This window comes from Hemiscyllium ocellatum, chromosome 8 (genome assembly GCF_020745735.1).
Source record: "Hemiscyllium ocellatum isolate sHemOce1 chromosome 8, sHemOce1.pat.X.cur, whole genome shotgun sequence".
Classification (NCBI taxonomy): Eukaryota; Metazoa; Chordata; class Chondrichthyes; order Orectolobiformes; family Hemiscylliidae; genus Hemiscyllium; species Hemiscyllium ocellatum.
Window position 1 is genome coordinate 90,342,761 of NC_083408.1, and position 144,179 is coordinate 90,486,939.

General features: G+C 42.0%; 1 protein-coding gene across 1 annotated transcript; it reads left to right on the top strand.

Annotated features, from left to right (window-relative positions):
- The first annotated feature begins 8,108 nt into the window (after positions 1–8,108).
- Positions 8,109–113,792, top strand: LOC132818210 (sodium/potassium/calcium exchanger 4-like). Its single transcript, XM_060828990.1, has 15 exons — positions 8,109–8,311; positions 19,323–19,512; positions 32,326–32,400; positions 33,134–33,218; positions 34,294–34,397; positions 41,507–41,581; positions 58,122–58,147; positions 59,329–59,382; positions 69,281–69,450; positions 72,575–72,763; positions 93,220–93,386; positions 104,226–104,340; positions 106,661–106,773; positions 107,455–107,520; positions 113,640–113,792. The coding sequence occupies exons 1-15, from the start codon at positions 8,109–8,111 to the stop codon at positions 113,790–113,792; spliced, it is 1,785 nt and encodes a 594-aa protein (XP_060684973.1).
- Positions 113,793–144,179: the final 30,387 nt, after the last annotated feature.

Consider the following 144,179-nt stretch of genomic DNA (forward strand, 5'->3'; position numbering starts at 1 on the left):
GAAAAGCAAGAGGACTGTATTACAAAGTAATCAAAGAGTGACATGACAGAAACAAAATGGTAAATTCATTAATCTCAAAGCTTCAGGTTCTAGTTGATAGTACAAGGTAAGCTTATGTTATAGCAAGATAGCTTGGTCTTACAGACTTCCTATCCTATGGCATGTGGAGAATTGTGGATACATTGGACAGATACATTAAGTGTCACCGGTTGCAAACATTGTACCATCAGGTTTCAGAACTGGAGTGCTGACTGGAGTCACGGTTGTGCATCTGCAGGGCTTAGAATGATATGGACAATATGTTCAGAGAGGTGGCCAGACAGGCTAAGGGCAGGCAGATAGGCAGATAGGAAAATGGCAGCCACCAGGTCATCCGAGAGAATTAAGCAGGTAGTCGGGCATTTGGCCGAGGAAGCTTTCCACTCCCTCTGCCTGAGGGAGATTTTGAAAGTAATATCAGGGTGCTCAAAATACTGGAAGAGACAGATTGTGCTCGAATAGAGAATAGAAACTTAATAGGTAGGATTGTAATGAGTGAACATTAAACATTTCAAATCAGGGTTACACTGCATTTATGTGAACACATGGAGTAACGTAAATATAATTAAGTTACAGGAACAGATTGCCATATGAAATTATAATGTGGCAGTAACAGAGATCTGACTCAAGGTAGGACAGGAGAGGGTGGCTTCTGGATATTCAGGAAAGATAGGACAGAAAGAAAACGAAGGTGGCAGTCTTGGTTATGGAGAGCATTGAAATACTGAAGAAACAGGATGTTTCAAGGACAGAATCAATTAGAACTAAAGAAGAGAATGAGGCAAATATATAGCTTGGTCGACAGACTGTTAACTAACGTGAAGGAACAAATCTGCAAAGTAATTATAGAGAGCGGAAAGTATTATAGGGTGGTAGTAATGGGATCATTAATTGCTTGCATACAGGCAGACTGGGTTAGTGGCGGTGTTTAAGCCGGAGAGGGGCAAGCACTGTTTGATTGCTTATGTGAGAAATATGGACTTCAAAAGGCTTTAGGTACAGTGCCACATGACAAATATGTGAGGAAAGTTAAATCTCTACGACTAGCTGGTTTGCCATGGGAATGCAGGGTTACAGGGATAGGCTATGGAGCGAGTCCAGGTGGGATGCTCTTCGGAGGGTCAGTGTGGTCTCAATGGGCTGAATGGCCTACTTTCACACTGTAGGGATTCAATGATTCTATGTTAGGGTTCAGAAAGTAATGGTGAGTGATATTTTACAGGCTGGGTGGAAGTTTGTAACATTAATCTCCAGAAGCCAGATTGAACCCTTAGCTTTTCTTGACTTATATGAATGATCTCAGTCTTGAAATGCAAGGAACAATATCAAAGTTTGCAGATGGTACAAAACTTGGAAAGATTGCACACTGTGAGGAGGATGGTGTGGAACTTCAAAAGGACGTTGACAAGATTTTGTAGTGAGTGGGTAGGTGACAGATGAAGTTCAGTGCAGAGAACTGTGAGATGATACATTTTGGTAGAAAGAACATGGTAAGACAAAATAAAGAGTAAAATGAAGGGAAAAAGACACTTACGGTGTCCTCAGCTTCATTAATACTTCCATGGCATATGAGAACAGGGAGGATATACAGAACCTACGTCAGACATTAGTTAGACCTCAGCAGCAGGGTTATGTACAGTTCTAGGTACCACACGTTTGGAAGGATGTGAACCTAAGGGAGAAATTGCAGAAGAGGTTTATAAGAATGATTCCAGGAATGAGAAGTCTCAGTTGCTCAGGTAGATCAAAGACGTTGGGACTGTTACTTAGAGAGGAGAAGGCTAAGAGGAGGTTTGATGAAGATCAGGATGGTGTAGACAGGAAAAACTGTCCATGTTCTTAAAAGGATCAAGAATTTGAAGGCACAGTTTTAAAACAATGTGAAAGCAGTAAATGTGACGCGAGGAAAAAAATTCACATGTGGAGTGGTTCAGTTCTGGAATGCGCTGCTTGGAAGTGTGGTGAAGGCAAGCTCAACCGAGGCATTCAGGACAGCGTTAGCTGATTGTTTAAATAGAAATAATGCATAGGATCATGGGCAAAGCACAGGAACATAGCCATAAGTCATGGCACTCATTCAGAGAGTGTAGATAGAATGGATTGTATGGCATCTTTCTGCACTGTAACAGCTCTATGAGTCAGTGCTATCTCTAGTCTCCTGCCCAATATTTATCCCTCAATTAGCATTCGTAATAAGAGATGGTCATTATAATGTAGTTGTTTGTGTGAGTTTGCTGAGGATATTGGTTGCTGTATCTCCGACTTTTTAATGATGGCTATGCTAAATATAAAAGAACAGCAAAATGGGCCACATGCATGTACAGATGTGGCCTGAGATTGCAACTGGCTGCGAAGAGATGAAGGAAATGTTGCTGATGTCCATGGGTGGTGAGGAGGGGAAGGTGGAGACTGCACCTTGCTGAGCAGATGTGGTGGTGCCTGCAGAGCTGGTCTCCACAGCCTCCCGTGCTCTCACTGTGCCAACCCTACCACCATCGCCACCTAGACACCTGACCCTCTCCAGCTGCCAGATTGCCTGGGGAAGGTTCCGTCCTGGAGTTGGGAGGCTAACCTAAATTGATCATGCCAGCACATTTTTTAAGAATCCTTAGAGTGTGGAAGTAGGCCATTCGGCTCATTGAGTCCATACTGACGCCTTCAAAGAGCATCCCCATCAGACCCACCCTATTCCTGCATTTCTCACAGCTGCTCCACCAGCCTACACAATACTGGACTCTATGGACAATTTAGCTTGGCCAATCCATTGAACCTGCACATCTTTGGACTGTGGGAGGAAACCGGAGCAACCAGAGAAAACCCATACAGACGCGAGGAGAATGTGCAAACTCAACACAGACAGTTGCCTGAGGGTGGAATCGAACCTGGGTCCCTGATATGTGAGGCAGTAGTGCTAACCAATGAGCCGCTGTGCCCACCCCAATCTTTGTATAAAGAAACCTATTTGCTCCTCACCAAGAGGATATTGTAGTTGTATCTATTTGTTTTATTGTTTGTACATCTGCCATACAATAATAATGTGGGCAGTTTAGTTTGTAGGCAGCTGCCATTTTGTGTTTCTGCTCCACCTAGTAGCAGCTTCACAATAAACGCAGCCATCAAAACCGCTGCTTTATTGGCTGTAAAGTACTTTGACACATTTGGTAGCCATGAAAAGTGCCATGTAAATAAGAACCTTCCTTCCTGCTTCTTTCCTCTTCTATGTTCTTTCTCATTACCTCCTTCAGCTCTGGATGAACTGTTGCTTACTTCACCACTGCACCCTTACTCTTCAGAATGCTTTTCCGAAGGCTGTTTGCCCTGTTTCCTTTCTCCCTCCTTTTCACAAAATGAGCAAATTATGAATGTGAACCATTGTAACTAGACAAATTACTGAAACGTTCACCAGGAGTTAGCAAAGGACTTTTAATTATGCAGCATTTCACTTCAATTGTTGTTTACTTCGTGCCAATGTTTATAAGGGCCAGTTCTAACAGGCTGTATAGTATTAGTCAGGGTTTAATTTAATGGATATTGATTATTTAGTAATTCAAGAAAGTTGCAACCCAAGAAACTAGGAGTGTTTGAACACTTTTCCCTAATTGATGACAATTACAGGTGAAATGTCATTTGGATGCTCAGGGAAATAATTCTGTTCCTGCTGGTTTAACAGAACATGGATGAGTTTATGCATTAATCAGCATCTCATCAAACCTCACCTCTTACATCTCCAGTGATTTCAGTAATTTTACTGTTGTCCCCTATAATCAGGTTACACAAAATGAAAGCCCATTCCGGAAAACTGTTGTGATTCTTTTTGATCAGATAATTGCTTTTTAATTTAATGAATAATCCTTATTTTGACCACTTTGCAAAATTTCCACTTGGAAGATTGAGTAAAGTTAGTGATGACAAAGCAACTTAAGAGCCCAAGTAGGGAAGAAGATACTGTCTGTACTGTGTACAAAATGGTTATTAATCAATTACCAAAATCATGTTGTTAAGAAATTATAATACTTAAGGTTAAAAGTGTAAAATGACTGAGATTCTTTTCATCATGTATTCTGCCTTTTTTAGCTTCAAGCAGCCACCTGAACTTTTTCCCCCAGTGTCCTGCATATTTTGGGAGGAAATTCAGTACAAGGATGAATGTTTAATCAGCATTTATCTGAATCAATCTTCCTCTGAACTACACTCATATGGCATCGTCAGAATTTTAGGCTGGAGGCACATTCTGTATGGTTGGCTGCTATGTGACTGGGAAACTCAGATTCTTGTTTCCTGAATATCCTGCTGGATTTCTGCAGGCGTTCTTTATGATTTCGCTATAGTTACGGTCTCCCATCACCCTTTATTTGCACGTGGAAAGTCCTTGATACTGGTCAAGCTTCCTCGGAGCCAGCTCTCAGAGTGTCAGAATAGTATTGACACTCCATTTTTTATTTGTCAGCCAGGGCTCCTGTTGGTTGTGGGATTGCTTAGCTCTGTCTATCATTTGCTGTTTATGCTGTTTGGTATGTAAGTAGTCCTGTTTGGGAGCTTCACCAGGTTGACACCTCATTTTTAGGTGTGCCTGTTACTGTTCCTGGCATGTCTTTCTGCACTCTCTATTGAACCAGGGTTGATCGCCTGGCTTAGAACAGAGAACAAAGAACATTACAGCATAGGTACAGGTATAGAGGTTCAGCGCTCTAAACCTGCACTGATCCATATCCTCTATCTAAATCTGACGCTTATTTTGTAAGGACCTGTGTCCCCTCGCTCCCAGCCCATTCATGTATCTGTCTAGATACATTTAAATGACACTATCATTCCTGCCCCTACCACCACCACTAGCAACGCATTCCAGGCACCCACCATACTCTGCGTGAAGAACTTTACCACATACATCAACCCTAAATTTTCCCCTCTCACTTTGAACTTGTGACCCCCAGTAATTGGCTTGATGGTATTGGTTGAGTGGGGGATATGCCAGGCCATGAGGTTACAGATTGAGCTGGAGTACAGTTCTGTTGCTGGTGATGGCCCACAGCACCTCATGGATGCCCAATCTTGAGTTACAAGATTTATTCGAAGTCTGTCCCACTTAGCATGGTGATAGTGCCACCCAACACGATGGAGGTTATTCTCAACATGAAAGCATGATTTCATCTCCACAAGGACTGTGCGGTGGTCACTGTTACTGACACTGTCATGGACAGATGCATCTGGCAGATTGGTAAGGATGAGGTCAAGTATATTTTTCCCTCTTGTTGGTTTCCTCACCACCTGCAGCAGACCCAGTTTAGCAGTGGAAAGTATTGGGCAATAGCCTGGAGGGGTCCAGTGGTTAAAAGACAGTTAGTGGGTAATTTGTTGTCTGCTCACACTGGCCCACATGCAGTACAGTCAAGCACCTGTCTGGTGAATACAATCTCTCTCCTCCTTAAGGCTGGTGAGTTTCCTGAGGTGCAGGATCCAACCTATAATTAGGCATAGAATAACCATTAAGACAATAATATGTAATAGTGGAAGGAGATCACTCAGCCCATCAAGTCTGCTCTGCCATTCAATGAAAACATGGCTGATCTCACCTGTACTTCCCTGCTTTGTCCCCAGCGTGAAGAAGGTGAGTGATATTTAAATGAACAACTGGCTTCCTGTGAGTGGATCAGTCACCCACTTCTGTGTTGCTTCCATTCAAAGCCAAAATGGTTAAATTTGAGGTAAGAGTTTTACCTGTTAAAGGTCTTTTGCGTTTTGACTTTGGACATCATCCTAATCTGCCTGTTTTTGAGAGTTAAGGTTTGACCCTCTGTGCTGAAATGCTGAGAGAGTCTGGAATCCTACCATTCTTTGACACAAGACGAGTGCCACTGAGTCGAGGCCTGCTGCTAATCCGCATAATGCCCCTTACATCGTCTCTTATTATTAATCATGAAAACTGATATTGCAGCAGACCACTCTCTTAAGCTGAAAATTGTAAAGAATGGTTTGCCACATTCACTTTTTCAAAGGGCATTATGAATAAATTAATTGTTACACTATCTCGATGCAGGATCACTTACTGGCACTCAAGCTGAGCTGCAAATGAAACATATACCTGGGCACCATTTTTCTTTTTGAGGATTCCTCTTGAAGGGTACTTTTGATTTTGAGAGGGTACATTTTCATTCTCACAAACTGTTTTATTATCTGATTCACTTACATTATAACATTACTTTCTGGTGATGTTGATGTACGAGACACTTCTATGAAATACAAAAGCAGATTTCGAATAATTCATCGATATCCTCAGTGATGATCAAACATCCATTAACATGAAAGTCATAATACACAACAAAAGCTTTTCTAGACACTATAGTATTTAATGCTAAATGGGACAGACATTGAATAATGTCTAGCAACTCAAGACTGGGCATCTAACTAACCTTTAGAACTCTTCACTTTGCACTTGGACGCCTCTTAGTTTGCAGCACCCCTGTCCAGCATTGTATTGAATGTGTTGCTGTATGTCCCAACATTTTCCAAACACATTCTGCATTGGTGAAAACTTGCAAATGATTGAACTATGCTTTTTCTTGCAATTTTGTATTTATTAGACTTGTTTTTGAGGCAAAAATATTTTGCATTCTTGTAGATAAAAATACAACACTAAAAAAACAAAAACAAGTCGCAGCTTAAAAATATATATTTAGGCACCATTGTGTACTAATTTCCTGTTAATATGGATGAAAAGATTTCCCAGTGTAATCCCTTCCTCAATAGATAAGACATTACAAGATTAAACAAACTTTAAAAAGGGCTAGATTTTATGGTCCACTGGCTTCCTGCCCATCCCTAAAAAAAATCCCCCTAATATGGCAGGTAGTGAGGGAATGGATGTGTTAGATTAGATTAGATTCCCTACACTGTGGAAACAGGCCCTTTGGCCCAACAAGTCCACACTGACCCTCCGAAGAATAACCCACCCAGACACATTTCCCTCTGACTAATGCACCTGACACTATGGCCAATTTAGCATGGCCAATTCACCTGACCTGCACATCTTTGGACTGTGGGAGAAAACCGGACACCTGGAGGAAACCCACACAGGCACGGGGAAAATGTGCAAACTCCACACAGTCACCCGAGGCTGGTGGTTAGCCCTGCTGCCTGCTTAAGGCTGTTGAGGCCATTAACTGCCTAATTATTGGATAGTTAAGGTTCTAAGTCTGCCTTTGCTGCCGTAAGACATTATCCATTCAATCTTCACCATCAGGGACTCATACACACACCCCACAACCCCAAACCTTTCCCTGCATGATCGCACACCATATCCCTCCCCCACTGTACCTACTGGCTGGGCTTCAAAACCCAGACACCCACTGCCCTCAATCCCTCCATCGGCTTCCCAATACCTCTTTGTCCATTGTCTAGTCAGTACCTCACTGAAGTTTTCATGTTCCCTTCTTCCTAGAAATTCTACGTATTCAGGGCTGGGGCTGAGGTGGAACTTCTTCTCAGTGAGGGGCAGAATTGTGACCCATCCAGAGTATATTATCTCTGGCCTTGTTTAGAGTCAGCTAGTTTTGTAATGAATTGATGGACCATAACCAGCCGTCGCTCAACTGCTCCATCTAGTTCTTCCTCATTTGTTTCTTTCTTCCTTCACTGTGGTGAGGCGTCCTCTCTGCCCAGTTTCTTGGCGGCATGTGGTGATGTCTCAGCCTGGTCTCTCAGCAGCACATGGTGGTCTCCTGGCCCAGTCCCTCGGTGGCCCACGGTAGTCTCCTGCCCAGTCTCTTGGTGGCCCATGATGGTCTCAGGTCCAGTCCCTCGGTGGCCTATGGTGGTCTCAGGCCCAGTCCCTCGATGGTCTATGGTGGTCTCCGGCCCAATCTCTCAGCAGCAAATGGTGGTCTCCTGGCCCACTCCCTCAGCGGCCCATGGTGGTCTCTGGCCCAGTCTCTCGGTGGCCCATGGTGATGTCCGGTCCAATTTCTTGGTGGCCCATGGTGGTCTCTGGCCCAGTCTCTCGGTGGCCCGTGGTGGTCTCCAGCCCAGTCTCTCGGTGGCCCATGGTGGTCTCCGGCCTAGTATCTCGGCGGCCCATGGTGGTCTCCAACCCAGTCTCTCAGTGGCCCATGGTGGTCTCCGGCCTAGTATCCTGGTGGCCCATGGTGGTCTCTGGCCCAATTTCTCAGCGGCCCATGGTGGTCTCCAGCCCAGTCTCTTGGTGGTCCATGGAGGTCTCCTGGCCTGGTTTCTTGGCGGTCCATGGTTGTCTCCTGGTCCTGTCTCTTAGTGGCCCATGGTAGTCTCTCGGCCCTGCATGGCAGTATCTAGGTGTAGCAAGTGAGTTCTGCCTGGGCAAGTTCTGGAGGCAGCAGGAGGAGATCGGGGAGGCAGCAGCTTCAGCCATGACAGCAGCAACATTGGCATCATGGCCCAACACAGGAAGAGCAAGCAGTGAGGGAGGTCCCCGGAATCTGCTGTGTTGTGAAAAGGTAACTGAGGTCTCCAGGAAAGTGAGCTAAGTGGAGGAATCATCAAAGACTGCTGATCTTTTAACTTTATTCCTTTATTTTTCCAGTTTATATTAAGAAGCACTTGAAGCACTTTAATGTTAATTATGGCCTTTCTTAACTTTCTTAACTTTGTTTCTTTTACTAACCTGAACTTAATTTTTTTGAACTAGGTACCTTTGTACCTAAGATGGTGCCATGTGTGATAACATTATACACTCTTCATTATATCCCTATACTTGAGTACACGTGATAAAGAAAATCTAAATCTAAATCTTGTACAACCCCTGTAAATTTTACCATATATTGTAACAGTGAAATAGAGATCTTGCATCATTTTGTAAGTGTTTTCAGGCAGAAAAAGGCAATGTGGACTTTAATATGTTTACACAGTCTCTTGCTTGTTCCAAGTTGACAATACTGGTCAAGTATAGAAGGTAGGCCCTGATATTTTCAACCATCATACCTAAAGCAGCAAGACCTGAATAGAAGAAAGGGTAGTACTTGATAACATTTAATTCATGTGTATGTTAAATGGAAGAAACACTCATACTGCAATCTCAGCTGAAGCAGCTCTTCAATTCTGCAAGGTTGGCAAGACTGGGGAAGCTGGAATTATGCCTCTTAATTTAGAGGAGGTAATGAAGAGATTTAAGAAATGCATTCAAAAAATGAGGAGTTTTGATAGCATGAATGAAGATAATTCATTTCATTGATACTGAGTTGCTAACTGAAGGCAATAGATTTAGGATAATTGGCAACAAGAGGACACCAGTTTTCACTGAGTCATGTATTACATTACAAATACATTAATGATTTAAACAAGAATGGAGGAAGTATGATAATTAAGTTCACAGATGACATGAAAATTGATGGTATAGTAAGTAGCGAAAAGGAAAAACAACAGAATGATGTAGTTGGGCTGATCAGATGGGCTGAATGGTGGCAAATGGAATTTAATCCTGAAAAGTGTGTGGGGGGTGCATTTTGGGAGGATGAAATAGGCAAGGGAGTACACATTAAAGAGTAGGATTGTTTGAAATACAGACGATCAGAGGGACCTTAATGTGCATGTCCATTGATCCTTGAAGGCAGCAACACAGGTAGATAACTTGGTTAAGCAGGCCTATGGGATTTTAGCCTTTATTAGTCAAGGCACTGATGCAAGAGCAAGATGGGTATGATGGAGCTGAATGTAACATTAGTTCAACCACAGCTGGACTATAGTGTGAAGTTATGGTTGCCACTCTATAGGAAAGATTTGAATGCAGTAGAGAATCACCAGGATGTTACCTGGGCTGGAGTGATTTGGTGATGAAGAGAGGCTAGATAGGCTTGGAATATTTTCGCGAGAGCAGAGAAGGCTGAGAAGGGAATTCGTTGAGTCATACAAAATTCTGAGGCGCATGAACAGAGCAGATAGGTTGAAACATTTCCCCTTAGCAGAGGGGTCATTAGCCAAGGAGCACAGTTTGAAAGTAAGGAGCAGAATATTTAGAAAGGATGTGAAGAAAATTTCTTCCTCCCAGAGACTGTGGGTATCTGGAACTCACTATTTAAATGGGTAGTAGAAGTGAGAACCCTCAAGAAATTTAAGGATGCAAAGGGTGATGCGTGTATGGAATGAGCTGCCAGAGGAAGTTGTGGAGGCTGGTACAATTACAACATTGAAAAGGCATCTGGATGGATATATGAACACAAAGGGTTCAGAGGGATATGAGTCAAGTAAATGAGACTGGATTAGGTTAGTATATCTGATCGGCATGAAAGAGTTGGTCCAAATGGTCTGTTTCCATGCATTACATCTCTATGAGTCTACGATTACTTAGATGAGCATTTTAAATCCAGTGGCATACAAGGTTATGAGCCAAGCACTGGAAAATGGGATTAGAATAGGTGGATGTTTGGTGGCAAGGTTGAAGGACCTCATTCTGTGCTGTACAAACTCTATGATTCTCTGTTGGCCCTGAAGTCCTTTAAAAGTTGGTGAGGGGAATCTGATTCCAAGTTTTCTGCACCCATTTCTATTTCGAGTAGCTTTCACCAGCGCAGGATATGAGTCCTGATAACAAGCCAACATGCAGCTATCTCATGCTGATGTAAATTGCAGGGGTGGGCAGTTCAAAGCCCCATCCAATGGTTATGGAGTCAGGCATAATTTTGTGTTTTATGGTGTTTACGGGATCTAAATACTTAACTCTCCAAGTACTGCTTCTTGATTCCAAGGTACTTTTCTCAAATATTTATTTGCAATACAGTAGATACAGTAGATTCAAGCAGAATCCTACCAGAAATTGGCAAAGTGTCATTTTTGGCAAGTTTCGTGGAGGGTTTCTTGCTGCCAAACCTACAGGGTTTTATTGTGCCATCTTCCCAGGTTTACCTCATTACCTTTGCATGCCATTCTGTGGTGCCTCATGTTCCCCCACTTCCAACAGGCGGAAGTATTGACCACTGCTGGACTTTTTGTCACTGGTTCCATCTTCAAAGCCCAACCGTACACCTGGACAGACTCAATAAAAACAGAAAGGACTGTGGATATTGTAAATCAGAAACATAAACAGAAATCTCCACAGATGCTGCCAGACTTGCTGAGCTTTTCCAGAAATTTCTGTTTTTGTTCCTTGCAGACTGAAGCAGCCCTGAATGGCTCATAATCGAAATTGTGATGCTGGAAAAGTACAGCGGGTCAGGCAGGATCCAAGGAGCAGGGGAATCCATGTTTTGGGCATAAGCCCTTCATCAGGAATGAGGCTTGTGGGTCAGGGTACTGAGAGATAAATGGGAGGGGGTGGGGATGGGGAAAAGGTAGCTGAGAATGCGATAGGTAGATGAAGGTGAGGGAGAAGGTGATAGGTTGGAGAGAAGGGTGGAGCAGATAGATGGGAAAGGTGATGGACAGGTCAGGATGGTGATATCAAGATGGTGACTTGGGGCTGTGATAATGTGAGGGGAGGAGAAATGAAGAAACTATTGAAATCCACATTGATCCCGTGTGGTTGCAGAGTCCCAAAGTGAAATATGAGGTGTTCTTCCTCCAGGCGTCGGGTGGTAATGGTTTAGCGGTGGAGAAGGCCCAGTACCTGCACGTTCTTGTCAGAGTGGGAGGGGGAGTTGAAATGTTCAGCCACGGGGCGGTGGGTTGCTTGATGCAGGTGTCCCAGAGATGTTCTCTGAAACGATCTGCAATTAGGCATCCTGTCTCCCCGATATTGAGGAGACACGTCGGGTGCAACGGATACAATAGATGAAATTGGTGGAGGTACAGGTAAATTTCCGCTGGCTGTGGAACGATCCTTTGGGGCCTTGGACGGAGGTTAGGGGAGTGGTGTGGGCACAGGTTTGCACTTCCTGCAGTGGCAGGGGAAAGTGCTGGGATTGGAGTTTAGTTTGATGGGGGGTGTGGACCTGACGAGGGAGTCACAGAAGGAATGGTCTGTCCAGAATGCTGATAGGGGTGGGGAGGGAAATACATCCCTGGTGGTGGCGTCTGTTTGTAGGTGGTGGAAATGGCGGAGAATTATGCATTGTATGCGGAGGTTGGTGGGGTGCAAGGTGAGGACCAAGGGGGCTCTGTCCTTATTGTGTTGGAAGGGGTAGGGTTCAAGGATGGCGGTGCGGGAAGTGGAGGAGATGCACTGGAGGGTATCGTCGATCACGTGGGAAGGGAAATTGCAATCTTTGAAGAAAGAGGCCATCTGGGATTTTCTAAGGTGGAATGGCTCCTAATGTCCATTTAAAGTAGTTTAGTCATTGATGGTTCAGACAGAAAAAACATTTGAAGGACAGAATTGTGTGATGGGAAGAGCATTAACTTTACCTTTATAATTTTCAAGTGTCAAATCACTGCAGTATATTGAGCGCAAAATGGTTCAAGTTCAAATGATGGCTGTTTGTGCCTATAGGTGGAATTAGAAGTTTATGGTCTCCATGGACTTTCCAGTGTCCTATTTTTGTACCATGCTGTGTGTTTGATGAGCACAACAAAATGTTCCGTTTGTCACATAAATTAAGCTTTCCTTTCTTCTGTTGACCCATCTGTGTTGTTGTTCAAGTATCATCAATCAGAATAGCTTTAAAATGCTCCAGCTAATTTCACAATTGCCTGCAATTTTTAAATACAACAAGGACCGTTGTTCGCTTCAACAAACATTTGCTTGTTTTATTGTTTATCTAACCACTATAAAAAGCCGAGGAAGACTTGATACTTGATAAGTTTCAATTCTGCAATGGTAGAAATTCTGAGGGAATTCAGAATTCTGACTCCCTCCCAATTCTACTCTTAACCCTTCATCAATCCCATTTAGCCCTCTCTGAATCCCTCACGTAATCCCTTCACATCCTACCCATCTACCACTAGACCTGCTGAGGTGCCACTGACCCAGGTGCCACTATGCCCCCTATCTATTTCACCCACGCTACCGACTTGCACATTAGTCACTAACACACCAAAAAGTTCTTAAAAGTTCCCAGGCTTTTCAGTGTCTTACTGAACACTTAATCAGCTAGTGCTATGAAATGAACACATAGCTTGTCTTCCCTCGATAATCCAGAGGCATGAGGAAGGAATTTGATTTAAGGGGCTGCGATTAGAAGACCCAGCCAGAAATGTGGGATGTGGGCGGGGAAAATGGGAGCAGAGCAGCAATCCGATGGTGATTGCTGTTCTTCAGAAGATTGAACCAAGTAAGTTTGGTTGACATTGCATTATCAACAATGCATGAACAGAATCCTGGAGTCACATGGAGCAAAATATCCACAAGAAGGCAAGAATACACTAAGCCTCACAGTTATACAATGAGTCTTACTGAATGCTAAGAGCAAAATCAATGCTGTATGCTGCAGTCACAATGTATTCCTGCAACAGGGAATAAATGTTTGAGGTATTATACCAAGTGACAATAAAGACCACCATGGGCACTGCTTTGTCCTGAATGATGTTAAGTTTCTTATATGTTATTGGAGTTGAATCCATCCAGGAAAGTGGAGAATATTCCACACTCCTGAATGGTGCCATGCAGATGCTGAATAGACGTCGGGGTTTTAAGGTGAGTCACTTGATGTAAAATACACAGATACCTGTTGTTCTAGCTGCAGTATTTACATGCTGCTTCTGTTGATTGAATTAAGGAACAGGCTTGGGGCAATGTTCACAATTTTCCACTTTCCAGTCAATAGTTTTGGCTATCTGGGCAAAACAGATGGAAGTGTTTGGATAAAATGTTTTTCTGCGAAACAATTAACAGCACAATGATTCCAAACTGAAGATATATAGTAATGTACAAATGTGTGTATAAAAATCTGAAAGTGAAATTATTCGAAGTATTTTTGATCTATATTTTAATAACCTTCCACAAGCTCAGTATTTAAACACAGTGCCCAGTGGCAACTTGCTGTAACCAGACTGTGAAGGTTTCTGGTTTGACTCCTGATCTGGACTGAGTCAACAGGAATGGGGCCTTCAGGTGATCAATCGGATATTTAGTAATTTCAAATGTGTGAATGTTATTTGAAACTAGAATTGAGCTGAACTTTGAGTCTTTTTGGTTTGAGTAACTGGTAAAACTCCTTGCTGTCACTCACACATGAAGAATGGAGATTTGGATAAGATGCTGACCCACTTTTTAATCTCAACCTTGGCTTCAAAACAGGAACAGGAGAGAAAGGGATAAATATAGACTTCAATAACAAAGGCGCTATTTTATGTAATATCATGAGGGTATCGTTTACTTTCCTTATTTAACTTTAAATATTCAGCAATTTCAAAGGTTATCCACAATTACAATGACATTCTTTTAACACTTCCTGAATGCTGCGGATGTTGTTTGAAACAGTTACTAACACGTGATTAATTGGGAGATGACAAGCAGAGCAGTGGTTGGGGGTTACAATTGCCCTGGGGTAGACCTAAATTTAGACAGGAGGGCTCTTGTGGTGCAGTGGTAGTGTCCTACCTCTGAACCAGGAGGCCTGTGTTCAAGTTTTACCTTCTCCAGAGGTGTGTCATAACACACTGACACTCTGAACAGGTTGATTAGCAAATATGTAAATTACGATAGGGAGAATGAAACATGGTTGTCGCCCCGAATCAGTGGATTCTACTGGAAAATGTGCATGAATAATAGAACATAGAACAGTACAGAACAGAACAGGCCCTTCAGCCCACGATGTTGTGCCGACCACTGATCCTCATGTATGCACCCTCAACTTTCTGCGACAAAAATGGCCCAAGATATTTTATACTTCCCAAAATGTAATGGGTGCACTATTTGGAATGGATGTTCTGACTTTTCTGATGTGTTTTCAACCAGACTGTATACCCAGATTGGTTTGGAATAGACTGGCCAAGCACTCTGCTGGGATAATTCATGCACGAGATGGGGCTATGACTCCTGCAATGTAACTTTAACAATGCTGTTCTTTCTTTCTTACGTCTGCGTATATTAAAACCGTTTGAGCGATTGAGGGAATAACTGACGACATGTACCATCTCAGTATGCTTTTGGGCACAATTACAGTAACTCACATCAGGACATAAGAAGAAAGCATGAAATTAGCAAGTTCATTTGACTATCAAAAGAATTTGTTTCCTGGACAATGGCATTCATTCTTTCCTTGACTTTGCCCAGCCTTCTACAAAGACGGTCTGCAAATTTTCCTGGACGCCCAAACATAGATTAATCAAACCTCCAGACTATTAATTGCATCACTTAGATTTGCAATCAATGTTTATTTGTTTTCCTTCTTATATTGTTCTTATACAGTGGCATGGTGGTTTAGTGGCTAGCACTGCTGCCTCGTAATGCCAGGGACCTTGGTTTGATTCCTGCCTTGGGTAACTGTCTGTGTGGAGTTTACACGTTCTCCCTGTGTCTGCATGGGTTTTGTCCTGGTGCAGGTCAGGTGAATTGGCCATGCAAAATTGCCCATAATGTTAGGTGCATTAGTGAGGGATAAATATAGGGTAGGGAACTGGGTCAGGGTGGGTTACTCTTCAGAGGGGTGGTGTGGACTTGTTGGGCAAAAGGGCCTGTTTCCAAACTGTAGAGAATCTAATCTAAATATATATTTCTCAAAGCTTAGCAATTCAGAACTTGTTTGATCATCTCTAATCTCCCTTTGTATTTATTTTGAGTGTCCTGAAACATTTCAATTATAAATATTCTCATTTTGAAGCTGCTCTATTAGTAACTTAGTTACATGGGACAGCTTGTAAATTTTCATATCTAAAGATTGGTATATCCTGTTTCCTTATTTTACAGCCTAATTAAGCATGAACTGTTTCGCAAAATTAGGTGGAAAAAATGTTCATTTGTCTACACCAGTAGTTCTATTGAATGTCTTCAGTATAGTAAAAATATTGTGTCTGCACATTTCTGTCACCTTTTCTCATTATACACATTTCTAATGAGGATTGCTAATATAAATTTGTCATGTTGTAAATACACATTTTATCCAGTAGAACTGCTGAAGGATCATTGGTAGAAAGTTTTAAATACTGCTTTTACCTGATAGGTAACTTACTGCATTCCTGTGGCATAGTAATTGCCATTATAAATATAGATACAGAGTAATAGTACATTACAGAGTTAGGGATTGAACTGTATCCTTTCCCAGAAAATGACTGTTGATCTTGATTTGTGTAAGGGCACAGCAGATTGACTGTGATACTGTAAAAAAAACAGCCCCTTCCTGATACTATTGCTGCTGGGAGGGCTGGAACTTTGCTACAATCTACTATCAGGAATTACTTGATTCCTCAAAATGAGCCCAAGAACTCCACCCACTGCTTGAAGCAGAGATTCAAATTCTGAGCAGATAGGAAATCTAACTGGCATTGACTTTCATTCAAATCAGTGGACAATAGGATACTGACCCTATAACAATTACTGTAAATGTGAAATGTTAAAATTTGGCTTGTTGTTTAACAATGAATGGGTTTGAGGCATAGGCATTCTATTTCTTGAAATAGATGAGAATTAGAGAGTTTGACTAATAACAACATTATCTTCTGGGAAAAAAAAACCCTTGAACTCTTTCACACTTAGAATTGTGCCCTTATGGCCACAATTCACTGACACTTTGTTTGGGTTCTGCCAGACCATCTCAGTTATTGGGCTCATGGTGGCTCATGGTAGCTCCCAACCTCATTCCAGTTCCTGATGTTCAACCATCAACAAAAAGAGCTGAACTCCAGAAGTGAGGCAAGAGTAACTGCCCTTGATATCAAGGCAACATGGAACTAAAATTCACAACAAGGGGTCCTGGCAAATTGAAATCATTCGGAACGAGGGAAAAACATTCCACTTGTTGGAGTTCTACTTAGTACAAAGGAAGATTGTTATGGCTGATGGAGGCCAATCATCTCTGTCTTAGCAGGAATTTGTCAGGTTATTGCTTTAGCCCAAAGCATCACAACTGTTTTATCAATGACTTCCTTCCATTACAATTTCTGAACTGTGGACATTTTCTAATAATAGTAGTTTTCAATATCTTTCACAATTTCTTAGATACTTAAGTAGTCCATGTCCGTGCGCAGCAAGACTTAGACAGCATTCATGTTTAAGCCTATTAAGTGGCAAGTAATATTTGCAGCATGAATTTCCAAAAAGAGAGAATGTCAATCACATTATCATGGCTGAATGCTGCAATACTAACATCCAGGGAGTTTCAGTTGACCAGAAACTGAGTTGGCCATGTTCATACTGTAGCTACAAGAGTAGGTTAGAGGCTGGGAATTCTAAAGTGTGGAATTCACTATCTATCGCCCATCCTGATCCACTGTCTACAAGACTCAGTCAAGAATGTGGACAATACTTCTAGGTTGGTAAGGTCAATTATCTTAATGGTTGACATGCCTTGCAGAGTGACACCAAAAGCATTACTGAAATCCTGTATAGAGTAAGGCCACCTTGAAAATCTCAGCTTCTCAATCTCCTCGATCCGTGGTGACTTCCTGGTTAAACCCAACCTGGTAGTCATCTCTTTCTAATGATGGTACTCTGAGAGTATTGTCATTTTCACTTCTACAATAGCCTGGATGGGTGCAACTGAAGTTAAACTCATGAAGCTCATCACCATCCAGGACAAAACATTCTGGTTGATCGTCTCCCTCTTCATCAACGTAACCATTCACTTCCTCCAGTACTGACACACCATAGTATCTTCCATTTATAAAATACATTGCAGCAACTCACCAAGGCCCCACTGACAGAGCCTTCCAAACCTTTATCACTCTGAAGGATAAAAGCTGTAGATACATGGAGACACCACCTGTAATTTTCCTTCCATGCATCACATCCTCTTGTCTTAGAACTATGCTGCCATTCTTTCACTGTTACTAGGTCAAAATCTTGGAACTCTCTTCCTAATATCTTTATGGGAGTACCTGTACTCCAAGGGCTGCAATGATTCAAGAAAGCAACTCACCACCACCTTCTCTAGAGCAATTAGTGAGGATCAACAATTCTATCCTAGTTAGCAAAGCCCACGTTCAATGGAAGAACTAACAGAGTGGAAACTGCTGTATTAGCAGTCAGGAAACACTCAGGAAGTGGACAGCAGCAAGAAATTAGTCTAACATGGGAGGCAAGATAGTGAGTGGAATAAAGATATACCAGATCAGATTAATCTGAAGCAATGGTAGACAGAAAAGCCTCAGGCAGAATTGAATAGAACTGACTCTGCTTCTCTCCATCAGTTGAAGGCCCAGTGCAATACATCTGAGGGGAGGTCCAATGGAATTAATTCATCAATGTTAGGTCTTCCTTGGGCTGAGAACCTGGGGAGGAAATCCTGTACGTCAAGACCTGCCAGCCAAATAGGAGATAGCAGCTGTTGCTAGTAATGTGTCTAGGATCGCTAAGTGGCCCAGGTGACTGAGGGTGGGATAGAGTCATAGGAATGAGATGGAGTGTAACTTTCAGCAGCCACTCTGATGCCTCGTCCCTCAGTTGGGCATGATAAGTACCTTTGATAAAGTCTGCACCGACTTTCATTACTCCCACCCCCACCAAATCCCATATTCCCCCATTCCCTTAGAAAGGTACAGCCAAGTATGATAAGATTTGCTGGACAGCAAATGGAAGACACAGGAAAGCTAAGACTCTCACATAATCTTTGAGCCTTGATTAATTTCCATGGGCTCAGGAATGGTTGGTGTCAATTAGCTTAATAATAAACCTAATTGATAATTTGCAGTAAGGGGGCAAGATCCCCCAATGTACTCATTCCTACTTTCAACTTCATAGCAGGAAGTTTGCTTACCACAGGGAAACCTTTATAGAGGAACCTTGATTATCCGAAGGACACGGGCAGGGAGTCATTCATTCGGTTAATCGAATTCCAAATAATCAAATGCCGGATAACATAGCTTAGCTAAGCATCGGGACCTTACGATCTTGCTGGATAATCCAATATTCAGATAATCAAATGCCGGATAGTGGAGGTTCCTCTGTATATGGTGTTTCCTATGAATAATTGGGGCCAGACGCCAGGTTTCCCACCATGATAGGTTGCAACAAATCTAGCTCTATATTTTCTCACCATTTCTAAAAACAGTGTGTAGCTTCTATTAAAGCACTCATGATTTCAATTATGGTCTCATTTACACACGTGAGGATGGTCCAAATGCACAGTTAAATGAGTGAAGACACAATTCACACTGATAATACATAACCACATTCGCAATGAAGGCGATTTGTTCAATTTTACTGATATTTGTTCTGAAGAGACTTTTCCTTTTGTTGTATTTGTTTTTCTGCTATTGTTTATTCAGTAAAGCATCCTTTGATCTTTTAGTCCTGTTTTTGAAAGCAGCTACAGTATGTGCGACCTCCCGAAGCTGTCCATTAACTTGAAGAGCACTTCTGAGGATACTTTACAGCCTTTGATGTGTGTTGTTCCCATTACAGCTATCCACGAATTTCCAAGTGATCTTTTTACCAATAAGGAGAGACAACAAGGAGGAGTATTACTTCATATAGCAGGAGTAAGTATACTTACATCTACAAGATTTCCAGTTGGGGCCTATACCCACAGATTATCAATTGTATATTGTCAATCTGTTTTCCAACTAGTTATACTGCTCCCAGGTAAAGGTAAAACAGCCATAAATAAAATGAACATTGTGCCCATAGGAAACAGGAGCTCTTCTTCCACCTTTACTTTAGCCAAAACATTTCACTCTTTCCCTGACATTGACTTAAAATGAAAATTGCTATTTATTTTGTCTGTGATTGATTTCCCACCCATTAGTTTTCCTACTCTCACTGTCAAAAGGGAGTCATGTCACCACTGGGAGTAACACAGAAATTCCACCTTATTTTCATGAAAGAATTTGCCTGTTTCTGTTACAAAGTTAATGAGCATTGCAAGAACTCAAAAAAAAGTTAACCATGTTATTTATTGTAGGTACATGAAGGAAGAGGAACTGCTAAATTGAAGAACTAACCTTAGATATTGATTGTACATGGAGACCTCCCTACATACACATGTACAAACATAAATTAAAGCTGTATACTAATACTAATAGATTTTGCATCATACAGGTGGTATTTTACAAGAAGATCTTGATCATCTGCTGAAGAGTATAATACGTCAAAAACCTGCTTTAAATTAGATAGTGAATTAGTTGAACATCATCTCTATCAACCGTGTAAGTAGGAAATGATGAGGAAACAGTTTTATACTGTGTCAGATGGTAAAACAATGTAACAGAGCTCAGGAATGAGAAAGGATAATTTAGCTTTAAAAGCTTAATTCAGTGGCATATTTCAAAAGTACCATTTGTCATTATCTTCTGTGCAATTATATATGTGAATGAAATGTGAATGAGGATATCTGGTCAGCATGGAAGAGTTGAACCAAAGGGTTTGTTTATGTGCTGTACATCTCTATGATTCTATAGCTCTAAATCCTGCTCAGACTTCAACCTGGACTCTAATGTTTAAATTCCCCTAACTCTTCCTCCTTGCATCTAAGACTGCCTGGTTTATGTGTCAAATGCAACCATAATTGTCCGTGGTGTGATGACATTAATCTAAGTGTTCAACATGAAGTTTCATTATAATTGTTGTGGACAGTATTCTTTCTTGTTATACATCCTATGAAGCTAATAGATTTTAAGTGTGAAATCTTCCCTGCTCCTGAACAATGTGGACTATGGCGAGTAATTAGTGATACCCTTCTTGACATCAAGACTGAAAAATTGCAAATTTCATCTATTGAGTCTTGATTCTTTGTAGTGAGTGTCATAAGGTATATCGATCACTGATTATCACCCTCATCATTATTTAATGTCATCACACTAACATACATGCTCCCATTCTCTCACCCACTGGGCACCAAGAGTTCCCTATGTTAAAGTCAGAGCAGGTACCTATCAACTCCAGCTTGCCACCTGCTCCTCTGGGCCTCCATCTTTGGTACCCAGCCCCAACCACCTCAGGGCAATTTCCATGGACAGTCTTTCCACATCATCAAGGCACAACTCCTATCCACTTATATTAGATTCTGCATTTCAGAGCTGTGCTTTAGAGTGCACTGGCACCTCTCATTGCAATACTTTTTGCACAGGGTCATGCCCCCCGTTCACGTATTGGACCAGGTTGTATTTCAGGGCTCCTTGCTTGCTCTCTCAGTGCTTGCTTACTTAACACCTACTTGGATGCTCACAGCATCCCTGTCTTGCCTTGCCTTTTTGTACTTTCATCCCTCTGCTAGACCTTAAAGGATCACATACCTCTGTGTTGCCTTGTTGCTGATCACAACCACAAAGCCAGGCAGCTTGTCAGCTGTCATCAGTCAAAGAGAGTGGATAAGTTGCTGCACAGCAATATGCTACATCAAACTCACACCTGCACAGTGTGCCAGCTGCAGACATGGCAAACACATTGCATTGACTGCAGCCAATGGATATGTCTCACAAGTCTAAGGAGAGTAGTCCTCAGTCAAATCCAGGAGGACACCCTTCATTCAGAGGGTCCTGGTGCAGTAAGTCAAGGCCAGACATGGTCAGATGGCTGATCGAGGTGGTCATGGTCGAGGGGTCTGCTCTTCAGTCGAGGAAGTGGATCCATTGCAGGGAGTCATGAGAACATAGCCAAGAATTGCATAGATGTCAGTCAGGGGTCTAGATACTCATCATTTGAGGGTATCTAAAATTTGAGATATAGTGTCACCAACTCCCTGAATAACTAAAGTATAAACTCCTTATTTTCATTGGTTTCATAATAAAAGGTAGCAAACTACCATCTTTCTTAATAATGTACTCTACCTGCAAACACGTTTTTTTGTGACACTTGCATTGGAATTCTTAGATCCTACTCCACCTCAGAATTTCACTAATGAATTAGAAAAGACAGAAGATATCCCGATCCCCTGTGCTACCTGCACTGACATCACTTTATTGAACATGTTGACACTCACTCCACCCTCACCAAATAGTGCTCAAGAAATATTTGCCTGAGAAGCATATGAGGATGACTCAGAAGGGACTATGTAGAACATGAATTTGCAGAAGGAACACTAGGTCAAGGATGGGGAATTAAATGTTCTTGGCCAGAGAGTCAGGAAATGCTGTTCTTTGGTTGGAGATCATGGGGTCCAGATCTCAGAGACAGTGCTGTTAATGATAGGATGCTTCGTGAGAGTGTTGCAATATTTCTACTCGCTGGATATAACATGTAAAGCACATAGTTGGTCAGTTGGAGAAGTCCATTTCCTGTATCAGTGGTGCCATAATAGACAATTTGCAATCTGTGTGTGGCAGCTTCCAAATAAATTTATAGGAGTGTCTGCAAAGACAATCCCTCCTTCTGCCAGATTGATAGCATGGAGGCTTTCATTACCAGCTTTCACAGGCCTGTCTCTTTCAACATTGAAGCAAATGGGATTAGGATACAAACAATTATTCCTCAAAAATTCAATGATTGGTTGGTGTCATTAGGTCAAAACACCTAAAGGTTGGAGGTCTCGCCTACACAAAGCTGGTAGCCAATCAGAGATCGATGGTTCCTGTGCTGAGTAGCACCACCTGTGGAGGCCTATAGTTACTGCAGGAAGGACCAAGTCCAAGGTCCAGGATTGCAGAGTGACTTAGACCACAGAGGAGTAAAGTGGGAGAGGGTTCGCAGAATGGGTTGGCAGGGAGAGAGGTGTAGGGAGTTAGCTGCATGGACAGTGGGATGGTTCTCAGCTTGCCTTTGGTCAAAAGCATTCAGTTCAATGGAACTCCTTCCACCCCCGCCCCCGCTCCATTTCTTCAAACCCGCCACCTCACTCCACCACCGCCTTTGGAGGTAAGAAGCTGCCCATGCAGTTTTAGCCACTGTGCACACTGCACAGGTGTAGGCCATTCAACCCATCGAGTCTGTTCTGCCATTCAATGAGATTATAGCTACTCTGATAATCAACTCCACTTTCTTTACTTTTCCCACAACCCATGATTTATTTACTGATTAAAAATCCCTCTATCTCAGCCTTGAATCTATGTAATGACCTAATCGCAACAGCCCTCTGCCAGAAAGAAAGTCGCAGAGTCACTACCCTCTGAGAGAAAAAAATTCCTCATCTCAGTTTGTGTGTCCCCTTATTCTGAGATTATGTCCTTTGGTCCTAGACCCTCCCCCAAGGCATACAACCATTTTACATCAACTTTGCCAATTCTCCTAAAGAATTATTATGCTTCAATAATGTCTCATTCTTCTAACTTTCAATGAGTACAAGTCTAACACACTCAATCTCTCCTCATAAAATAGTCCAACCATACCTGGTATCAGCCTAATGAACCTGCTCTTGGCTTCTTCCAATGTCTATATTTCGTTCTTTAGATAAGGGGCCCAAAAGTATTCACAGTGATCCAGCCATGGTCTGACTAGTGTCTTGTATAGTTTTATATTCCATTCCCGTTAAAAAGAAGGCCAGTATTACATTTGCCTTCCCTACTATCTGCTGAATTTGGATGCTGAGTTTTTCTGATTTGTGGATAGATTAATTAAATCCCTGTATTCTCTAGCTCTCTGCAATCTTTCCTCATTTTTAATAATATTCAACTCCTCTACCTTTTTCTGCCAACTGTGTTACCTCACATTTTCCCATGTTATATTCTATTTGCCAAGATTTTGTCCACTGGCTTATCCTGTACCTTATCAAACACCTTCTGAAAATCCAAATCTATTACATTCACTGCTGCCTCTTAATCTCCTCAAAGAATTCTAGTAAATTTGTCAGGCGTTATTTCCACTTCATGAAGCCATGATGATTCTGCTTGATCATGTCATGCATTTATTAATGTTCTGCTAGTACACCCTTTATGATAGATTGTCATATTTTACCAACAACAGATAATTGACTGCTGAAAATGTGTTGCTGGTTAAAGCACAGCAGGTTAGGCAGCATCCAAGGAACAGGAAATTCGACGTTTCGGGCCAGAGCCCTTCATCAGGAATGAGGAGAGGGTGCCAGGCAGGCTAAGATAAAAGGTAGGGAGGAGGGACTTGGGGGAGGGGCGATGGAGATGTGATAGGTGGAAGGAGGTCAAGGTGAGGGTGATAGGCCGGAGTGGGGTGGGGGCGGAGAGGTCAGGAAGAGGATTGCAGGTTAGAAGGGCAGTGCTGAGTTCAAGGGAATCGACTGAGACAAGATGGGGGAGGGGAAATGAGGAAACTGGAGAAATCCGAGTTCATCCCTTGTGGCTGGAGTGTTCCCAGACGGAAGATGAGGCGCTCTTCCTCCAACCGTCGTGTTGTTATGTTCCTTCCTCCACAGATAATTAACTAACTGGCTTATAATTATCTGTCCTTTTCAACTTCTTCCTTTTTCAAATAAAGGTGTTAGAATAGCAGGTTTCCAATTTTGTAGGATTTTTCCAGAATCTAAAAATTTCTGCAAGTTTACTACCAGGGCATCCACTAATTCTCAGCTCCAGGCAGCTTATTGGGTTTTAGTCTCATTAGTTTCCCCTTGTACTTCTTAACAGTTATTGTGTTTATTTCCCCTCTTCGTTTTGCCCCTTGATTATTTAGTAATTTCAGAATATGATGAGTGTCTTCAACTGTGAAGATTGATGCAAAGTATTTACTGAATCCCTGTGCCATTTCCTCATGCCCCATTATTATTTTGTGAAATAGTTTGATCCTTGGTTGGATCTACAACGTCTTGTTCTAGGAAACTGCCCAAAGGTAGACTTTCTGAATTCTTCCTCATGGCTTCTTTTGCCAGTCTGACTGTTCTATTCTAAACAAAGATTAAGGTGGGAAGGACCCACTATCCCAGCCAATTGAATCTCCTTCCCACCTCCAAGTTTGCCAGTCATGAGAGCCAATAATTCCGCATATCAAGTGATATTTCACAAAGACTAATGTAGTGATTATGAATGCAACTTGTCTTATGTGCACGTTCATGGGTAGTGATTGCGAGTTATGTGGGTTTGTATGTACAAAACAACATCTGTAGATGGAGTTTGAAAGGGGAAGATATCAATAGAAGTGTTTATTAATAAGCTATGTGCTGGCCAAGGTTAAAGCCTCCTCTATCAATTTCATATGAATGTCTCTTGGACTACCAACAAGTTATCTTCAACTTTGCATTAGCGCAGTTTCATGGTCACTTAGAGTCACAACGTCCGATTTTCTATCATCATCAACACAGTCATAGAGATGTACCGCAAGGTAACAGACCCTTTGATCCACCTTGCCCATGCTGACCAGATATATTAAATTAATCTAGTCCCATTTGCCAGCATTTGGTCCATATCCTTCTAAAACCCCAATTTGTATACCCATCCAGATGCCTTTTAAATGTTGTAATTGTATCAGCCTCCACTATTTCCTCTCGTAGCTCATTCCATACACACACCACCTGCTGTGCAGAAAAGTTGCTCCTTAACTCCATTTTAAATCTTTTCCCTCTCACCTTAAACTTATGCCCTCTAGTTTTGGACTCCTCTACCTTGGGGAAAAGACTTTGGCTGTTCACTTTATCCATGTTCTTCATGTTTTATATACCTCTGTATGTCACCCCACAGCCTCCGATGCTCCCTGGTAAACAGCCCCAGTTTATTCAGCCTCTCCCTGTAGCTCAAACCCTCCAACCCTGGCAACTTCCTTGTAAATCTTTTCTGAACCCTTTCAAATTTAACAAAATCTTTCCACTTTTACTGTCAGTCATTTGTATCTCCAGATTTATTTTTAAACTGCTTTCAAATTCTTGAATTGTCATCATGAGATTTGAATTCACTTTGTAATAGATGTCAGTTCCTCAAGTCCTCCCTGTACCCTTTGGCACAATGCCTGTAGCTCCTAGAGAGCAAGAAAACCCATTTTGCTGAACCCTTTTGGGCTTATGCTTTGGAGTTGGCCTTCTCTATAGGATACATAGCTGTTCTCCTTAAACTTTCCTCCAGAGATACTTTCAAGGATATCTATTTCAAGACTGTGATTGGCCTCAAGCTTGGTTGTAAAGGCTTGAATTTATAAACTCAGTTTTGATGCTGCCCTTCCAGACCTTGAATCCCCATTCAGTCAGTGCTGATCCACTTCCCTGGCTGCAGATATCACTTCAGTCACCTTGTTTTGATTCCCATTGGAACCAGTAAAAATAATTTATTCCGTTCCACAAGCCTTTAGTTTGACGATGTCTTTGAGAGCTGTGTCAAGTTGCCACTTACATTCGATCATTCTTTTCATTCTGCTTTCTGTCAACTTATCCCCTAAGCACAGGACAAAACCTCATTCTATTATACCTGTGATTTCTCTAACATACTTGGCCACAAGAGTGAATTGATGGGGCTTGTCAAAAAAGCTGCAATAAACCTACTGATGAAAACAGTCCATTAGCAGTTTCTCGATCAGTCAGCCACCAAATTGGTTTAATTTAGAATTGCCCATCATTAGTGATAGTTTTTTTTGAGTAAAATATAAGTTGCTCTTCTGAGACGAGGTGATGGAGACTATTCCATCTCTGGGACTTGGATATGATTGAAGCATATAGTGATAGGGGTGAGAGGTTTCTTCTTCAGCACAGTGAATAGCACACTTGTTTCTAAGATAGAAGCTTGGAAGTTCAAACTACCACCCTAGAAGTTTCAGAAAATCTAGGAGGTAACTGCAGTGCAGTACCTGGGGGTGTGCTGCACTACTGGAAGTGTATGACCACATCTTCAAAGTAGAAAAGGTAAACTCTCCCAGTATATTGGTAAATCTTTAGCACTCAAACAGCATCACTAAATTAGATTATGTATTTATGAACACAGATAGCAGTGTGCAGGACCTTGCTGTGCAAATTGACAGCAGTGTTTCCTACATTACAAACAGACAATACACTTTAAGAAGCATACTTTGTTGGCTGCATGTGGTGCTTTGGAATATCCTGAGACTGAGACACAAAAATTCATCTTCCTTACTTAGCTAGAAATGACCTTATATCATTTGAATATCTCATATGTATTCAGTAGCAGCAAGCACATACCGAGCAAAATGTTTCTGATTGAAAACTGCACGCACCAGAGGTAAGGCAAGAGGCACTGCCCATGACATCAAGGCAGCATTTGACTGAGTATGACATCAAGAAGCCTTCGCAAAATTGAATGGGAATCAGGAGGGAGGTTCTCCACTGTTTAGAGTCATACCCAACACAAAGGAAGATAGTTGCGGTTGCTGAAGATCAGTCATCTCAATTCCATGACATCACTGCAGGAGTCCCTCAGAGTAGTGATCTAGAATCAACCATCTTCCAATGCTTCAGTTAGACCTGGACAAAGTTTAAACTTTGCTTAAGTGGCATGTACATGATACAAGTTCCAAATGATGACCACCTCCAACAAGAGAGCATCAAATCATCTCCCCTGAATGTTGAATGACAGTGCCATGGCTGAGTTCCCTCACTATCAACATTGACTGAAAACTGAACTAGACTGACTGTATAAATACTGTGGTGACAAGAGCAGGTCAGAGGCTTAAAATTCTGTCACAAATAAAAAATCTCCTGACTTGTCAAGGCTGTTCACTATCTATAAAGCACAGGGCAGGTGTATCATCAATGTCCACTTGCCTGGCTCAGTGCAGCTTCAACAACAGTCACTACAGTCAGGAAAGCACGCCAACACATCTACTTTAACAGAAGGCTAAAGGAATTCGGCATGTCCACAATGTCTCTTACCAATTTTTAGAAATGCACCATAGGAAACATCCTATCCAGATGCATCACAGCTAGGTATGGCTCTGCCCAAGACCGCAAAAAATTACAGAGAGTTGTGAATGCAGCTGAGTCCATCACAAAAACCAGCCTACCTTCCATTGACTCCATCTACACTTCTGACTGCTTCTGGAAAGCAGCCAAGATAATCAAACACCCGTCTCATACTGGCTATATGCTTTTCCATTCCTTTCCATTGGCCAGAACATACAAAGGTTTAAAAGTACATAACAATAGATTCTTACTTCTTACCTGTTGTTATCAGACTTAGACATGGTCCTCTCATATATTACAGTTGATCTTTGACTGCACGTTCTCTAAAGCTGTAACAGCACATTCTACATTCTGCTCTATTACCATGGTGTACTTATACAAGGTATGATTTATCTGCTTAGCACACAAAATAATACTTTTCACTGTATCTCAGTACGTGTGACAATAATAAATCAAATCAAAACAGTCCAGTTGATCAGCAGCTCATTCGCCTCATTAAAATACTCTGTCCTTGGTGTAGCCAACGATGCCCAAATCCCACGAAGTGATATAAAAAAACAAAACACGTGTCATGCTAGGAGTAGATTTTTCATAATAACAATCCAAGAATAAGCATTAGCCCAGAGGTGAAAACCAGCCCGTGACTGGTAAGACAGTAGAGGTCTTACTGTAATTGTTCCCTAAACTGACTCACATAGGAGCCAGAAAAAGTGATGTTAGTGATCTAAAAGTTTTTTTTCAGAAATTTGGACTAAACCACAATGTCTGTACAATGTAGAGAGACTTTTAGCCTACAGCTTGCTCTGATGAAATTGTGGTGCAGTTATTTTTAATCAATCTGCAAAAATATGCTTTGATGCATGGCCAGAGCAGGTAGGACTTGAACCTTCTACCTCACAGGTAAGGACACCACCACTGTACCACAAAATTCTGTAAGTAAGCATGGTATAATCTGTTTGCATTATGTGGCTATCATGGCTGAACAAGTTATTATGACTGTCGGCTGTGCTGTGTGTGTGAGAGAGGGTGAGATGAAACGGTGATTGTGAGGGATGGCTCATGGTTGGTAAGAGATTGTTGTGAAGGGAATTGTGAGGTAGGTAGATTGAGCAGCATGTAAGGCAACTGGCTCATTTCTAAAGATAGGACATTTTTACATTTACTTTCATTGATCTTGATCACTTGGGTAAGATCATTGAGTTTCTTGCAACATCCAGGTTCTTTGGACTTCAGTGCTGGTACTGACCATCATTACTATCCATTCTAACTGCCTTTGCATGTCAGTCTGGGTAGTGAATCCCTCCCACCTCCTGTGCTGGCCCTTGGAGGACACTGACTACACTTTTATGCCATTATTCAGTGTTCTTCCTGCTTTTATGTATTTTTAAACAATCTGTTCAGAGACAGTACAATACACCTTTGGAGGGGATGAGGCTTGAATCCAGGCCTCCTGGCTCAGAGGTAGAGTCACTACCACTGCATCACAAGCACTCTTCAAAAGCCAATTCTCGGGTCCTCTCTAATTCAAGTACGAAGCAGCTCTGAGTCTGACTTAGCTGCTGAAATCAGACAAGATTACTAGTATGGCCTCGGGCTAAAATGCAACAGACAATTTATATGACAATCGACAGTTAAAGAGGGATGGCACATTCATATGCTGTCCCTATGGCTTAAACCTTACAGAGGGCTGACACTGTGTCAGACCGGTGTCAGCACCTGCCCAGTTGGTTTTAAGTCGTACAGAAGGTGTTCTCTCAATTTTGGGTGCTTTTTGAACTGGGGGTGGGGGGGAGTGAGTGTGGGTTAATCATGCCAAGTGAGATTCCCACATCGAGTTTATTGCCCTGTTGAGTTTTGTGTCCTCACAATGTTATTTCCAAACATGAAGGCATCTGGACACTTCAAATCACAACCACACAGTAATCCTGCTCAATTGCTATTGAGCTAAAATATTGCTATCTTCCAAGTAGAGACAACATAGAAACCATGAATAGCAGTAGACCATTCAGCCCTTCGAGCCTGCTCCACCATGCCATATTGTATTGATTATAACAAGGTCAGCCAGATGGATCTCATAGAATATGAGCTTCCTGATTTGGGCTGTTAGTCTGATCCAATCATGGATCCCTGGCTGACAAAAGGGTGAATATGAGCAATATTGGACCCCTGAAGCTGACCCAGTGAGAGGCAGCGCTATTAATAAAGGCAATACATTTGTAAGTTAAGAATGATTGGTGATGGGATGCCATCCTCTGAAAAGTTATTTCAAATATGCTCATGGATGCCTGTCTGTTGGAATGCTATTTTCCCACTTTTTCCCCAGACGCCTTTGTGCCTTTAAAATCTAAAAAAATTATCTCTCTTTTTCTTGAGTATATTCAGTGACTTGGGTTCCACAGCCTTCTACCGTAGAGAATTTCACAGGTCAACTTTCAATTCAGTGCATTTTAATTTTAGCAACAGTGGCAAATAAAGATATTTAAAAAGGGTTTTGTTAAGATTAGTCAAAGAGATCACATTGCCTAACCTATATGAATAAACATAATGCACATTGCTCTCACTAGCAAACGCGGAAAGCAACTAACAACAGATCGCAGAGAAAACCATTCTGAAGTATTCCAGTCAAGAAATGTATTTAGTTAAAATGTGCATCTTTTTGGCAGAACAGGATAAATTCTACATAGCAATATGGTCAAAATGCCTGGACTATAAAGTAAGCTAAGGTCCAAAGTAATTTATGTGGTGCAAAACCATGTGAATAAATTAAGTTTTATGTATCCTATTATGTAACCCTTAATAAGGCAAGGTTGTCAATCGTCAAAGACAGTAGCACAGATCATTTCCTTCAGTAATCAAGAGTAAAATGCTGACAGTTGCTCTAAAAAAAATCAGGCTGCTCTTAGAACCTGAAGCTGAGACAGCAATCAGTTCCATTGACAGTTTGGAAGTTGGTGGGTTTGAATTTTTGCTTTGCAAATGTTGTCTGAAAGATAAATGCAAAACTATTCATAGCTTCTTCCTTAATGCCCTACAATCTAGCAATGTCGCATAAGGATTTGTAATGCTTTTTAGCTGTAATTATTGGAATAAATATTTATGTATTCACTATTAACTGAAGTGTTGTGATTAACAAAAAAAAGCAACTGGGCCATAAAATTCCAAGTGGATTCTCCCTGTCTCCCACAGTTTTCAGTCATGTTGATTTTTGCTTCAGTTGCAGCTGAAAAATGATGAACATTTCCAGCCAATCAGGTCCCTTCAGTTCAATCCCTGTCCAAAGTGAATTAACACATACTCCTTCTTGCAGGTCTATAAACGATTTTTTTTTCCCCCTGAGATATGCATAATTTCAGAGGAAAACAACAAAAATTATTACATGAATGAGAAGGGTGGCCTTGAGAAGCACATCCACATTTCCAAAGAGAATGAATTCCAGGGGTTTGCCTGTGCCATCCTTGGCAGGACCATTCACAGAATGTTTTTTTCTGAATTCTAACAGGCAATCAATTCTATCAGTAACATAGCAACCACGTAGAACCTACTATCGAATTATACATGGACCCATTAATCCTTTTTACTGGATGTAACTGACACATGGATGGGCAACTTTTAAAACTATCATCCAGCTGGCACTTTTGTGTATAACATAGTTCTTCATCTTAAGATGGGCAAGGTATCAATTTAGTAATGTCCGTTGTTGTGGTTCTGTTCGCTGAGCTGGGAGTTTTTGTTGCAAACGTTTCGTCCCCTTTCTAGGTGACATCCTCAGTGCTTGGGAGCCTCCTGAAGCGCTTCTGTGCTGATTCCTCCGGCCTTTATAGTGGTTTGAATCTGCCGCTTCCAGTTGTCAGTTGCTGTCTGCTGCAGTGGTCGGTATATAGGGTCTAGCATGAGCAAAACCAACGTAGTATACAAAATCCCATGCAAGGACTGCACAAAACACTACATAGAACAAACAGGAAGACAGCTAACAACCCGCATCCACGAACACCAACTAGCCACGAAACGACACGACCAGCTATCCTTAGTAGCCATACACTCAGATGACAAACAACATGAATTCGATTGGGACAACACCACTATTATAGGGCAAGCCAAACAGAGAACATCCAGGGAATTCCTAGAGGCATGGCACCCATCCACAAATTCTGTCAACAGACACATCGACCTAGACCCTATATACCGGCCACTGCAGCGGACAGCAACTGACAACCGGAAGCGGCAGATTCAAACCACTATAAAGGCCGGAAGAGTCAGCACAGAAGCGCTTCACAGGAGGCTCCCAAGCACTGAGGATGTCACCTAGAAAGGGGACGAAACGTTTGCAACAAAAACTCCCAGCTCTGCGAACAGAACCACAACAACGAGCACCCGAGCTACAAATCTTCTCACAAACTTAGTAATGTCCATCAGAAATCCATTCCTGTTGCCCATTTATTTAGATAACGTGGATGTCTTGCATGGTGAAACTCACACGGTTAGCCAGTTTTATCCAACCATAGCTAAAGGAATATTTTTTGGGGTGGAGCGGGGAGAAGTGAGTGATAAATCTGAGAATCTCAGCAAGGAAAAAATATTTGGAGAAAAAAAGATGACACTTCTTTTCTTTTCACAGGCTGTCTATATGTTTTATGCACTGGCAATAGTTTGTGACGATTTCTTTGTTCCAGCATTAGAAAAAATATGTGAGGTATGTTCAAATGCATTTACTTACATTATTGATAGCACTAGAAATAAAAATGATCCCTGAAATCCAGAAACACATTAAGCATTTGACTAAAGGGAACTCAGTTAAAGTATGTTTTCATGTTTCACTTAAATGGGGTGAGTGTAAATAATATTTATTTTCATAGATCTGAACAGGTATGTCTAATGCTGCTTGAACTCATAGTTTTGTTGTATGCTTTCAATCTTCGTAAGCATGGTATGAACTTATAGAATACCAAGCCATTTCCAAGCAAAAATATCAACTGCATCAGTAGTCCTAAAAGTAGTGCTGCAAAGGAGATGTATAAAATCTATGTGACACACCAGCTTTTACCTGTAAAGTCCAATTTCAAGGACTCCTCAGTCTCAATTTTGCTAATTATCTTTAGAAAATATGTCAAACTCTGTTCACTAAAAAAATCACACTTCCTATTAAAGATATGCAAAGAAGTTGCATCACTCGCTAGGAATGACATAAGCAATAACCCAGAGAAACTGAAGTAAGTACTCAGACTGCAGGTGATTGAGAATCTAGAGTGCAGCTGGAAATGAACACTATTCATTGGAAAATGACCAAAGTATTTGCTACTGAAGTAAATATATGACAGGGGACGTATTGAAAATCTATATTCAACCAATTCTATATATCAGAAGAGTGGGAGTCTTTGACTGGAAGCATATCCAATGTCCTGTAATGGTTTATCTTTTTTACACAGAGATTACATTTGAGTGAAGATGTAGCTGGTGCCACGTTCATGGCAGCTGGAAGCTCAGCACCTGAACTGTTTGCTTCTGTTATTGGTAATGTTACACATGATTCACAGTTCATTGATGCTCTTTACTTCATTGAAAGTGCATAACAGTTTTATAAAAAAAAGTCCAGTAAATTGCTTTAATCTATAAAATAAACTGCAAGAATAAACTTTATGCAAATATAATGGGCATGGAAATTCCTCACTGCTCCTCCCATTGCTGCTTCATTGTAGTTTCATAAGAGGCATGGTGAAAATTTAGATTCATAATTCCAGTTGAGTAGTAGAATGGGAGCAGCTTTTGAAAATTTTCCCAACATGTTCAAACTCCAGTTGTATATTTGACATGAGAGAAAGCCATGGTGAACATTTCCAATATTTCCTAATGCTTTATTTCCAAGTACTTTTCAGAAGGTCTGGTACATTGTTAGAACTTTGACTGAATTTAATGCACTGTCTTTGCTAGAGTTGAAGGTGGGGAGCACAGGTTAAATCCAGTGAGTGACCATCCACTTTTGCCCCTACTGCAATTGTACCAGTGATGGGGAGCCACTGGGTGAATACATTTCTCCTCTTCACTCCTAGGTTTCCCAGACATGCAGGCGTGGTGTTAATTCTGTGCAAGTGAATGCATTTTGAGTCAAGTAAAATTTTATCTATTAATATTAGTAATATGCATATTATGAAGTTGCTAAAATATTTATTTGGTCATGTGCATTTGCATAACTAGACAAGGAAATCTTTGTGAAAGCTAAATGGAGAGCCCTAATAGTTAGTAGAGTGTTAATTGAATGTTGTTATAAAACTTGAAGCTTTCTTTAATAGCAAGGTTCAGCAGTGAACAATTTCTGAATCATTCTCAAATAACTCTGAGTAAAGATCACATAATTTACTGTAACCTAGATGCCTACCGCATTTTAAAAATTTGGTTCTAGTCAAGTCTCCTCCATGGAACTAACATTGGGGTCCCTACCTCTTTGACCAGTAGAGAAGACTACTGTTGACTTTACAAAATGCAAGCCAAGTACTCAGATTCCATAGGAGATGTCATTTTTCATACTTTTCTCATAATGCAAATCAGTGAAGCAAATCCAATATAACACAACCTTTTATGTTCTTTGCAGGCGTCTTTATTACCCATGGAGATGTCGGTGTTGGAACCATTGTTGGTTCAGCAGTATTTAACATACTCTGTATCATTGGGGTCTGTGGAATATTTGGAGGGCAGGTCAGTTCTAACAACAATATTTCTTTTCAAAATTACAAAGGATATGAAACAAACCTTAAAATAAAACAAAGAAATGCAGATGTGGGTGATCTGCAACGAATAGCAATTTTTATTTTTGTTCTTAACCTTGTTATCTTGAGGTTATTGTTCATGATGGATATTTCTCAAAATCTATGGGCCACAATCCCACTTGATTGGACTGGTGCACACCAATGCTAAACCCCCCAGCGCTGGTGGGATTAATGCAAGGGATCTCATGTAAGTAGTGGAAGGCAGGTGTATGTGTTACATCTCTAGTATCTGCCAGAGAATCTAGTACTCATTCATCCACCATTAGGACACAGATACATCACTTGCCTGTATACTTACTCCCTCCTTACTATCCAAGGTCACAGACAAACAGTGGGCAGCATGGTGGCTCAGTGGTTAGCATTGTTGTTTCACAGCGCCACGGACCCAGGTTCAATCCCTGCCTCGGGTGACCATCTGTATGGAGTTTGCACGTTCTCCCCGTGTCTGTGTGGGTTTCCTCTAGGTGCTCTGTTTTCCTCCCACAATCCAAAGATGTGCAGGTTAGGTGAGTTGGCCATGCTAAATTGCCCATAGTGTTCAGGGATGTGTAAGTTAGGTGCATTAGTCTGGGGTAAATGCAGAGGAGTCGGGGAATGGGTCTGGGTGGGTTTCTCTTCGGAGGGTCAGTGTGGACTTGTTGGGCCAAAGGACCTGTTTCCACATTGTTGGGATTTTATTCTTGGACACACCTTCCAAGTGAAACAGCGATTTACCTGCACTTCATTCAACCTAGTCTCTTATATTCGCTGCTTACAATGTGGTCTCCTTTACACTGAGGAGCCAAATGCGAACTGGGTGACCAATTCATGGAACACCTGCATGTTGTCTATAAAATGACCCCAGGCTTCCAGCTGCCTGTCACGTCAACATACCACAGCGTTCCCTGGCCAATATCACTGTCTTAGGCCTGCTGCAATGCTCCAATGAGGTTCAACACAAGCTGGGAGAACAGCATCTTGTTTTTTATAAAGGTGCCTTATGGCCTTCAGGACTCAACATTGAGTTTACCCTCCTCCATATTTGTTATCTACCCCCACACCGTTAAGTTCTATTTTGTGTGTGTTACTCCCAGCACGGCTAACCCAGTTTGAACCGTTTACGCTTCTTGTTGGCACCATTATCACTCTCTTGGCTGATCATCAGCAATCTCTTTGCCTGGTGGTTTTTCTCTCCAACTCTCTCTTTTTCTCTGGGCACTGTTCCCAAGTACTCTGTTCACTCCTTACCCCCCCCAGTAGCGCTGTCATCAGCATAAATGCCAACCTGTCCCAACTGCTTTCTGTTCTGACAAAGGGTCACTGGACTCAAAATATTGACGCTGTTTCTCTCTCCGCTCCTGCTACTCCACTCCTGCTGAGTTTTGCCAAAACTTTCTGTTTTTGCTTCAAATTTCCAACATCTGCAGTCCTTTGTTTCATTATGATGAGGAAGGAGTTGCCGATACTCCTTATGCATTGATGCTGTTCTTCCATTTAGCAGCCTTTGCCTCGGATTATAGAACATAGAACATAAAATATTACAGCGCAGTACAGGCCCTTCGACCCTCGATGTTGCGCCGCCCTGTCACACTAATCTGAAGCCCATCTAACCTACGCTATTCCACGTATGTCCATATTCCTGTCCAATGAAGACTTAAATGCACTTAAACTTGGCAAAAATCTACTACCGTTGCGGGCAAAGCATTCCATACCCTTACTACTCTCTGAGTAAAGAAACTACCTCTGACATCTGTCTTATACCTATCTCCCTCACTTTAAAGTTGCGTCCCTTCGTGTTTGCCGTTTCCATACTTGAAAAAAGGCTCTCCCTGTCCACCCTATCTAACCCTCTGATTATCTTGTATGTCTCTATTAAGTCACCTCTCAACCTTCTTCTCTCTAACGAGAACAGACTCAAGGCCCCCAGCCTTTCCTCATAAGACATTCCTTCCATACCAGGCAACATCCTAGTAAATCTCCTCTGCACCCATTCCAAAGCTTCCGCATCCTTCTTATAAAGCGGTGACCAGAACTGTACACAATACCCCAAGTGTGGCCATACCAGAGCTTTGTACAGCCGCAGCATAACCTCCTGGTTCCGGAACTCAATCCCTCTATTAATAAAGGCCAAAACACTGTATGCCTTCTTAACAACCCTATCAATCTAGGTGGCAACTTTCAGGGATGTGTGTACGTGGACACCGATATCTCTCTGCTCATCTGCACTCCCAAGAATCTTACCATTAGCCCAGTACTTTGCATTCCGGTAACTCCGTCCAAAATTGTTTTCTTTTCTGTAACCAATCCTTGTAGAACTGTATTTTCTGAAGCATATTATCAGATACTTTGTGTGCTATGCTACGAGAAAAACAAGAACCTGTGTTTATATGGCACCATTAAAGTAACAAAACATCCCAAAGCTCTTCTCGTTGCCAATATTAAACAATATATAGCACCAAGAAAATAAGGAGGTATTGGGGCAAATGATCAAAAGCTTGCTTGTCGAGGTAAATGTTTTGGAGGAATGTGAGGAGGAGAGCTTTTGGAAAGGAACTTCAATGTTTATAGGATCTGACATAGCCACCAAGGATGAAACAGTTAAAATCAGGACCCTCAGGGTTGTGAGGCTGGTGAAGATTAGAGGGATAGAGAGGGGTGAGATTTTATAGTGGGTTTTTAAAACAAACATTTTCAAAATTGAGGCACAGCTAAAATGGGAATAAATGTTAGCGAACACAGAAGAGAGAGAAGGAAAAGAGAGTGAGAGAGAAGAGCGAGAGAGGGAGAGAGAAGGACAGGGGGAGAGCAGGGGCAAGAGAAGAAAGGGGGGAGAAATGAGAGAGGGGGAAAGAAGGTGGGGGGAGAAGAGAGAGTGGGGGGAGTGAGGGAGAGCAGAACTAGAGAGCACAGGTTTAGGGTAAGAGGGGAAAAATTTAAAAGGGACCTAAAGGACAACTTTTTCATTCAGAAAGTGATGCATATATGGAATGAGCTGCCAGAGGAAGTGGTGGAGGTTGGTACAATTACAACATTTAAAACACATCTGAATGAGTATATGAATAGGACAGATTTATAGGGATATGGGCCAAATGCTGGCAAATGGGACTAGAATAATTTAGGATATCTGGTCAGCATGGACGATTTGGACCAAAGGGTCTGCTTCTGTGCTGTACATCTCTGTGACTCTACGACATCAGTGAAAAGAACTTGGTACCAGTTAGGCAGCAGAGTTTTGGACCACTTTTAGTTTCAAGGGACACATTCCGGGAGCCACAACTGGAGTTAACTAAAGTATGGATAAGTATTTCAACAGTAGAAAAACTGAGGTGCGTTTGGAAGTAGGTGATCTTGTTGATACTGCCAATATTTCTGCCATCACTTCGGAAATGGAAGGCCTTACAGATATTACAGATTAATCAATTTGTTCACAATTACTGTAATGTGGGGAAAAAAATGAAGCATAACCTATATTAGCCATACTAAATTGGTGCATTAATCAAACTGATTAAATGGGCAAAACTCACAAGGGATAAATTACCTGATTGAATAATTCCTCCAGATAATTTGAGAGCATACTTTAAAAATAAATTCTCCTAATGGGCAAATACTACCCAGTTTTTTCTTTGTTAATCTCTTTGAATTTTGAAACTTCAAACATGATGTGCATAGCATTAGCTTCAATATTACAGAATTCTTTCCTCCCACTTAACTTCAGAATTTAGAGTCATAGCATCATATAGGACAGAAACAGATCCTTCAGTCTAACCGGTCCACATCGACCATGTTCCTAAACTAAAGCAGTCCCACCTGCCTGTCCTTGGCCAGTGGATTCATTAACTTATCCAAATGTCTTTTTAATGTTGTAACTATACCTGCATCCACCACTTTCTCTGGCAATCCATTCTCCATATAAACCACTCTCTGTGTAAAACGTTGCCCCTCGTATCCTTTTGAAATCTTTCTCTTCTCACTTTAAAAATTTGGCCCTGAGTTTTGAACTCCCCCACCCTAGGGAACAGACGATGGTCATTCACCTTATCCATGCCCCTCATGATTTTTATAAACTTCAATAAGTTCATCTCCAATGTCCTACACTCCAGTGAAAAAAAATCTCCTTCATTTCCAGCCTTTCCAGTCTATTTTTCTAACTCAAACCCTTCATTCCAGCAACATCCCTGTAAATTTTGTTAACTACTAATAATTAACTGTTCCAATATAGTAACATCCCATAAGCACACCCTCGACAAAGATAAATTCAATAAAATAGATTGTCTCACATGAAATTCTAGCAGCAGGAAGAGAAACTCAGTGTTTAGGTGTAACAGAGAGGAGTAAGTGCTTCCACATCTGACTTCAAAACCCCAACAACTGCAGAAAGCTAAAACTTAAATCCTGATTCTGTGGGAGATTGACCCCACCCATTTAGAGTCATAAAGTCATAGAGTGTACAGCACAGAAACAGACCCTTCGGTCAAACTCATCCTTGCTGACCAGACATCCCAACCCAATCTAGTCCTACCTGCCAGCACTTGGCCCACATCCCTCCAAATCCTTCCTATTCATATACCCATCCAGATACCTTTTAAATGTTGCAATTGTACTAACCTCCACTATATCCTCTGGCAGCTCATTCCATACACATACCACCCTCTGCATGAAAAGATTGCCCCTTGGATCTCTTTTATATCTTTCCCCTCTCACCCTAAACCTATGCCCTGTAGTTCTGGACTCTCTCACCGCAGGGAAAAGACTTTGGCTATTTATCCTATCCAGGCCTCCAGTCTGAAAAACAACCCTCCACCACCACCCTCTGTCTTCTACCTTCGAGATAGTTCTGTATTCAAATGGCTAGTTCTCCCTGTATTCCATGAAATCTAACTTTGCTAACCAGTCTCCCATGAAGAATTTTGTTGAACGCCTTACTGAGGTTCATATAGATCACGTCTACCGCTCTGCCCTCATCAATCTTTGTTACTTCTTCAAAAAGCTCAATAAATTTCATGAGACATGATTTCCCATGCACAAAGCCATGTTGACTATCCCGAATCAGTCCTTACCTTTTCAAATACGTGTACATCCTGTCCCTCACAATTCCTCCCAACAACTTGCCCACCACCAACATCAGGCCCACTGGTCCATAGTTCTCTGGCTTGCCTTTACCACCTTTCTTAAATAGTGGTACCACGTTAGCCAACCTCCGGTCTTCTGGCACCTCACCTGTTACTATCGATACAAATATCTCAGCAAAGGGCCCAGTAATCGCTTCCCTAGCCTCCTATAGAGTTCCAGGGTGCACCTGAACAGGTTATGGAGATTGCTTTTATCTTTGGTTGCAGATGTCAGGAAAGTTTGATTTGATTTAATTTGATATGTGAGTGTGACATGTACTGAGATACAGTGAAAAGTATTGTTTTGCATACTAATCAGATAAATCATATCTTACATGAGTACATCAGGGTAATAGAATAGAATGCAGAATATAACGTTGTACCTTTTCTATAGCTGTAATGCTATTATCTGCATTTTGTTAGATTACCCTGATGTACTTATGTAAGGTATGATTTGTCCGGTCAGTACACATAACAATAATTTTCACTGTATGACAGCACATGTGACAATAATAAATTGAATCAAATCATATTTTCCAGACATGTTAATTTAGTGATAACAAGTTCTGTTTTTTTATATCCAAGAGGCCAGTTTCAACCCAAAAATCAAATTACCCAAACCTCTGAAAGAGAAAGACAGAATCATGGAATCACAGCAGTGTGGAGCAGCAGGCCATTCAGCCCATCAAGACCACACTGACCTTCCAAAAATCCTATTCAGACCACTGTCAATCCTCAGATGCCACCTTTTGCTTCAGGGCCAATTCACTTTTGCCACTGCCTGCGTTAGGCGCACCAATGTCAGAGGCTATTGCTGCTGTAACTGCTGCCGTGGTGCCCTCCTGCCACCCTTCACCGCCACCAGGGCTGGACCCAGTCAATGATAAAGTTGCTGATCCTCAATGTATCAGACACATGATTAAAATAGTGAGATCCCTATTGTATTTGTTTGCTAACCACTATTGTTGGAATGATCTTTATTCTTTCTGGATGTGAAATGTAAACTATTGAGAAGCATACACTCCAATTGTTAATTTTAGTGTAGTGCAGATTTAAATGTATGCTTAAGTATACTGTCTGACAAAATCTATTATTTTTATCATAACATTAGACCTTTCAAATATGCTACTGAGTTTAGTTCGGTTTTATTTAAAAGTGGCAATATTCCAACTGGAGAATTGTTCATTCAAAATATGGCCGAGTGCAAAGTCCCATGGTGGCTCAGTGGTTAGCACTGCTGCCTCACAGTACCAGGGACCTGGGCTTGTTTCCAGACTTGGGCAGCTGTTTGTATAGAGTTTGTACATTCTCCCTGTGTTTGCATGGGATTCCTCCGGGTGCTACGGTTTCCTCCCACAGTCCGAAGATGTGCATATTAGGTGAATTGTCCATGCTAAGTTGCCTATAGTATTCAGGGACGTGTGGGGTAGGTCCAGTAGGGGGAAATGTAGGATAATGAAGGAGTGGGTCTGGATGGAGTTGCTCTTCGGATGGTCAGTGTGGAATTGTTGGGCTGAAAGGCCTGTTTCCACACAGTAGGGTTCTATGATTCTTATAAATTGCCTGTGCACTGAAGCCCACTGAATGATGTTCAGAAATGTCCTTCTGACGAGTGTGGACCTTTGGTGGCAGGGTGAGCAGTGGGATTAGTGCAATTCTGCCCACTGATTGTGGATTGGTAGACATTGAGAGAAAAGAATAAAATAACATAATAATAAAACAGAGAAACACAGGGGCAAACAGGTAAAAAGATTGAGTGTAATCTGTACCATTTTACTGATGAAGCACTATATAGTGCTTATTTCCCTACATAACTGTGGAACACTGAATGCTAATCACTCACATAGTGTAAGGATTGAGTGTATATTTGAAAACCAGGGAACAAAATGCAAAAGGTTCTCATGAGAAATCCTAGTGTTTTATCCTCATGGCTTCATTTTATCTTTTACAGATCGTATATCTGACACAGTGGTCTGTGTTCAGGGATTCATTATACTATACCATATCAGTGATTCTACTTATTGTGGTAAGTAATGCTCGGTATTATTGGCCATCGCTGTTGGGATTTTACCCAGGTTAGGGAAGTCAGCTTTAATTCTCATAGTCTTGTTACACTCAGACAAATGATCACCTTCTGCACTGTCATAATTCTGTGATTCTAAGAGGAGATACCTACATTGTGTCCAGTGGACACTTCCCGCCAGGTACATCTCCCGGTCATTTCTTCCCTTTCCTGCCCTGCTGACCCTAACCTCCCAAATCAAAGGCCTGGCAGGCTGGCTCCAACAAAACCTCCAACTTACCTGCATTCAGATTCCCACAGACTGGCTGTAACTCCAGCATTGGCTGCCATTCAATTGGCCAGCAGTTTTTGGAAATGGGATTTTTTCTCCAATAGGGACAGAAATCATGCCCAGAGCCAGCAGTAAAATGGCTGCTGGCCAGCCTTATCAAGTAGAGTTGGGCTGGTCCTGGTCCTTGATTTTCAAATGGGAAGACAGGGCCAGAGACCCATTGCTCGTAAAATACAACGTTAAAGATGGATCTTTGGAAACTGAAAATGGCAATCTCAAATTAGTTAGCAGCACCAACTGTTCAGGAAAACAGGATTTTAAAAAAATGAACTCAGTGTTGAGGCTGGAGGTCTAAATCAAAGTTTCTACCAGAAATTTGTCCAGTTCTGACAATCATCTATGCAGGTAAATTGGTAGCCTCTCAGAGTCGATGGATGGCTAAAATTGAGCAAATTCCACTAGCAATAACATGCACATTTGAATTTTATCAGAAAATCCTCATCTCTCAGCTTCACAAATCTTTCATAAGTTATAAACAAGAAATAAATGATGACAATTTACATTAGGTGATGTGTTTTTTTTTAATAGAATGGTTTCCAAGCGTTCATCTATTATTGAAATTAGAGTTGCTTTATGCTATCGCCTACAACATAATTTGGAAAGATTTTAGAGTCCGTTGTTAAGGATGAGGTTGTTGATGACTTGCAAGTGCATGATAAAATAGGGCTGAGTCAGCATTGCTTCTTCAAAGCAAGGTCATGCCTGACAAATCTGTTAGAATTCTTTAAGCGGGTAATAAAGCATGTTAGGCAAACGAGAATCAGCGCATGTGATCTATTTGGATTTCCAGAAGGCCTTTGACAAGTTGCCAGTTGGAGGGTTATTAAATAAACTAAGAGCTCATGATGTTCTGGGCAAAGTACTGGCACATTTAAAGGATCAGCTGACTAGCAGGGAATACAGATAAAGGGGTCTTGTCAGGTTGGTAGCTGCTGACTTGTGCAGGTCCGCAGGGATAAGTGTTGGAATCACTTCTATTCACGTTAAACGTTAATGATCCGGACAAAGGAACTGACAGTATTGTTGCTAGGTTTACAGATGACAAATTTAGATGTTTCAGCAAGAACAGAGATGATGGTAAAAATGGGGGATGTGGCATTGTTAATCAAGGGTAGTATTACAGCAGCTGAGAGAACATTTGAGGATTCATCCACTGAGGTAGTTTGGGCTGAAGTTAGAAACAGGAAAGGAGAGGTCACCTTGTTGAGAGTTTTCTATAGGTCTCCGAATTGTTCCAGGGATGTAGAGGAAAGGATATCAAAGATGATTCTCAATAGGAGCAAGAATAACAGGGTAATTATTATGGGAGACTTTAACTTGCCCAATTTTGACTGGGAATACGATAGTTCGATAGTTTAGATGGGTGAGATTTCGTTCAGTCTGTGCAGGAGGTTTTTCTGACACAGTATGTAGATAAGCCAACAAGGGCGATGCCATATTGGATTTGGTACTGGGGAATGACCCCGGCCAGGTGTTAGATTTGGAGGTAGGTGAGCACTTTGGTGATAGTGACCACAATTCAGTTATGTTTACAAGAGCAATGGGCAGGGGTATGTATATACCGCAGGGAAAGAGGTATAACTGGGGGAAAGGCAATTATGATGCGATTAGGCAAGATTTAGGATGCATAGGATGGGGAAGGAAAATGCAGGGATGAACACACTTGAAATGTGGAACTTATTCAAGAAACAGCCACTGCTGGTCCTCGATAAGAATATACCTATAAGGCAGAGAGGTAGTTAACAAGAGAGGGAGCCGTGGTTTACGAAAGAAGATCTTGTCAAGAGGAAGAAGAAGGCTTATGATGTGAAGGCTCAGATAGGGGACTGTAGAGTTATAAATTAGCTGGAAAAGATCTAAAGAGAGGGCTAAGAAGAGCCAGGAAGGGACATGAGCAGTTGTTGGAGGATAGGATCAAGGAAAACGCCAAGGCCTTCTATAGGTATATAAGGAAAAGAAGAATGACTAGAGTAAGATTAGGGCCAATCAAAGATAGTAGTGGAAATTTGTGTGTGGAATTTGAGGACATAGGGGAAGCACTTAATGAATACTTTTCACATTGGAATGAATATGAAGGGCAACGTTAGTGAGAATACGGAGTCACATGCTGTTGGATTAGATGGGATTGAGGTTGACAAAGAGGAGGTTTTAGCAGTTTTGGAAGATCTTAAACAAAAAAGATCCTGGGCCAGATGGGATTTATCCTCAGATTCACTGGGAAGCCAGGGAGGAGATTGCAGAACCTTTGACTTCGATCTTTATGTCATCATTGTCAACAGGAGTAGTGCCAGAAGACTGGAAGACAGCAAATGTTGTTCCCTTGTTTAAGAAGGGGAGTCGGGACAGTCCTTGTAATTATTGGCCAGTGAGCCTTACTTTGGTTGTGGGCAAGGTGTTGGAAAAGCTTGTAAGAAGTGGGATTTATAGTCATCTGGAAAAGAATAATTTGAATAGGGACAGTCAACATGATTTTGTGCAGGGTAGGTCATGCCTCACTAACCTTATTGAGTTCTTCGAGAAAGTGACCAAAACAGGTGGGTGATGGTAAAACAGTTGATGAGATGTGTAAGGACTTCAGTAAGGCATTTGATAAGGTTCTACACAGTGGCCTATTGCAGAAAGTACGGTGTTTTGGGATTTCATGGTTTGGATCAGAAATTGGCTTGCTGAAAGAAGACAGAGGGTGATGGTTGATGGAAAATGTTCATCCTAGAGCTCAGTTACTAGTGGTGTGCTGCAAGGATCTGTTTTGGGGCCACTGCTGTTTGTCATTTTTATAAATGATCTGGACGTAGGCGTAGAAGGAGGGGTTAGTAAATTTGTGGATGACACTAAGGTAAGCAGAGTTGTGGATTGTGCCGGAGGATGTGGTGGGTTATAGAGGGACAAAGATAAGATGCAAAGCTGGGCTGAGAAGTGGCAAATGGAGTTTAATGCAGAAAAGTGTGAGGTAGTTCACTCTGGAAGAAATAACAGGAATGCAGAGTACTGGGCTAATGGTAAAATCTTTGGCAGTGTTGATGAACAGAGAGATCTGTGTCCTGGTGCATAAATCCCTGAAAGTTGCCACCCAGGTTAATAGGGTTGTTAGAGCTGAAAATGTGTTGCTGGAAAAGCGCAGCAGGTCAGCAGCTTCCAAGGAACAGGAAATTCGACGTTTCGGGCATAAGCCCTTCATCAGGAATGAGGAAAGTGTGTCCAACAGGCTAAGATAAAAGGTAGGGAGGAGGGACTTGAGGGAGGGGCGATGGAGATGTGATAGGTGGAAGAAGGTCAAGGTGAGGGTGATAGGCCGGAGTGGGGTGGGGGCAGAGAGGTCAGGAAGAGGATTGCAGGTTAGGAGGGCGGTGCTGAGTTGAGGGAACCGACTGAGACAAGGTGGGGGGAGGGGAAATGAGGAAGCTGGAGAAATCTGAGTTCATCCCTTGTGGTTGGAGGGTTCCCAGGCAGAAGATGAGGCGCTCTTCCTCCAACCGTCGTGTTGTTATGGTCTGGCGATGGAGGAGTCCAAGGACCTACATGTCCTTGGTGGAGTGGGAGGGGGAGTTAAAGTGTTGAGCCACGGGGTGGTTGGGTTGGTTGGTCCGGGTGTCCTAGAAGCGTTCTCTGAAACTTTACACAAGTAGGCGGCCTGTCTTCCCAATATAGAGGAGGCCACATCGGGTGCAGTGGATGCAATAGATGATGTGTGTGGAGGTACAGGTGAATTTGTGGTGGATATGGAAGAATGCCCGAAACGTCGAATGTCCTGTTCCTTGGATGCTGCCTGACCTGCTGCGCTTTTCCAGCAACACATTTTCAGCTCTGTTACTCCAGCATCTGCAGACCTCACTTTCTCCTAATAGGGTTGTTAAAAAGGCATATGGTGTGTTGGCTTCTATTGGTACAGGGATTGAGTTCGAGAGCCATGAAGTCATGCTTCATCTGTACAAGACACTGGTTAAGGCCACACTTGGTGTATTATGTGCTGTTCTGGTCACTTCAATAAAGGAAGGATGTGGAAGCTTTGGAAAGGGTCCAGAGGAAATTTACTAGGATGGTGCCTGATATGGTGGGAAGATCTTACGAGCAAAGGGTGAAGGAACTAAGGCTGTTTTCATTGGAGAGAAGAAGGTTGAGTGGTGACTTAATCAAGACAAATAAGATCAAGGGTTAGATAGGGTGGATAGTGAAAGCCTTTTTTCTCAGATGGTGAAGGCTAACAAAAAGGGATGTTGCTTTAAATTGTGAGGTGATAGATTTAGGACAGATATTAGGGGTAGTTTCTTCACTCAGAAAGCAGTAGAGGCGTGGAACGGCCTGCCTGCAACAGTAGTGGACTCACCAATGTTAAGGGCATTAAAATGGGCATTGGACATAGATGTGGATATTAATGGAACGGTGAAGGTTAGATGGGAATCAGATTATTTTCACAGGTCAGCGCAACATCGAGGGCTGAAGGACCTGTCCTGCACTGTAACCTTCTATGTTCTAGGTTCTATGACACAAAGATAGATAGAGGGACTGGTAAAAACAAGGATTGCAGATGCTGGAAACCAGTGTCAAGATTAGAGATAAAGGGCTTTTGCCCGAAACGTCGATTTTCCTGCTTCTCGAATGCTGCCTGACCTGCTGTGCTTTTCCAGCACCACTCTAATCTAGATGGAGGGATAGGCAGTGCTGAGAAAGTGGGGAGGCTGCAGAAGACCTTGGATAGGTTGGGAGAGTGGGCAAAGAATGATAGATTGATTACAATGCGGGAAAGTGTGAGGCCATGCACTGTAATAGGAAGAATAGAGGCATTTTCTAAGTGGGGAGAAAACTTTGGAAATCTGAAACACATAGGGACTTAGGAGTCCTAGTTCAGGAATTTCTTAAGATTAAATGCAGATTCAGTTGGGAGTTAGGAATGCAAATACAATGTGCATTCATTTTGAGATAGCTAGAATACACAAGCTGGGATAAGGCTCTGGTCAGACTGCGTTTGGAAAATTGTGAGCAATTCTGGGCCCTCTATCTAAGGAAGGATGTCCTGGTGTTGGAGGAGGTCCAGAGAAGGTTTACAAGAATGAACCACAGATGAAGGGCTTGTTGTATGAGGAGTAGTTAAAGACTCTGGCTCTGTTGTGTGGTGAGTTCAGAAGGCTGAGGGGAAGATCTGATTGTAACTTATAGAAAACTGAGGAGTCTGGATAGAGTGGACATTGAGAACATGTTTCCATGAGTAGGAGAGAATAGGATTTGATGGCACAAGCTCGGAGCAAACGGATGACCTTTTACAATTGAGATGAAGAGGTATTTCTTCACCCAGGGGGTGATTAATATGTGGAACACATTGCCACAGTGGGCTGTGAAGGCCACGTCATTGAGTGTACTTAAGACAGATAAGTTCTTGATTGGTAAGGACATCAAAGATTAGGGGGAGAAGGCAGGAGAGAAACATATCGAATAGTGGATCAGACTCAATTGACCAAATGGCCTAATTCTGCTCCTATATCTTATAGTCTTATAAAGGTTTGCCCCAGTCACTATAGTGACCACAGTAAACACTTTTGGGTAAACACATTTGTCTCGGAAGATAAGAAGATTCCTCATTTGCTCTTGGAAACTAATATTTTGTGTAATTCAAATTTGTCAAGGTGAGGGCACTGTAACAAAGATTCTCCACAAAGTTGTTGACAGAAAATAAATTGAAATAAAGGATTAGATTGCAAGAAAAATGCCAATCTTTCACAAAAAATAAATGCTTGTCCAATCAACCAGTGAGATTGTAGATAATTGTATCTGTTAATCTGTTTCTTAAAATGTATGTTAGACTGCTATAAACCAAAAAATTGTAGATGCTGAAAATCTGAAACAAGAACAGAAATTGCTGGTGAAACTCAGCAGGTTGACAGCATCTATGGGGAGAAGGCAGAGTTAACATTTCTAGTTCCTCAGAACTGGTATTTGGCTTCAGGCCACATTTGCAAATCAATGTCTTCAGTACAATAATAAAAAATATATCCTTTAAGAAACTCTCTTCTCTGGAAAAAATGTCAGAGGGCAGTTATTGACTGGTGTAAAAACAGAAAATGCTGAAAATGTTTGGCTGGGGTGGTCGTGTCTGTGAAGAGAGAAACAGAGTTAACTTGTTTCAGGTTCGTGACCTTTCAGTAATTCTCCATACACAGCCCGATGTGTTGAGTGTTTCACTACTTCTGTTTCTAGTTCAGCTTTTCAGCATCCAGAATATTTTGATTTTGTTTCATTCTTAACCCACTAACATTTTGTTAGCTTTTACAGTACTCAGCAGACATGTGCTCCAGGCCCTCATTCTCATGAAGTACCACCGTCACTTTATTCTGTTTAGTCCTTTTCAATTCTCTCCCCACCTCTGCATCTCTTGAATGTATGGACTCCTTAAGAGGTCAATTCTGTTGCCAAGATGAATATCTTTGGATGCCAGTGGTTATTCTTGCAATCCGAGCTTTGATATTGAGAGTCCATAAGGCGTTTTGCCTGTGTGACCGCCACAGCTAAATTTAACACTGTTGCAAGACAATAATTTTGTGAAGTCTGCCTTAACACTGCCAGCCGACTTGATTTTCCCTGTCTCTGGGTTGGGTTGACTGCAGATTTCCCCACCACAGTTCACTCAGCATTGAGACAGCATCGAAGTAGGGACTTTCATTAATCAGTGTGACTTGAATGAGTCATTGTGCAAGCTCATTAAATCTTAAGGGAGCCATCGATTTAAGATGTTAAGAAAGAGAGAATAGTTTCTATTCGTTTCAAGATATAAATATAATTTATTTTACTTCCAAAGTTTCACTTCCTACACTGAACTGTACTTCCTGTTTCCAAGAAGAGTCATACTGAACTCAAAAGTTTTACACTGTTTCTCTCTCTCTACAAATGCAACCAGATCTCAAGAGATTCTTTGGCACTTTCCGTTTTTATTGCAATAGTTCCTTTGCTTTCCTTGATGTTTTTTTCATTTTCATATCATGGTCTGAGCTAAATCCTAGACGTCTGAACTTGTAAGTCACAGTCTCAAAGCAGTAGCTCCGGAGAGAACGTTTAGAGATAAAAGTGTAATAAAACTGTGTAGAGCAACTAGCCATAAAATTATAGTAGCACAGAATTATTTTTGGACAGAGGAGCTATTTGACCTAGTGTGTTGGGAACTCTGGGATATGAGTCATACTACCAAGGCCTACATTTATGCCACTGTTTGTAACTGCAGTTGAGTAGCTGGTGGTGAGCTGACTTCTTGAATCACTGCAGTTGTTTGGTAAAGGAAATCCAAGAAGAAATTTGGGATTTGACCCACCAACAATGAAGAATGGGAAGATACTTCCAAGCTAGGATGGAATGTGACTTGGAGTGGGAACATAGAGCTGATGGTGTTGTTGTGTGCCTGCTGTCCTTGCCCTTCCAGGTGATACAGGTCATGGATTTGGAAGGTGCTGTTGAGGAACCCTTGCAAGTTGCTGTGTAACATCTTGTTCAAGGCAAAGATTGATAGAATTCCAGTTACTAATGACACTGTGCCACAACAGCCTTCATCCCATATCATATTAGACACCAGTTCTGAGCTGCTTCAATTGCTCTGAATCTATCCCATTTAACATAATTGTCGTGCCCCATAATATGATGGTGAGTGATCCTCATTACGAAAAGTAAACTTTGCCTCCGTCAGGACTGTATTGTGAATACTCTTAATAATACTGTCATTGCAGTTGTGCTTGCAACAAGTACATTGCTCAAGTTGATTTTTCACTCTTGTTTGTCTCACTACCTGCGAGGCACAGTTTGGCAGGCGTGTCCTACAGGACTTGGCCATCTTGGCCTGTGGTGATGCTACTGAGTCACATCTTGGTCATGGCCATGAAGTCCCATACTCAAAGTACATTCTGTGCACTTTCTCTCCTCAGAGCCATGCAACATGGTGGAGTTTATTGATTCAGTACTTGAGGAAGGACAGTAGGTGGTAATCAGCTGGAAGTTTCCTTCTCCATGTTTGACCGTGATACCTGATGGTGTTTGGAATCAATCTGAAAGATTCCCACGTTGATTCCCTCCCAACTGTATGCCAGTATGCTGCTGCGTCTGGTGGACATATTCAGGGATGAGGAAGGCAGAGTCTGATGCCATGTGTATGACTATGTCAGGTTGTTGCTTGACTTGATTGACAGATAACTGTTGGCACAGGTCTGCACATGTTAGTGAGGTGGATGTTGCAGGGTTGTTTGGCAAAACATTCCTTTGTATCTTCCAGTACCTAGGTCACTGCTGAATGGTCCATGCAATTTTATTCTTATCTTACTTTAATCTAAAAGTTTGATACAACTGAGTGACTTGCTAGGTAAGCCTTTCAGGAAGCAGTTAAGAGTCAACCACATTGCTGAGAGTTTGGATTCACATATAGGCTAGGTCAAGTAGGGACAATAGATCTTCATCCCCAGAGAACATTGAACAGTTTGGTAGTTTCATGTTCACCATTACTAAGCTAGATTTTTGCTCCTGCATTGCTTAATTTAAATTGTTCCAGATGCTTGGGTGAAATTTGAACAATTGATTTCATGTCTCTAGATCACTGTCTGCACCTTTGGGTTCCCAGTGATTCCCAGGTGGAATTAAAAATGTTATTTTGTCACCATTATCTGCAGTCTAACTGTATGCACTATTGTCAAGATTAAAGTGGTGTTGGAAAAGCACAGCAGGTCAGGCAGCATCTGAGGAGCAGGAAACCTGACATTTCGGGCAAAAGCCCTTCATCATTATTGTTCCTGGCAGGATGGAAACTAGGGAAATTCTAGCCTCACATGTTGTTTAAACGGACCTTGGTGTCAAATTAATTCTACTGCACTGACAGCCTAAACCTTCTGATTAGCTTGGAATTGCTGTATCCAACACTGATCAGACAGTGAATTGGCTACTTACCCGGAAAAAGTGAGGAATGCTGACTTGCAGACTGGAGACCATTCCCTCTGTGACTCCCTTGTTAGACCACGCCCCCCTACTAACCCACCCTCCACTCCTGGCACATTTCCCTGCCACTGTAAGAAATGCAAAACCTGTGCCCACACCTCCCCCACTCACCTCTGTCCAAGGCCCCAAGATTCCTTGTGGAATATCTCTGGGACACACACTCTAAACAATCCCAGTGCCCTATGGTCGAGCACTTCAACTCCCCCTCCCACTCCACCAAGGACATGCAAGTCCTGGGCCTCTTCCATCACCAAACTCTAGCAACTGAACTCCTGGAGGAAGAATGCCTCATCTTCTGCCTTGGGACCCTCCAGCCACATGGGATCAATGTGGATTTCACCAGTTTCCTCATTTCCCCTCCCCCCACCTTATCCCAGATCCAACTTTCCAACTTGGCACCGCTCTCTTAAACCTGTCCCTCTTCCTTCCCTCCTATCCATTCCGCCCTTCCCTTTGACCTTTTACCTTCATCCCTACCTTCATTTATCTATCGCATTCTCAGCTACCCCCTCCCATTTATTTCTCTGCCGTCTTAGGGTACTCCCTCATTTCTGATGAAGAGCACATGCTCGAAATGTCAATTTTCCTGCTCCTCGGATGGTGCCTGACTGGCTGTACTTTTCCAGCACCACACTCTTCAACTACTTACCTGGATGCAAAGTTTCTGGCCAAACCTCCCATTCATGATGCAGAAGAATTCTGTCAGTGCATGGATGCTCATGGTCACCAGCGAAGATGCCCACCTCTTTATTATCATACCAGCTGCAGTGTGGTAAGATCAAATGTCTGGTATGAAAGTTAGTGAATGGATAGTAGATGAATGTTTGTGAATGAAAGAGTGAGTGAATGAATGACTTGGGCTTGTACGATATGGATAAATAGGTAGGTTAGTAGGGTGGCAAGTAAATGGGTTGGTGAGGCAAGAAGTAGTCAGTTTGGGAAGGGTTCTCAGGTTGAGGGCTAGAGGTGGAATTGTCTAGTATTGGGAGTGAATAAGATTGAGTCAGCGGTATGATTGGGTGCTATGATGTAGCCAGGTCGGTTTGGGATCGTGGTCATTGGAAACTGTCAAGGAATCAAAAGGGGCAAGGTGAGAGCATCAGTGTGAGTGATTGGGGTATTAGTTATATAGTTAACTCAAAGTTAGACAAGGATTTTTCTGTTTCATATTTCATGAGTAACTACCAGGGAAAGTGTGCCAGAATTGTCAGATTTGAATCAGGAACTTCCACATAGAGTCTCAGGAGCAAAGGAATTGCCTGATAGATGTTCAAATTTCCCACGCAGTTCCCATGGAGTCATCATTTTGAAACTTCTGTGGAATCTCAATGCACATCTTTCATCACAAACCTAGCCTCGGATGATCCAGAGACTGCAGGATGATAAAACGCTGATGTGTGACCGGCATAAGCATGTCAGTATGGATTGATGATTGGGAAAATCTGTTTGCTGAAATTGTTAGAGTTTTTTGAAGTTGGTATTTTAAAAAAACTTGGATAAAGGAGAGCCAACGGATCTGGGATATTTACGTTTCCAAAAAGCTTGTGATAAGATCCCCCAAAGGAAACTAAAAGACTCAAACACGTGAGATACAAGGTAATGTACCGGCATGAACTAATGTTTGGCTGACAGGCAGAGAAAGCAGAGAGTGGGAATAAATGGGTCACTCATTCTCACTCTGTCAGACTGTATATAGTGGAGTACTGCAAGGAGCAACTTGAGGTCCCAGCTACTCACAATATTTATCAATAATTTGGAGATGGGGGACAAATGTAATACTTGCAAATTTGCAGATGGTACAAAGTTAAGAGGGAATTGTCTTGTGAGGAAATTGTTAAGCGTTTTCAAGAGGATTTGGACAGGCTTGGTAAATAGATAAGAATGTGATGAATGGAATATAATGTGCAAAATGTGCATTATCTACTTTAATATGAGAAGCAGATGCACAGTCCTTTGGTGGTAACAGATTGGAAAGGGTAGATGTACAAAGGTATCCTTGTCAATAAATCAGGAGAAGGTGAGGACTGCAGATGCTGGAGATCGGAGTCAAGAGTGTGGTGCTAGAAAAGCACAGCAGGTCAGGCAGCATTCGAGGAGCAGGAGAATTGACATTTCGGGCATAAGCCAGCATTTGCACAATGTCTATTCGTCTGCTCAACATTGATGCAATTGCACAGGGATAATTTTGAATTTGGGTGATGCTGTAAAATACGCAGGGCTGGATTGCAACCTTTTATACATCTGTAAAACTGAATGAAAGTCATGCCAATTAAAATGTAAAATAGTTTAAAACAGGCTGTTGCTGATCAATTACAGTTAGTTGCAGTGGCCTTGCTGTGTCTGGAAGTAGGGTAAGAAGGAGCAAAATGGGCATGCATGTGCGCTCTTCACCATCTACTACTCTCAGGATATTGCCAGCGATGGGTCACATGGCCTGCTCACCAGTGGCTAATTCAGGACTATTAGTGCCCACTTTAGGCCTCATTTTACCACTGCTGAGACTTTACTCACCACAGCAGATGCCAGAGTCAGGTGTAGAGAGTGCCAGGTAAAACCTAGCAATCTTGTTGCCAGCTAAGTGAGGCAGGTGCCTCTGAAGTTGCTTCACCTCACCCCAACATTTCACACTCTATGCAGTGAACTTGACCAAACCTCGTGCCTCCAGAACACCCTCATTGCTCGGGCCTGCAAGCCTGGCTCCAGCAAGACTCTGGACTGGACTATATGCCCAGATCCCTGTCACCTCTTCTTTGAAAATTTTGAGCAGTAGCCATCCCTCTCTGGCAGTACTGGGATTGCAAACTGCTGGCCATCTGATTGGTCTCTCCAATAGTGTTGGAAGTCTGCCCCTGAGCCAGTTAATAGCGTGGCGACTAAAAAATGGCTGTGAGATCATGTGGGCAAAGCAGAGGAGAACTTAGATTGTACACTGGGTACCACCTTCACATAATATTCCAGCAAGTATTTGTAATCAGTCCATGTGTTCATGTCAAGATGGCAGCAATCTGCACATATGGAGCCTTTTAACATTACAAAATATCACAAGGCCTGAAGACAAATGTACATAATGACATGAATTTACAGTAAATTTGAAAGGACATAACATTACTATGCTTTAATGAATTCTCACCATGAATTTCAGATTGATCTAGTCATAGAAGCATAGAAAATAGGAGCAGGAATAGGTACTTCAGTCCTTCAAGCCTATTCCACCATTCAATATGATCATGGCTGATCATCTAATTCAGTATCCTGCCACTGTTCACTCCATACCCTTTGATCTCTTTAGTACTAAGAACCTTAGCTAACTCCTTGAAAACATTCAATGTTTTGGTTGCAACCAATTTCTGTGGTAGAGAATTCCACAGGCTCACAGTCTGCAGTTAAGAAATTTATCTTCATTACAGTCCTCAATGGCCTACCCTGGATCCTAAGACTGTGACTGCCTGGTTCTGGACTGCCAGTCATCAGCTAATAAATGAGCCAGAACTGAAACTGGAAGTGCTACCGAGGATAGAAGGATCATTATGAATAAACCAAAACATTTTCAGATAACTATGACCGCTTCAGCATATTGTATATAAGATTGATTTGGAAGAAGATCAAAAGGAAAGGAAAATATTTAAAGTGGAACAACATTGAACAACACATATGCAGCCACACTGTACAAATATTTCTGTTCATGAATCTCTAAGTTAACCTTGAATTAAGACAGCAACATTGTGACAGATGAAAGCCAAAAGCATAATACTGGTCAGTACTTTCCCCACCTGGAAATTGTGAATATGTTTAGCTGATGCTCTAGGCTCTGTGTCTGCTATGCAATTTAAGTGATTGTATTCAGAATATTTTTCCTATTATTGTACTGTACAAAACAAATGTTTACCCTTATTCATCCAGAAAAGCCTCTTGCAAATGAAATGCAGTGCAATTTCATTGTGGTGCAATATCACTTTTTCATTTCAATATTTCTTAGGATAAAAGTATTATCCTTCAGTACTTGTCACAACAATTAATTTGCTTTAGGTGTTCATAATAGTTGCACTCGCTAAATATGTGAAATAAACTATTTATTTTGCAACCTATCTTAATTCTGTTCCAATACCTTACATAACAATACTTTTCATTGTATCTCAGTACATGTGACAATAATAAATCAAATCAAATCAAAATTCATGAGATTTTATGTGTGGCTTAATGTTGACAGTTTCTGTATTGAGCTATCCTACAGGTAGCTGGAATCTGCAGAGCTGCTCAATGGTAGACTGTCAGTCAGTGCATGACAAAGAGATTCCTCTGAGAGAATTCATTCCTAATGGCAAAATCAAAGGAAATTATCAAAACCCACGATAAAAGTGCAATGAATTGACATTTGCTTTATGGACGGACAATTAATTCTTATAAGTGGCTGTAATATGTATCGGTAAATGACTCCAGCATTATTCCAAGGAGCAGCATGTTAATATTCTTATCAGATTGAGATAAGATTTTAAAACTTTCATAGAACAAGCTGTCTTACCAATCATTTGAATAGATTTCATTGAAGAATTCGAAGTTATAATTTCACCGATGTGGCTGAAAAACAAAAGTAATGTATGAAAGTGGTTTGGATGTTACAGGGTTACAAATTCTGGACTTACAAATCTGATGTTAAGAATGTATGTGAAATATTAGATTAGATTAGATTAGATTACTTACAGTGTGAAAACAGGCCCTTCGGCCAAGCAAGTCCACACCGACCCGCCGAAGTGCAACCTACCCAGACCCACTCCCCTACATTTACCCCTTCACCTAAATATCTTGTTAAGTATCGAGGATGTAACTGTGAATTTTGTTCAGGTTTGTCCTTCCTTACTACAACAAAGAGCCAATGTAAATGCAAGTTGTTGCTGTGAATAAAAGATTTATCCAGCAGTCTAATTGGTGCATTAAGACTGGTCTTGCCCAAGCAAAACTGCAGTCAATGGGAATTAGGGGGCAAACTCGTATAAAATTATTAATGGATTCGACACTGTGGAGGCAGGAAGCATGTTTCTGCCGATGGGTGAGTCCAGAACCAGAGGACACAGTTTAAAAATAAGGGGTAGGCCATTCAGAACAGAGTTGAGGAGAAACTTCTTCACCCAGAGAGTGGTGGATATATGGAATTCTCTGCCCCAGAAAGCAGTGGAGGTCAAGTCTCTGGATACTTTCAAGAAAGAGATGGATAGTGCTCTTAGATATAGTGAGATCAAGGGTTATGGGGATAAGGCAGGAACAGGATACTGATTGTGGATGATCAGCCATGATCATAATGAATGGTGGTGCTGGCTCGAAGGGCCGAATGGCCTACTCCTGCATTTATTGTCTATTGTCTAACTCTACACTGGTTGAAGTCATACCTAGAACAAAGGAAGGTGGTTGAGGCTGTTGAATGTTAATCATCTCAGCTCCAGGACATCTGTGCTGGAGTTTCTCAATATAGCATCCTGGCCCCAACCATCTTCAGCTGCTTCATCAAAGACCTCCCTTCCTCATAAGCTCAGACGTAAGGATTTTCACTGATGATTGCACAATGTTTACAACCATTCTCAACTCCTCAGGTATTGAAGTAGTCTGTGTCTAAATGCAGCAATATCTGGACAATATCCAGGTTTGGGCTGACAAATAGCAAGTAACATTTGTGGCATACAAATGCCAGGTTATGACTATCACCAACAAGAGACAATCTAACTACCAATGTTATCACCACTGAGTCCCCCACTGTCAAGATCCTGGGGGTTATCATCGACCAGAAACTCAACTAGACTTACCACATAAGCACAAGAGCAGGCCAGAGGCTAGGGATACTGCCGGGAGTAACTCATCTCTGACTTCTCAAAGCCTGTCCATCATCTACAAGGCACACGTCAGGAGTGTGATGGAATACTCCCCACTTGTCTGGATGGGTGCAGCCCCAACAACACTCAAGAAGCTTGATACCATCCAGGACAAAGTAGCCACTTGATTGGCACAACATCCACAAATATCCACTCCCTCCACAAATGACTCTCAGTAGCAGCAGTGTGTACTATCTATAAGATGCATTGCAGAAATTCACCAAAGATCCTCAGACAGCACCTTCCAAACCCACAACCAGTTTCAATTATAAGGAGAAGGGCTGCAGATACATGGGAACACCGCCATCTTCAAGTTCCACTCCAAGCCATTCACCATCCTGACTTGGAAATATATCGCCATTCCTTCACTGTCACTGGGTCAAAATCCTGAAATTCCCTTCCTAATGGCATTGTGTGTCAACCCACAACAGATAGTTTGCAGCAGTTCAAGAAGGCACCACCACCTCAATGGCAACTAGAAATGGGCAACAAATGCTGGCCAGCCAGTGACACCCACATCCCTCAACATGAACTTTAAAAATACAGCAGAGTGAGTACCCTCCATGGATTGTAGCTGTTCAAGAAAGAAGTTCACAAACTACCTTCCCAAAAGTATGAAGAGATTGGCAATAAATGCAAGCCCAACTAACAAAGCCACATTCCTGACAAGAATATTAAAACAAAACTGTTCTTAAATTGACATGCTGAGTTCCTGATTTTGACATGGCCATTCAGGGAATCTGGTATACTTTGGAGAATGTTTCACCACAAAGTGAAGAGATAAGAATAAATAGAAGTCAAGTCAATCAGCATTGCTGTCTTGTCCTTCTGCATAGGCAGCTTCAGATTCTGGGAGTAGAACATCTGCCAAATTTCCTCCAAAAAAAAAACAAATGAGCACCATACGTGAAAGGACTGAAACAAACTTAAATGTGAATAAACACAAAATTTGCAAATAGCAATTTAGGAAGGATATTAACATCGTCTCTAAAATGAGTTTGTCCTTTCAAGTAGTAATGCAATTTACAGCAATGACTTGTATTCATATTTTATTGAACAATGCTCAAATATTATTGCAAGTAGTGGACCACACCATATGAAGCCTCCATCCTCGAATAGAGATATACAGGCTTAGAACTAGTATTGCAAAGTTAGTTTTTCCCCCAGTGAGTATCTCCCATAGTCTCATAATGAAGAAGTGATACATCTCAATATGAAAGCAATTGCATATCAGCACCCTTTGGATTTGAATTGATGACCACAATACTGTGAAATGAATTGCAAAAGTCACAACCTGGTCACTGCTATTTGACAGATTTAATTTTCATGTATTAATTCTGTGACATGAAAAAGAGCTGCAAGGTTAGCAAAATTACTTAACTGCTCTCTTTCCTTGCAGTTTATCTATGATGAGAAAATTGAATGGTAAGTATTATGAATCAATAATAATCATGAAAAATTATCTCTTTTTAATGTGAATATAAATTATTGGCAACTTACTGTATTACTGATAATCTTTCAATGTGGCTGTTAAGTTTCCTATCTGAGGCACTATTAAATGTCATGTTGATATCTATGTCTTGCAACAAAGAGTTAATTGTATCCTTTTAAGTAATGTATGCAGATGATGAAGTGGTTTGTTATTCAAATGCACTGTGCAGTGGACTAGTAGAACATGAGTGTTTGACATAGCATGTTAAGCTTTGAACCCTTGGCAAGCATCCAGACATTAATGCCAACAATGGTCAGGTGCTTTTCCATGGAGACTCGATGGTGATTCACCCCAGCTGCTTGTAAGCAGCTCCTAGCATCTGATGACAGAGTAACACTCACAGAAAGCTTGAACAAATCTGATTGCTTCCTTTTTTGCCAAACTTTCCCAAATATTTTGTGCTTCCATGCCATTGATCTTATTCCTCAGCCTCCGATTTCTGGCATTCACAAAGTAAGAATGGAAAGGAGAAGGAGCAGAAGCCGGAAGTATAACTACAAAAAACATTTGTGACCATTTCAGAAGAAGGTTGAATAGCTTTCCACAGCTTCAAGAAGAACCACAGCAGGGTGGCATAGTGGGAGTGTGCTGGACCCATAGCCTAGAGGCCGATGGATTGAAACCATCCTCTGCATAAAAATGGGCAGCACGTGTGATAGAGTTAGGGTTAGGGTTAGGCTCAGTGGTTAGCACTGCTGCCTCAGTGCGGGAGACCTGGCTTCAATTCCACCCTTGGGCAACTATCTGTGTGGAGTTTGCATGCTGTCCCCATTTCTGCTGGATGCCCTGGTTTTCTCCCACATTCCAAAGATGTGCAAATTAGGTAGATTGGCCATACTAAATTGCCCATAGTGTTCAGGGATTTATAGGCAAGATGCATTAACCGTGGGAAATGCAGTGTTACAGGGATAAGGTAGGAGGAAGGTCAGTGTGGGCTCATTGGGCTGAAGGGCCTGTTCCTGAACTGTAGTGATCCTGTACATAATGTTACTTCAACTGGTGCATTCACTTAAACTCAACCTGTAGATTGCTGATAACTGAGCTGCATTATGGTTGTAAATGTATTGTTCTTGCTCTAACTACAAACTAGTGACAATCTTTTTATATCTTTGAGGTGGGAAGGCCTTCTCCTGATCATAATGTATGCAGGCTATATACTCGTGATGAAGTAAGTTTTTAAATTTGTTTTAGATACTTGCTCATAAGTATGCAACATGCAATGATGCTGGATGAATGTGAATTTTCCTAATTTCAATATTTCTGATTTATATCTAAAATGAAAAGCCTGAAGTATAATATATTTTGAACAATTTAACGCCACTTTTTTGCTCTTTTTGATGTGCCACCTAACCCCACTAGTCTTCCACATTATCTTTGTTAAGTCAGGAATTCAGAGCATAACTCATTAAAAGCAACAACCCAAATTGATAAGGCCATAAGCAATGTAAACAAAGTTCTGAGGTTAATTTTTCAAATGTATTTTCATGCATTCATGGATTATGAACCACACAGGCAAGGACAGCATTTTATTCCCACCGATAATTACATGAGAAGGTGCAATTCAGCTACTGCCTTGAACAACTGCAACTTTTATATCCACACTGTTGTCAGGGATGTGCATCCAAGATTTTAACCTGGTGCTAATTCATGGCTCATGATATAGTCCCTAATCAAGATAGTGTGTTACTTTGAGGGGGTTGGGCGAGGGAAGACTTTGCAAGTGATGGCCTTCATACGTAGTTGCTACCCTGGACCTTTGAGGTGCTCTGATGTGAAATGAATTGTTGCAGGAGACTTGGAGATAATACCTGCTATGTACTAGCGCAGAAGGAAGTGATTGTTGAAGGTAGTGGATGGGGTGCCAATCAAAGTCGAGCTTCTTGAGTGTTCTTGCAGGTGCACCCATTTGGGTAGAATTCCATCACATTCCTGACCTGTGCCTTGTAGGTAGTAGGTCAGGAGGTGGGTTACCTACCTTGGCAAGTTTCCAGAGTTAACAACTTTGTTAATCTTTCCAAATCTTTTTCAGTTTCATACTTCAAGTCCAACATGACTCTTCTTTGGTATTGGACTCACATTGTTAACTCTGTTTTCTGTCTCTCCACAAATGCTGCCAGACCTGCTGAGTTTCCAGTCACTGCTACCTTTTTATTGGAAAATGTACAGAGCACTTTTCAAACACACAATCAGCTACTTCATCTTTTCTGTCTTACTGATTTTAAAGTTGAGAGAGGAGAGAGTGAGTTTTGATCAGAAATATGTGTTGAGTTTATTGGATATGTGTGAGAAATTACAAGGGAAAATTGGTGTAGCTTGTGAGTTTGCCTCCAGCAGAGTGTTTTTTTTCCTGATATTATCTCCCATAACATAAGAAACTGGGCGTGACTATCATAATATTGAAGCCTGCAACATTTAAAACAACTAAATATGATGTACAAACAACACATTCCTCAGACACATACATATCTAGGTTTATAATATGCAATCACATTACACTCAAGATACATGCTTCTAGGAAAGTGCCATGTTACAAGTGGTCAGAGGAAAGATGGAGTGAGTGGTCTTTATACCCTCAGGTTACACATTATAACACAGTAATGATATCATGAGCCTGTTTCTTAAAAGTAGATCTATGTATTGACAATGAGACAGAACACATCTTTGGTTCAATTAGCAAAATAGTCGACTTGGCATTATTTTATTTAATGTCCTTGTGAAATTGTCAGTTGGAGACCCCTTAAGTCTAATCCTTTTTGTTATTAAGGGGCTGTCTTGGCCTCACAAATGGGTATTATCTCTCTGTATCCCAGATTAGTCTTATAATCGTTTATATTAGCTCTGATAGTAAACTAATCTCAGAATTGATATTGAGCTTTGGGTCAAATCTTAAAACACACTTAATCTATCATGTTTTTGGTCTCTTCTCTTAATATCTTCCTTGGTAAGTCACTAATTGGTTCCTTACTCCTCTATGAACAGTTTTGGCTTTGATTTCTGCACTAAAGGCATTTTATAAATGTAAGAGTTGCTGCTGGTATTTACAGTAGTAACCACCTACAATTATACTATGGTCAAGAAGCACAAAATGGGTTGAAAATTCATTCATCTTGTATTGAATGTACTGCACATGTAAATTTCATTTTAGCAACTCCTGCCATTTGGAAGTTATTCCTGCTCTGGGTTTGGGGAAGGGCGGAGCAAGGTGCACTGACAGCTGTTTCTGGAAAAGTCCATAAGATGTGCTACCTTGAGGAGTGTGTACCAGAGGCAGCAGAATCAGTGCTATTCTGGCATTACACTGCCCCACTGGCTGACGTGATACCAATTACCCAATTGTAGACCATGCAGGTCCAATGAACACATGTGTATCTCACTCAATATCGACCAGGGACTCAACTACAAGAGAGGCGCTAGTTTTACTTGAAAGACCAAGTACACGATTTGCAAGTAAGATGATTGTTAAGAACATCTGCTTTTGTGAAAGTATCTGGAAGTAGTGGAGAGAGTGTTGGAGCAGTTCTCATGAGTTAAAGGATTTAGAAAGGAGTGTTTCACAAAAGGTGAAATGATCTTAAACACATGAAGCACAGAACAACAACGACTAACAGATCAAATGAAGAATTGAGAAGAATTTTGGTAGGACAGGGGCTAGTTCATTGTCGCTGGTTCTGCAGCAGGGTTAGGCAATACAGCAAAGGTAGTGGAGAAGACACATTCTATCCAGTGTGTTACATAAAGGGCAGGACGGGAGGATGGTTCCTGCTTTTTTTCCCACCTCTCAACTAGTCATAAGATGCGTTCTTAACAAAGAAGTCTTTTAATCCTTTAGTTGCTATGACTTTCGAAATCAGACACAAAACAGGCTTTCTCATAGTGTTAAATTACAATAAAGAACAGCCATTTATTTGCTCAACTTCCTGAAAGTAATTACAACAGTATCCAGTCCCTCATTTAGACAAGACGCGCACACACAGACACAGACACACACAACAAAATAAACAATTACAAAAGATTGAAAATGTACTTAAGCTTGTTAAAGTCCAAGTGACCAAGTTTACTGTCACCAAGACAGGCACATAACATGCTGTAGTCCTGAAGACTCTCTCTTGTTTTATTAGGACAGTGGAAATTAGGAGTTTTTGGTGAGGAACTCACTGGGGCTCACTCCATGCTTCTAGCTTTGCTCTGCTCAAAGGTTGTCTTGAGCCCCTTGTAGTGAAGTATAATCTCTGTACATTTTCTGCCCTAACCACTCTCAGGGCTTCCTCCAAGCAGTTTTCAACATGGAGGAGCATTGATCCATCACTGGGTGTAGGCAGTAATCAGCAGAAGGTTTCCTTGCCAATGTCTTTAGATTAGATAGATTACTTACAGTGTGGAAACAGGCCCTTTGGCCCAACAAGTCCACACCGACCGTCCGAAGAGCAACCCACCCAAGCCCGTTCCCCTACATTTACCTCTTCACCTAACACTATGGGCAATTTAGCATGGCCAGTTCACCTAACCTGCACATCTTTGGACTGTGGGAAGAAACCAGAGCACCCGGAGGAAACCCACGCAGACACGGGGAGAATGTGTAAACTCCACACAGACAGTTGCCTGAGGTGGGAATTGAACCCAGGTCTCTGGCACTGTGAGGCAGTAGTGCTCACCACTGTGCCACCGTGCCGCCCTTAATGTGATGTCATAGCATTTTAAGGGCTCTGCATTTATAATGCAGAAAAACAGATTTTGCATCAATTTCTAAATCCTTCCATTGCATGCCAAAGGCATGTGGTGAGTACAGGAGAGATTCATGGTCAACCACATAGAGTCAGCACAGAAACAGACCCTTCGTTCCAACCAGTCCATGCCAACCATAATCCCAAACTAAAATGGTGCCATCTGCCTGTACTTGGCCAGCATCCCTCCAAACATGTCTTATTCAAACTTTTCCAAACTTCTTTTAAATGTTGTAACCATAACCACATGTACCACTTGCTCAAGAAGTTCATTCCATACACGAACCACTCTCTATGTAAAAAAGTTTGCCTGTCATATCTTTTTAAAATCTTTCTCCTATTACTTTACGAACCTTCCCCACTACTCTTGAATTCCCCACCCTGCTGGAAAAAACCTTTGCTACATTCCTCACAATTTTATAAACCCCTCGACCTCCTATGCTCCAGTAAAAAAAAACCCAGCCTATCTAGCCTGTCCTTATAACTCAGACCCTCTATTGCTGGCAACATCCTACTCAATCTTTTCTGACCTCTCTCCAGCTTAATAATGTCCTTCCTATAACAGGGTGACCAGCATTGGGCAGAGTACTCCAGAAGAGGCTTCACCAATGTCCTGTACAATCACAACATAATGTCTCAACTCCTACATTCAAATGTCTGAGCAATGAAGGCAAGCGTACTAAACATGCCTTCATAAATACCCTGTCAACATGTGATGCAAGTTTCGAAAAAATTATGTACCAGATACCCAAGTTCTCTCTGCTCTTGGTCAACATTACCCAAGGCCCTATTTTTCATTGTAAAAGTCCTGCCCTTGTTTGTTTTACTGAAATGCAAAATCTCGCATTTATCCAAATTAAACAATGTCTGCCACTCCTCAGCAAATTGACCCAATTAATAAAAATCTCTTTACAATCTTAGATACCTTCTTCATTTTGGTGTCTTTCCAAACTTACTAACCATGCCTTCTATATTCTCAACTAAATCAATGAGTTAAATGACAAACAACATTGAGTCATAGAGTCATAGGGATGTACAGCACGAAAACAGACCCTCCAATCCAACTCATCCATACTGACCAGATATACTAACCTAATCTAGTCCCACCTCCCAGCACTTGACCCGTATCACTCTAAATCCTTCTCAGACATATACCCATCCAGATGCATTTTAAATGCGGTAACTGTACCAGCCTCTCTCACTTCGTCTGGCAGCTCATCCATACACATGACACCCTCTGTATGGAAGGTTGCCCCTTAGGTCTCTTTTATATCTTTCCCCTCTCACCCTAAACCTATGCCCTCTAGTTCTGGACTTCCCCTCCCCAGGGAAAAGACTTTGTCTATTTATCCTATCCATCCCCTCATGGTTTTATAAACCTCTATAAGGTAACCCCTCAGCCTCCAATGCTCCAGGGAAAACAGCCCCAGCCTATTCAGCCTCTCCCTAAAGCTGAAATCCTTCAACCCTGGCAACATCCTTGTAAATCTTTTCTGAATCCTTTCAAGTTTCACAACATCCTTCCAATCGGAAGGAGACCAGAATTGCATGCAATATTCCAACAGTGGCCTAACCAATGTCCTGTACATCTGCAACATGGCCTCCCAACTCCTATACTCAATGCTCTGACCAATAAAGGAAAGCATACCAAATGCCTTTTTTACTATCGTATCTAGCTGCGACTCGACTCTCAAGGGGCTATGAACCTGCACTCTAAGGTTTCTTTGTTCAGCAACACTCCCTGGGACTTACCATTAAGTGTATAAGTCCTGCTAAGATTTGTTTTTCCAAAATGCAGCACCTCACATTTATCTCAATTAAACTCCATCTGGTACTCCACAGCCCATTGGCTCATCTGGTCAAGATCCTGTTGTAATCTGAGGTAACCTTCTTCACTGTCCACTACTCCTCCAATTTTGGTGTCATCTGCAAACTTACTAACTGTACCTCCTATGTTCACATCCAAATCATTTATATAAATGACGAAAAGCAGTGGACCCAGTACCGATCCTTGTGGCACACCACTGGTCACAGGGCTCCAGGCTGAAAAGCAACCCTCCACCACCACTCTATGTCTTCTACCTTTGAGCCAGTTATGTATCCAAATGGCTAGTTCTCCCTGTATTCCATGAGATCTAACCTTGCTAACCAGTCTTGTTGAGCACCTTGCTGAAGTCCATATAGATCATGTCAACTGCTCTGCCCTCATCAATCCTCTTGTTGCTTCCTCAAAAAATTCAATCAAGTTTGTAACTCAGCAAGAGGCCCAGCAATCACTTCCCTAGTTCTCACAGAGTTCTAGGGTACACCTGATCAGATCCTGGGGATTTGTCCACTTTTATGCATTTCAAGACATCCAGAAGTTCCTCTCTGTAATATGGACATTTTTCAAGATGTCACCATCTATTTCCCTACAGTCTATATCTTCCATGTCCTTTTCCACAGTAAATACTGATGCAAAATACACGTTTAGTATCTCCCCCATCTCCTGCGGATCCACAAATAGGCCACCTTGCTGTTCTTTGAGGGGTCCTATTCTCTCCCTAGATGTCCTTTTGTCCTTAATGTATTTGTAAAAACTGATGGATTCTCCTTAACCCTATTTGCCAAAGTTATTTCATGTCCCCCTTTTGCCCTCCTGATTTCTCTCTTGAGTATACTCCCACTGCCTTTAGACCCTTCTAAGGAATTCATTTGATCTATTCATGCCTCATGCCGTCAAAATTAGCCTTCCTCCAATTTAGAACGAGAGAATGTTAGAACCTCTACTATCACTATTGTTGGCTCCATACTACAAGATGCCTCTAAAAGTCTGTGTTGCCACAGCGACTCCTGAGTGAACTGTAACATATTACCACATACACAGCAATCATATTTATGATATTGACATTGAAGCATGACATTTGTATCATCATTGCAAGAATTTAATCTGTTCTGGGCTACAAGAAAATAACATCACTCTGTATATTAAAGACGTAAATATTGCTCAATTGTAAAGTATTTGTGACCTTCAAGTGAATTGGAGCGGCATGGTGGCTCAGTGGTTAGCACTGCTGCCTCACAGCACCAGGGACCTGGGTTTCATTCCTGCCTCAGGCAACTGTCTGTTTGGAGTTTGCACATTCTCCCTCTGTCTGTGTGGGTTTCCTCTGGGTGCTCTGGTTTCCTCCCACAATCTAAAAATGTGCAGGTTAGATGAATTGGCCATGCTAAATTGCCATAGTGTTAGCTGCATTAGTCAGGGGTAAATATAGACAATGGGTCTGGATGGGTTACTCTTTGGAGGGTTTGTGTGGACTTGCTGGGCTGAAGGGCCTGTGTCCATTCTGTGGGGAATGTAATCTAATCTAAAGTCCAGAAGGATTTTAGCAAGGTTTTGATTGGACCAATGCAGCATTAAGCTAGTGCAAGCTCACTTCAACCTACAGTACCTTTGTACCAGTTTGTTAATTTTCAGTTGGGTCTTATTGTGTGGTCAGAGTGACATCATTCACCAAAGAATTGCAGTTTTTGTTTTAATTGGGCTTTCTGTCCCCAGTAGCAATAATGCAATAGATAATAGATTATTAGTCTTACAAGGACTCAGGTTCATATGAAGTGGAAAGGTTCAAGGCTTTTGAAATCCACTTGTACTGTCCTCAAAACATATTCCAGGATAACCCTTTTACATTTTCTATAAAATAAGCTTTATCAACAAACATTCAATGTTGCTGGAAATGTCCTAGATTTTTACACATGACAACAGCATCAATAGTTTTCTGATGTACCTTTGTCCTCGAAATAGAAATAATTGAATTTCACAGTTATTTCCAGTCAGTTTCAGGAAATAATGATATGTTGTAATCATATCTAAGATGGATTCCTGACTAAACACGGAAGGCTTCTTTTAAATTCAAAGGCATAAACTTTAAAATTTCAACAGAGCCACACTTTTAGGCCCTACAGAAAACAATAACAAAGCACAAAGATTATTTTAATCCAGCTACCTGGCTTCCAGTGGGCAAGTAGGAGAGTTAATATAGCCTTGGCCACATGTACACATTGCAGCTGCAGCACTGTAGTTTGCTGCCATTTTATCCTGGTGAGGTCACCTGCCCAATGCTGGCTTCCTCATGGATATAATCAGGTCTCAGTAATGAAATCAGCATCCAGCTACAATCTTTGCCTGATTGGAAAAAGGAAGAGAGTTACCTGCCAGAACACCCCTGCTTTAGGTTAAGAGATTAATAAAAATTTTACTTTTTCTTTCTCTGTTGTCATTGTGCATCCAAAATGAACGAGGGCTCCTCACAGTCAATTCAAAAGCCAATACAGACTCCTGCTGAACAGCTATACAATCAATCCTGCTACATGCCTGATGCAATGGAAATTGAATATTAAAGTAAGGTAGTGTGTCAGTTATGCAGAACAATGGTGAGACCACATCTGGAGTACTATGTACAGTATCAAACAGTTTTACAATACTGAATACAGTATTACCTTATTAAAGGAAGGATGTAAAGACATTGAAAGCAGTTCAGAGAAGTTTTTCCAAACAAATCAAGGCTTATGGAGCAAGTGAACATGAGGAATGTTGGATAAACCATGATCCTATTGAATACCAGAGCAGGATTGAGGGATTGAATGACCCACTCCTGTTCCTATTTCTTATGGACATCCGAATCCTTGAATCTGGTAGGTGGCTTTATGAGGAATGGTTGGACAAAAGAAACTTTGATCCATCGGAGTTTAGAAATGTAAAACACAATTTGATTCAATCATAAAAGATCCTGAGGGGTCTTGAGGAGTTAGACGTGGAGAGTGTGTTTTCTCATTTAGGAGATGAAGAATTAGGGATTATTGTTTAAAAATGAGGGGTCGCCCATTTAAGATAGAGGTGACATGATTTATTTTTCTCTTAGTCTTTGATATTCTCTTTCTGAAAGGTTGATGGAAGCAGAATGAAATAACACTTCAGAGGCTGACATCCCACACCATTTACCCTTGATATATAAACGCACAGTTCTTTGACAATTGCGCTGCCTCTCACTGAGGCAGGCATTCCGGGGGCCCAATGTTCCTGACAGTCACTCTTTTATGTCAGCCAGGGGTCCCTGATTGGGCCAGATTAACAGCCCCAATCAGGAAGCTCATATTCTATGATGTCCAGCTGGCTGACCTTGTTATAACCACTACACAGAGTCCTTGACACAGGTCTCGAAATGTTAGCTTGCTCTCTCTCCATGGATGTTGTCTGACCCACTGTGATCTCTGGCATTTGTTGTTTTCAACACAGTGTCCTTGGATATTTTTAAGGCAGAGGTAGATGGAGTCTTGTTGAACAATGGAGCGAAAGGTTATCGAGGATAGGTGGGAATGGGATTTTAATGTTACAATCCAATCATATTTGATCTCATAAATAGCACAGCAGGCTCATGGGGCCAAATAACCTACTCCTCCTTGATTGTATGGTTAATGTCTGTCGACCATCGGTACATCACAACACATACCTACCTCCTGGGTGGTGTAAATGTAGAATAGGTTGGAGAGATTGAAATAAAGCCATGCAGTTAAAATGTCTTGGGCCTCATATTAGTTGCACCAGATTAATGTTTACCTGCTTTAAACAAGGTGCCCTCACTGGGTTCCACAAGCCACTTATACCTGAGATCTGATTGGCGCATTCCTCTGCAGGTCAAAGCTGCTGGAAGTTGGTTTGAGGGCAGGAAGCCGTCCAGTAAGTTAGATTTTAAAGGTTTCATTTTAAGTTTCTTTGAGGCTAAGAGGACTCATCTGATCCCTTTAAGGAAATAGTTCTTGTTCAGCAGCCTTGGATATTTCCCTCCCTTCCTCCATCTCACCTACTGAGCCACCCCAATCTACTTGCCTTATGTGGGGGACTATTCAGAAGGGTCCAAAGCAGCAATCGATGAGCCATCCAAATTTATCTGATGTATTTAGATTTCCCATTGATATCCTCTGAAGAACACTAATATCCAGTCTTTACAAAACTACAAATTGTTACAGGAGAACACTTGTCTGTACATACATACTTAATACTTGCAGAACAAGAAAAAAGGGAAATTTGTTGATGGTATTGTGGAGTGAAGATCCTGTCATTCCTCCCAAAGGGTAACTCCTGAACTGCCTTGACAGGCAAAATAATAAGACACGTTTTACAATAGTTTTCAAATACATGCTGGCAGCAGAACTGTTGATTGCAAGTTGAGGAATTTATCCCAGAGGTAATTATACTTACCATGAATAAGTATACACTGGGCTTATGTTTAAAAATGATTTTGCTTGCAAATGGGAATAACTGCAACGATAATGAGGTCTGCTTCTTCATTTAATATTTACTTTCAGGTTCAACAGCAAGATACAGGATTGTTTTGTGAGCAAGTTAACAAAGAATGCTTCAAATGGCAACGTGATCGGCAATGAACTGGAGGATGGTAATGTTGCCTATCCTAAAGTTTGTGATGACCCATTACTCCCATTGTTAACTCAAGGTAAGACTAACCAGACAGAGATTGGCCAGTACAAATATTCAAATCCTCCCTTAATATAAAATGTTTCAATCTGGCTATTTAGATGAAATCCACCCGATAATGCACACACAAACAGATGCCTACTTATTCTACGGCTTCACCAACAATTATTATGCATTTTTATCAAATGGTATTCATTTTCATTGTAAAACATTTTATTGATAAGGCAAAATTTCTTTTATGCAGTTGATTTTTAAGATTAGAAACTCATTACAATAGAAAAAAACAATAATCAATTATTTATAAAATGTTTTGTGGTAATGCCAATGTACAGTTTTAATCAAATGTTTCATGTTTAACATTCTTTTTTATAGTGCAGCTAGGAGCAGTAGCCTTCCTATGGGAGACTCTGTTGAGAAGCTGAAAGCTGTAATGATGCTACTTTTTAATTCTGAAGATCTCCTCTGTTGCCTGTCTTTTGGTAGAAGGCGTTGGTTACATCTTTCATCAGTGTCCTTTTCCTTCTTCTACTGACAGCATGAACTGTTCGCATACAATGTGGTAACCCAGCTTGAATTAAGATAAATCTGTATGTCTTGTCCATCCTGTGCTTCCTAATACTCAGGAGCTGCTGTACAATATTCTCCAGGTGATGCTGTTTCTTCCCTGCTCCACATCCAACCACTGCCCACCCCCCCCCCCAACCCCAAAAGAGTTATTCCAAAGAAAAGTTAACTAAATTCCTAATTCTATTCTGTGCTCACTTTATAACAAAAGCAAAAAAAAATTCTGTGTGCAAATTTATAAAGAAACAAATCCTGTCCAAAAGTTGTACTATCATGTGGAGTCTGTTTTCAAAGATAGCCTTATAGGGGTTATTAAAGATATGGCTACTGATTCAACAATCTCATCACATCATGGTGCAAAGTTAATATAAATAAATAGTGAGAAGCCTCTTTGCTATTGGTTCAACCAGTCCCTTGAGTAGAAGATATCTTCAGACTCCCATCCCATCCTTGCCTCTGAACATAAAACATTGCTCAAATGATCTTGTTTTAAATAATACTGGATATTGTCTGATCATTTCACAGCAGAATTAAAGCAGACAAATCTGACTGAAATCATCAGCCTTCCTTATCCCCTCCACTCACAACTGAACTTCCATTTGTTACAAATAAAGGTGTTGTCCCCTTTAAAAATGTTTACGCTAATTATACAAAAAGGTGTACACAGTACAGTGGACTGCTTTAATTTTAAATAATTTTAAATCATTCTTCCATAGTTAAGCAGTGTTTATTGCCACCTGAGGGTTCATTTAATTACTTGCTGAATGCCATTAATATCTTCAAACCATTCTCCACCTACTTCATTCACTTGCCAGAGTTCTGTCTGTTTAGTCTTACTGTGGTTCCTATTTCACAAAATCTTTTGTAACAACCTTTTTAATATGCCTGCCTTCTCTTGAATGTTTAATGCCTGCATTCCTTAGTTATTAATAATGGCTGCAGTAAATACCGATTAACATTAATCTCTCGTCATTCATTAAAATGGGCTCAGCCTGATAACATAGCTTGTCTAACGACATTAGCAATATATAAAAGACTTAAGTTATTCCTGTATTTTATGCACAGTCTCTCCTGAGAGTTTTTACATTGTTATCTGCGAACTTAGAGCAGTACTTCAGAGCTGTCAGATGCCATGAGAGTTTTTGTAGAATTTTGAGAGTTTTGGTAATAGATCTATGCATTGTTTGGAAGATATTAATGAGCTGTACAGGAATAAAACAGTAACGCGTGGAAATGCTAAGCATTACCAATTGTCACTGAGAAGCAAATGACAAAATTATATAGAAAAGTAGGAAAATAGTTAACAATTAGCAATCAAAATAAAGATTCATTTTAATTTAAATCATTCGGCACTTGGAAATACTCCTGGGCAACGTTGTAAAATTACATTTCGGGCAAGGGAACTACTATAGGCAACAGAGAACATTGATGAAAAAATCCAAACCATGTTGTGCTTTTAAGCTAAGAGGAAATCTCCTTGTGCCACAATCGGTATTGGAACTCTGGCAATAGAGTATTTCCAACTTGTTCAGAGAGTCAGGGCTTAAACAATTGGGGCAAGATTTTGCATTTTGGGTCAGGGTCCTGTTGTCAGAGTTACATGTGGGTTTCCCAGTGCCGGGAGCTCTCGCCAAACACAGGATTTTGGTGGAGTTGGCCAATTAATGGTCAGACAGTGCACTTGCTATTCAAATCTTGAACCTGGACTGCCAATAGGGCACCACCCAGCACAAAAGAAACTACATGGCTCATGGACAGATACAGTGCCAGCAAACTGGCAAGTCACCAGATGGCATGAAATTGTGCACCTGCCCTCAGTTCACACCCCTTACATCAGGGCGAGTACCCTGTCCTAAGTTCTGCTGTTTTTCAAACTCAGCTTCCAGTGGTTTTCAGACAAGTAACTGGTGTTCCCTCTGAGCGGGGAAAGAGACATGATTCACCTCACAAGTTTTCCCTTTTGGCTAGCATTAATACAGAAGCCTTTGGAGAAAATCACAGCTCCACTGCTTCTGTGTTCCCAACAAAAAGAATTTAGCATGGAGATGTACACATATTGCAGTGGATGTTTTCTTTTTAATTTTGTCCTTTCCCTTGATCCTGTCAGGACAGCTGTGGTATATGCCTGAGAGTAAGCACAAGTAACATGCGAGATTCTCAAGTCCTCACAAAATGGTTGTCATCATTTGGAGAACTGACTGATTGTGAATATGAATTAAGTCCAGTCCTTTATTTAATGCACGACTGAGTGGAATTTTTTGTTAGCAAACTTGTATCCTGGTATCTCCGATATAGCATGTGAATATTGAAACTAATTGCAGCATCTACACTGTTACTCCTTACAGTATAGACTGGGGATTGAATTTGAGGAATTCCTGATGTACCTCATTACAGCATATATTTCTCACCCAAGAATTTTGATTGGAAGAATTTTTATTACAAGGAAATTTGTCAAGGTTAAGTATGATGAGTAAATGGGTATCTTTTAAGAATACATTTGCCTTGCCTAAAACTTTCTTTAAATATCAAACTACATTTAAATAAAATCCTGAAATAAGACCTCTGTAAAGTTAAGCATTTTATGCTGGGCTTTGAACTTTCAGAGATTTACTTTCAATCTACTTACATGCAATACTTAGTTCAATCTGCCAATGGTGTGGACAAGGAAGTCTGCGTAGCTGAGAAATGTGAAAACATCGAAAACGGAAATGTCCCTCTGGATAAAACTACGAAAGAAGGCAGCCCTGAGAATGAAAAAGACCCTGAATTTATATCTCCATTTTCTCTACCAGGTAAACATACTTTGTACAACTGAAATATATTGCATTAGTACATAATTAGTTCTGAGGAGTGGTCACCAGACTTGAAATGTTAACTCTAATTTCTCTTCACAGATCTGCTGCCAGACCTGCTGAGCTTTTCCAGCAAAACTTCTGTTTTTGTTTCTGATTTACTGCATTCACAGTATATTTAGTGCATAATTAGTAAGTTTTGAAGTCATAAGTATCTCTTATAATGAATTGGAAATATGACTGACTGAGGTGCCCTTGTTGCACAATAACCAATATTTCGCAGTGTCGGGGGGGTGGGGTTGGTTTAGCTTGGCTGGATGGTTTGTTTTCACAAAGCAACATGATGCCAACAGCGTGGGTTCAATTCCAATCACTGTCTGAGATTATCATGAAAGCCTCTCCTTCTCAGTCTCTCGCCTTGTCAGAGGTGTATTGGCCCTCAGGTTAAATCGCCATCAGTTGTCTTTTTCTCTCTAATGTGAGAACAGCCCTGTGGTCTGTTAAAACTATGGTGACTTGTGACCTGGGTGTCAATATCTTGTGCCCCCTGTTGGTCAATATGTGGCATTAAGAGTGCACAGCTCCAGGACAACACCATAGCTCAGCGACTTGCACTTACCTTAAGACATAAGCCCTGGAATTTCTGCCAAAGTGTGCCAGGCATTTTTCACCATGAGTCACATTTCTGATGAAGGGCTTATGCTCGAAATGTCGATTTTCCTGCTCCTCGGATGATATCTGACCGGCTGTGCATTTCCAGCGCCATACATTTTGACTCTATTCATGGATTGTCTGCCAATCTAAATCATTGGATTGGGCAGTATTTCTGTAATTTTTCCTGGATTCCCATGGTTTCCTTACAATTTTACGATAAACAATGAACATCTTGTGAAAATTGATGGCAAATTCTTCCAGTGGTCGAGCTTCCCTGAAGGTGCAGAGTTACTAGAGGATGTGCCAGTGCAATGAGATGTAAACTAACTCCACAACTAAGGCCGAGTAGATACTTAATTGATGTTACAAGGTAGTTGAACATGGGACTTTTCTTAAATCTTCCATACAAGATAACGGTACATTCTTTCGGTTACTCCGTCTGATTCAATCCTGTTGTTGACATCCCTCCAGCTGGGAGCCATTTAATGTGTTCCAAACATTCAAAGATGGCAGCAGGAAAAGATGTTGTGGTTCTATTCACCGAGCTGGGAATTTGTGTTGCAGACATTTCGTCCCCTGTCTAGGTGACATCTTCAGTGCTTGGGAGCCTCCTGTGAAGCGCTTCTGTGATGTTTCCTCCGGCATTTATAATGGTTTGTCTCTGCCGCTTCCGGTTGTCAGTGCCAGCTGTCCGCTGCAGTGGCCAGTATATTGGGTCCAGGTCGATATGTTTGTTGATAGAATCTGTGGATAAGTGCCATGCCTCTAGGAATTCCCTGGCTGTTCTCTGTTTGGCTTGTCCTATAATAGTAGTGTTGTCCCAGTCAAACTCATGTTGCTTGTCATCTGCATGTGTGGCTACTAAGGATAGCTGGTCGTGTCATTTCGTGGCTAGTTGGTGTTCATGGATACGGATCGTTAGCTGTCTTCCTGTTTGTCTTATGTAGAGCTTTGTGCAGTCCTTGCATGGTACTGTGTTGGTTATTCTCTCTATCAAATACAATTTTTCTGAGTTTTGATTTTGCCTTTTGGTTATTTGATGCTGTGCATCTTTGTCCTACTCTTGAAGTTTAACTTAAAATAATTCTCCAAATTTAATTCTTCCAATAAGCTGAGCAATTGTGTCAATATCAACAAGATGGTTTGTCCAGTGAATGGACTAGGCTTTGTTCCTGGTCTACTTTGGCACAATGGGTGGATTCTTCTTCGGGAATTGGGGTCTTGCCTGCTGACTGAGGACCCCTGCTTCCTTCTTTATATGATGGTTCACTGTGTCATAAGCCAATCAGACAGTGACAAGGTTAGCAGCATGCTTTACCCTGGATGTCAAGGACCCCAAGGCTGAAGTCTTGCCCTTGTCATCTGCCAGTCAATTAGAGGGAGACTGTGGGGATGCAGGAAAAGCTGGAATCCCAGGATGACAGAGTGATCCAGGCTCACAGGGGAATTAATGTGAGGGAGGGGCTAGTTTGTAGCAAGGTGATGGAGGGGAGAGGGTCTAATGAGGGTCTGTACTAAGGGCAGAGGTATGGCTGTCAGTGCCGCAGCCCTTTTGTGGTATCGAGATCCTCAATCAGGCACTGAGTGCCTTGCTCCCCCTTCACCCCATCATATTAGTAGCATCTGTGCATGCCGCATGGTAACAAGCCCAGTGATTTTGGAATGATGCTCTTCAAAGCTCATAAACTGGCCACTAAAGACGTCAAGTGGTGGCTAGGCAGCGATATCAATGATAGCCTTTTGCACTGAGACCTTAATTCCGATGGAGTCAGGTACGCACCATCCCAGCTAACTAAATGCCCTTCCCACCTCCAATCTTGCTAATGGTGACAGCAAAGGATACCACCTTATATGACCACTGCATGTCCAAACTGAGAAGCCAGAGGTGTAATGGAACTTGGAGCTTTGGAATCATCAGCAACTGGACAAGAGCCTCTGCTGCTGATTATAACTTCACATGCAGCTCTTGCCCAGCAAAGGCATCAGGTCAGGCCACTACATGAGCTTATTGGGTAAATTCCAGAGTGGCTGATATTATGGGACTGTCTATGACCCAATGGAGCTGAAAATGTGTTGCTGGTTAAAGCACAGCAGGTTAGGCAGCATCCAAGGAATAGGAAATTCGACGTTTCGGGCATAAGCCCTTCATCAGGAATTGATATGACCCAATGGAGGTGAAAATACATTCCTGCAGGTTCCAGCTTCAGAAGAATGTTCTTGTTCATTTCTATTGAATGTGCATATCTTTCAAAGCAGTTAAATAAATCAGCATAAGCCAGACCATCATTTCACTCACTAGTAGGCAGCAACATTCTTGCTGAGTCTGTCAACAGTTGCTTGGCTCTGATTTACATATACAAAATATGTAACATCTGGCTACAACATGGTATCCAGCCAGCTATGACACTTAAAGAAGAGGCTTGATGAATTTACCACTGGGTCAAGCATCTGCTCAGTTTGGATGCAGCCATTCTGACTGCTAAAGTGGTCTGCTTGCTGCTCATTTTCTCCCTGATAAAAAGTTGTAATATATGTCTCAGAAGACTGAAATTATGAATACAGCTAGCACATTAATATATCCTAGCTTACCAGCTGTTAAAAGTAGTCACAGCACTCAGAATGCAACCTGAATCAGTGCACTAAATCGTGAAATCATAACTTCTTTTATTCTGCAATTTTAACGATGCAATTCAATCTTGTACTGCTGACAGCAAAGAAGGCTGAGGGGGGCATGTCTGAGGTGTGTAAGATTGGGGATATGCATAGAGTAAGTGGGGGGAAACTGTTCACTTGGTTAAAGGGTCAATCACAAGAACATAGTTTTAGGGTAAGAGATAGCAGAGTTGGAGGGGATTTAACAAAAAAAACATTTTTACTCAGTAGGTGGTGGGAATCTCAGATGCACAGTTTGGGAAGGTACCTTACAATCTTTAAAATAAATTTCAATGAGCATTTGAAATATCATTACATTCAAGGATACAAGACAAGTGCAGGAGATCAGGATTAGTGTACTTTTAATGGTGGTTATATCTGTGCAGATTTGGTGGGCTGAAGGACTTTTTCTGTGCTTTATGACTCTGGGTGAATACTGCTGAATATTAGACTGCGTATTAAATAGTAGTTTACGTAGGACTCCCGCATTTCTTTCACCTTCATCTTTAATCATTTCAGGACTATTTATATGGTAAATGTAATATTTATTTTTCCTTGCATTAAATGGTGATATGTATATACTTCCTCTGATGAGGGGGAGGATGGAATAGTCAGTCAGACCAGGCTGCTTTTGTATTCCTCCTATCAGCCTGAATATAAAGGCAAAACCCCCTCTTTGAGAGTCATGCTGATAGCAAGCTGTTTCTTCAGCATCACTTAGAGTCATAGTCATAGAGGTGTACAGCATGGAAACAGACCCTTTGGTCCAACTCATTCATGCTAACCAGATATCCCAACCCAATGTAGTCCCACCTCCCAACATCTGGCCCAAATTCCTCCTAACCCTTCCTATTCATATACCCATTCAGATGCCTTTTCAGTGTTGCAATTGTACTAACCTCCACCACTTCCTCTGGCAGCTCATTCCATGCACATACCACCCTCTCTGTGAAAACATTGCCTCTTAGGTCTCTTTTATATCTTTCCCCTCTCACCCTAAACCTATACCCTCTAGTTCTGAACTCCCCCATCCCAGGGAAAAGACCTTCTCTATTTATCCTACCCATGTCCCTCAAAATTTTATAAACCTCTATAAGGTCACCGCTCATGTAGCTCCAGGGAATACAGCCCCAGCCTGTTCAACTCCTCCAATCCTGGCAACATCCTTGTAAATCTTTTCTGAAGACTTTCAGATTTCACAACATCTTTCTGATAGAGGGAGACCAAAATTGCACGCAATATTTCAAAAGTGGCCTAACCAATGTCCTGTACAGCCGCATCATGACTTCCAAACTCCTATACTCAATACTCTGACCAATAAAGGAAAGCATACCAAACGCCTTCCTCACTATCCTATCTACCTGCGACTCCACTTTCAAGGAGCTATGAACCTGCACTCGAAGGTCTCTTTGTTCAGCAACACTCCCTAGGACCTTACCATTAAGTGTATAAGTCCTGCTAAGGTTTGCTTTCCCAAAATGCAGCACCTCGCATTTATCTAAATTAAACTCCATTTGCCATTTCTCAGCCCATTAGTCTACTTATGGGCGGCACGGTGGCACAGTGGTTAGCACTGCTGCCTCACAGCGCCTGTAGACCCGGGTTCAATTCCCGACTCAGGCGACTGACTGTGTGGAGTTTGCACGTTCTCCCCGTGTCTGCGTGGGTTTCCTCCGGGTGCTCCGGTTTCCTCCCACAGTCACAAAGATGTGCGGGTCAGGTGAATTGGCTATGCTAAATTGCCCATAGTGTTAGGTAAGGGGTAAATGTAGTGGTATGGGTGGGTTGCGCTTCGGCGGGTCGGTGTGGACTTGTTGGGCCGAAGGGCCTGTTTCCACACTGTAAGTCTAATCTAATCTAATTAATAACATGTAAATAGTAATCTATGGGTATATTTCATATTCAACACAAGTAATATTAGTCATTTCCATTTAACTATAATTTGACACTTGGGGCTTTCAAATGGTTAACGTTGTGCAGAAGATGAAACTTTGGATGATGTTTAGAGATCATTTATAACTTATTTAACAACAAAACTGTTTTAAATTGTATTATGTATCAACTCACTAATTATCAACATTTTGCAAAATTGTTATATTATGCATATACAAAGCTGGACATCAGTATTTGAAGCTCTTAATTTGAGTATCTCTATTATATAAATATGAGTTCAGAATAAAGATGGTCCTTCACACCTATTTGACCTTTCAGTAAATCTTATGTGACCTCATAACTCCACATTTTGGCTGACCCTGGCACCCTTCAGGCCTTGGTTATCAAGAAGCTAGCTATCTTGGAGTTAAGGAGATTGAAAGATTTCATCCACCACATCTTGAGGAAGAGACTTACAAAGGAGAAAATCCTGATCTTTGTCTTGAACTGGACAACTTATTATTTTCAAATGGTGACTCCTAGATTTAGATTTTCCTACAAGACAAAACATTCGCTTCACATCCACACTGACAAGGCCCCTGAGGATCTTGTAGAAATATAGACAATAGGCACAGGAAAAAATAGGCTGTTTTATCCCTCAAGCCTGCTACATCATTCAATATGATCATGGCTGATCATCAAGCCTAATACACTAATCCCACCCTCCCCCAAAATCCCTTGATCCCTTTAGCCATAAGAGCTATATCTATGCCCTTCTTGAAAATACAATGTTTTTTGGCCTCAACCACATTCTGTGATAACAAATTCCACAGCACCACTCACTGGGCGAAGAAATTTCTCCTCATCTCAGTCCTAAAAGGTTTACCCTTAACCTTTAAAGTATCACCCCTGGTTCTGGACTCTCCCACCATTGGGAACATCCTTTCTGCATCTAACCTGTATAGAACATAGAACGTTACAGCGCAGTACTGGCCCTTTGGCCCACAATTTTGTGCCGACCTGTGAAAATAATCTGATGCTCATCTAACCTACACCATTCCATTATTGGCCAGGAGAGTCAATGTTTCTGGCATAAGCCCTTCATCAGCGACTTGTGTACAAATATTCCCCTCTCTCAATTTAAAACCATTCAAATAACAATCTACCGTCCTATTTTCACGACTTGAAGTGGACAACCTTGCAATTATCCACTCACACAGCCTGCCCAACTCACATTGCAACTTCTCTGCATCCTCCTCACAGCTCACCCTGCCGCCTAGTTTTGCCTCATCTGTGAATTGAGTTATTAGCTTCAGTACTGTCATCAAAATCATTAATTTATATCATGATTTGCTGACTCCTAGTCCTGAGACCTGCAGTACCCCACTCGTCACTGCCTGCTATTCAGAAAATTACTATTTACTTCAACTCTTTGTTACATACTTCAGTCAAGTCAATTCCTACCCTTGGAAATTCTAGATGGCACAAACCCAACCTGTTCGACCTTTCCTCATAGGACAATCCCCTCATTCCAAATATTTATTTTGTAAATTTTCTTAGGACTGCTTCTAACTCATTAACCTCCATCCTTATATAAGGTCACCAACACTGTACACAGTACTCCAGGTGTGGTCTCACCAAAGCTCTGTATTACTGAAGTATGATCTCCAGACTCCTCTGAGGATAACATCCTAACAGCTTTTCTAAATATAGCTGTTCTTGTTTAACAACCTTTTGTGATTCGGTTCCCACTGCATCTCAGAGTTCTGCAATCTCATGCTTTTAGACAAAGTGTTTTTTTTCTATTCTTCCTGTCAAAATGGAGTTACAATTTTTTTTCTGCATTTTGCTACAACTTGCTCTCCAACCTATTTTGCATTATCAGCAAATTTGGCAATCATATCCTTTGTCCCTGCGTCTCATCATTTGTATAAATTGTAAAACAAAATTGAGGCCTCAACACTCACGATATCTAAATGAACGTTTTGTCTTCCCTCTACGCTCCCAGATTAATGAGTTCGACACAAGCTGCCACCTTGAATGTTTCTTCCACCGCCTCTGCCTCCGAGCCCACTTTTTCTCTCAAGACACCCACCCTCCCACCAAGGACCCCTTCTCCCCCTGCAACACACCCCATCCACCTGAACACCCCGTGCTGGCCTGTTACCCACCCTTGACCTCTTGATTTCAAACTGTCGCCAAGACATTAACCGCCTCAACCTGTCCACTCCCTCACCACTCCAACTCCCATCCTCACAACACGTAGCCCTCCACTCCCTCTGCTCCAACCCCAACCTCACCATCAAACTCACAGACAAGGAGGGTGCAGTAGATGTGTGGCACTCCAACCTCTATACCGCTGAAACCAGGCACCAGCACACAGACAACTCCTCCTACTGTCCCCTTCATCACAACCTCACCTCCCATCACCAAACCATCATCTCCAAGACCATCCACAATCTCATTACCTCTGGGGATCTCCCACCCACAGCCTCCAACCTCACTGTCTTGAACCCTGCACTGCCCGATTCTACCTCCTACCAAAGATTCACAAACCTGCCTGCCCCGGTTGACCCATTGTCTCAGCCTGCACCTGTCCCACTGAACTTATCTCTTCCTACCTTGACACCATCTTGTCCCCCTTAGTCCAGGTGCTCCTCACCTATGTTCATGACACCACCTACGCCCATCTCCTCCAATATTTTCGTTTCCCCGGTCCCCAACGCCTCATCTTCACCATGGACATCCAGTCCCTATACACATCGATCCACCACAATGAAGGTCTCCAAGCCCCCCATTTCCATTTCTTTCTCTCACACCATCCCAACCAGTACCCTTCCACTGATACTCTCATCTGCCTGGCTGAACTGGCCCTCACCCTCAACAACTTGTCCTTCTAATCCTCCCACTTCCGCCAAACTAAAGGGGTAGCCATGGGCACCTGCATGCGACCCAGCTATGTCTGCCTGGTTGTCAGATACATGGAACAGTCCATCTTCAGTAGTTACACTGGCACCAGCCCCTACCTGTTCTCCGCTACATCAGTGACTGTATCGGTTCCACCCCGTGCTCCCACAAGGAGGTTTAACAGTTCATCTAGTTAACCAACACCTTCCACCCCGACCTCAAACTCACCTGGACCATCTCGACACCTCCCTCCCCTTCCTGGACCTCTCCATCACTGTCTCTGGCAACCGACTAACCACAGACATCTACTACAAGCCCACTGACTCCCAAAGCTACCTAGACTACAACTCCTCCCACTCTGCCTCCTTTAAAAATTCCATCCCTATTTCCCAATTCGTCCATCACTGTCGCATCTATTCCCAGGATGACCAAATCCACCTCAGAAAGTCCCAGATGGCTTCCTTTTTCCACGATCGCAACTTACCTTCCCACATAGTTGACCATGCCCTCCAGCGCATCTCCTCCACTTCATGTGCCATTGCCCTTAAACCCCACCCCTCCTAATCCAACAAGGACAAAAAAACCCCGGTCCTCAGCTTCCACCCACCAACCTCCGCATGCATTGCATCATCCTCCACCACTTCTGCCACCTGCAAACACACCCTACCACCAGAGGTATATTTCCCTCCCCATCCCCATCAGCGTTCTGGAGAAACCATTCCCTCCGCGGCTCCCTTGTCAGGTCCACACTCCACACCAGCACACACCCCACTCCTGGCACCTTTTCCTGCCACTGCTGTAAGTGCAAAACCTGCACCCACACCACTCCCCTCGCCTCCATCCAAGTCCCCAAAGGATCCTTCCACATCTGTCAGAAATTTACCTGTACCTCTACCAATGTCATCTATTGCATCCTTTGCACCTGGTGTGGTCTCCTCTACATCCTGGGAACAGGATGCCTTCTTGTGGATCATTTCAGAGAAAATCTCTGGGACACCTGTACCCACCAATCCCACTGCCCCGTGGCTGAACACTTCAACTCCCCCTCCCTCTCCGTCAAAGACTTGCAGGTCCTGGGCCTCCTCCACTGTCAAACCATTACCACCCGATGCCCAGAGGAAGAACGCCTCATTTTCCACCTGTGGACCCTGCTACCACACGGGATAAATGTGGATTTCAACAGCTTCCTCCTTTCCCCTCTCCCCACATTATCCTAATCCCAAGCCTCCAACTCGGCACTGCCTTCCAGTCCTGTCCTTCACTCCCCCTTTCTGACCTATCACCTTCTCCCTTACCTTCATCCACCTATCACTTTCACAGCTACTTTCCCCTCAACTCCACCCCCCCCCCTCTCATTTATCTCTCAGGCTCCCCAGCCCACAACCCTCATTCTAATGAAGGCCTTATGCCCGAAACATCGATGCCCCTGCTCCTCGGATGCTGCCTAACCTGCTGTGCTTTCCCAGCAACACACTCTCGACTCTGATCTCCAGCATCTGCAATTCTCACTTTTTCTACTCACGACATCTTGCCAATCAGAAAAGAAAAACACTTATGTGTACTGTCTTTTTCCTGTTAGCCAGCTAATCTTCTAACAATGCCAAAATGTTATCCGACATCATGTGCTTTTATTCTCTGTAAAACGTTTTGATATGACTGTTTCTTAAGTACCTTCTGTAAATTTAAACACAGTGCATCCACCCAGTCCCCTCTGTTCACAGCAGAAATTAACAAGCTCCAATAAATTAGTTAAATATGATTCTCCTTTTGCAAGCCCGTGTTGAATCTGACTGATTACCTTGAATTTTTCTAAGAGCCCTGCTATAATTTATTTAATTAGCGTGTAATGGCAACTACTAAGCTAACTGGCTTGTATTTCACAGATTTCTGTTTCTCTCTCTTTGTGAATAAAAGAATTCATTATTTTCCAATCTAATTGACCCTTCCCCATAGGAAAGGAATTTTGGAAAATTAAAACCAACACATCAATTCGTCACTAACCACTTGCTTAATGATTCTACAAGACTAAAGATGGAGGAGCAGAATATAGACCATTCAGTTCATCAGGTCTGCTTCACCAGCTGATCATAGCTTATACATTTTAAAAACCCCATTTTACTGCCTTAACTCTTGATCCACTTGCCAGTCAAGAACCTATCTGTCTCTGTCTCTGTCTTAAAGACACGCAATGACTTGGCCTCCACAGCCCTCTGTGGCAATGAGTTGCACAGATTTACCATACTCGAGCTGAAGAAATTCCTCCTTATCTCAGTTCAAAAAAGTCATTCATTCATTCTGATGCTATGCCCTCAGCTCCAAGTCTTTCCTACTTAGTGGAAATATCTTCTCCACATCTGCTCTATCCAGGCCTCATAGTATTCTGCAAATTTCAATGAGATCGCTCCTTATCCTTCTAAACCTCATACAGTACAGGCCTACAGTCCCAACCACTCCTCATATGAGAAGCCTTCATCCTTTGAATAATTCTTGTGAAGTCCATCTGGTTCCCCTCCAACATCAGCATGTCCTGTCTTAGATATGGGGGCCCAAAACTACTCACAAAATTCCAAATGGGATATGACCAAAACCTTACACAAACTCCACAGTATATCCCTGTTTATATATTCTAGCCCTCTCAAAATGCATGTTAACATTGCATTTGCCTTCCTAACTACCAACTGAACCTGCATGTTAACCTTAAGAGAATCCTGAACTCAGACTCTTAAGTCTATTTTGGCTTAAGATTTCCAAAGCCTTTCCCCATTTAGAAAAAGTCTATTCTTCGTACTAAAGTACATAACCTTGCACCTTGTTTCCTTCTGATTAGATTACTTAGCTTAGATTAGATTACTTACAGTGTGGAAACAGGCCCTTCGGCCCAACAAGTCCACACCGACCGGCCGAAGCGCTACCCACCCATTCCCCTACATTTACCCCTTTACCTAACATTACAGGCAATTTAGCATGGCCAATTCACCTGACCTGCACATCTTTGGACTGTGGGAGGAAACCAGAGCACCCGGAGGAAACCCACACAGACACAGGGAGAATGTGCAAACTCCATACAGTCAGTCGCTGAGGTAGGAATTGAACACGGGTCTCTGGCGCTGTGAGGCAGCAGTGCTAACCACTGTGCCACCGTGCCGTCCAAGAGGTTCTGCAACTTCTTGGCCCTTCACCTAGCCTATCCAAGTCTTCTACAGCCTCCCTGCTTCCTTGACACTACCTGCCCCTCCACCTATCTTTGTGTCATCTGCAAACTTAGAACAATGCCCTCAGTTCCTTCATCCAGATCATTAACATATAATGTGAATATTTGTGATCGCAGCATGGACCCCTGTGGAACACTACTAGTCACTGGCTGTTATTGTGAAGAAGACCCCTTTATTCTTACTCTCTGCCTTCTGCCAGTCAGCCAATCCTCTATCCATGCTATTATCTTGCCCCTAACACCATGGGCCCCTATGTTATTTAGTAGCCTCCTGTGTGATATCTTGTAATGTGCCTTCTAGCAATCCTTCTGGCTGTCCTTTGTTTAACTTGCTCATTACCTCCTCAATGAATTCTAACATATTTGTCAGGCATGATGTCCCCTTGAAGAAAGCCATACTAACTCAGTCCTATTATGCCATGCATATGCAAGTACTCTGCAATCTCATCCTTAATAATGGACTCTAATATCTTACTAACAATTGAGGTCAAGATAATTGACCTATTATTTCCTGTCTTCTACCTGTCTCCATCCTTAAACAGGGGTGTTACATTATTCATTTTCTAGTCCTCTGGGACCCTGCCTGACTTCAGTGATTGTCAAAAGATCATCACTAATGCCTCCAAAGTCTCCTCTGCTACCTCCTTCAGAATCCTGGGGTGTAGTCTATCTGGTCCCAGTGATTTATCCACCTTTTCCTTAGCAATATCTACTGTATTCACCTCTGCCCCTTGACTCTTTTTAAGTTGAAGTAAGGGGATCAAGCATTGCCAAGCAAGGCAGAAGAATGGGTTGAGCATCATATGTGCCTTGATCAAATGGTGGAGCAGACTTGATAGGTGAAACAGCCTAATTCTGTTCCTGTACCTTATGGCCTTATGGTCTTCTGGTATGCCACTGGTGTCTTCAATCATGAAGACTGATGCAAATTGCCTTTTCAGTTCCTCTGCTATTTCTCTGTTTCCTATTACTACTTCTCCAGCCTTATTTTCCAGCCTCTCTCTAACCTTTCATACATCAAAAATATCCCTTGCAATCTCCTTTTATATTACCAATTAGCTAACTTTCATATTTGATGTTCTCCCACTTTATTGCTTTTAGTGGTCCTTTGCTGATTTTTAAAGGCACCTCAATTCTTTGGCTTCCCAATAATCATCACCACATTGTACGTTTTCTGTTTTCCTTTAAAGCCGTCCCTGACTTCTCTTATCAATCATAGTTGCCTCATCCTCCCTAATTCTTCCTTGGGATGAATTTCTGCTGCACCTCCTGAACTACCCCCATTGCTCCTCCACCATTTTCCCTACTAGGTTTCCCCTTCCAATCAACTGCGGCCAGCTCCTCCTTCATGTCTTTGGGGTTACCTTTACTCAGTTGGGAGAAAGTGAGGACTACAGATGCTGGAGAGCACAGTCAAAAAGTGTGGCGCTGGAAAAGCACAGCAAGTCAGGCAACATCCGAGAAGCAAGGCAATCAACATTTCCAGCCTAAGCCCTTCATCAGGAATGTGCCCAAAATGTCAACTCTCCTGCTCCTTGGATACTAGGTAAAAACAATGACTGCAGATGCTGGAAACCAGATTCTGGATTAGAGATGCTGGACGAGCACACAGTTCAGGCAGCATCCGAGGATCAGTAAAATCAATGTTTTGGGCAAAAGCTGTATTCCTGATGAAGGGCTTTTGCCTGAAACGTCGATTTTGCTGCTCCTCAGATACTGCCTGACCCACTGTGCTTTTCCAGTGCCACACTTTTCAACACTGTTACTCAGTTGTCAAACTCTTACATTTATTCCAGCTCCTCCCTCTCAAACTGCAGGGTGAATTCTGTCATATTGTGGTCATTGCCCCCTGGGAGTTCCTTCATCTTCAGCTCTCTAATCGAGTCTGCCTCATTACACATCACTAAATCCGGAGTGGCCTGTTCCCTAGTGGGCTCTACCACAAGCTGCTCCAAACAAAATTTCATACATATGCCACAACTTACATTGCTTTGGATCTGCTACCAACCTGGCTTTCCTAGTCCACCTGCAATTTGACATCCCCCATGATTACTCCAATGGTGCCTTTCTTACATGCTTTTTAATCTACCGATTTATTTTCTACTCCATATCCTGAGTATTGCTAGGGGGCCTGCACACAACTCCCGTCAGGATCTTTTTATCTTTGCAGTTCTTCAACTGTATCCACACAGATTCCAAACCTTCTGACTCCACAGCGCTCACCGCTGTCAATTTAATTTAATTTCTTATCATGAAGGCAACTCCGCCCCCTCCCCACCGATCTGCCTGTCCTTTCAACAGGACACGTAATCTTGGATATTTACTTCCCAGCCGTAATCCCTTGCAGGCACATCTCTTTGATGCCTAAAACATTGTACCCATCAATTTCAAGTTACCTTGTTTTATATACTGCACACATTTAAGTACACACCCTCAGTCCTGCAATGACCACCCCTCTCTCATAGTTATCCCTTTACCTTCTGTAATTGTAGTTAGGTTCCTGGCCCTTTCCTTCCCTCTGTCCTATTACTTGCTGTGCAAAATTTAATAACCTCTGTTGAGCATTCCCCCCACCTCCCAAGCTCCTGCACTCCCTCTTAAATGTTAGAGCTGTTATGATCACCCTATTGAGCCTTTCCACTAGAATTCCCACATGAGATTAGATTACTTACAGTGTGGAAACAGGCCCTTCGGCCCAACAAGTCCACACCGAACTGCCGAAGCGCAACCCACCCAGATCCATTCCCCCACATTTACCCCTTCACCCAACACTACGGACTATTTAGCATGGCCAATTCATTTAATGTGCACATTTTTGGACTGTGGGAGGAAATCGGAACACCTGGAGGAAACCCACGCAGACGAGGGGGGAGAATGTGCAAACTCTACGCGGTCGCTTGAGGCGGGAATTAAACCCAGGTCTCTGGTGCTGTGGGGCAGCAGTGCTTACCACTGTGTCGCCCACAAAGAGAAGGCAGAGAGGAGATTAGGTTAGATTGGATTCCCGACAGTGTGGAAACAGGCCCTTCGGCCCAACAAGTCCACACCAACCCTCCCAGACCAATTCCACTACATTTATCCCTGCACCTAGCAATACGGGCAATTTAGTATGGCCAATTCACGTAACCTGCACATCTTTGGAGGTGGGAATTGAACCTGGGTCCCTGGCACTGTGAGGCAGCAGTGCTCACCACTGAGCCGCCATGTTCAGGTAGAGTCTGTCCTGTCAATACAGATCCTTCCTATCCTAATACTGATGTCAGGGCCCCACAAAATGGAACCTTTCCTTTCCACACCTCTCCTTTATCCATTTATGACATTAATTTTCTTATCTCTATGCCAATTTGCATATGGCACAGATAATAAACCTAAGATTATAACCATTGAAGTCCAGATCTTTATTTTTACTCATAATTCCTGACACTCCCCCGACAGGACCTCTTGCCTACTAAAAAAAACTGAAAGAACTATGGATGCTCTAAATCAGCAAGAAAAACAGAAGTTGCTGAAAAAGCTCAGCAGATCTGGCAGGGTCTGTGGAAAGAAATCAAAGTTAATGTTTTGGATCCGGTGACCCTCCCTCACCGGACCTGAAATGTTAACTTTGATTTCTCTTCACAGATGCTGCCAGACCTCTTGCTTACTCTTGCCCCTACGTTGTTGGTGCCTACACGGAGCACAACAAGTGGATCCTCCCCCTCCCTCTCCAAAATCTTTTCATGCCGATTTGAAATGTCCCTCACTTTGGTACCAGATAGACAGTACACAACATGAGACTCTCGGTCCTGCTTAACAGAATGGTATCTGTACTCTTACTTATAGAATTCCTACCACTACTAGTCATGTTTTCACTTCCCTGCTTGAATGACCTCCTGTACGATGCTACAGTAGTTAATTTACCCACTTTTGATACTGTCCTTTTCTCATCTACACAGCAAGTAAGTACGTCACACCTATTGGACAAAGAACAAAGAAAATTTACCGCACAGGAACAGGCCGCTCAGCCCTCCAAGCCTGAGCTGATCTAAATCTACTGTCTAAACCTGTCGCCCAATTCCTAAGCATCTGTATCCCTCTGCTCCCCACCTACTCATGCATCTGTCCAGACACATCTTAAATGAATCAACTGTGCTTGCCTCTACTACCTCTGCTGGCAACGTGTTCCAGGCACCTCTGTGTAAAGTACTTGCTGCATATATCCCCCTTAAACTTTTCAGCTCTCATCTTGAACGCATGATCTCTCGTTATTGAATCCCTCACACTGGGAAAATACTTATATCTATCTACCCCGTCTATACCCTTCATGATTTTGTAAACCTCAATCAGGTCCCCCCTCAATCTCCTTTTTTTTAATGAAAACAATCCTAACCTACTCAACCTCTCTTCATAGCCAGCACCTTCCAAACCAGGCAACATCCTCGTAAACCTTCTCTGCAACCTCTCCAAAGCGTCCACGTCCTTTTGGTAATGTGGTGACCAGAACTGTACACAATATTCTAAATGCGGCCAAACCAGTGTCTTGTACAGATTTAACATGACCTGCCACCTCTTATACTCAATACCCCATCCGATGAATGCAAGCATACCATAATTTGGAGATGCTGGTGTTGGACTGGGGTGTACAAAGTTAAAAATCACACAACACCAGGTTATAGTCCAACAGGTTTAATTAGAAGCACAAGCTTTCGGAGCGCCGCTCCTTCATCAGGTAGTCCTTCATCAACCACTGAAAGCTAGTGTTTCCAATTAAACCTTTTGGACTATAATCTGGTGTTGTGTGATTTTTAACTACCATATGCCTTCTTGACCACTCTATCCATCTGTGCAACCACCTTCAGGGTACAATGGACCTGAACTCCCAGATCTCTTTGCTCATCAACCTTTCCCATGGCTCTTCCGTTTACAGTGTAGTTGGTTCTAGAATTAGACTTCCCAAAATGCATCACCTCACATTTGCTGAATTGAACTCCATTTGTTACTTCTCTCCAGTCTAGTTCTATTTTCCTGTATTCTTTGACAGTCCCCTATGCTTTTTGCTACTCCACCAATCTTTGTGTCATCTGCAAAGTTACTGATCATACCAACAGTGCCCTGTTCTAGATCATTTATGTATATTACAAACAACAGTGGCCCCAGCACTGACCCCTGTGGAATACTGGTCACCTTTCTCCATTTTGAGAAATTCCCTTCACCTACTACTCTCTGTCTCCTGTTGCTCAACCAGTTCTTTATCCACCTAGCTAGAACACCCTGCACACCATGTGACTTCACTACCTTCATTAGTTTACCATGTGGAGTTTACCAAAGTCAAAAATTGATGCTCCTTCAATCCTAAATTCAGGATCTGTCAGTCTTCCTCACTCATAGACATGCCCTCTTGTAATTGACCACTGGGCAAAATAGAGTACTTAATCTATATGTCATGACTGCCTCCTGAAATACAGCATCCAGCTAACTTTCCCCCCACCCCCACCCCCCACTCCTTGATGTGTCATACTCTAGGATATGTCAGCCAAGCACCAACACTTTGCTTAATACCATTTGTCCAGGGAAAGTTTGCTTGGTTTCCTCCCTCCATTTCCTGATTTACAGCTAGCTCAGGAATGTTGCTTGTATCCTCTATTATGAAGACCAATGCAAATTCAATTCAGCTGCCATCTCCTTAATTTCCATTGATACTTCTCTGGACTCGCTTTCCATAGTTGCAACACTCCCTTTATTAGTCATAGAGTCATAGAGATGTACAGCATGGAAACAGACCCTTTGGTCCAATCTGTCCATGCTGACCAGATATCCCAACCCAATCTAGTCCCACCTGCCAGTACCCGGCCCATATCCCTCCAAACGCTTCCTATTCATAAATCCATCCAAATGCCTCTTAAATGTTGCAATTGTAGCAGCCTCCACCACATCCTCTGACAGCTCATTCCATACCAGTACCACCCTCTGTGTGAAAAAGTTGCCCCTTAGGTCTCTTTTATATCTTTCCCCTCTCACCCTAAATCTATGCCCTCTAATTCTGGACTCCCTGACCCCAGGGAAAAGACTTTGTCTTATTCATTCTTTTTCTTAAATATTTATAGGAATTCTTATTTCCTGTTTCTATATTTCTCACTCGTTTTCTCCATTTCCAAATTTCTCCCTCAATATTAAATATTTCAATATGCTTTTCTTTTTCCAATAATGTATCCAAGCTTCTAATCTGCAATTGTATACTTCTTCTTTGAGTTTGATACTCTCTTTAACTTTTTAATTGATCAACTATGATGGGTCCTCCCCCTTGGACCTGTTCTTTCTCATTGGAAGGTAACCATTCTGTGTTCTGAAATATCCCTTTAAGTGTCTACTATAATATCTCTATCACTTTACTTCATTTGTTCAATATCCCTGTTCATCCTCGGCATTCAATATACCTGTCGAGATATTCTTTTGCTTTGCTGCTTCACAATGGTGGCTTTAGTTTTCACTCTGAAACACTTTGTTCTTTGGCTAAAGTATTGAAACAAATGTGACAACTCTTCTTTTTGAATGTGATCGGTGTCACTTTAATGATTTGAGTTGTGTCTTGAGCTGGATTGCCATCTGAACATCTATCAATAGCTTCCAAATAGAGTAGAACTAGCCTTCTTAGTAACCGTTTAAAGGTAGTTCTGGTTGTACTTTGAGAGATTTTAATGCAGTTGGCCCAGGGATCTTGGAAAGAACCTCAATATTTTCAGGTCTTCCTCGTGAATGGAGTGCACTCTTCTGCTGTCCACTTCACCTTTGGTGATGGACCTAGCCATCACTTCTCTTAAGCTCTTCTGCCTTGCCTGCCTTCAGATATTAGTTCAAAATATCTCCCACCTAGTCTTCTACCAATGGTCAACAGGCATTTTCAGTTGTTAAAGTGCATTGAAATGTATTATTGAATCATGGAGCCATACAGCACAGAAACAGATCCTTCAGTCCAACTTATCCATGCATACAAAGTTTCCCAAACTAAACCAGTCCCACCTAACTGTACCTGCATCTGCCACTCCCTCTGGCAGTTCATTCCACATATAAACTACTCTGTGTGAAAAAGGTGTCCCTCAGGTCCCTTTGAAATCTTTCCCCTCTCACCTTAAAAATATGCCCCCTAGTTTTGAACTCCTCCACTCTGGGGAGAAGACTTTCCTACTCACCCTATCTATGCCACTCATGACTTTGTAAACCTCAATAAGATCAGTCCTCAACCTCCTATGCTCCAGTGAAAAAAATCCCAGCCTATCCAGCCTCATCGGCAACATCCTGGTAATTTCTTTCTGAACCCTTTCTTGTTAAATAATATCCTTCCTACAGCAGAACAACCAGAACTGTACACAGTATTTCAGAAGTGGCCTCACCAACGTCCTTTACAAACTCAACATGACATCTCAACTCCTTCACTCAATACTCTAGCAGTGAAAACAGGCATGCTGAACGCTTTCTTAGGGATGGTAGTTGTTGTTACTTGGCTCCTATAAGAAGTTTGAAAACTAGAGTGATTTTTAAAAATACTTATTTTACATTATTTTATACATTATTGAAAACCTTTCTTCTAATAAATGGTTTGATTTCTATTGTTCCTCATAATCACTGTGGAGTACACAATGTCCTGTGTGATGTCTGACAGTCGTAATTTCAATTGAAAGTGCCCTTGCTCTCACCTTGAAACATTCATAATTCCACTATAATTAGACAGGCATTTTGCCAATTCACTAATGAAAAATATGGAACCTCTGCCTTTTTTTTCTTTTCCATCTCATCGACTTACCAACAAGGTGGGGCAGGGGCAAACACTTCATGAAGCAGTCTGCCATCTGCACTCAGTTTAATTTGTAAACAAACATTGATCTGTGGCCTTACTTCATAAATTACCTTGGAAATGCCACAGACACATTGTAGCAGTATGAAGATGTCAGCCAATCAAAGGCTTGAAGCATTCATAAGTAAATAAGCTAGTTCCCTTAATAAATTCATTCCATAATCATTGACTCTCCATCTCAAATTAATTTTAACAATGCTGTACACAGCAAAACTGCAACTTAATGTTACCAAATTATTTCTCTGTTTGAAGCAATAACCTTTAATTTCAGACAGTTCCTCACATTGTTTTTCCCTTGTTATATTCCTATTCTACGGACTGTTGTCTCAAATGATGGGGAGATGGGGATGGTCGTGCTCAGGTATAAAGGAGGAGAATGTGTGCTAACATGGCTGCTACTAAACCTGTAGGAGAAAGCGAGGACTGCAGATGCTAGAGATCAGAGTTGAGAGTGTGGTGCTGGAAAAGCACAGGAGGTCAGGCAGCATCCGAGGAGCAGGCGAATCAACGTTTCGGGCAAGAGCTCTTCAACTCCTGATGAAGAGCTCTTCCCTGAAAAGTCGATTCTCCTGCTCCTTGGATGCTGCATGACCTGTTACTAAACGTCTACACTACGCTGAAACTGCAAGATCAGGCCCAGTTGAATCTATTACATTTGTGTCTTTCTAGACTGGAAACTGACATGGCCTTCATCATGATAAACAATAAACTATATCACATTTCCTTTGCAAATTTACAGAAATATTCATTACAAGAGGTGATACCCAGTCTTGTTACCCTGCTTACAATCAACAATAGTATGCACTATTGGTAGCAGAGATGAGTTAAGCAGCTGTTGAACCTAAATAAAATATAATATGAAGTAGGGGAAATGCTTGAATGAACGTTGGCCTTTTTATCAACATGATTTGCATTCAGAAAAAGATTTCCAGTTTTATTGTGTTGTAATAATTTTGCAGTAGTCGTTTCAACTATCAAATAAATCACTTGCCTAATTTCATGGCTCAGTGAGGTGCTATTGTGAGTAAAGTGTAAAATCCAGAAATAAAACAAATTGAATGTGATTGTAAACATCAGGACCTTTAAGTTGACAATGCAGCCATTTTTCCCCAGGGCTTTTACAATTGTCTGAGACTGAAAAGCTGACTACCTGAACTGGTGACTGAAAGAAGCCTGTAATTACAAACAGTTGCCAGCATGTACTGTTTCAATTATAAGCGTTCTGTTGGATTTTTTTGTCAAAACGATCAAGACTGTGTTCGGTCAAATGCATTGAGTGAATGCATTTTCCCTCACATTGCTGATAAAATCATATCTACATTTTATTGACAGGGGGATGCTTGACTAAGGTGAAATGGTTGAGTTCGTGGCCGGTATTGCTTGTGCTGTTCTTCACAGTCCCTAACTGTGCGAAGCCTCGCTGGGAGAATTTCTTCATGCTAACCTTTCTCATGTCCACTGTATGGATTGCAGTCTTTTCTTATTTAATGGTGTGGATGGTAAGTAAGAAAGAAATCACTCAGGAAAATCATCATACATTTTAACATACCTTGGGTTGAAAGAATTTATTGAGGGAAGACAAATGCAATAGCCCCAGACCAACAAGAAGCCAGATATTTGAATGGGAGTAAGGAAAAGAGATATGCAGTTCCATGATGTGCTAATGTATTGCCTCAAACAACTGAGATGACTGTTGACATACTGTATCAAAATGAGTTCAAGATTGATTAATGGGTAGGAAATAGAGAGTATGAACAAGTGGATAATTTTCAGGATGGCTGTTTGTAGACAATAGACAATAGGTGCAGGAGTAGGCCATTCTGCCCTTCTAGCCTGCACCTCCATTCAAGATGATCATGGCTGATCATTCCTAATCAGTATCCGCTTCCTGCCTAATCTCCATAACCCTTGATTCCACTATCCTTGAGAGCTCTATCCAAGTCTTTCTTAAACTAATCCAGAGACTGGGCCTCCACTGCCTTCTAAGGCAGAGCATTCCACACAGCCACCACTCTCTGTGTGAAGAGGTTTCTCCTCATCTCTGTCCTAAATGGCCTACCCCTTACTTTTAAGCTGCGTCTTCTGGTTCAGGACTCACCCATCAGCGGAAACATGTTTCCTGCCTCCAGAGTATCCAATCCTTTAATAATCTTATACATCTTAACCAGATCCCCTCTCAGTCTTCTAAACTCAATGGTATACAAGCCCAGTCGCTCCAATCTGTCAACATAAGATAGTCCCGCCATTCCAGGAATTGACCTCGTGAACCTATGCTGCACTCCCTCAATTGCCAGAATGTCTTTTCTCAAATTTGGAGACCAGAACTGCACACAATATTCCAGGTGCGGTCTCACCAGGGCCCTGTACAGCTGCAGAAGAACCTCTTTACTTCTATACTCAATCCCTCTTGTTATGAAGGCCAGCATGCTATTAGCTTTCTACACTGCCTGCTGTACCTGCATGCTTGCCTTCATTGACTGGTGTACAAGAACACCCAGATCTCTTTGTACTGCCCCTTTACCTAACTTGACTCCATTTAGGTAGTAATCTGTCTTCTTGTTCTTGCCACCAAAGTGGATAACCATACATTTATCCACATTAAACTGCATCTGCCATGCATCTGTCCACTCACCTAACCTGTCCAGTTCACCCTGTAATCTCCTAACATCCTCCTCACATTTCACCCTGCCACCCAGCTTTGTATCATCAGCAAATTTGCTAATGTTACTATTAATACCATCTTCTATATCATTAATATATATTGTAAAAAGCTGCGGTACCCCACTGGTCACCGCCTGCCATTCCGAAAGGAAGCCGTTTATCACTACTCTTTGTTTCCTGTCAGCCAACCAATTTTCAATCCAAGTCAGTACTTTGCCCCCAATACCATGCGCCCTAATTTTGCTCACTAACCTCCTATGTGGGACTTTATCAAAGGCTTTCTGAAAATCCATGTACACTACATCTACTGGATCTCCCTTATCCACCTTCAGAGTTACATCCTCAAAAAGTTCCAGAAGACTAGTCAATCATGATTTCCCCTTCATAAATCCATGCTGACTCTGACCTATCCTGTTACTGCTATCCAGATGTGTCGTAATTTCATCCTTTATAATAGACTCCAGCATCTTTCCCACCACTGAGGTCAGACTAACTGGTCTATAATTTTCTGCTTTCTCTCTCGTTCCTTTCTTAAAAACATTAGCCACCCTCCAATCTGCAGGAACTGATCCTGAATCTATCGAACTCTGGAAAATAATCACCAACACATGTAATTAGTGGAATGCGTCAAAAATCAATATTTCCAAACTGCATCAGTGACTAAGGGACTAAATGTAATGTATCCAAGTTTTGATAATAAAAAGCTAAATGGGCAGTCAGTTGTTGGGTGGTAATGAAGAGAATGTGAAGGGATATAGAACAGTAATGTGGTTAGACACAAAAGTGGCAGATGAAATATGATGCAAAAAATTGTGAAGTTGTTCACTGTGGTGGGAAGAATAGAAAAAACAGATAGTCAAAAAAAAAGAGAACCTAGTAAATGTTGGGATTCACAAGATTTTGAGTTGGAGGGTATTTTTTGTATGCTTTACTTGAATCACAGAAAGTCAGCACACTGGCAACGCAAAGTGCAAAGAAGGCAAATAGTATATTAGCTTTTATTGTCAGAGGTGACAGTTTAAGAGTAAGGAAGCCCTGATGTCTTTCTATCAGGCTTTGGTAACCCACATGGATTAGTGTGTATAGTTTTTGTCTGAGAGGCAGTACAAGGTTCACTATTCGAGAGTTGAGAAGACTGTCCTGTGCAGTGGGACCGAATCGAAGGACCCAGGTTCTCCTGAGTTTAGAAAAATGAGAGGCGATCTTATTGAAACGTATTGACAGGAGAGATCCTGAGAGGCTGATCCTTGGCAGGAAAGCCTGGGACAAGGGGTCATTATCTCAGGATAAGGGTTGTCCATTTAGGGCTGAAATGAAGAGATACCTCTTCACTCAGAGTTGTGAATCTTTAGAGCTGGCATATGGTGAGGTCCTGCATCTTGTTCTTCCTAAGGTCTTATGATTTCTTTGACATAGTCCTTATTTCACTGTCTCTACGCTGGTATTGATGTAATTCAGCATTCCATACTAGTAATGGATATAAAACGAGGAAAAAAGCTCAGTATCGCAACTAAGAGTACTTTTGGATTAAAGTTGCAGTATTGTCACATTGCACAGTCTGAAATTTGGACAATAAATTTGTCTTTTGGGATGGCCCAGGCGAATTTGAGATGAGGGTGGAAGGTGTTGGTAAAGTTCAACCTCCTCGTGGGAGCACGAGGCAGCGACGATCCAGTCATCAATGTAGCGGAGGAGCGGGGGGGTGGTGCAAGTGTTAATGCAGACGTGTCCATCTTTTTCCCTCCCCCCACATTATCCCAGTCCCTAGCCTCCAATTCGGCACCGGACCTGTCCATCACTCCCCGCTCTGACCTATCACCTCCCTCACCTTCATCCACCTATCGCTTTCTCAGCTACCTTCCCCCAAAATCCTACCCCCCTCCCATTTATCTCTCAGGTCCGACCTACAAGCCTCATTTGTGATGAAGAGCTCTTGCCTGAAACATCGATTCTCCTACTCCTCGGATGCTGCCTGACCTGCTGTGGTTTTCCAGCACTACACTCACGACTCTGATCTCCAGCATCTGCAGTTCTCACCCTCTCTCCAAAATTTGTCTTGAAAGATGCCATAAAGTAAATGAACCAGCAGCTAGTTTTACAGCTCACCCGATTTTCTTTACCAGACCCATCCCTCCCCGAGGAGAAATTGAGGACTGCAGATGCTGGAGATCAGAGCTGAAAATGTGTTGCTGGAAAAGCGCAGTTTGACGTTTCGGGCATAAGCCCTTCTTCAGGAATGAGGAAAGTGTGTCCAGCAGGCTAAGATAAAAGGTAGGGAGGAGGGACTTGGGGGAGGGGCGTTGGAGATGCGATAGGTGGAAGGAGGTCAAGGTGAGGATGATAGGCCAAAGTGGGGTGGGGGCGGAGAGGTCAGGAAGAAGATTGCAGCTTAGGAAGGCGGTGCTGAGTTCGAGGGTTGGGATTGAGACAAGGTGGGGGGAGAGGAAATAAGGAAACTGGAGAAATCTGAGTTCATCCCTTGTGGTTGGAGGGTTCAACCCTCTAACAACAAGTGATGAACTCAGATTTCTCCAGTTTCCTTATTTCATCTCCCCCCACCTTGTCTCAGTCAAATCCCTCGAACTCAGCAGCTCCTTCTTAACCTGCAATCTTCTTCCTGATCTCTCCGCCCCCACCCCACTTCGGCCTATCACCCTCACCTTGACCTCCTTCCACCTATCGCATCTCCAACGCCCCTCCCCCAAGTCCCTCCTCCCTACCTTTTATCTTAGCCTGCTGGACACACTTTCCTCATTCCTGAAGAAGGGCTCATGCCCGAAACGTCGATTCTCCTGCTCCTTGAATGCTGCCTGACCTGCTGCGCTTTTCCAGCAACACATTTTCAGCCCATCCCTCCCTGAGAACAAATTCACCCGAACACTTAGTTATTTGTTTTTAATGCAGGAGTCTTCAGACAAGAAACGTGACCAAGTGAATTGGACTGAAATAAGTTACATTTTTTCTGTGTGGCACTGATGTTAATGGCTTCTCAGGGAGAAGCTTATTTGGGATTGTTAATTAACCGCTAAGCAGCTACATTTCTTAGCCACATTTGTAAGACAGAGTTTAAATGACCTGAGACTCCCGCAGGGCCTGATCCACAGGCATTCACTTTATTTGACTTAACCTAACAAAGGCAGAAGTGGGTACTGCAGATGCTGGAGATCAGAGTCAAGATTAGAATGGTGCTGGAAAAGCACAGCAGGTCAGGCAGCATCCGAGGAGCAAGAAAGTCGTAGTTTTGGGCAAAAGCCCTTCAGCAGGAATTTCTGATGAAGGGCTTTTGCTCGAAACGTCGGTTTTCCTGCACCTCGGATGCTGCCTGACCTACTGTGCTTTTCCAGCACCACTCTAATCTTAACCCAACAAACCTAGAAGGAGGATCCTCCCATTTGTATGAGCTGTATCACCAAAGTTCTGCTATAGAACTTTCCAACAGTCAACTAGTGATTGCTTATTTAAGAGTAATTGTAATGTTGAAATAAATGCAACACTGATGATAAATAAGATGGTATAGTATTTTTTGCAGTGAGCGTTTTGCATAATTTGATTTGGTGCAGGATATAAAAACATAATTGCCATTCATTTGCGACATTAATTATTAATATTATTTAAATTAGATTTGAAATCTTGTTTCCAAATAGCTGTTACCATAAAATAAATTAATAAATTAAATATTGAATACATTAGATTAACGATATATTAGAAATATAAGTAAATGCATGAAATGTTTTGTCTGACATTTATATATTAATTTTCATGATTGGTTGCTCAAAAATGATGTGCACAACATATTTTCTTGACAAATTCAAAAGCTTTGCAAACAAAATATGTCTTACTTTCTTCCTCCTAAGGATCAAGATAGTGTCACCAATTAAGAATTGTCCATTATTAGTTTCACCAAAACTGAAGCACTGGAAATTCTCTCTCTACATTTGAAACCTTTGACTAATGGTCATTATATTTTCCTAAAATTAGATTCAGCAGGAACATTCTGTAAAATAATTAAAACGCTTGTCAGTGTAATGCACTTATGGTCCCTATCAGTATGATATGGAAATGCAAAGTTCTGAGCTTGTGCTATTTTCAATGCATCGCAGAAGTGGTGTTGTTTTGTGAAAGAGCTAGTCTGTTCTTTTAATATGACTTGGTGTTCTGAACACCCAGTATTACTAATACTCTTATCACCAGTGGTTCATTTTTATTCAGTTGGCATCATATTTACATTGTCGAGAGTGTGGTGCTAGAAAAGCACGGCAAGTCAGGCAGCATTCGAGGAGCAGGAGAATCGACGTTTTGGGCAAGAGCCCTTCATCAGGAATGAGGCATGTGAGCTGAGGGGTAGAGAGATAAATGGGAGGGTGGGGTGGGGCTGGGGGCAAGGTAGGTGAGAGTGTGATAGGTAGATAGAAGTGTTGATAATGGTGATAGGTCGGAGAGAAGGGTGGAGCGGATAGGTGGGAAGGAAGATGGACAGGTAGCACAGGTCATGAGGGTGGTGCTGAGCTGGAAGGTTGAAATTGTGATAAGATGGTGAGGAACCTAGTGAAATCCATATTGATGCCATGTGGTTGGAGTGTCCCAAGGTGGAAGATGAAGCATTCTTCCTCCAGGTGTCGGGTGGTTAGTGTGGCGACGGAGGAGGTCCAGGACCTGCATGTCCTTGGCAGAGTGGGAGGGTGAGTTGATGTGTTTGGCCATGGGGCGGTGGGGTTGGTTGGTGTGGGTGTCCCAGAGATGTTCTCTGAAGCGCTCTGCAAGTAGGCATCCTGTATTCCCAATGTGGAGGAGACTGCATTGGGAGCAATGGATACAGTAAATCACATTTACTTTTCCAGCACCATGCTCTGACCTCTGATCTCCATCATCTGCAGTCCTTGCTTTCTCGTAGTTAATCATATTTACATTGGCCAACTCTTTCTGATCCGGATCAGAAACCGCATTTCTGAGTCTGATAAAACAAAAACTGGGCATTTACCTTTAGACAATTTCTCCCCACAAATCTGTGTCCTGGAGTCTTCTGTTCCAGAGCAGTTTAGGTGACTCCAACTGTCTTTGAAAACAGGAACACAGAAGATCACATCCTACTACGTGCCCTTTTCAGCAGTACCCTAATTCTGTGATTTAAAGGTTGTGTAGCTAATTGCAAAGCTACTGAGAGGTGGGTGAAGCAATAGGAGTTTGGGTAGGTGAGGGAGTCAGGGAACAGTCATGTGGATCAGGGTCTTTCATTTATTCTCAGGATGTGGGCATTGCTTGCTAGTCCAGTATTTATTACCCATCCCTAATTGGCCAGAAGGCAGTTAAGAATCAACCAGGTTGCTGTGAATCTGGAGTTACACATCGGTCAGACCAGGCGAGGAAAGCAGGTTTCCTTCCCTAAAGAACATAAGTGAACCAGGGATTAAAGTGGCTCAAGGGGTCTGGTCAGGAGGGGTTGTTGTGTTTGGCTAAACCAGGAGGCGTTGGTATTGGGTCAGCTGAAGCAGTGCATCAAGTTGGGCCAGGGTTTTGGCTCAGTGGTTGGGGCTATTGCGTCCAGAGGTGTCAGGGATTGGTACTGGATGTAGTCAGGGGGTGGGGTCAGGGGTCAGTCACCTAACTGGGTCAATAGTATAAAAGTTTCCTCCAAGGTTTTTAGCTAACTAATAATTTTAAGTGGGTCGAAGTCTTCCAAAATCCCGAAATCACACTCCAAGTTCAGACCATTCCAGGTGCCAATATCCAGGAAATTCCCAGAGTCAGCTGCATTGGGATTTACCCAAGCTCCTGACAGACATCTCGGATCCACACTGGCATAATATCTATTTCCTCTTTTGAATTCTTAAGGCCACACCTCTTATATTTTAGCTTAGACTTTTAAAAAATTTCCAATTAATGTAAATGAAGTAACATCGGTAAAACAGGCTGGTGAGCTCAGGTAAATAATTATTGAATTCTTTGTTTAAAGAAGCAATTTTGGCAAGGTAGTTTAAAAACATATTTGAACCATAAGTGACTGATCAGATCATGTTATCGCTTCTGCTAGTTTTTCTTACTTTATTTCAGTTTTGATGGAAATCAACACTGAAAATGTGCGTCAAATTGAATTTGCATTGTGACACATGGTATAGTATCTGTCAGTGTAGCCACCACAAAGCTGCACGCAGTCTTCGTAGCAAACTATTTAAAGTACTTTACACCTGTCTTTTAAGTGTCCTTCAAATCCAAATCGTTTTGATCACTAGATCACAGATAGCTTAGAAGATTTATTGTACCATTTTAGGGATTTAAACATCTTTCTTAGCAGAGAATAGATACATGAGATTAATAACTTATTTATTGGTTAAGCGTTAATCGATTGCTTGTGATAGGCTTTCCAAATTGTGATGCCTACGCAAACTCTTGTTTGTAGTCTCTCCAGATAGAACTCAAAGAAACTGGCTATACAAATGGCTCGCATATTGATTAATGTGGCAAATTTTCTGGAATTTGATTCTCCACGTGTGATGTGTGTGTCAACTATTTCACTTCGTGCCAAATGTTGAAATTTATAAAATCAGAGAGTTGGCTGATTAAGTCACAGTTGCTGGTGCAAAAAAAAACATGAGACTGAATCATTATGAGCACAAAGAAGCCAAAATGAAATCCAAGATACTTGAGGAAAATTTCCATTATTTTATATTCATGAACTCTAAACTGAACATAAATGTCATCTTAAAGGAAGATCTTTTTTCTGTATATCAGGATTACGTTGTTGTCTTTCTGTTATACCTATTCAGCCATAGTTAAGTGGCAGCACTCATGCATGAAATTGAAGATTGAATTGTTCAGTTATTGAGAGAAGCCGATAATAATTCTGTTGCCAATCATGTGGAGTAAAGGGCTAACAATACATTTATTCTAAGAATAGCTACTGAGCATGTGCTTAAGCAGCTGAGTCATACTGACATCACATTACACGGTGCAGGCATTTAAGGGTGCAGGGTTCCAGAGATAGCCTGTCTTTGCAGCTCTTCTACATTTGTTACATTTAATAAAGTTTGTTGATGATAACAAATATGAGTGTAGACATCCTTCTATCAACAGCCCAGACTCAATCATACAACAGATCATGCTAAATAAGATATACCAGCCATTCAATTCACCACAATTACAACTAACGGTGGCACAGTGGTTAGCACTGCTGCCTCACAGCGCCTGAGACCCTGGTTCAATTCCCGACTCAGGCGACTGACTGTGTGGAGTTTGCACGTTCTCCCCGTGTCTGCGTGGGTTTCCTCCAGGTGCTCCGGTTTCCTCCCACAGTCACAAAGATGTGCGGGTCAGGTGAATTGGCCATGCTAAATTGCCCGTAGTGTTAGGTAAGGGGTAAATGTAGGGGTATGGGTGGATTTTGCTTCGGTGGGTCGGTGTGGACTTGTTGGGCCGAAGGGCCTGTTTCCACACTGTAAGTCTAATCTAATCTAATCTAACATTTGTAATCTAACAATTGCCTTCCACTGATGGTATGAAACTAGGCTTTCATGTCCATCTGTAACAGTCATGTGATGATCCACTCGCTGGATATGTACTGCTCCATCAATATTCAAAAATCTCAACGCTATCCATGACAAAACAACCCACTTGACTGGTATCCCACCCATCCAACTTCAACGTTTATTCTCTCAACCTCTAATGCACAATGTGTACCATCTTCAAGATGTACTGCAGCAATTCTGCAAGGCTCCAGCAAGATCTGCCAAACCCTAATTAATGGTTGAGGATGAGGGCAGTAGATGCATTTGGAAAATCATATCTCACTAACCTGGCTGAGTTTTTTGAAGAGGTGACAAAGGAGATTGATGAGGGAAGAGTGGTATACGCTTTCTATATGGACTTCAGCAAGGCTTTTGATAAGGTTCTGCATGGTAGAGTGGTTAGTATGATTAGATAACATGGAATCCAGGGGGAATTGGCCAGTTGGATACAAAATTGACTTGAAGGTAGGAGACTGAGGGTGGTGATGGAGGGTTGTTTTTCAGACCAGAGGTGTATGACCAATATTGTGTCACAAGGATCAGTGCTTTTCATCATTTATATAAATGATTTGGTTGTGAATATAGGAAGTATATATAAGTTTGAAGATGACACCAAAATTGTTGGTGTAATGGTTATTTCAGACTACAACAGGACCTTGAGCAGATGAGCCACTGGCCCGAGGAGTGGCAGGTGGAGTTTAATTCATTTTGGTATTTTGGTTGTATATTGAACTTTGGTAAGGCAAACCAGGGTAGGATTTATCCACTTAACGGTAGGGCTTTGGGGTGTGTTGTTGAACAAAGAAACATGGGGTATGGGTACATAATACCTTGAAAGTGGTGTCACAGGTAGACAGGGTGGTGAAGAAGGCGTTTGGCACCCTTGCCTTTACTAGCCAGTATATTGAGTATAAGAATTGGGATATCGAATTGCGGCTGTACAGGACATTGGTTAGGTCACTTTTAAATCCTGTGTACAATTCTGGTCACCCTTCTGTAAGAAGACTGTAGTTAAACTTGAGAGTGTGCAGAAATGATTTTCAAGGATGTTGCCAGGACTGGAGGGTTTGAGTTATTGTAAAAGACTGAATAGGTTGGGTTTTTTTTTCCCTTAAGTGTCAGAAGCTAAGTGGTGACCTTATAGAGGTTTATAAAATCATGAGGGGCATGGATAGGGTGAATAGTCATTTCCTGAGGATTGGTGGGGTGGGGGTGGGGGACGTGGTGTGGGAGGGTGGTCTCCAAAACCAGACGGCATAGATTTAGGGTGAGAAGGTAAGGATTGAAAAAGGACCTGAGACGTAATTTTTTCTCACAGAAGGTGGTGCATGTATGGAACAAGCTGCCAGAGGAAGTGGTGGAGCCTGGTACAATTACATTTTTTTAGATTTTTTTTAGATTAGATACCCTACAGAATGGAAACAGGCCCTCAGTCCAACAAGTTCACACTGACCCTCTGAAGAGTAACCCACCCAGACCCATTCCCCTACATTTAATCCTGACTAATGCACCTAACACTACAGGCAATTTAACATGGCCAATTCACCTGATCTGCACATCTTTGGATTGTGGGAGGAGACCAGAGCACCGAGGGAAAACGTTCAAACTCCACACAGACAGTTGCCTGAGGCAGGAATCAAACTCGGGTCCCTGGTGCTGTGAGACAGCAGTATAACCACTGAGCTACCATGCTGCCCTGAAGACATCTGGATTGATCCAGGAATAGGAAGAGTTTAGAAGGATATGGGCCAAACACTGGCAAATAGGACTAAGTCAGATTGGAATGTCTGGTCAGCATGGATGAGTTGGAGCAAATGGTCTGTTTCCATGCTGTGTGACTCTATGACTTTGAGAACAATACCACCTGCAAATTCCTCCTCAAGTCATACAACATCCTGACTTATAACAATGCCATTGTTCCTTCATGTTGAGGAGTCAAAATCCTGGAACTTCCTTCCATACAGCACTGTGGACTGCACTAGATCGTGTGAACAACTCACATCCACCTATTCAAGAGTAATTGGAATATGCAATAAATATTGTCCTAGCTAGTGACATATGTCCTGTGAAAGAATATAAAAATAGTAATGATGCAATGGAATTATCTTTTTGTCCTGATCTTACTGTGTTACATGCTTGTCAGACAATTGATTATATTTGCCTTTTTTCTGTATGCAGGTAACCGTAACAGGGTATACACTCGGGATTCCAGATATTATCATGGGAATAACATTTCTGGCAGCAGGAACAAGTGTTCCAGATTGCATGGCTAGTTTAATAGTGGCCAGACAAGGTAGATAAGTATTTCATGATTTTACACTGGTGTGTTAATGAAACATTGTGCTAACTTTGACCAGCTCAGCTGAGATTCATCCACAATGTTGTTCCAGCAGCCCAATGCATCATTAAAAACATTGCACCTGTTTGATCAATAGAATTGATTTCTCTTTTTTACAAGAATTGAGGTTAATATTGATAGCCTTCATGCTTTAGAAATTTTACCTTGTCAGATTTCAGCATCTTAGAAATCTAATTATACAGAATCCTCCTTTAAATTAGTTGGATTGAATAATAGGTCAAGTTTGTTATTTTTCTTTTATCAGCTGGGTTTAGATGAGTCAGTGTAACTTGAAGAGAACTCGTTCTCACTGGTGTTCATGAGTGGAAGAAAATTGAAACTGTTGTATAAAAAATACAGCTGTAAGAATCATAAACGGGTGTTATAATGGATCCAATTTTTGAGGACTTGAGTTTGAATGGTTGTAGAGATGCCTGGAGTGTTTATTTAACAAGGTCAATGAAAGGTCATTGGAATGATGTTTCTCAAAAACCACAAGATTCCAGATAACTGCTGATTTTGGTTACTTGAAGTTACTTTAATGAAAACACCAGAATCTTTTGATGACTGGGTTTTATAACTATTCTTTTCGAACAATGCTTTGCAAGCGTCAAGTTTTCAGTTGGCCAAAGCCTGCTGGGGAACAGACTGCTCAATTTGTGACTCCTGTCTTTGAAGCACCTTTGCTGATTATCCCTTTGAAGACTGACTGGAAGACGTTGCAATATATTGCTTCCTGAGAAAGCTGTATCTGTTAAGATCCCAGAAACCACTACTTGTGTTTTGTGATGCCTGTCCTCACATGTGGTAGAATGCCAGTCCAACAGGCATCTGAATGTTACACACCTTAGTTATTTTGTTTTCCAAGAATTTAGACTTATTGGCCAAAAGCATTTCTTTTTCCCAGAGTAAATCTCTGTTGAGAGAAATCGGTTTTGTTTTCCTTTACTCAATGCATATGTTTCTACTTGTTTTTGGGCTATTTGGATGAATAAACATTTACATTTTCATATTCTAAATTAAATATTTTAGTCAGTTTATCATCTTCATTGAATAGGATTTGGTTTACAATAAATCATTAATTTTGTAACTAACCAAAGAAATCTGGATCATGGATCTTTCTTATATTTCTCTGTTTTTAACTTAAAATATGATTGATGATGTCAGTTTTCCACAAAGTTAGTTTGTGAACTGTGCCCTGTACAAAATATAACAATGGTAAATATTTGAAAATGAGTGGATAAGAACCTTAACAAAGACTGCCATCTATTTTTCCCCCCAGTGGTATGTTGATTGAGCAGTTATTTGAACCCCTCAGCTGAAGGGTGAGAGTGGCAGCCATCAGGAAGGTCTAAAGAGGTCAACAATGGTCTCTCTCCTTGAATCAGAGCATAAAACACTCCACTGTTAATAGTTTTTTATCCCTGATAGAAGGCCCTACTCATCATAGAATCATACAACATAGAACAGTATAGCACAGTACAGGTCCTTCCGCCCTTGATGTTGTGCTGGCCTTTTATCCTACTCTAAGATCAAACTCACCTACTATCTTTCATGTTACTAACATCCATGTGCCTATGCAAGAGTCGCTTAAATGTCCCTAATGTATCTGACTCTACTACTACTGCTGGCAGTGTATTCCACTCACCCACCACTCTCTCACATCTCCCCGAAAACTTCCTCCAATCACCTTAAAATTATGACTCCACATGATAGCCATTTCTGCCATGGGAAAAAGTTTCTGACTATCCACTCTATCTATGCCTCTCATCATCTTATACACTTCTACCAAGTCACCTCTCATCCTTCTTCACTCCAATGAGAAAAGCCCTAGGTTCCTCAACCTTTCTTCATAAGACATGCCCCCAATCCAGGCAGCATCCTGGTAAATCACCTCTGCACCCTCTCGAAAGCCTCCACATCTTTTATATAATGAGGTGACCAGAACTGAACACAATATTCCAAGTGTGGTCTATAGAGCTGCAGCATAACCTCACGGCTCTTAAACTCAATCCCCATGCATTTGAACATACAAAAACAAGCTTGTTCTTTTCAAATGCAGTGCACTTCAGAGGAATATCAAACCTCATGACACTCCGTTGATATGCCTCAATAAAACTTTTGCAGACTTAAACATTGGTATTATCTCGGTAAAATTCCAAAACATGTGTTTTAATGGATTTTGTTCACAGAAATGTCCTTAAAAGTTACTAATACTTCATCAATTGTTGGGTAGACAGCATGTCAGACTTTTATAGCTGTTTATTTTGTTTAGGGATGGGTGACATGGCAGTGTCGAATACAGTGGGAAGCAATGTCTTTGACATTCTTGTAGGCCTAGGTCTGCCTTGGGGTCTTCAGACAATGGTTATTAACACCGGTTCTGTTGTAAGTATATTTTACTCTTTCTGCTCAACAGTTCAGTTGCTGTTCACACTTAGATACCTTTACTTTCTCATTGTTCTTTGTGGATTTGGGAAGCACAAGGCTTAAAAAAAAAATTGATCCTAAAAATGTTGCCTTATAAAGAAATAGTATGAAAATGAATGCTTGCAGTCCAATTCATTAACATGGTCTTTTCTTCACGATTATTAAGTCTGATTTATAAATCAGTCTTTGATTTGATCCCTGGAATTAACATCTAAGTTTTGGGATGAGCAGTAAACATTAAACTTCAATTATATTTAAAATGTATTATGCATCTGCTTGTGTATCATGTATTCAAATTATATTTAATTACTTCATTAGCTAAGGCTTCCTTCTGCTATCATACTGTGATCATTTTGCATTTCTCATGATGGGGAAATAAAACATCTACCTGCCTCAGAGGCGAGAATGCTTTCACTGAGAATGAATTCTTTCATAAAAATAAAAAAGGTGGAAAGTATTATCCCAAATTTCCATCTCCAGCTAAAATCACAGTTAAAAATACTGAGCTCACCAGGAAATGTTCTCCTAAGCAGATGACCAACTCAAGTGCTGTTGAACTGACCCTGAGGCAAGTATTCCTTAGTGATACTGCAGTATATCCTGGATCTTGTGATTGAAAGGTTTCATTTTATTTTACAGGTGCACATCAATAGCAGAGGACTTGTTTATTCTGTCATACTTCTTCTAGGATCTGTAGCACTCACGGTAAGTATACTACTTTCCACAAACACAAATATTCCCGTGAGGTGCAGTTTGTATCTCCAGATTCTGATATTAGAAAAGTAATGTCTTGAAATCTCCTGACTGAAGTAATAGCTGACAGTTTTCAGTGCCATATTGTGCCTTCTACTGGAACTGCATTGACAGTACATCTGGAAATGATGGCTTCAGGCTGGAGGACAGGGAAAGTACCATTGGGAGCAATGATTTGGAGATGCCGGTGTTAGCCTGGGGTGTACAAAGTTAAAAATCACAACACCAAGTTATAATCCAACAGGTTCATTTGGAAGCAAAGTAAACCTTCCAAATAAACCTGTTGGACTATAACCTGGTGCTGTGTGATTTTTAACATTGGGAGCAATGTACAGTTAGTTAATTTAAACATATTTTGAACATGATGGGAGAATGCTAGGAACATAGGTGCTGGATATTTAGAGTTGAAAAATGTGGCACAGGAAAAGCACAGCAAATCAGCAGCATCTGAGGAGCAGCAGAATCGATATTTCGGGCACATTCAGTCCATCATAGGAGACTGTCTGACCTCCTGGAGTAGTCAAAACTAGTCCAGGGAATTGTATTTGCCCTGATTAATGTGAGTCCTGTGGCTTCCACCCAAATCAGAAACAGATCCAACTCTGTTTTGAAATAATTCAGCAAATCAGGGTTCACCTATTCAACAGCTCCACTATTTTTCAGGAAAACAGGAATAATGCAACATCCATGTGATCCATCTAGTTTTGCCGTTAGTAACTGTGATCCTCTTGAATCTATCCTGTTGAGAGACGATTATTTGCGTAAACATAATTTGGTCACTCGACTCAATCACTCAAAACATGCTGTTGCTGGAAAAGCACAGCAGGTCAGGTAGCATCTGAGGAGCAGGAGAATCGACATTTTGGGCATAAGCCCTTCATCAGGAATTTGGAGGTTGAGGAAGGGGGGCTGGGAGATAAATAGGGGGGTGGGGTGGGGGTGAGGTAGCTGGGAAGGCAATAGGTAGATGCAAGTGGTGGGGAGTTTGGTGGTGATGGTGATAGAATGAAGGGGAGGGTGGAGCAGTTGGGTGGGAAGGTAAAATGGGCAGGTAGGACAATTCAAGAGACTGGTGCTGAGCTGGAGGGCAAGAGGGCGGTGTCAATCACTTAAAGCCTACACTTGTCGAAAATAGAGGGATCCAACTCATTTCAGGCTTACCCGGCTAAATGAGCTTTAACTGGAATTTAAAACAATGGCACATACTGCACACTTTCTAAAGCAATATTCCCCATTGTGTGAGGAAGCCAAACCTGGACACAGTTTTAACTGAAGCCTCACCAAGCTAATGAATGATTCCAAAACTGTAAACTTTTAGTTATATTGAATAGAACTGCACTTATAACCCAGAAATGTATTTATTTTCACAATAAGGGATGAGCCATAGAAGTTTAGAAATTGATTAACTAAATATCTGCTCCTCTTTTCCTTCACCACTGCCTTTAATTCTCTTCATTTTTAAGACATGAGCATATTTAATATTTTAACTGCCCACATGTGGAGCAATACGTTTTGTAGCTAGACATCATTTGTTATGAAGACACTCGATCCTTAAACATATCTTGATCTAATTGTTTAGTTAAGTTTCCTCAATAGTTCTAATTCTTAATGCACCTTGTTTTTATCAAGCTGAAGGCTGTAATTGATAATCTGGGAGCTGTGTTTATCAGTTTGATGATGGCTTTATTAGTTTGGGAGCTGTATTTATCAATCTAATTACTACAGTTTTGAGTGTGAGAGCTGTGTTCATTATTCTGATGGTGCATTTATTAGTTTGAGAGCTGTACTCATCAGGTTAATGTTAGCTTTCACCAGTCTGGCAGCTGTATTTATCAGTTTGGGACCTGTATTATCCAAGTTTCCATCATTGCGCTGCATTTTACAAACTAAGAATTTGATTATCCGTTCTGACTGTTACTTATCATTGAATGTTAAATTTAGCAGCTTGGCAGTCTTGTATTTAGTGGTCTCGTGTGCCTGTCCTGGGACGTTATTAAGAATTTGCAATAGCCTACATTTGAAAATAATATTCCATCTCTCTGTTCAACAGTAACAGGAGGCTGAAGCTTTCTTTGATTTCTATCAGTCATCCTTACCGGTCTGATGTCTCTATTTATCATTCCAAACCCTACACGTGCAATTTAGTACCATGACTTGGCAGATTGTGAGGTATACAGACAAGTCTAAAATAATCATTACAGTCAGCACACCCTTGGATGTAAATATAATCTGACAGCATTACTGTCAGTGTGAAGTCCACCTGAGCTTGCCCCCAGAACGACTGGTTCACTGTTGATCGGATTCATCTGACGCAGTCCTGGCAACTGCTAGGACTGTGTTCTGATACAAACACTGTAAATAAGAAATTGAGAGCCAGCTATTTGACTTGGAAAGTGTCACATCTGTGCAAAATTCTATCATAATCTAATGTCTACCAGAGTCAGATATGTGTCAGTGAGAATCAACAGCTGATTAGGGTCATACTCGGCGTAAAGGCAGATGGTCATGGTTGCTGGAGGTCAGTCATCTCAGCTGCAGAACATCTCTGCAGGTGTTCCACAGGGCAATGTCCTCAACCCAACCATCTTCAGCTGCTTCCTCAATGACATTCCCTCTGAAGTGAGAATGTTCACCAATAATTGCCTAGTGTTCGGCATCATTCGCAACTCCTCAGGTACTGAAGCAATCCATGTCCAAATGTAACAAAGTGTGGACAATGCTAAAGTTTGGGTTGAGAACTGACAAGGAAGATCTCCATGCCTCTAACAATAAACCAGGGAGACCTTGCCAACCATCTTTGAGGCAATTCTTCCCAGACAGAAACTGCGAAAGGGCAGTCTGGCTGGCAGCGACTGACCTGAATTGGGGATAGCTGGGCTTTAAACCCGACACTGGTGGTGGGAACCCTGAAAGTGATGGCTGTGATGTGTAGCTCTGTCTCTGGCAAGCACAGCATAGCGCTGAGCTGCGGTGAGGTGTTGGGCATATATAATGAGATGAGTAGCAAAGAATTGCATGAGAAAACTCACCAAAGCTTACGGAGAGAAACCCTTCATGAAACTTCCTAAAATCAGAAAAGTCACCCCGTAGCTTTTAAAACTAAGATTTTTAGTGAATTTTGAGATTTGTAGCTCAGGTTGAGGTTTTGGATGTAGGTTTGCTGACTGAGCTGGAAGGTTCATTTCCAGATGTTTCATTACCCTACTAGGTAACATCTTCAGTGGGCCTCAGGTGAAGCCATGCTGAAAATTCCTGCTTTCTATTTATATGTTTGGGTTTGTTTGGGTTGGTGATGTCCTTTCCTGTGGTGATGTTATTTCCTGTGGTGAAGTCACTTCCTGTTCTTTTCCTCGGGGGTAGTAGATGGGATCAAACTCGATATGTTTGTTGATAGAGGTCCGGATGGAATGCCGTGCTTCTAGGAATTCTCGTGCGTGTCTTTGTTTGGTTTGTCCTAGGATGGATGTGTTGTCCCAGTCGAAGTGGTGTCCTTCTTCATCCGTATGTGAGGATACTAGTGAAAGAGGGTCATGTCTTTTTGTGACTAGATGGTGTTCATGTATCCTAGTGGCTAGTTTTCTGCCTGTTTGTCCAATGCAGTGTTTGTTACAGTCCTTGCATGATATTTTGTAAATGACGTTCATTTTGCTTGTTGTCTGTATAGGGTCTTTCAAGTTCATTAGCTGCTGTTTTAGTGTGTTGGTGGGTTTGTGTGCTATTATGATGCCAAGGGATCTGAATAGTCTGGCAGTCATTTCCAAGATGTCTTTGATGTATGGGAGAGTGGTTAGGGATGTGTTTTGTCTGCTTATTTGGATTTGTTGCTGAGAAATCGGTGGACCGTGTTCATTGGGTACCCATTCTTTTTGAATACACAGTATAGGTGATTTTCCTCTGCTCTGTGTAGTTCCTCTGTGCTGCAGTGTGTGTTGGCTCATTGAAATAATATTCTGATGCAGCTTTGTTTGTGGACGTTGGGCTGATTGCTTCTGTAATTCAATATTTGGTCCGTATGTGTTGTTTTCATGTAGACGCTGGTTTGAAGTTCCCCATTGGCTGTTTGCTTTACTGTGACATGTGTCCTTGTTGATGAAGTTAGTGGCGTTTGGTGTATGTGTCTTTAGGTCTTCTAATAGTGTAGTCAGTGTTTCCTTGGCCAGGTTAATGTTGATTGATGTAAACAGGCTGTTACAACAAAGGAGACTATTATTTCATCCTCTTCTATCTTAGTGTCTTTGATGGTCTTCAAGAATTCTTGGGTGGAGTGGCGTGAGTCTTCTACTAAGTGTTTTAGTCTTTGGTGTAGCTCCTTGCCCAAGATGGGTCGGAGGGGGGCTCCTGTTTGTGAATTTTGGGTAATCCGTAGAAGCGTGGTGTGTTGGATCTGTCTGGTTTCATTAATCCGAGCCAAGGATAGTATCATCAAGTTCGTGGGCCTATGCCTTACCACACACTTCACCTTCAACAACAAAACCTACAGACAAACCAGAGACTCGAACAAACAGCTCTGCCAACCATCCAACCCAAACTTGTGTCTGCTATGTGGATGACACATTTGTCATCACTAAATGAAACAAATTAGAGGAAATCTTCAAGACCATCAATAATACCCTTACTGGCATAAAATTCACTAAAGAGAAACTGCCATTTCTAGATGTCACAGTAGAGCGATTATTTCAAAGAACCAATACACACTCCAGTCCAGAAGAACTATGCAGAGCAGAGAAAAATCACCTTTACCGCTTATTCAAAATAAACACAGTCCACCAATTTCTCAGCGACAAAACCAAACAAGCAGACAAAACACATCCAGAAACCCCAGCCACTCTCCCCTACATCAAAGACATCTCAGAAATGACTGCCAGACTACTCAGACCCCTTGGCATCATGGTAGCCCACAAACCCACCAACACATTGAAACAGCAGCTAATGAATTTGAAAGACCCTATACAGACAACAAGCAAAACTAATGCCATTTACAAAATACCGTGCAAGGACTGTAACAAACACTATGTTGCAGAAACAGATAGAAAGCCAGCCACCAGGATACATGAACAGAATACACCAACTAGCCACAAAAAGACATGACCCTCTCTCACTAGTATCCTCACATACAGATGAGGAAGGACACAGTTTTGACTGGGACAACACATCCATCCTAGAACAAGCCAAACAAAGACACGCACATGAATTCCTAGAAGCATGGCATTCCAACCAGAACTCTATCAACAAACACATCGAGTTAGATCCCATATACCATCACCTGAGAAAAGGAACAGGAAGTACTTTCACCACGGGAAAAACATCACCACAGGAAATGACATCACCAACCCAAAGAAACCCAAACACATAAATATAAAGCAGGAATTTTCAGCATAGCTTCACCTGAGGCCCACTGAAGATGTTACCTAGTAGGGTAATGAAACGTCTGGAAATGAACCTTCCAGCTCAGTCAGCAAACCTACATCCATAATATTTTCAGTCTGACAAGAAAAGAAATTAAGGAGCAACAAATGTTGAAATATATTGTGACCAGCAATGACAAATGAATGAAATAATGTTTGTAAATGTTTGCATACAAAGCAGAAACGTTTACTTATTTTTCTTAAGGTCAAATTGTATGTTTCTTTTCGCCTGCTGGTTGTTGTGGCCATTGCCACTGATTTTGCCGGAATTATCTTCTGATAATAAATAAGGTTCTGATAATCTTCTGATGAGGTTTGTGCCTTACTGTGTGGCATTTTACTTCAAACACAAAGGCTATTCTCATGTACCTTTGGCAAGGGTGAGCAATAGTGGCTAATGGAGAGGACTATAATTAACTGTGGACAGACTTCAGACACTTGCCATTTCATCGAAAAATTTGTTTACCCGTCATAAGCACGAAAATTATTTTAGGAGCTCAATGTAGTTAAATGCTGGAATGTAAAATATTAGTTGATAAAAATGCTAAATTCATGTTGAACACTATCAACTCCTAACATAGATTACTGCCTTCAAGACAATGTGATTGCATATCCTTTACTCTATGCTAACTGTGTATACATATATATTTGTATTTGTGGTTCTAGGTGGCTGGTATCCACGTGAATGGATGGAAACTGGATACAAAGCTTGGTATTTATGTGCTCATCCTCTATGCTATCTTCTTGTGTTTCTCAATAATGATCGAATTCAATGTGTTTACCTTTGTCAACCTGCCAATGTGCCAAGACAGCATTTAAGCAGATTGGACAGCAACTGGAGATCATCGAACAGAATTTTTCTGTGGCTGTCCTTGCATTTCCTTCTTTCATGCATTAAGAATGGTTTGTGACTATTTTGGAAGGTAAATGAGCTTTTACCACAGAGCCAAAGCTAATATTTGAAAAGAAAGCCTGCTGACTAATTGCTGTGTATTGAAGTCCAATAAGGAGTTCTGGCTCCCTCATATGGAGCTTTAATGAAATACACTTGTAAATTATTGACTTATCTACCACATCCTGAGGGGAGAATTTCACCTGGATTTCCTGTTAATTTTATAGCCTCCTGCTTGTGCACACAAGCACAAAATTATAGTGTATTTATTAAACAGCAAGAGTGCTACAAATCACTTTATTTTTCAAGGGACTTCACCACATATGTTTTGTGTGGGAAGAATTTATTAGGCAGACCTTTCTGACCTATTTTTATTAGGCCACAATACAAGAGTGGCAAATTGTCTCTGTTCGGTAACTTAAAGAGTATATATTGGAATTGTATGGACGAACAAGATTATTTGTATATTTGGTGATAGTAATCCAATAATGAAAGAAGATGCAAACATTCTTGTAAATTTTAATAACAAAGTATATATCCTGATTTTAAGTTTGAATTTTGATTCATATGTATTTTGATATTATGTTATATATACATATACATATATAGAAAGAACATACTAAAGACAGAGTTCCTTTTATCAAAAGAAGAACTTTGTATACACATTTTTAAACATTTAATTCATTTGTTCCAGTTATGATGGACATGGATGAATTTATTCTTGGACTGAATTGTAAAGTGCAATATAGACCTTACATCAATTTTACGATATTTTGGCAATATAAATAGTACTTCTGTATGTTTCCCTCACTGCCATACATAACAAGAATCTAAATAGAACTGTTTGATATTTTTAACAGGTCTTTCATTACAGCCTTGGAAAACTAAAGAAAAGGGATGTTAACCCTTTAATTTGTATATTTTCACATTTATTGGTTGCTTTCTGAATGAAAGGCAATGGGCAAAGAGCAGATGAATCTTTTTTGTGAATAAGAGCAACAGGATTTAGTTATATGGTGTTTAGTAACATCGTTAAAAACATCTTTTAAAAGATGTTTTTGTTTCTATTATGAACTTTGAGCATAAATTTACATTTTTTAAATGTAAGACTGGCAATGGCTTTTTTAAAAAAATCTCTGGCAAATCTGCATTTTGCTTTTAGTAAGCTTTGAACTAAATGTTAATCTTGGAAAATGACAAATGAGCAGACATATTTAAACATACGTACAGACTTAATTATTCACTCCATGGAACTATGTATTACACAGAAAGGAATATCTGGAGATAACTTCCCTGTCAGTGACTAAGTTATTGCTGAGCTATTCTGCATACTTTTGACATGAGCAGGAGATAGATTCATAGAGATGTACAGCACAGAAACAGACCCTTCAGTCCAACCCGTCCATGCCAACCTGCTATCCCAACCCAATCTAGTCCTACCTGCCAGCACCTGGCCCATATCTCTCCAAACCCTTCCTATTCATATACCTGCCCAGATCCCTTTTAAATGTTGCAATTGTACCAGCCTCCACCACTTTCTCTGGCAGTTCACTCCATACGCGTACCACCCTCTGAGTGAAAAAGTTGCCTCTTAGGTCTCTTTTATATCTTTCCCCTCTCACCCTAAACCTATGCCCTCTAGTTCTGGACCCTCCCAGCATGGATATTCTTACACAAGTCAGGAGACTTTTTGTAAAAAAATGGCTGCCCATACCATTTTAATCTGCTAAGCGGGCTATGTTAGAATTCAGGCTGGGCGACTCTGGAGTGAGATTGGAGTCTGCCTGTTTCAGAGAGGGCTGCATGGAAGACGTGACATTGTGCAATGACACTGAATTAAAGTTTGAGACTTGGAAGAAACATAAAATACTCCCCAGCCCTCACACCCTCTCACTCCTTCCCTCAAGCATGCACTATGCGATCACACACCACTTGTACCACCACCATTGCACCTATACCTGGCCTGCCAGCCTTTGTCCCTACAATCACCTCAGTTACTCTTTACAACCTCCATGATAACTTGGTGCCAACTCCTGTTCCTCATCCACTACCATACACCTATTATGTCAATCCATCTGGTATCCATCATGTACAAATCTCAGGATTGATCTTGAATGAGATAAAATAAAATTCTAAGTACGTATTGTAGTCTTCACTATATTGAGAGAAACACTATCTTTTATGAAAATCCATTCACATTCTCTCAATGCTATAACATCTTAAAAGAACAAGCATTTCATTAAAGTGCTCAATCCCTTGGGAATATTGGAATTATTTTAAAGCTTTGATAACCCCTTTTAGTTGTCAATGCACTGTGAAGTGGCAGACAACCTACTGTCATAATGGATGGTTATGAAATCACTAATGCAGCAGTAATACTTTATTGGAAGTCCTCAGGCTTATGTCAACAAGCTTAAATGTGTATTTGTCCACAGACTGTCCTACCTGTCCATCTTCCTTCCCACCTATCTGCTCCACCCTCCTTTCTGACCTTTCATCTTCATGCCCACCTTCATCTACCTACAGCATTTCCAGCTACCTTTCCCCAGCCCCCCCCCCCCCTCCCATTTATCTCTCAGCCCCCTTGAGCAACACCCCATTCTTGATGAAGGGCTTATGCTCGATATATTGACTTTCCTGCTCCTCTGATGTTACCTGACCAGCTATGCTTTACCAGCACTGCACTCTTCGAGACTTAAATAACAAGTAATGTTCTTTAAAACTCCAGATCATTTTTCAAAGTCTAATTGCCTTGACAGTTTGAAAACTTCCTTTGAAGTTGATTTTGACAGGTCTTCTCCTCTTGACATTTTGAGAGATCTTTTTGATAGGTACTCTTGCCACTTTTAACACATCTTTACTATTGATTCGAACAGTTCTAATTAGATTATGCACCTTTTATGGAAATTCATGCCTACATTTAACAATTTCAAATGGCACCTTACCTTGGTCACTTAACTTCCTCTAGAGGTCACCTTACCTCCAAAAAAGGGCATCTACCCTCTCTAGAACATTTCCAAAAGGGTAGATGCCCTTTTCAAAATGATTAGTAGTAAGTGAGGACTGTAGATGCTGGAGCTCAGAGTCGAATAGCATGGCTCTGGAAAAGCACAGCAGATTAGGCAGCTTCCAAGGAGCAGGGGAGTCGACATTTCAGGCATAAGCCCTTCATCAGTCAATTGCCTTGCTCCTCGAATGCTGCCTGACCTGCTGTGCTTTTCCAGCACTACACTTTTCGACTCTTTCAAAAGTATACCTGAGATAGGGTGTGTCACTCAGGTCTATGATGAGGAGATTTTCTTTCTTAATTAGAAGGCTGTAAACCTTTAGAATTCTCTACCGCAGAGGACTATGGTGGCTCTGTTTTTGAGTACGTTTAAGCTAGAAATTGATAGACTTCTGATTACCAGCGATGTATAGGATTATAGGGATGGGGTGGATGAAGGAAATGTTGATCATATTGAATGGTTGGGCAGGCTCAAAGGGCTGTACAACCTGCTCATGTTCCTGTGGTGCATAGAGTTGAGATCTGTTCAAATCAGGCCTAATCTGTAAAGTCACACAGAAGTGGAGGCAGCTGATGATTGACGTGGCCAGTTGCCTCCATGCATGTGTGAGTGCAAACGTGACCTTCTCCCCCTCTCCTTGAAAAAGGGATGTGCCATGTTTGGAGGGCAGGACCTGAAATGTTTGAGTGCATCCACATTTTCAACACAAGGGAGTCTCTGTCATGGTGAAAATAGAGGCCAAAGTGTCATATTTTGTCCTACTGTGACTAGTTTGAATTGAGCCTATTGTCTACTATCTGCAAATGCACACATAGTCTTCGTTTAAAGGGATTCTGGTTAGTGGAGGGGGGGAAGGGGGGAGGGGGAGGGGGGATGGTGGGCGTGTTTCGCACATAATCCAATCCTGTTTTATAGTGAATGCAACCTAGCTTTCACATCTTCGACACCATTTTAATGGTACCATGGCAATAAAAAGGCTATGCGCAAAAACTGAATGTTTGCACATTGAGACGCCAATTAAAACATTTCAATTTGTAGTTTCACTGATTCGGTCTTTATGATTTCTTCCTGTTTGAGAGCTCCTTGGATTGTTAAACTGTAGTTTCACCTTCTGGGTTTTGTTACAAGCCCAGGAATGAACAAAGACTGCACACAGCCCGATGCAGAGAAAACTGCAGAGTTCTGGTGTTATAAAGGAGCATTTCACTTTGTATGCTCACAAAGGTTCTCAGTCTGAAAGGACATCTTCAGAAGATAGACTTAATTGTTATCAACCTGCTATTTTAAGCAAGTTTAAAAAATGCTGCAATAACAGTGTTAGCATAATTGGGAATACCATAATAATTGTAATGTTCCCAATGATTAATAGGTAAGTGAATTGCAAACTCTGGTATGGACCCAGATAATTGATTCCTAGGTTCTTTGTTGATCTCGAATGAGGCAGCCAAATTCCTGTTTCATTTGTCAACTCTGAAGGAGTAAATAAATTATTCAGGATTGCCCTCTGCAAATTACTGTGCAGCAATCCTTACTATGAAGGGTGTCCTTGTTTCCACCCCAGCTCTGACATCTTCTCATAATGAGCTCCACAGTCTTACTGCCTGAAGTCAGACCAGACTACGATCCAGGTCTGGAGGACTTCTCACAACCATGTACTGATCCCAGCACGCGTTAGTGCCTTCAGCAAAGAAAATTCCCCAGGGAAACTGATGTTCAGTTTTCCACTTCCTGTGAAATGCTGTGAATATGGAAATCTGAAGCATTATCAAAAAATGCTAGAAAAAGGGTCAGCCGAACAAGCAGCATCAATGGAGAGTGAGACCGAGTTAACATTTCGGGTCTGTGACCTTTCTTTGGAATTGGAAACAGCTTTAAATTGGCCCACTAAAGCCCTCCGAATAAAAGTTGTTGCTATGGATGCACACAAGGTCCTGGCTAACCCATCTTTGAAACATGCAGATCATCCTTTGTTCCAGTGTTTTTCAAAATTATTTCCAAATATCACTGTATCAGTGACTTTACATACGATTTCCACCCTTTGCCCAACTTCTCATAATCCATCACCAATTCCTCTCTTCCGTAACATATGCTTCTGGTCTGCATGTCGGGGAATGACCATTGATGAACATTCACTGGGCTGGACGCTGTAGGGATTTGATGGCAGTGGGAGGTAATTAAGCCCAGCAAGTTGCCTGACTACTGTCTGCCCACTCATACCTGCCACAGTGCAGATATATAAGTGGGGACCACTTGGGCAACTGTCCGCCAGTAAGGCAAATAAGAGCCCAGAGTGGGCAATTGACGTCCACTTATCAGCCTTATCTTTCTGCCCTCAGAATTGAACTGGTGGCAGAGGTGTCCATCATATGTCCCCAGCCCAGCAGATAACCTTGCTCATATATTGGTGTGGAGGGTCAATGAGATGCGGAACCATTCTTACTGGGCCCCCTGAACCGATCAGAAGTTCCTTCCTTCCCTTCTAGGATGTCTTCCCCCCAGAACCACTCCCCCTCATCCACCATCACCAGTGGTTAGCACTGCTGCCTCATAGCACCAGGGATCCAGGTTCCATCCCAACCACAGGCAACAGTCTATGTGGAGTTTGCACATCCTCCTGATGTCCGGGTGCTCTGGTTTCCTTCCACAGTCCAAAGATGTGCAGGTTAGGTGAATTGGTCATGGGAAATGCTGATTATAGGCATAGGAGAGGGAGTGGATCTGGGTTCAATGCTGTTCAGACGGTTGCTGTGGACTTGATGGGTGGAATGGCTTGCCTCTAAAATCCCATACCCCTGCCCCCTTCACTTGTCCTGCCAAACTGGCACGCATCAAATCCCCTACCCAAACAATGACTCAAATCCTAATCAGGCTGGTGATTGGCTGACAACTCTCTGAGCTGGGCCTTCCTATTTCTGACAGTCATTAATCCCACCTCTACCTTACTGCTAATGGTCACTTGACCATTAAATGGCTGTGAGGCAACTGGTGTTCCACTCATCATTTCCCCACAACCTCCAACCTTTAACTGGCAGAGCGGGAATCCAATATCTCATAGACTTCATACCTTAAGAGCACATCAACTCCCACAATTACTTTGATGACATTTCCTCGCAGCCTGCTTTCTGTAAAGGCTACATATTCAATTTCCCCCATTTCTCCATCTGTTCGGATACTATAACCTACATATTATCATTTCTAATGTGTTTTTCTCTTTCTTTAACTGAAGATACTGCATCATCATAGTTGACAGGGTCCTCAACTGCATTTGTTTCATTTCATCTATTTCTGTTCTCACACTTTCATCCTCCATCTCAGACCCACAATAGTGTTCCCCTGACCTCACCTCCTACACCACAAATTTTTATATTCAATGGACATTTCTGCCACGTTCACATTGTAATGCCTCCACAAAACACATCTTGCCCTTCCCTCCACTTTCAGCATTCTGACAGGGCTGTAGCCTTTGTGATACTCTTGACTCACTGCTCAATCACCTCTCCACACCTCCTCTCCTTCACAGGGCACAGGAAATGGAACACCTGCTCTCCCTCACATCTTCATGGACCCAAATGTTCCTTCCAGGTGAAGCAATGACTTACACATTTTTTTTTCAATTTAGTATATGGTATTGTCTGCTCTCAATGAAATTTCCTCGACACTGGGGAAAAGAAATGCCTACTGGGTAGCCATTTTGCTTTTTGTTCAGTCAAATACCTATCACCCTGAGCTCTGCTAACTTGGCATTTTGATTCCCCTCCTGTGACTTTTCTGTCCTTTACCAGCTCCAATTAGGCTCAACGCTAGCACAAGGAACATTATTTCATTTTTCATCTGCACCCTTTACTGACTTCAGGACTTGAAAAGTTCATATCGTACCACATATATAATTTTGTTTCCTTTTTTCCTTTCTGATTCTGTTTCTCTTTCATGTTCTTTTTCTTTCCTTTTTTGCCACTATTCAACATCCTGCCATTTACACACACTCAAACACACCTTTTGCTCTTGCACTGGTCCTATTGCTACTCACTGTGACCTTGCACCTGAACCCTTTTATCTCTTCACCCTGTCATAGACTTTTCCCTTATTATCGTTTCTCACCATCTCCCCTTTTACTTGCTAATTGACCTATGACAGTTCTAATGTTTTAATTTAGATTCCGTATAGCACGGAAACAAACCCTTCGGTCCATGCCGACCAGATATCCTAAATTAATCTAGTCCCATTTGCCAGCATTTGGCCCATATCCCTCTCAACCCTTCCTATTCATATACCCATCCACATGCCTTTCAAATGTTGTAATTGTACCAGCCTCCACCGCTTCCTCTGGCAGCTCATTCCATACACGCACTTTTCTAACGATAAAAAGGTTTTGACCTGAAACATTAACTCTTCTTCCCTTTTCTCAAATGCTGCCAGATGCTGTTGTGTATTTCCAGCATTTTCTGTTTCCATTTCAACATTTTGTGCTGCTTTGTAAAAATGCTGACGTCAGTCATCAGTGGGTTGATGAGCTGGATGTTTCCATGTTACAGCTTGAGAACAAGGCCTGAAAATGAATTGTTGAGATAGGGAACAATCTTGTGATTTATTGACATAATGTACATTGAAATGGGTAACTACAAGGCAGCATGATGACATGGGATTGTAAGATATGGTTTGAGGTCTTGTGATTAAGTCATAGAGTCATAGAGATGTACAGCATGGAAACAGACCCTTCGGTCCAACCCGTCCATGCCGACTGAATATGCTAACCCAATCTGGTCCCACCTGCCAACACCGGTCCATATCCCTCAAAACCCTTCCTATTCATAAACCCATCCAAATGCCTCTTAAATATTGCAATTGTACCAGCTTCCACCAGTTCCTCTGGCAGCTCATTCCATACTTGGACCACCCTCTGCATGAAAACGTTTCCCCTTAGGTCCCTTTTATATCTTTCCCCTCTCACCCTAAACCTATGCCCTCCGATTCTGGCCTCCTCCACCCCAGGGAAAAGACTTTGTCTATTTATCCTATCCATGCTCCTCATAATTTTATAAACCTCTATAAGGTGACCCCTCAGCCTCTGATGCTCCAGGGAAAACAGTCTCAGTCTGTTCAGCCTCTCCCCACAGTTCAAATCCTCCAACCCTGACAACATCCTTGTAAATCTTTTCTGAATCCTTTCAAGTTTCACATCTTTCCGATAGGAAGGAGACCAGAATTGCAGACAATATTCCAACAGTGTCCTAACCAATATCCTGTACAGCCACACCATGACGTCCCAACTCCTGTACTCAATACTCTGATCAATAAAAGAAAGTATATTGCTGACTTGACAAATACCTGATCACAACAGTGATATTATAGTGAGGTAGTGCATGCTTCCTAGTTCCCTATAATGAGCAAGAAAAAAATTGAAGGAAGGATCATCCAATGGCTCGCATGCACATTACAGTTGAGACTGGTAAAAATGGCTATTTGTTGGGACCTGACTGGGGAGGGGAATATAATCAATTTGAGTTTAAATAATGCACAAAATGCTCCCAGGATTCATTCTTGCGAGCTTATTCTTCAATCTGCCCTTCAACATCCAAATAATCCCACAAGAAGAGAATGTGGGCCCACACAATCAGTTACAGTCAGGTAGACACAGCAGGTGACATTATACCTTAACCTACGGGATGTGCTCTGTCCCAACAAGAGAAAGTTAACCATTTGTATAGAAACCAATAACCCTCCCTAACGTGAATAAACCCAGACCAAAATAACACTTGTTTTTTAGTTGTGGTATTGCTCTAACATGAACTTTGCAATCAAATTAAAAGTCTGCAATGTGAAATTGGTTGATCAGGTACATTCTATGTACATTCACTGTATGATTAATCCAACATGGATACACCCATCCCCTATAATCATTGTGCAATAGATTCCACAAACATGTAGGCAATTTATTGAAAACATCATTCTAAAATCAGCAAAGTTTATTTCTAATTATTTGTTTTTTGGGATATGGGTGGTACTGGTAAATCGGTATTTATTGCCCAACTCTTGATGTTCTTGACAAATGAAGAATGAACCACATAGAACTGGAGCCAATATACCAATCATACCAGGTGGAGGAAGCAGATCTGCTTCCCTCAGATACTGTAGTCAGCTAACTGGGTTTTAACAACAAAAGGAAAACGCACAAAGAAAATTCAGGAAATCAATAGCACAGCTAAGATTAGCTGGTTGAGTGAGTGTGATTATGTAAATTGAGTGGCACCTTTTTACATAAATATAACAGATTGTCTTAATTAGTTTTGCATTGTAGTATTTAAGCTACCTGAATTGATTTTTCAAGCTCACATCACTGTGGACATCATTGTCGAAATCAGTGATGGCTCGAGTGAGCAGTATAGAGATAACATTTCAATGTAATGATGATGAAATAAATGGAGGTCTTCCCTCCATAAATGAAGATTCAAGGTTATATTATGGGATTTTCAAAATGTGAAGTTTTATAATTAAAAAGGATTATATTTAAGGTCCTATGAAAAAGAGCTGATGACTATATTGTTGAAATGGAATCAGATGTGGAAAGAGAAATAGTATTTTTCTGGCATGTGCTCTTACTCTATTTGTTGTTTGATATTTTGAGTAAGTTCAGTAAAAGGAGAGTTTATTAAAAGCTTGTTTATAAGGACACTGGATATTTTATTAGGTTTTTTAAAGAATTCATGTATTCTGCACTGTTGCTGGTGTTTCCAAAGCCAATTTTGCTCAAGATGTTATGTAATGAGAAAGGGTCATATCACTTGAGATCTCTTGAGAGATGCTCTATGGCCTGCTGAGTGTCTCCAGAACATTTTGTTATTGTTTTGAATTTCAAACATCTTTAATTTTTTTTTCATTTACTGTACATTATGTATTGTCTTATTCAGATTTCATTGTCATCCATGTAAAGCCTACAAAACTCTGGTGTTTGTTAAAAAATACTGAATATAACACGAATTAATCTAAATTTTTCATTAAAAATCAACTAAAGTAAAATGAAACTAGTAGATTATTTTGTAAATCTCACATAGGTATTTATCATAGATATCAATGATGAAACCACTGTTCTCCTGCTTTGAGTCTCTCAGTCACAGCTGTGGAGTTTATCCTTCTTGCACAGAATATGTTAACACTGAATTCCTCATTCAACACTCATTCTAATCACCTACAAAAATTGGGTTGCAGCTTCTCCCACTCACTGTGAACTATAAATGATCCTTTTCCTCATGGTAAACTCTGGATTGTTTCATAGTAAAATTTTAATCAAGCAGTATCTTATCCTTCAGGAGCTACAAAAAGCCAATTGTCTCCCAGTTCACAACAGCTTGTTTAGACTGGCTCAAAGTACCACCAAGATAGGAGCTTTGTCCTGACTCCTAAATGCTGCACTATTAAAATATTTCAGAACATATTGACTGAAACCAGATCCCCAAAACAGTCCTCTCTCAATGGGGAGTAATACTGTATATATACAACGATTCTCTCTAAACCAAAGTCTCTTGTAGCATAGTCTCAAAGGAGCTAACTCTGAAATACAAAATGTAAGAAATATCTGGTTATTAATGTGTTGGCTGAAGCAAAATTGTTCATCATGCACATCTTCCAATTTCTTTTCAAATACGATATGATGTGTGGAAAACAACTTTTAAACACCTCTTGTTTCTTGAAATGGGATGCTGAAAGTTTGATTAAAGTTGAAAAATTGCTCATTGTCACAAAATAATTATGCCATATTAATGCTCATGATTGGTTTAATATTTTAGATCTTTACAGTTTTTAAGGCTACCATTAAAGCATTGTAACTTTGTACAGACTTTTATCAGAATTTTATATCATCTTTACCAGTGATAGGCCATTAACAGATGTTGAGTTCAGACTCATATTGATGCTGCTACTGTTATGGAATTACAGGGATTATTTGCCTCAACAAATGCTTGTATTTGACAAATTTTCATTGAAATAAAATTAAACATTGCTAAGACATCAACTTCCTAACATTTGGAAGCATTGCTCCCAGTTTGGAACATATGATGTGGTGAAGGTGATGCATGTGTCTTCTGGGCTCTCTGTTTTTCAAACATAGTGAAGGTTGTCACACACTTCTTTGTAAGACAGTGACCATTTAAAGTCACAATTGTATAGCTTTGAAAATGCAAGTCTTTCAGCACATGTTGCAGACATTAAGTGTTTGAAAAGCAATGTTTCCCTATTGATTAAAAGGATTTCAGCAGTATCTAGCTGTTAAGGTCAGTTTGGTTCAGTTGGTGGCACAGTTGTCTCTAAGCTAGAATGTTAGGGGTTCAAACCCCTCTTGGTAGATACTCTCATGCAGTGTTAAAGGAATGCCTCTTAGTAAGGAAGGTACTTTTTGGATTAGGAGTTAGAGTAGGTTTTCCTGGTTAAACAGTTGGATCCATTGATTCCTTGGATATATCAAAACATCAAAGTTAGGTTGCTGTGTTTATCTATATTTGTGGCACTGATCCTGTCATCTAGTTGCAGGATCAGGAAAGTTTGCCTCATTAAATTAAAGATCAAACTGCAAACTCTGAAGCAGTAGGCAATTGTCTCAGCTAACAATACCCTTCAACCAGAACAAGTCATTAGTTATTCATCTCATTTGCTGTTTATGTGATCTTCTGTATGCTCATTTTCTGACACAACAGGAATGAATCCACGTACTGGCTGTGAAGCACTTTCGGGCTTGATGAGGTGCTATTCAAATGCTGACTTTTTTTTAGTTCTGTTACATTTATCTTTCACTCCAGAGCTAATCTGAAAGGATCTAAAATAAATAAAGAGCAGAGGCCTGATTTCAGGTCTGGAACACAATGTGTTGATGTGAGTCGTGATTAGTTGCTTTCTCTGGACTTGTGTACAGTTTAGAACTAATCTCAAACTATCCAGTATCATCTCCTCACACTTTCGATTTCTATCTTAATCTATATATTCTCTTATAAAGATGGCAATATCTTGTGTAAATTGTAAAAGTCATGCAATAAATATTTATTCAAAAGTGTATTTAGAATATTGTAGAATGAATGTGACCTAATACACTGTGAATGCCACTTGATGTGAGTTCCTGTGTATAAACTGAGATTATATTATATATAAAATGTAACTATTTGAATGTATTATCTTGCCATGACTGATGGATATAACAGAATGGGGGCATTATGTTGTATCCAGAGCAACCTACAAAAGATCCTTTATCAAGCAAATGCATATTGATTTATGAATCCTTAAATAATATTTGACATGTAATGCAAGGTGCATCTTTAAATAAAGATTATTAATACACCTGTATATCAAAGTAACTGAACTGTTTCTTTCTAAGAGTGTAAGGTGTGTATAATACATCGGTGCATTGACACAGCCTTTAATGCAAGAGAGTGGAATATAACAGTAAGGAAGTATTTCAACACTGGTATAGAACATTAAAGGGTGTATATCTAAGTTTTCATTTCCTTATTTAAATTGGAAGCAATTCAAAGAAGGCTTATGAAGCTGTTTCCGGGTAGAAAGGGATTGACTTATGAAGAAATATTGAACAGGTTGGGCCCATACTCACTGGAGTTTAGAGAAATGAGAGATTAACTTCAAGGAAGCTTGACAGAGTGTCTGTGGGAAAGACACTTCCCTTCATACAGGAGGCTGGAACTAATGGCTGAACATAAGAAATCTTTGAAAAGGAAGATGAGAAGGCATTTCTTCTCTGAGTGTTGTTAGTCTTTGGAACTCTTAACCATAAAGAAATGAGGGCATTCAGGAAAAGCCACAATCGGGTCAGGAATGGCGTTGAGAGTCTTCCACTCTGGAAAGCAGTGTGCATGGAACTGAGTGCCAGTTCACTGGAGTGCATGGCTTGTCTTGCACAATTTCACAGTCCTCATCTTATTACATATGTAGGCATGAGAGTACACTGGATCTGGTGTTGCAGGCAGGAAGGGATGCCCGCCATTACCTCAAGGGGCCAAAGGTGCTCTCACCATTCATGGTAACCAGACAAGCATTCATTCCCTGCAAGCCAGGGAACTCTAGAGCAACATCTGGAGTTAAGATTAGAATGATGTTGGAAAAGCACAGCAGGTAAGGCAGCATCCGAGGAGCAAGAAAATCGATATTTCAGGCAAAAGTCCATCATCAGGAAATCAGGGCATTCCTCATGAAGGGCTTTTGCCCGAAATGTCGATTTTCCTGCTCCTCGGATGCTGCCTGACCTGTTGTGCTTTTCCAGCACCACTCTGATCTTGATCTAATCTCTAGCATCTGCAGTACCTACTTCTACCAACATCTAGAGTTGTCAAGTGTTTTGGCCCTTCCACTCTTTCCCAGTCATCATGCTTCTTTTCTACTCTTGGTTAGAGACAGCAGATGCTAGAATCCAAAATAGACAGGCGGGAGGCTGGAAGAACACAGCAAGCCAGGCAGCATCAGAGTTGGAGAAGTCAACGTTTCGGGTCCTGAAGAAGGGTTACACCTGAAATGTTGACTTCTCCACCTCCTGATGCTGCCTGGCTTGCTGTGTTCTTCCAGCCTCCTGCCTGTTTATATTCTTTTCCACTCTTGGCCAGTCTTCTTGGTCCATGCCCTTAGTCATCCTCCATTCCTTATGGAACTTAGCCTATCATTGTCCAACATTTATCATGGCCTGGCATAAACAAGCACTTTCGAAAGGCTCCTCACTCCATAGAGCAGCAACTACACCCCTTGCCTGCTACATGTCTTCTTTATCAAAAGGTGTGAAATACTTAGTCACGGGGATTTTAATTGGGAGGAGAACTTCATTCTGGTGAGCTGGCCTTTTAGTGCATGCAAATATATGCAAAAATAGCTTCCTAGCACTAGCCATTGGAAATCACAATCTGCCTTTAAAGTTCCAAGAACTTCAATGCAAACTTTCATCCTGCCCTCTGAAGCCAGATTTTGTGTGTCTGGCAAGAAAGCTTTCCTGTTCTCAGAAGCAGTACAAGATTCATCTTTATCTCTCTGAACAGAACAGTGGGTCCCAGGGCCAAGTGGTTTATTCCTGTGCCTATTTCTTTATGATCAAGTGTTACAGGATTGGCGGATGATTCTACAATCATAGTTTGGATATCAACCAAGGCATCATAGTATTATTGAGTGCTTTAAAACAAAGAAAACGTCACTGAGAGATGGGTTACTCAATGTGAGCATAAACTCATACATAAGCCAGATATTTAGAAGGACAGAATCCTCTTGCTATCCAATGGTTGGTTTGTCCTTGGTAAGAAATAAACATAAACAGGAAAAAATCATAGCATAATGCAGCTCAGAAGGTAAGATAAACTCAGTGACAGACTTTTTAAAAAATTCATTGGAGGTGGGTATCATTTATTGCCTATCCCTAATAATCCTGAGCTGCAAATGTGTTGCTGGTCAAAGCACAGCAGGCCAGGCAGCATCTCAGGAATAGAGAATTCGACGTTTTGAGCATAAGCCCTTCATCAGGAATAACTCTTATTCCTGATGAAGGGCTTATGCTCGAAACGTCGAATTCTCTATTCCTGAGATGCTGCCTGGCCTGCTGTGCTTTGACCAGCAACACATTTGCAGCTGTGATCTCCAGCATCTGCAGACCTCATTTTTTACTCTAATAATCCTGAGGGCAGTTAAGGGTCAACCATGTTACTGTGGGTCTGGAGTTACATTGAGGCCAGAGCAGGTAGGATGTTATTTCCTTCCCTAAAGGACATTAGTGAACCAGAGGGGTTATCCATTGATTTATGGTCATCTCTCAGCTCTTAATTCCAGTTTTTAAAAAAACTGAAATCAAATACCATCATCTGCTGTGACAGGTTTCAAACCCAGATCCCCAGCGTCTCTGAATTCACAACCCAATGATAATACCACTAGGCCATCACCTCTCCATGAGAAAACAAGACATTTTAGTATTTAGAGGCATGTAGGTCATCATCTATACAAAACACAACACCTTAAAAAGACACAGAAAATAATTAAGAGGGCAAACCTCCTGCAGGTTTTTATTGCAGGGTAGCTGCAAGCTCTATAGTGTTCGCCTAGGGCTTTGGTCAAACCACACTGAGACTGGAGTGTTCAATTTTACTCTCTTTACCTAGGAAAGGGTATAGTTTCTTCATGGAAAGGGCATCAGAAGCTTACTAGATTGATTACCGGGATGAAAGGTTGTCTTCCAAGGAAAGGTTGAGTAGAATAGTCCTCACTGTCTGATATTCAGAAGATGGAAACAGATAAGATTCTGAGAGAGCTTAAGTTGAAAAGTGTGGTGCTGGAAAAGCACAGCAGGTCTTGCAGCATCCGAGGAGCAGGACAGTCAATATTTCGGATATAATCCCTTCATCAGGAATCTCCCAGTTTCTGAGAGAGCTTGTCAGGGTAAATGTTGAGATGCCTTTGCCCTGGTTGGAGAAGTTGGAACTGTGGATCATAACTTCAGCATAAGAGATAGGTCATTGAGGACTGCACTACAGAGCAATTTCTTCACTCAGTGGGTGGTGAAGCTTTGGAATTCTGTTCTACAGAGAGCTATGGAACCTCGATTATTGACTATTCAGTCATGATTCTGTGGAATGGCATAACCAGTTCAAGGTCCATATCGTCTTCTACTATTCTTGTTTCTTATGTTGTTAAGTAGGCCATTTGACCCATCCAGTCTGTGCCAGCTCTTTGAAAGAGCTGTCTAATTAGTTCCATTGTCATTTTCCCATAGCCTTGTGATTTCATTCCCTCTGGAAGTTTTTAACCATCTATCCTTGAAAAGTTAAATTGAATTAACTTCCATTAGTCATCAAGTAATTAATTCCAGATCCTAACCATTCACTGTAAAAAAACAAAATTGTCCATATTTCACTTCTGGTTCTTCTACAATCATTTCAGTCGTTAAGACTTAAACGGGATGAAAGAATAGCAACGATAAAATACAACATGTACATACTTAATGATTGGACAAGCATCAAGCATCTTAATAAATGTGTACCATAAATGGGATAACAACATTGTGAAAGCCATTTTGAAAGATATAGTTTAACCTAATTGAGATGCAGCAAATCAACCAATCATACCCAAGTTATGATGATTACCCAGTCAGGGTATGTTGGGTATGTGAAGAGCTTTGGCTACAAACTGTGTAGGGAGAGTTGGTTGGCTTATTGTACGCCAGCTCCCTGGTTCTGACACTAGGCCTATGCAGTGAGATGTGGTATGGTGAAAACACAGGAGGCAGATGCTTCAGAGGCAAAGGAAATTCTGATTTTATCAAAACACGCAAAATTTTAATAGATACAATAACCGAAAAAGAAAAGGAATATTTCAAAAGTACCAAAGTTATGGAACAAGCAAAGTGAGCCTTATCTGACAGCTAGCACCCCAGTTAACCCCTGCAGGCCTGACTTGGTACTGTGGGTTTAAAATTACAGAGAGCTGGGTGACAGAGGAAAGGGGAGAGTGAGAGAGAAAGAACATTAATCCCGGGGTTCTATCCTGCTTCCCTTCCCTGGGGATGTCCTGTTGGCCCTGAAGCCCACCCTTCCTCCTCTACCTAACTGAGCTGGGACAGAGGGTCTTGATGACCTTATCCTCAGCCCTGAAGTGGGATCTGTCAGCCTGGACAGTGGTGGATGTTGCTGGCGCTGCCCCGGTCGGTAGCTTGGCTCTCTAATCACTTCTCATCAGTATGCGGAGGTTTATGGATGAGAAGATTTTTTTTTTCTCTTTCTTTTCCTGACGGCGTCTGGCTGTGGCTGATTCTCTCCACTGTGGCTGACCCGCTCGCTGAATCCAATGTCCCTTAGAGTTCAGGGTTCTCCAGTTATACCAAAATCATGTGGGGCATGGATAGGGTAAATAGACGAGGTTTTTTTGTTCCCCTGGGGTGGGGGAGTCCAGAACTAGAGGGCATAGGTTTAGGATGAGAGGGAAAAGATTTAAAAGGGATGTAAGAAGCACATTTCAGGCAGAGTATGGTGTATGTATGGAATGTGCTGCCAGAGGAAGTGGTGGAGGCTGGTACAATTACAACATTTAAAAGGCAGCTAGATGGTTACCTGAATAGGAAGGGTTTAGAGTGATATGGTAAAAACAATGACTGCAGATGCTGGAAACCAGATTCTGGATTAGTGGTGCTGCAAGAGCACAGCAGTTCAGGCAGCATCCGAGGAGCAGTAAAATTGACATTTCGGGCAAAAGCCCTTCTGATGATATGGGCCAAATGCTGGCAAATGGAGCTAGGTTAATTTCTGATATCTGCTCGACATGGATGAGTTGGACTGAAGGGTCTGTTTCCATGCTATACATCTCTGATGAATGATTCTGTGACAGTTGGTTCTCCTTATCTTCCATCAAATCTGGATTTGATTACTGAGTTGTTTGTCCTCTCAGAGCTGACTGAGCCTCCTGATTATTAGCTGAGGTGTGAATGGTTCTCCGATAAAAGTGAATGGGTTTCCAATAGTTTTGAATGTCCAGTATTTCTCTTGGATGGATGTAGGTTAAAGTTTACTGGTAATGTAAGGCCTTCACATTCAGGTTTGCATGTAGTACAATGGTGTGAAATGTTCAGTATCTCTGTGTCTGAGCAAACCAATTAAAATTTGAATAGTTTTGTATTTTTGTCGGCTCCAGACTGTCTCAGTTGTTTGCTGTGCAAGGCTGGTGTTCATTGTCTTTAACTGAGGTGTTTGTGGAGGTCTTCCAGACAGCTGCCCCTCGGCTCATATACAAAAGAACCTCGATTATTCAAATATCAATTATCCAAATACTGGATTATCAGAAGGAGATCTCGAGGTCCCAATAGAAAGATTACATCAAAGACGTGTTTCCAGCACTGATCGTGTCTTTTGTTTGCAGTGATTAAACAGACATCATCTCCAAATGACTGACCTCCCGCCCTCTCTCTCTACCCACACACTTCCCCTAGAATTCTACGGAGGGGTGTGCCCTAAACCGCACCCACTTCCCCAAATAATCTGACCAACATTGTCTTGTACAGGGCAAACGTGGAACATGGCAAAAAGTTGCAGTAAAAAGTTATGTGTTTGTGTATGTGTGCGTGTGCGCTATTTGGAGACTCACATCCCCAAAGGCAACAGCAGTCTTCTTGTTGATGTCCAGTCTGGCTGCCCCGGAGAAGGGGCGAGGGTGGATGGGGGGGCACACGGGGTGGCAGACAGGAAGCGGGGTTGGATAGGGTTGTGGGGGGTCGGACGGGGCTGAGGGCAGAGTTGGACGGAGTTGGGGGTGGGTGGGTGGGGGTTAATGTTGGATGAGGTTGGGAGCGCGGGCAGTGGGGCGATGATGGATGGTGTTGGGGTCGGGCAGGGGTGGTGTTGGATGGGGTTGGGGGTGTGGGTGTGAGAGTGGTGTTGGATGGGGTTGGGGAACAGGCAGGGGCTGGGGCTGGTGTGGGATGGGGTTGGGGTCAGGTGGGCAGGGGATGGTGTTCGACGGGGTTGGTGGTGGGCAGGGGCGGTGTTGGACAGGTTTGGGGGCGCGGGCAGGTGTGATGTTGAACAAGGTGGGGGCAGGCAGGGGTGATGTTGGACAGGGTTGGGGAGTGCGATGGGTCTGGGGTGGTATTGGACGGAGTTGGGAGGGTGGGGGGATGGTGTTGGATGGAGTTGGGGGGGACTGGGCGGGCAGGGGGCAGTGTTAGACAGGGTTGGGGGCAGGAAGGGAGTGGTTTGGTTGGATTTTGGGACGGGGTTGGGAGGTGGTGTTAGATGGAGGTGGGGTGGGCAGAGGGCATTGTTGGACAAAGTTGGGGGAAGGTGTTGGATGGAGGTGGGAGTGGGCAGAGGGCATTGTTGGACCGGGGTTGTGGGCAAAGTTGGACAGGAGCGGGTGGGGTCAGTGTTGGACGAGGTTTGGGGATTGGGTTGGGGGGCGGCCGGGGGTCGATGTTGGACAGGTTTTGGGGCGGAGTTGGACGGGGCGGGGGCGCAATGTTGGACAGGGTGGGGCAGGAGCTCGCACATGCTGTGCTGCTGTCTCATCTTCTCAATGGAGAGCAGACTCAAAAACTCCGAACCCCAGAGGAAAGGCATTTGATTGATTAAATGAATAAACGATTATCCGAATGTAATAGTGCCCACACATCATATTCGGATAATTGAGGTTCCTCTGTCTAAGCCAGAGAACTCCATGAGTCTGAGTTCAAAATGTGAATTACACAAATTCATGTCTCAAGTCCAGAGGGTTTTAGTCCAGGGTATCTATGGGGATTTTTGCCCCACATTGTACCTGCTTTGTTAGGTCACCAAGCCCTGTCACAATTTTCTGGTGTTTCTTTTAATTGGAAGGGACTATGAATTGACATGGCAATTACAGAGTGTCACAACATCTGATTTTCAATCATCATCAAACCCGTAGAGGGCGGCACGGTGCCTCACATAACCAGGGTCCCAGGTTTGATTCCAGCCTCGGGAAACCGTCTATGTGGAGTTTGCACATTCCCCCCGTGTCTGCGTGTGTTTCCTCCGAGTGCTCCAGTTTCCTCCCACAGTCCAAAGATGTGCAGGTCAGGTGAATCGGCCATGGTAAATTGCCCATTGTGTTGATTGCATTAGTCAGAGGGAAATGGGCCTGGGTGGGTTACTCTTTGGAGGGTTGGTGAGGATGGTTGGGCCAAAGGGCCTGTTTCCACACTGTAGGGAATCTAATCTAATCTAATCATATCATAAAGATGTACAGCACAGAAACAGGCCCTTCGGTCCACCTTGTCCATGCCGACCAGATATCCTGAATTAATCTAGTCCCATTTGCCAGCACTTGGCCTATATCACTCTAAACCCTTCCTATTCATATACCCATTGAGATGCCTTTCAAATTGTACCAGCATTCACCACTTCCTCTGGAGCTCATTCCATATACGCACAACCCTCTGTGTGAAAATGTTGCCCCTTTGGTCATAGAGTCATAGAGATGTACAGCATGGAAACAGATCCTTCAGTCCAACCCGTCTATGCTGACCAGATATCCCAACCCAATCTAGTCCCACCTGCCAGCACCCGGCCCATATCCCTCCAAATCCTTCCTATTCATATACTCATCCAAATGCCTCTTAAATGTTGCAATTGTACCAGCCTCCACCACATCCTCTGGCAGATCATTCCATACACGTACCACCCTCTGCATGAAAAAGTTGCCCCTTAGGTCTCTTTTATATCTTTTCCCTCTCACCATGAACCTATGCCCTCTAGTTCTGGACTCCCCAACCCCAAGGAAAAAACTTTGCCTATTTATCTATCTATGCCCCACATAATTTTGTAAACCTCTGTAAGGTCACCCCTCAGCCTCCGATGCTCTAGGGAAAATAGTCCCAGCCTGTTCAGCCTCTCCTTGCAGCTCAGATCCTCCAACCCTGGCAACATCCTTGTAAATCTTTTCTGAACCCTTTCAAGTTTCACAATATCTTTCCGATAGGAAGGAGACCAGAATTGCATGCAATTTTCCAACAGTGGCCTAACCAATGTCCTGTACAGCCGCAACATGATCTCCCAACTCCTGTACTCAATACTCTGACCAATAAAGGAAAGCATACCAAATGCCTTCTTCACAATCCTATCTACATGCGACTCCACTTTCAAGGAGCTATGGACCTGCACTCCAAGGTCTCTTTGTTCAGCAACACCCCTGGGACCTTACCATTAAGTGTATAAGTCCTGCTAAGATTTGCTTTCCCAAAATGCAGCCCCTCGCATTTATCTGAATTAAACTCCATCTGCCACTTCTCAGCCCATTGGCCCATCTGGTCCAGAACCAGTTGTAATCTGAGGTAACCCTCTTCGCTGTCCACTACACCCCCAATTTTGGTGTCATCTGCAAACTTACTAACTGTGCCTCTTATGCTCGCATCCAAATCATTTATGTAAATGACAAAAAGTAGAGGACCGAGCACCGATCCTTGTGGCACTCCACTGGTCACAGGCCTCCAGTCTGAAAAACAACCCTCCACCACCACCCTCTGTCTTCTACCTTTGAGCCAGTTCTGTATCCAAATGGCTAGTTCTCTCTGTGTTCCATAAGGTCTAACCTTGCTAATCAGTCTCCCATGGGGAACCTTGTCGAACACCTTACTGAAGTCCATATAGATCACATCTACTGATCTGCCCTCATCAATCTTCTTTGTTACTTTTTCAAAAAACTCAATCAAGTTTGTGAGACATGATTTCCCACGCACAAAGCCATGTTGACTATTCCTAATCAGTCCTTGCCTTTCCAAAGACATGTACATCCTGTCCCTCAGGATTCCCTCCAACAACTTGCCCACCACCAAGGTCAGGCTCACCAGTCTATAGTTCCCTGGCTTGTCTTTACCGACCTTCTTAAACACTGGCACCACGTTTGCCAACCTCCAGACTTCCGGCACCTCACCTGTGACTATCAATGATACAAATATCTCAGCAAGAGGCCCAGCAATCACTTCTCTAGCTTCCCACAGAGTCCTCGGGTACGCCTGATCAGGTCCTGGGGATTGATCCACTTTTAACCGTTTCAAGAAATTCAGCACTTCCTCCTCTGTAATCTGGGTATTTTGCAAGATGTCACCATCAATTTCCTTATAGTCTACATCTTCCATATCCTTTTCCACAGTAAATACTGATGCAAAATATTCATTTAATATCTCCCCCATTTTCTGTGGCTCCACACAAAGGCCGCCTTGCTGATCTTTGAGGGACCCTATTCTCTCCCAAGTTACCCTTTTGTCCTTAATATATTTGTAAAAACCCTTTGGATAGCCCTTAATTCTATTTGCGAAAGCTATCTCATGTCCCCATTTTGCCCTTCTGCTTTCCCTCTTAAGTATACTCCTACTTTCTTTATACCCTTCTAAGGATTCATTGAATCTATCCTGTCTATACTTGACATATGCTTCCTTCTTTTTCTTAACCACACCCTCAATTTCTTTAGTCATCCAGCATTCTCTATACCTACCAACCTTCCCTTTCACCCTGACAGGAATATACATTCTCTGGGTTCTTGTTATCTCATTTCTGAAGGCTTCCCATTTTCCAACCATCCCTTTACCTGCGAACATCTGCCTCCAATCAGCTTTCGAAAGTTCTTGCCAAATACAATAGACAATAGGTGCAGGAGTAGGCATTCTTCCCTTCGAACCTGCACCTCCATTCAATATGATCATGGCTGATCATCCTTAATCAGTATCCTGTTCCTGCCTTACCTCCATAACCTTTGATTCCACTCTCCTTGAGAGCTCTATCCAACTCTTTCTTAAATGAATCCAGAGACTGGGCCTCCACTGTCCTCTGGGGCAGAGCATTCCACACAGCCACCACTCTCTGGGTGAAGAAGTTTCTCCTCATCTCTGTCCTAAATGGTCCAACCCGTATTTTTAAGCTGTGTCCTCTGGTTCGGCACTCACCCATCAGCGGAAACATGTTTCCTGCCTCCAGAGTGTCCAATCCTTAAATAATCTTATATGTCTCAATCAGATCCCCTCTCAGTCTTCTAAACTCAAGGGTATATAAGAACAGTCGCTCCAGTCTTTCAGCATAAGGTAGTCCCGCCATTCCAGGAATTGACCTCGTGAACCTACGCTCAATAGCCAGAATGTCTTTCCTCAAAATTGGAGACCAGAACTGCACACAGTACTCCAGGTGTGGTCTCACCAGGGCCCTGTACAGCTGCAGAAGAACCTCTTTACTTCTATACTCAATCCCTCTTGTTATGAAGGCCAGCATGCTATTAGCTTTCTTCACTACCTGCTGTACCTGCATGCTTGCCTTCATTGACTGGTGTACAAGAACACCTAGATCTCTCTATACTGCCCCTTTACCCGAATTGATTCCATTTAGGTAATAATCTGCCTTCCTGTTCTTGCCATCAAGGTGAATAACCATACATTTATCCACATTAAACTGCATCTGCCATGCATCTGACCACTCAGCTAACCTGTCCAGGTCACCCTGTAATCTCCTAACATCCTCATCACATTTCACCCTGCCACCCAACTTAGTATCATCAGCAAATTTGCTAATATTATTATTAATACCATCTTCTATATCATTAACATTTATTGTAAAAAGCTGCGGTCCCAGCACTGATCCCTGCGGTACTCCACTGGTCACTGCCTGCCATTCCGAAATGGAGCCGTTTATCACTACTCTTTGTTTCCTGTTAGCCAACCAACTTTCAATCCAAGTTAGTACTTTGCCCACAATACCATGCATCCTAATTTTGCTCACTAACCTCTTATGTGGGACTTTATCAAAAGCTTTCTGAAAGTCCAGGTACACTACATATGCTGGATCGCCCTCATCCATCTTCAAAAAATTTCAGAAGATTAGTCAAGCATGATTTCCCCTTCATAAGTCCATGCTGACTCTGACCTATCCTGTTACTACTAACCAGATATGTCGTAATTTCATCCTTTATAATAGACTCCAGCATCTTTCCCACCACTGAGGTCAGACTAACTGGTCTATAATTTCCTGTTTTCTCTCTCCCACCTATCTTAAAAAGTGGTACAACATTAGCCACCCTCCAATTCGGAGGAACTGCTCCTGAATCTATCAAACTCTGGAAAATAATCACCAACGCATCCACGATTTCTCGAGCCACCTCCTTCAGTACCCTGGGATGTAGAACATCAGGCCCCGGGGACTTATCAACCTTCAGACCTAACAGTCTCTCCAACACCAATTCCTGGCAAATATAAATTCCCTTCAGTTCAGTTCCTTCAGCCACTGTTATCTCAGGGAGATTGCTTGTGTCTTCCACAGTGAACACAGATCTGAAGTACCAATTCAACTCTTCTGTCATTTCTTTGTTCCCCATGATATATTCCCCTGTTTCTATCTTCAAGGGCCCAATTTTAGTCTTAACCATTTTTTTGCCTTTCACATACCTAATAAAGCTTTTACTATCCTCCTTTATATTGTTGGCCAGTTTACCTTCGTACCTCATTTTTTCTCTGCATATTTCCTTCTTAGTAAGCCTCTGTTGTTCTTTAAAAGCTTCCCAGTTCTCCGTTTTCCCACTTATCTTTGCTATGTTATACTTTTTTTCTTTTAACTTTATATGTTTCTTAACTTCCCTCATCAACCACGGCCACCCATGCCTCCTCCTACGATCTTTCTTCCTTTTTGGAATGAACTGATCCTGCATCTTCTGTATTATACAAAGAAATATCTGCCATTGTTCCTCCACTGTCATCCCTGCTAAGGTATTGCACCATTGAACTTTGGCAATATGCTCTGTCAGTAGCTGAACGTGCACACACTTTCCACACTTATACGAGCCAGACACACTAGAGTCGTTGACCTCCCACATCAAGCACATAGCACACTGAACCAGCTTGGCAGTCATGTCTTCACCCTCTTCAACTGTGGCGTAATCACTTCACTCAACCTCCTTCTCGAAGACTCCTGAGCTAAAGCCTCACTCTTCAATCCACAGGAACTTCCTTGGACCCTCTTTTTGGGGCAAGTCTGTGGACTTTTAATTTAGGTTAGAAGAGGGAGGCCCTACTTTGTAGGACCTGGGTCTAGAACACACCCACTCAAATAACAATCACTTACCTTCCTGACTGGCTTTGCGCTCCGACTTCACTTCCGCCCAGCTCCCGCCGTTCTCTGCTGCAAAAACCATCAAAAATCCCATCAAAATTGGCCTTTCTCCAATTTATAACTTCAACATTTAGATCTGGTCTATCCTTTTCCATCACTATTTTAAAACGAATAGAATTATGGTCGCTGGCCCCAAAGTGCTACCCCACTGACATCTCAGTCACCTGCCCTGCCTTATTTCCCAAGAGTAGGTCAAGTTTTGCACCTTTTCTAGTAGGTACATTCACATACTGAATCAGAAAATTGTCTTGTACACACTTAAGAAATTCCTCCCCATCTAAACCTTTAACACTATGGCAATCCCAGTCGATGTTTGGAAAGTTAAAATCCTGTACCATAATTACCCTATTATTCTTACAGATAGCTGAGACCTCCTTACAAGTTTGTTTCTCAATTCCCCTCTGACTATTTGGGGGTCTATAATACAAGGAGAAAATGAGGAGTGCAGATGCTGGACATCAGAGCTGCAAATGTGTTGCTGGAAAAGCGCAGCAGGTCAGGCAGCATCCAAGGAGCAGGAGAATCGATGTTTCAGGCATGAGCCCGTCGATTCTCCTGCTCCTTGGATGCTGCCTGACCTGCTGCGCTTTTCCAGCAACACATTTTCGGGACTATAATACAATCCCAATAAGGTGATCATCCCTTTCTTATTTCTCAGTTCCATCCAAATAACTTCCCTGGATGTATTTCCGGAAATATCCTCCCTCAGCTCAGTTGTAATGCTATCCCTTATATGTTTCTCCCCCTCCTCTTTTGCCTTCCTTTCTATCCTTCCTGTAGCATTTGTGTCCTGGAACATTAAGCTGCCAGTCCTGCCCATCCCTGAGCCATGTTTCCGTAATTGCTATGATATCCAAGTCCCATGTTCCTAACCATGCCCTGAGTTCATCTGCCTTCCCTGTTAGGCCCCTTGCATTAAAATAAATGCAGTTTAATTTATTAGTCCTACCTTGTCCCTGCCTGCCCTGACTGTTTGACTCACTTCTCTTCTCAGCTGTACCTGTTTCAGATTGATCCCTTTTATATCTTTCCCCTCTCACCCTAAACCTGTGCCCTCTAGTTCAGGACTCCCCCATCCCAGGGAAAAGACTTTGTCAACACTGAATGCTCCTGTCAGTAGCATTAAACTGCCCTAGCTAAACCAAAAAGAATACCAATAGACCTTAGGCTAGTTTTTATAGTGCCATTGAACAAAATTCATATTTAGACTTTCAGGATTACATTTTGAAAGTATTTGCTTATTTCAATACTTTATCCCCTATTTTCTAACAGTTCTGTTTGCCCAGATCTTCTAAGTTCTTCTTAGTAAGGTGGAGGAGCAGAGGGTTCTTGGGGTCTATGTTCATAGCTCTTTGAAAGTTGCCACTCAGGTGGATAGAGCTTGTAAGAAGGCTTATGGTGTATTAGCATTCATTAGCAGAGGGATTGAATTCAAGAGTCGTGAGGTGATGTTGCAGCTGTACAGGACCTTGGTAAGGCCACATTTGGAGTACTGTGTGCAGTTCTGGTCACCTCATATTAGGAAAGATGTGGAGGCTTTGGAGAGGGTGCAGAGGAGATCTACCAGGATGTTGCCTGGAATGGAGAATAGGTCATACGAGGATAGGTTGAGAGTGCTAGGCCTTTTCTCATTGGAACGGCGAAGGATGAGGGTGACTTGATAGAGGTTATAAGATGATTAGTGGGCGGCACGGTGGCACAGTGGTTAGCACTGCTGCCTCACAGCGCCTGAAGACCCGGGTTCAATTCCCGACTCAGGCGACTGACTGTGTGGAGTTTGCACGTTCTCCCCGTGTCTGCGTGGGTTTCCTCCGGGTGCTCCGGTTTCCTCCCACAGTCCAAAGATGTGCGGGTCAGGTGAATTGGCCATGCTAAATTGCCCGTAGTGTTAGGTAAGGGGTAATGTAGGGGTATGGGTGGGTTTCGCTTCGGCGGGTCGGTGTGGACTTGTTGGGCCGAAGGGCCTGTTTCCACACTGTAAGTCTAATCTAAAAAAAAAATGATCAGGGAAATAGATAGAGTGGACAGTCAGAGACTTTTTCCCCGGGTACAACAGAGTGTTACAAGGGGACATAAATTTAAGGTGAAGGGTGGAAGGTATGGGGGGATGTCAGGGGTAGGTTCTTTACCCAGAGAGTGGTGGGCCATGGAATGCGCTGCATGTGGGCGTGGCAGAGTCAGAATCATTAGTGACCTTTAAGCGGCAATTGGATAGGTACATGAATAGGTGCATAAACTAGGACAAATGTTCGGCACAACATCGTGGGCTGAAGGGCCTGTTCTGTGCTGTATTGTTCTATGTTCTATGTTCTATCTTTCTGACTCCAAATAATCAGTGATTTTCCAGGAAGTTTGAATTTCTGATGGATAATTACTCATGTCTGGAATTCTCTGAAAATGCCCCAACTCTGAATTAGAGTGAGAAACTTTGGAGCATCTGATTCACTTTTTATAATAGTTACCCAGGGGCTTTGCTATATTTGTAGACTCGCTTTTATTCTTGATTCTTGACTAATTATAAAACTGATCGACTCTAGCCCTGATTCCTGACTGGATTCTCCAAGATTTTACACTGATCCACTTCCCATTCCCCCAGAGCAGTTTACCTCAACCCCTATCCCCTACAACAGACAATGACCACCTCCACTGCTATATCCCTGTAGACACTGAGAACCCTCTACCTAAAAGCAAAAAGTCCGGAGTGATCAGTGTACCAGTGTAAAAAGTAAAACCGGCCTTCAGCACCACACTGTGAGTGATTGATCCGGAGTGATCAGTGCCCCAGGATAAACAGCTGAAAATGTGTTGCTGGAAAAGCGCAGCAGGTCAGGCAGCATCCAAGGAACAGGAGAATCGACGTTTCGCGCATAAGCCCTTCTTCAGGAAAAATCCTTATGCCCGAAATGTCGATTCTCCTGCTCCTTGGATGCTGCCTGACCTGCCCCGCTTTTCCAGCAACACATTTTCAGCTCTGATCTCCAGCACCTGCAGTCCTCACTTTCTCCCCCAGGATAAACAGGAAAACCGGCCTTCAGCACCACACATTGTGAGTGATTGATCCGGAGTGATCAGTGCCCCGGGGTAAACAGGAAAACCGGCCTTCAGCACCAAACATTGTGGGTCAGACAGCATCCATGTAGACAGAACAAACTAATGTTTCTCGTCGAGGTGACTCTTCATGAGTGCTGGTGTGAAGTGTGGAGGGGACAGCATTCATGCTATAGTGTGGGGGCAGAGTGCTGAGGGAGAAAAGATGTTGATAGTTCAGATTAAGTGATCAGAATGTGATAATGGCAGAACAACAGTGTATTTTAACTGCCAAACAGCAAAGAACACACCATTGTTCTGCCATTCTCACATTCTGATCACTTAATCTGAACTATCAACATCTTTTCTCCCCCAGCACTCACACTCACACTATAGCATAAATGCTGCCCCCTCCACCTAGAGACAAAAAAAACTGTGATGCTGGAATTCAAAGTAGACAGGCACGAGGCTGGAAGAACACAGCAAGCCAGGCAGCTTCAGGAGGTGGAGAAACCGATGGGTCCACACTTCATGTTAGCTCTGATGAAGAATCATCTAGATTCGAAACATTAGCTTGCTCTGTCTGCATGGATGCTGCCTGACCCACTGTGATTTCTAGCTTCTCTTGTTTTCAGTACAGATTCCAGCATCTGCAGTGATTTGCTCCCCCTCCGACATTTAACTGATCCATTAGTCCGTCCCCTGTAAACAGTTCCGTGGTCTCCTGGCTGAAATTCCTTGAGCTGCAAACACCCCCACCCCAACTCCGTCCTAAAAGCATGCACCCAACCTGACCCAACCCATCTTCTCAGCCACCAATCTGGTACCTGTATCTCCTAGTCATCTAGCACCTGTATCCCTGACACAGCTGCCAGACTGTCCGCCCTCACTCAGCTTATGTGTTCAGGTCCTCTCAGTCACTGTCTAAACAGCTTGGAAATAGAATGATGTGGCTATTGCTGAAAAGGCAGAACCCCTCCAACAACCATCTCCCCACTGTCTACTCCAGTTACTCACACGGATCCTACCCACAGCACCTATTAAAGAAGACGTGTCTTGACTCCCCCCATTTCTTCAGCATATTGGACATCAAGGAACGTAAATACACCAAACTTTCATGTACTTACCTCCAAACTTGGAATTCCTCGATCATTCCAGAACCTTCTCCCAGCTCAGGAACCACTTGGATGCCATTAGCCACACAGCCGCTACAGCCACCACCACCATGGCAAACGATGATGTCACTTCCACTCCCGCCATCCCACAGATCACAGCCAATGCTAACTAAACCGCCTCCGCGATTGCCACCAGAACCACCACTGCCAAAACCACCGCCAGGAATGCCCATCACATCACTTCTGCTCCCATAGTTCCCACCACCTCAGCCCCACTCTCCTCCCATTTATCTCTCAGCACCCTTGATCCACCTGCCCCCCACCAATATTCCTGAAGAGCTTATGCTTGAAACGTCAACTTTCCTGCTCCTCGGATGCTGCCTGACCAGCTGTGCTTTTCCAGCACCACATGTTTTAACTCTAATCTCCAGCATCTGCAGTCCTCACTTAGCTCCTCGAATGAACACCCAAACCATACTCCTCAGTCACCCAACTAACCTCCACCCCAGACTCACTTCATCATTGATATCCAACCGCCAATCACTTTGGAAACCTGAACCTCATCATAGCACCATTTGTTTACCCAAATCCCCATTGCACTCCCCTACAAATAACTAAACCCCCTCTCCCAGACACTTGCCCATTCACTGTACACTTAATCCTCTCCACTACCAAGAATCATCTAACACTTCCCCGACATAGACAATGACCACCTGACTTCTTCTGCTTATACACTCATAGAGTCACAGAGTCATAGAGATGTACAGCATGGAAACAGACCCTTCAGTCCAACCCATCCATGCCGACCAAATATCCCAACTCAATCTAGTCCCACCTGCCAGCACCCGGCCCATATCCCTTCAAACCCTTCCTATTCATATACCCATCCAAATGCCTTTTAAATGTTGCAATTGTACCAGCCTCCACCACTTCCTCTGGCAGCTCATTCCATACAAGTACCACCCTCTGTATGAAAAAGTTGCCCCATAGGTCACTTTGATATCTTTCCCCTCTCACTCTAAACCTATGCCCTCTAGTTCTGGACTCCCCAACCCCAGGGAAAAGACTTTGCCTATTTACTCCATCCATGCCTATCATAATTTTATAAACCTCTATAAGGTCATCCACCAGCCTCCAACACTCCAGGGAAAACAGCCCCAGCCTCTCCCTAAAGCTCAAGCCTCTCCAACTCTGGCAACATCCTTGTAAATCTTTTCTGAACCCTTTCAAGATTCACAACATCTTTCCGAAAGGAAGGAGACCAGAATTGCACACAATATTCCAACAGTGGTCCTGTACAGCCACAACATGACCTTCAACCTTACACCTCCTACCTACGGACACTTGACTAATATCCCTACAAATAACGCCAAAATCTCACCACCTCCACCTGTTCTGGGTACGCAAATGCACAACATTAAGCACATGACCCACTGTGGCCAGTCACTCAAATATCTGCCAAATGAAACACCAATCTACTTGGTATCTTACCCCTCCCCATCCCCAGCCACCTGGCATCCTAACCCTCACCTACATAACACCCTACTCTCACGTACACA

Coding starts and splice junctions, on each gene's coding strand:
- LOC132818210 (XM_060828990.1), top strand. CDS start 8,109: ATGGTGGTCTCCAACCCAGTCTCTCAGTGGCCCATGGTGGTCTCCGGC. Junction 32,401..33,133: donor CATTAGAAAAAATATGTGAG/GTATGTTCAAAT, acceptor TTTTTTACACAG/AGATTACATTTGAGTGAAGA. Junction 93,387..104,225: donor CTTATTTAATGGTGTGGATG/GTAAGTAAGAAA, acceptor TTCTGTATGCAG/GTAACCGTAACAGGGTATAC.